Source organism: Balaenoptera musculus, chromosome 13 (genome assembly GCF_009873245.2).
Source record: "Balaenoptera musculus isolate JJ_BM4_2016_0621 chromosome 13, mBalMus1.pri.v3, whole genome shotgun sequence".
In the NCBI taxonomy this organism is placed as follows: Eukaryota; Metazoa; Chordata; class Mammalia; order Artiodactyla; family Balaenopteridae; genus Balaenoptera; species Balaenoptera musculus.
Genome location: NC_045797.1, coordinates 81,001,092 through 81,145,270, shown reverse-complemented (window position 1 = coordinate 81,145,270; position 144,179 = coordinate 81,001,092).

Genomic DNA, 144,179 nt, shown 5'->3' with positions numbered 1-144,179 from the left:
AGCAGGTGTGACGTGATCCGAGATGTTTTGGTTGGGATTTATAGATGCAATGACACAGGAAATCTATTTTCTGACCTGGAGATTTTAATAAAGCAAAACAAAATACAAAGTTAGAGGATCCTACAGATTCTGGTCATATTATTCCATCGAGCAATAGGACAGACCAAAAAGGATCTTCCTCTTGCTATATCATGAAGAGCACTGAATGAATGAATGAATATAGAGACACATTACCTAACATCTCTGAGCTTCAGTTTTCTTGTCTACGATAAAGAGAGAATAATGGCTGCCTTGCTGTTAGGTATTAAATAAAACCAGCAAATGAAAGATGTAGCACAGTACCTACTTTCCACAGAAGATTAAAAATCATTAGCTTTCCTATGCTACAGAATTGCCTTTGCAAAATCACTTTTAATGAAATGGGATCTAATATCAGTCTGTTTTCTAGACCTTTCCAGATGTCTTTTCCTCCTGTGCCTACTGTTAGCATCAGGCACTGGTGCTTCCTGGTCTCTGCTAGTTATATTTTAAAATTCAAAATTATAACTTTAACATGGAATTCTGAGATCTATTTCTCTGTGGTTACCTGGCCCTGAGGTCACTCACTTAGAGGCATGAGATTTTCTCTAGGTCCGCTGCTATTGTTTGGGGAAGGAAACATTTCAGATGAGGAAACTGAAGTGAGAAAGTGGCAAGACAGTTTTTGGAGGGTCATGGAAGAAAGGTAAAAACCAGTCTGTAGCATAAGCAGAGGTGGCACCTGGCCAGCCACCTTAGAGGGAGGGGGGAGACAATTAGATGCCTTGGGTGGGTGAGGTGAAGTCAGGGGTGGGAGTGGCCATAACCAAGCTTCATGAATCTCTTCAAAGTGCTGGAGACCCACAGAATACCAGAAAACAGAACCCCCTGAGATTCTCACTGTTTCCTTACAGAAATGTTTGTCAAGCGTTCAGAGTAGATTATGGCTTGTTATCCAAAGAGGGAGCTCACAATATTAAGAATTCCATGCAAATTTTGATATACTTTAGAAGGGAATGGGGCACAAACACATTCTTTGAAGCTCCAGAGTACAGAAAAGGAATGAATGGGTGGAGATTACACGGAGAGTGATTTTGGATAATTCTAACATAGTTCCATACAAAGTTGTCTGACAATGGGTGGCTTCAGGAGATGTTAAGTTCAATGCAACGCTCAGTAATTTAGCCAGGAAGCTAACAAATTCAAATATTAGACAACAGTTGAAATAGATGCTCTAATTCATTCATTAGAGTTTCTAATGTTGTTGGTTTTTTTTAAAATGAACTTCAAACAATTACAGTCAGCATCTGCCTCCATCCTCAGTTTCAATCAACTGCAGGTCCAAAGTAGTTGGAAAAAAATTCTAGAAAGTTTTAAAAAGCAACTATTTACATAGCATTTACATTGTATTAGGTATTATAAATAATCTAGAGATGATTTAAAGTTTACAGGAGGACGTACTTAGGCTATATGCAAATACTGTGCCATTCCGTATAAGGCACTGGAGCATACACGGATTTAGTATCTACAGGGGGGTCCTGAAACCAACCCCCTTAGGAGACCAAGGGATGACTGTGTACCCAGTGTTTGCTGGGCACCTCCACAAAGGTGTCCCGCAAGTACTTCATACAACACATTTAAAACTAAAACGTGAAAGGTGACCGATACTGAGAAATGGCTCTCGTTGTTTCAATTTCCTTTTACCAGAGCTGAAGAAAATCTGCATTCCCCAGACTTTCTTACAAATATAGTTATAGAAATGAGACTAGTGGAAATGTTTGATTCGGCAATGTGTGGCATTTCCAGAGAGGCAGAGTAAAGAACAGCTGTGTGTGTGTGTGTGTGTGTGTGTGTGTGTGTGTGTGTGTAGGAAGTTGTCCTATGATACCTCAGATTAGAGCCAACTTCTTGAGCCCTCCTAGGAATTTTGCAAGAACCTTTACTAAATCCCATTTTTGTATAACTAGATAACATGGGTTCTATTTTCTTCAACTGAACCCTGACTAACGTAATATTATGATACTATTTCATACTGCATCTAAACCTGCTTCTTTTCATGTATTCCTTGCCTTGCTGAATGGTACCACCAACCATGTACACCCAGCCATCTGACGGGGATACTGATTTTCAAAACTTAAATCTAACTCCATCTCCCCTATGAAAATGTTTTCTTAATGCTCTTCAGAGCAGCTGCGACCACTCCTTTTTTTGTGCTGACTGTCCAGACTCACACCATAGTTTTATAATTATACTTATTTGCTCCCATTTCACTATGAAGGAATAGAACTGATGTTGATTGGTTGATTGAATACAACAAATATTAAGCATAAAATGATGTTAGCAACTGCCTAAAAGGAGACATCACTACAGAGGAGATACGCTGGCATGGAAAAATCCTGCCTCTCCCTCTGGACCCTCATTACAACCCTGTCCACAACCTTGCTTATCCATATGACTCCTGCCGTGGCCAGAAACCGAGCTCCGGGAGGCAAGAATAAAATACTCACTTCTGTATTCTGAGCATCTAGCACAGGGTCTTCCAAAAAGTCTATGTTTCTGAGTGAATAAAAAACCAAATCCTCCCAAACACACATGAATTCATCAATCAAGGTGTCCTTAAGAGAATTTATAAGATTTGAGTTAAAAAAAATCCATTGTAATGTGAGTATACTTGTGGTGGGCATATTGGGACGGGGCTCCCAGTGATCCCTGCCCCCCATTGTCCACACTCCTGCGTCATCCCCTCCCCATGAGTGTGGGCTGAACACAGTGAAGTGCTGTGAATGAAGAGAGTGTGGCAAAGTGACAGGGTGATGCACTATGGTTCGGTTGTAAAAGATCGTGACTTCCCTCCCAGGGTCTTCGCATAGGATGGCTCTGATGCAGAGGCCACCTGGCCAGGACTTGAGGGAGACTTCTTTCCAGGACCCAGCAGAGAACCGAGGCCCTCAAACTCACAGCCCTAAAGGAGCCGAATCCTGTCAACAACCACTGGGGGAGCTTGGAGGCATATCCTGCGCCACTTGAACCTGGAGATGACTGTGATCCTTGATGGCAGCCTTGTGAGAGGCCCCAAACCAGAGGACCCAGCTAAGCCACGCCCAGACCCCTGACCTGCAGAATGTACTAGAAAATACATGAGTATTGTTTTAAGCCACTCATTTTGGAGAAGTTTGTTTAGTAATAGATAACTAATGCAGTGTTCATGTATGTTTCATGTAATTAAATATTAATACCAAGAATACACGAAGAAAGATTATTACCATGATAGATTTTGTTTTTGCTCTGATGTGCTAATCATGACACATGGTTCTATGTTTGTGGGAGTGCAGGTAACAGCAGCATGGCAGAGTGGAAAGAACTGATTTTTTTTAGAATGAGTGAAAAAGATCTTGGTGCAAACTTAAGCTCTGCCAGTAATGGTCTGTTGGAATTTTGACAAATTTCCAAATCTGTTCATATGAAGATTGTGTCTCTCACTACCCTAAGGATAAATGGGAGGGAGAACCTGACATTAAAACTGGAGTCATAGGGTTATAAAGTGTTAGAGCTTGAGGAAATATTGCTTTGATAACCTCAGGTCATAGGACTCCTCAAAATCACTGCAAAGTTTTGTGTACAGGAGGCACACATTCTGTAAAATGAGAGTAACAGACATAAACTGGAAAAAACTTCATAAATAAACATACAATAAAATTTTAAGTGGTAATTTGTTATCTGTGTCATCCTATATGTGGCTGTTCCTCTCAATATGATCGGAGGTCTCTTTTATTTCTCTGACCCATAACAAAGGAACAGGCTTTCCATCAGGGAGATCTCCCTAAAATAGGAGTGTTCCTAGGATATTTGAAGTGGAAAGAATGAGTGCCCAAAAGAGAGTAATTAGCTTTTATGGGAAATGACATTTAGAGTATGAGATCTGATCCTACATAATACAATTATCTCTTTGAACAGTGACCAGTAAAACCCAATTCCATAGTGCTAATATTTTTATTTGCAGTCTGGTTTAGGGTTGTCATTAATCATGTGTTCAGACAGTAAGAAGATCCCCAGAAAAATGAAGATTCAAACGTGAATATGGTCTCCAGAAAACTGCCAAGATAATAAAATTTTACAAAATATCTATATCACTGAAAATTAATTTATTTCTCAATGCCTAGATTATAAAAAAAACCTTTGTATTTACAAATGTATTCACTGAAACACAAGATAAGTGTAATTTGCCCTTTCTTGGACATAATTTCCTTTTTTTTGTTGTTTTTTTGCTTTTCCAGTCTCTTCTGATTCTTCTTCTCAACTTAATGGTAATCACCTTGAGGCTATGTGAAATGATACTTGGGAAAACCACGTCATTCATGAATGGCTGCCTCAGATTTGAGCTACTTAGTTCAACTGAGACTACGTACTGGGCTTTAGTTACTAAAAGTCTCTTTCAATTGTAAGTGTTCCTGTTTGGGATCTGGCAGCAGCTTGCTTTTCTAACATCGTAGAACCCTGTATCTTTGGATTTTCTCAGGTGTTGTGGACATCTATTTGAAAATCAGTCTATTCTTGCCTGAACTCCTCTCTTTCTTGTAAGACTGTGCTAAGTCAAATCAATAAAATTTTTTTTTTTAATACAACTAACTCCTTATTTATTTATTTATTTATTTATTTATTTATTTATGGCCGTGTTGGGTCTTCGCTTCTGTGCGAGGACTTTCTCTAGTTGCGGCAAGCGGGGGGCCCCTCTTCATCGCGCTGCGCGGGCCTCTCACTATCATGGCCTCTCTTGTTGCGGAGCACAGGCTCCAGACGCGCAGGCTCAGTAGTTGTGGCTCATGGGCCTAGTTGCTCCGTGGCATGTGGGATCTTCCCAGACCAGGGCTCGAGCCCGTGTCCCCTGCGTTGGCAGGCAGACTCTCAACCACTGCGCCACCAGGGAAGCCCCAAATCAATAAAATTTGACATGCAAGTGTTCTGACTTTTTCCAACTACTTCCTCTAGAGCTATAGAAATCAAGTAGGCTGAAGGCAAAAGTTTACCAAATATTCTGCCACAGTAAAACAAAGTCCTTCACTCTTCTGGCCTAATTCATCTTCACTTGCCACCCCCAAACCATCCACTAAGCCAACATCAAGGTATTGGTTTCTATTATAGTTTTGGGGGTAGCATATATTTTTGAAACAAACCCCCTCAGTAGCTTAACATTATAGGTGCTTATTTTTCAGTCACATAAAGTCCAATATGGTGTTCAGTGGTGGCTTTCTCACAGTAATTCAGGACCCATCTTGGTATCTCTATCTGGTTTTTCCTCTATAACCTAGGATAATGGAGTTCTATGCACCAGTGAACAAAGGAGGAAGCAATAAGAAACCATTTGTGGGAAGCTATTATAATATAGGCCAAAAGTGGTACAGTAAGTTCCCTACATACAAACAAGTTCCGTTCCAAGAGCACGTTCATAAGTCCAATTTGTTCGTAAGTCTGAAAAAGTTAGTCTAGGTACCCAACTAACACAATTGGCTGTATAGGATTGTACTGTAATAGGCTTATTATACTTTTCACACAAATAATACATAAAAAACAAACACAAAAAAAATAAAGAAAACATTTTTAATCTTACAGTACCGTACCTTGAAAAGTACAGTAGTACAGCACAACAGCTGGCATAAGGGGGCTGGCATCGAGTGAACAGCCAAGAAGAGTTACTGACTGGAGGAGGGAGAGGACGTGGGAGATGGTAGAGCTGAAGGATCGTCAGCAATAGGGGATGGAGGGCAAGCTGCAATTTCACTCACGCCTGACATGGATGGCACAGGTTGTGGTTCCTTGCTGGATTCAATTCTATCTATAAAGATACTATACTACTGTACTCTATACAGTTCTGTACAGTAAAGTACACAAAAGCACAACCACTTGTAGAGGATGCATGCACCTGACAATGTACGCCAGACAAGTGTACTAACTTACGTGATTGGACATGTGAACACATGTTCACATCTTTGAAAGTTTTCAACTTGAAGGTTCGCATGTAGGGGACTTACTGTATATGTCACTTTCATCTACATTTTCATTGGCTAGAAATAAGTCATACGTGGTCATATGAGCTGAAATGAAGGCTGGGAAATGTTGCCTAGCAGGGGTTCAGGGATAAGAGGAAATATGTTTGTGAATACCTACACATTTATAAAAAAATAAATAGCTAAAATGCTTAGTTTATTAAAGGGAGAAATAGAACTTTACAGTAAACCCATTAGTTGGACACAGCTCATTTTTTCTCCTATGTGCCTGTCTAAACTCTCCTCTTAGAATCTACTGAACTGAATTAAGCTGGGGCCTGGCCTGAGCATCGTGCTGGAAACTCGTGGAAAGTCTAAGGAGAGTGGGACCGAGGTTGTTTTCATGCTGGTTTCAAGGACTAAAGAGAAATGGAAACCATGTTGACCTTCCTACCAGGACATTGATCAACAGTGGCTGAGAAGAGACGTAAAACCAACTTTAAAAGTCATAGAGATTCTTAAGGATATTGAAGATCAAAACATGAGGGCTAGGAATGGGAGAGCAGAATAGGAAAAAGTGTCTGAGATGTTGCCATGAAGTCAAAGGCCATTTTCCTAAGGATTCTCTTGTTTCTATTGGGAGCGGGGAATGAGCTATTCAGAGCTCTGAGCTGATCGGGATAACACCGACTGTTAAGTGACAGAGTTTTGTTTTGTTCTTTGTAAACATGTAATAAATCCTCAAAATCTAAAAGGGGGAAAACGTTCTCAGGTACTAATATTGCCTCTGCTGTCACCTTTTTCCTGGCTTTGCAGAGGTTAAAAGGATTATTACATAGCAGCTTCCAAGCATGGAAAAAAGAGGTAATCAAATTGGCCCACATCCTAGGGAAACTGTGAGGTCTTACTGAGCATGTGTGCCAGCAGAAAGAAGCATTTTGAAAGTAAAAAATCCAAAAACTCGGTGACGAGGAACCGTCTTCAGGAAGTTGCTTTAATCACAGGATTTCCGCCCAACTCAGAAAGGTTGTGCCCCTGTCTCCTCCAAGTCATATAGAAAATAGGACATTTACCGTCACATTGTATATTTATCCTCAGCTTGCCAACCATCCGGACAAGATTTAAGAAACCCAGGAGAAGCAGAGTCACTCCCTGAACATGTGCTGTGGAACAGCATAAAGAGTGGAAAGAGGGCTGTGGTAGGGATCCGAGGACCTTAACTGGGGTCCAGGCCAACCAGTGTTTGGCCAGCAGCCAGTCACTTGACCTTGCTGAGCTTCAGCTGTTCCATCTCTAAGATGTTTACAGGGCACTCCTCAGGAGCAAGGACAGTATTACCCTCCCTATGCATCCTGAGGCACAGTACAAGTACTCGGTAAATAATTGTTGATATCATAAACAAGCAAACAAACAAATGACTCTGCAGATCATGGATTTGTTGTTGTTGTTTGAATTACAATAATAGTATTCAATATTATTAACACAAGTTTTAATAAAGACATCATATGCATATTCTACTAGTTAGTACTCCATTAAACTTGGTCCTTAAAAAGGCAGATTCCATGGGGATACCTGTTTAATCAGTTGTGTATTCCTATCTAGGTCTTCCCTTTCCATAGCATTCCTTAAACCAAACTAACAAGCTCGACTCTCAGTAATTGGTGAGATAGCTATGTACTCATGAATGAAAGCATAAATTCAACAGCAAGAAAATGTCTATAATGATCTAGGTAGAATCGATATGCCGTGTATTTAGAGGCAGGGGGAATTCAAGGCCTGTAGTTGGCAGAAAATGCTTTCCGGATGCAGAGATGCTTGCCATGGATGTTGCAAGATGCTTTGCTATTAAGGAATAATGAGACTTGAAAACAATTCCGGAGTGAGGGCCTTGGGCAAGGAAAACAACATAAGTTAATGTATGATACATGCAGGATGAGCTTGGTGGCTGAGGGGTGATGATGCAAGGAGAAGGCTTGGAGATGAGAAAAGGCAGGTCAAGTGGGATCAGAATGTGGTGGTGTTTTTTTGTTGGTGATAGGAAGTCAGTGACTGATGGCTTTTAAGCAGAGGAATAACATGATCAGACTAGTGTTTTAGAAAACATTATTCAGGTAATAGTGTTTGGAAAATGATTACACAGGAAAATAGTAAAAATGGGAAATGAATAAACTGGGAGTGTGTTACCCACCTAAGTTCTGGAATGCATTCTTGGACCGAAACATCCTTGGGGTCAAAATGGTCGGGTCAAGGACCGTGGTCAAAACATCCTTGTCCTATTATACAATGGCTGCTTGGGAATCCAAATGATGAGTCACTTGTTACTGGAAGGAGTCTCAGTGGTGATGTTTAGGAAAATTCTTTGCACACAATCTGTTTAAGGAGTGAAAAGGACAAAACATTTGGAATAATGATGACTGTCTGTGAAGCTGTCCAAAAAAGTGATTACTGGGTCTGGGTAAAAGTTCTTCTAAGTCCTGAATGAACTACTTGGATCAAATGATCGTTTGCCAGACCAATCCGATCTACTCTTAACACACAGACAGGTGCATTAAGTGGAGCCTGGAATATATGCACTTCTCCATAACCCTTTGGTAGGTATACGAACACAGCTTGCGCCAGCCTGTTTCTTTTCTACTTCTCATACATGGTTTTGGCTCCAGGTATCTTGTGAATGAATAAAGTGGGTCAAGAGAAGAGTATATTGCTGCAATCTGTTAAAGAAAAGCAAATCCCAATGCCAAGATCAGAGGAAAATTCTCCCGGGGAGTGAGCCAATGTCACTGTCTTTGCTTGGAGAAATGTGGCCAATAATTATATCCGAGCTGTGAAATAGAACGCTTTCCCCTCCTCCAGTTGGCAGAGGGATTTGGACCACATCTGTTAAATATTTATCAGTAGCGGATACTCGTTTATCTTAGTTTTACATTCATGCACTGATCATCAGGATTTTTATCTCATTAAGCTAGAAAATTGCTGGTGGAACCTGATTTCTCTTACAGAGACTGCCGTAAGTTGTAGATCAGAGTTAAAGAGAGAATGACCTCTGAGCAGATAAAATTGTACACATAGTGAGGAGATTTGCCCTCAATTGCTACATAAGCATTTATTTTTTTTTTCTTGAGGTAACTGGGATATGAATTGAACATTTGTAATCTTAGTTAACTTCCAACATTTTGAGACGGTGACTTAAATGTAAAACTTTTCCTAGAATAATTTATGCTTCATGATATAGGGTTATGGTATTTATAATTCTTTAGAGTCATTACTTTTGATGAAAGAAATTTGGTAGTGAGCCAAGCCCAGTGAGTTTAGCATCATGCCTGAATTGTCTCATTTTTTTCTTCAAACATTAAATATAACTGGAATCTAAACTTGATTATTTGGAACCACCATATTTAGCAAACTGGTTACTCTTCAAAAACTCCACCTACTTGATTTCTGGCAAGAATGTAACATGCAAAAGGAACAATAATATTTTTCCAATCTCTCCATTTAAATGATTCAGCTCATTAACTTTTCTTTCTGCCAAACTTTTTCCCAACTGGAAGAATTTTCTAACATGGATATGCTGAGGCATGATGGCAAAGGAAAGACCACTGTATCATGAAGTAAAAGCCAAGTTCATGTTGCAGATCTGTTAAATGCAGCCATTTCTCCCTTCTAGCCTTATAGTTCCCTCTTTTATAAAATTGGGACAATCACATCTGCCTCGGAGACTCTACCAGGCTATTAGGAAGAAAAAATAATGACAGCAAAGGTGGTGATCCTAATAACTACAATAACAGCTGATGGGCACTTACTCCATTACAGGACTGTGCTATAAACTCTGCAAACATTCATCATTTAAAGCTCAAAGAAACCTATGAGGGAACTTGAGCAAGTCACACATGCAGAGTAGCTGCCAGCTCCGGAAGTTTGATGCAGTCAACAACCGTAACATGTGAAAGTTTTTACACAGTCTACAAACATAGAACATTATAATTATACAATTATAAACATAGACATCCTTCTATAGCTATTCATTTCATGTTAGATATCTGCTTCATATCAGTGACAATCGTCAATTATGTGCTGAGTGTCTGTGTCATCCAGTTTCTTGACCGAATGAAGAAAACATCACTTCCAGAGGGGGATTGAGGCTCAGAGAGGTAGCAGTCAAGTCTGGGTTCCTCCTGAGCAAGGCAATGCTATGTTCAAGGGACTTTGGGAATGTCAAATTGATTTTGTTTGTGTGAATAAATACAAGAGCACATGGAGGAGGTTAAATTGTGGGACCGCTAGTCTCTGTGCGCTCTAGACAACTCCACTTCATCTGTATAACTGGCAGCAATAGTTCTTATTCTGCTGGATTGTTATGAAGATCAGCACTTAAGAAAGTGAATCATTGTGTATAGCAAGGGTGAATATTTCCATCACTCAAATATGGAAACAGACTCAGAGACTGCTCAGGGCCACAGACTAAGTGGTAGGACTAGGATCCTATTGCAGAGCTCCCCAAATCAGGTCCATTTCTCCCACTTGTGGCGTGCTGCCCCCTCTAGGAGTTTGATCCAATGAATCCCCACCAAGCTGGTTACATCTCTATCTTTCTACAACACTCATCTGCAATCCCAGTTATCCCTGCTTTTGACTTTAGAAGAGATAGTCCCTTAATCAGGAGGAACATAGACAGATAATGTTGCAAACCACATTTTCAATTTGACGCCTTTTATATTTTCTCTTCCTCAGTGTTATAACCAGACTCCATTTACATCCCAGCCCTGCATTCATAATCTCATCACCATACTCTTGTCCTTCCTATTCCCTGGAGCTTGACTTCCCTTACCAACCTCCCATCCCCCAGCTCTCAGATGACATCTCTGTAGAGTGATGATCTTTTCATTCTTCAGAATTTATCCAAAATACTCTTTTCCTCCATCAACATCTCCTTGAGCTCAACAACCAGGTTTACTCGCCCCATTCTTTGACTTTTAACAGTATTTGTCTCTGTCGATTTTATGCACTTACCACTTATTTCTTACATCTATGTACTTGCTTTAACTAACACCTTACCAACGTGTTAGACTGCAAGCTCTTTAAGAGCAGAGGTTGTTTTTTTCCATTTCTCTATTGGCCACTTCTGTGGACTTTTCCCCACCTCCATCTCTGAAACTCCTACAGGGTCTATCACACAGTTTATTTTTAATCTTCTAGTAGGCTCCCAAGATGAAGGATGACTTATTTTTCCTTCCACTAGTCTTTTTTCAAACTTTATGGAGGTATACTTGACAAATATATTTAAAGTGTACAATGTGATGATTTGATATAAGTATACATTATGAAAGGATTCCCATCAAGTTGATTAATACATCCATCACTTCTCGTATTTTTTTTTTATTGTGAGAACAACATAAATTCTACTTTCTTAGGAAATTTCAGTGATACAATACAATGTCGTCAACTAAGTCACCATGTTATACATTAGCTCTTCAGATCTTATTCATCTTATACGTGAAAGTGTGTACCTTTTTACCAGCCTCTTCCTATTTCTCCCACACCCTTCCACCAGACTCTGGCAACCACCATTTTATTATCTGTTTCTATGAGTTCAACTTTTTTTGTTTTTCAGATTGCACATGTAAGGGAGATAGCACAGTATTTGTTTTCTTCTGTCTGGCTTATTTCACTTGACAGAATGCCCTATGGGTTCATCAATATTGTCACAGATGGGAGGGTTTCCTTCTATTTCAAGGCTGAATAATATAAAATTGTATAAAGTTGTATATATACAACTTTAATGAATATGTTTATTAGTTCTAACATTTTTTTGGTGGAGTCTTTGGGGTTTTTTATATGTAATATGACATCATCAGCAAATAGAGATAATTTATTTGTTCCTTTTCAATTTGGATGCATTTTTATATCTTTTTCTTGCCTAATTGCTCTGGCTAGGGCTTCCGGTACCATGTTGAATAAAATTGGCAAGGATGGACATCTTTGTCTCAGTCCTGGTCTTAGAGGAAAAGCTTTTAGCTTTTCACCATCAGGTAGTACTAGCTGTGGGCTTGTGATGGTTGACTCTTACTAATCCTTTTTCTCAATGAGTACTTGTTGAGATAAATAGAATCAGAAGTTCTAGTAGCAAAGAATGATGATACATATATGTACAATGTACAGAGGTAGCACAGAGGATGGAGGGACAAATTATCCTGAAGAAGGAAGAACTTCCAGGGGAGTGTCCCCAGAATGAATGGCATCTGAGCTGAGTTCTGAGGGAGGGACATGAGGGAACAAGTAATGAGAAGAGGACAGCCACGAAGAGAAATTCAACTCCATCCAACAGACATTTATTTTGTCCTTATTACGTGGCTGGAACAGAGCTCTTTGCTGGTTTTAAAACAGTTAATGAGACCAAGCCGGTCACAAAGGTATCCAACAAATTGCAACAACAGGCAGTTTGAGAGGGAATAAAAGATTGAAAATCTTCTTAAACACCTTGACCACACTTTCTCACATGTAAAATATGAATCATAATAATGATAAAAATACCTAATTCACCGTGTTATGAGGAAGGTCAGGAAGGTAAAATGTGGGAAAGAGATCATATACTTCAAAATTATCTCTAAATACCAGTTCTTAGCCAGCAGAGAAAAACTCATCATCGCAGGACTCATAATTTCCTTTAATTGCATATATCTTACATATAATACTCTTAAACACTGAAGGAAAAAAAAACATCATTGTGTAAGACATGTAGTGTGTTCTGAGAGGAATCAGCAGGCCAATGAAATTATGAATCTAGTATGAGAAACTGAAAGATGAATGACCTGATGTGTTCCGGGGCCGTCTTTGGCAAAGGTGGGAATCTCATTTAGGTAGCAATTAATTATAGATGCCCCAACATTTTCATTTGTTATGATTAACTTGGCTTGGGTGATCAATCTTGGATGTCAGCTCCAGGAGACAGGTTGAATTTTCAGTCTGAGATGGAAATTATTTTGATATTAATCAATCTTTAGAGGTTCTCAGATGACAGTATTTCCCTGTTACCAAGGCTTGAAGCTTGATTAGCAACCTGGACATTTTATGGACATTCCACAGTAGCAAAAGGAAAACTATGAATTATTTCATAAAAGTTTAACCTGGTGTTGAGACTAAAGCAAAGTATCCCTTCCTCAGTTTTGTAAAAAAAAACAAAACAGGAAAGCTGATGTAATAGTCACCTCTGGCTGCCTCTCCTCTTGGCTCACGTTCTGCCACAAACACTGGCTTCCTTGCTCCTCTCCAATAGACCAGGCGTGCCCCTCCCTTGGATAGCTTGCACTCGCCATTCCTTTGACCTGGAAAGCCCTTCCTGCATGTACCCTTTATGTCTGTGAGGCCTTTCCTTGCCAAGCTCTTTAGAATAGAATGCCCCTCCCCCCTTTCAAGTACTTCCTGTTCTCCTTCCCTCCTTTGTTTCTTCTCCATAGCTCTGAGCTCTCTATCAGACAAACTACATTATTTCACTTGTTATTGTTTACTATCTGTCTCCTCCCCTCAGCACGCACTTGTGTGAAGGCAGAAGTTCTGTCTACCTGTTCCCTGCTGCATCCCTCGAACTAGAGCAGCGCTTACCACACAGAAGCCACGTGTCACGGAGCTTGTGAGTAAATGAATGAATCTTTACATGTAATGGTTTTATCATGCTATTCAAAATATCTCAGTGTTGTAAAAATGAAACATCTCCGTGACACTTCTGATTTTCAGCATATCCATAACTTCCTAAGCACATAAACACTTAAATGTGATTGCCAAGATGTGATTATTTAAATTTTGGAAGCTTCATTGTTTAGTTTAAAATTTAGGTTGGAGTTTAAAATTCAAAATACCCCTGAAGAAGGTAAAACGTGGAGAGTGATGGATCGAAATCATTACCCTTTTCTAACAGAATAAAAGGAAATAGAGTCAGTTTATTCATCCATCAATTGGCACATACCTTGGGGCACCTACAAAGGCTTTGGCTTGTGCTGAGACCTGGAAGAGAGGCCTTAATCTGTATGTTCAAACGGCTCACAGTTTAGTTGCTTTGGAGTAATACTGAGCATTCAGGAGACACTACTGGAATCGAGAAGTCTGGTCTTTCATATAGTTGCTGCTATTAACTCTCTGAATGACATTAGGTAAATTTCTACTCTGAGCCTCGGTATCTCTCCCTATTAAATAGCGGCTGGGAACACTGATAGCACAAGAACTCTACATTCCTTCCCAACAGCAAAATCCTAGATTTTAAATCAAGACATAAAACAGAGCCAAGCACATAGCTGGCTCTCAATAAATGCTTCTTGGCCAGCAACGCTGAAACTCTTCTTTCATCCTAGTGGGGAACAGCTCCTGCAGATGGTAAAAGGTAATCCTAGTTCTGCCTGCTGAAATTGAGCAGGTATGGTGTAATGAGGAATAGATAAGATCAAGATGATTTGCAGGAATAGCCCGGATGGAAGGAGCTATGGAGAGGAAGCACAAATTCATCAGGTGCTTGAGGACAAACACCCTCCGGCTGGGAGTAGCCTTTAGGCGGCCTGGTAATGTGGCTCTGGCGCCACCTGGTGATTCTTCTTAGAATTTCCCTGCAACTCCAAGGACTTAGTTCTGGAAAACACCCCTCGAAGGAAGGCTCATCTGATGAGTCCATGAAATTGGAAAGATTCATTAATGGCGCTAAATATACAGTTCAGAAAATGGGAGGGGAAGCAAGTCTATTCTAAGAAAGAGAAAGAAATGAAGACCAAGAGGCCCAAGTATTACATTTTAAAATGGCATTCACATAGCGGCCAATTGTAAATCAGAGATGTTCTCTGCCTGGTTGAAACAGCTCAATAATTTAATTTTTTATCACTGATTTTAATTCACAACAACAAAATCGCTGTGCTTATTTTCAGGCTTGATGTTTGTGAAAGGCAGCGGTGCACAGCACTGTGTCCAGACCCCAGGGAGCTCCATCTGGATGGGCTTTTCACCCAGTAAGTCGAACATGGACCAGAGGGTGGTAATTCTCCTGTGAGAAGTACAGGGAATGTTACAGAAGCTCACAAGGGAAAGGGGCATACTGTGGGCTCAAGGGCTCTAGGCATATTTGAAAGGTCAGAAATGCCTGGGAGTTGACTTTGAAGAGGGTTCGAATTCTGAAGATCAAAAGTGAAGAAACACAGTACTATATATAAAATAGGTAAACAACAAGGACTGACTGTAGAGCACAGGGAACTGTATTCAATATCTTGTAGTTACCTACAATGGAAAAGAATCTGAAAAAGTGTATGTGTATATATATATACACACACATATATATATATAACCAAATCACATTGCCATACACCTGAAACTAGCACAGTGTTGGAAATCAACTATACTTCAATAAAAAAAAAGTGAAGAAAGATAATTCAGGATGAAAGGAATCAGTGTGGGAGAGCGAGCATGGTGGCCAGTAAGCTCAGGGTGTCCTCTATGAGGATGGCTGTGTGTACCTGCTTAAGGGGTCAGGAGGGCTCCTGGCAACCCTGACCCTAAATCAAGGGGTCAGACTTACTTCCCACAGTGGCGGGGGTAGTGGGATATTGAAAATTCATGGGGCAGAAACTTCACGTGAATTCATTAAAAGGAAATGCTGCCATTTTATTAAAAATCTGCAACCTTCAGAATTAGCTTGAATTCAACTCTGGGAATCTCCACTTGGGAAGCATATTTATCACACTCATGCTAATGTTTTCACCTTAATGATTTTTTTTGGTGGGCAAATATACATCAAAAGCTGTTAGTCAGCCTTGAGAGAAAACTGGATATCAATGAAGTAGAAATATATATGCTTTGTCTGGAGTAAGTCAGATAGATTAAAGTGTGGCCTTTTCCAGATTTGTGAGTATTTTTGACATTTCCTGTGAGTTTGGTCTCATGGGAATTAATAAAATGATTTAGGTGAGTAAAAATACAGTGTCTGTAATAAGTAGAATTTCAGAGAATCAGCTCGTCACCTTAAAGCATGGATGGCTTAAAGATTCCCAAAATAATGAGTCTAGGTCAGGTATCAGAATTACCCTAGGAGAGTTGAAAAGACTGGTTATGTTCAGGGCTTTTAAAGAGCCAACATAGATGAATGAATGGAAAAAATATTTGTCATTTTTAGATATCGTTCATCTTTAAACATTGATAATTTTTGAATGTTCTATGAAAAAGTAGGAATACACATTTTAAAATTCATTTAATGTTTTACATTTGTATGCTCTTTTCATGTTTCCTAAACATGCTTTCAAAACTTCTGGAGAACAATCTAGATCCTCTTCAATCAGGGTGGATTTTCCAGGTGGATTTTATGATCTGGAAATTTGGGGAAACACTTTGGAATTGCCTTCCTAAAATCCTAATCAAGTAGCTGTTAGTCATCCCCACGAGTGAGTAAAGAATGGTTCAGAGAGCCTCAGTGGCTCAGGTCCCCAAAGAAGGTGCTGATCTCAGGATTCTAACCTAGGCCAATCTATGTGTCTCCAAAGCCCCAACTCTGCTCAGTATCCCTCAATGCCCTGCAATAGTGATGGTTTGATAATTGGCAGTTTGGAAACACCTATCTGTAAATAAAGCATTCCTTCCACAATTCCTAAGGCAGCATCTATACTGGACCAGTGAGATACAGGAAAGTTTAAGAGGGGAGTCCCTGACTACACTCTTGCAGGCAGGGCCAGGGCAAAGCATTAGAAGGCCTACGGACACATATGGGGGTGGTCTGGTTGACTAGTGGGTTACAAAGGAAAGCTCTCAGGCCCTCGGCTCTGCCAATGATCCCCAGAGCTGATATTTAAAGGCTGGAGGCAGAAGGCCCAGCACTGCGATGTCCTGAATCAGAAAGCATTCATAAAGTAGGCTGATGCACTCCAGCAGCATTCCTGGGCAGAATGACTCCTTATAAATCACATAATAAAACTCTATGGGTGCTATTTGACAATAGGGTATCTTTTCAGATAATGTATTTAGTTAATTCTGGTTCAGTTTTGTCACTCTTGAGACCTACAAGGAATGAACACACCTTTAAAGATCAGAACAGAACCAAGTTAGAATGGGAATGTGTATAAACAAAACTAGCAATGTAGGATGGGTTTTCTTAAAAAACCAACAGGAGACTAGTATATCTTCACTCTGTATTATTTGGGTTGAGTAATGTAGTCTAGTATATCCTGAAGATCAAAGAAAAACAGTCTCTATAGTGGATTAATCTTTATGTGATAGATCGAAAGTAATTTTCCTTTTCTGGTATGGTTCTGGAGAGGATACCTTCAGAGGTTTAGGACCTGAATTCTGAACAGGTGGCAGGAGACTAGGCTAGTGAACTTAATGAACTTAATTTTTAATTTTTAAATAAGAAAAGGATTTTGGAAACAATCTGACAGAGAAAACTGTTCAGCTCTTGAAGCAATTACATTAGTAGACCAAAGGAATAGAGGATAATTTTTTCATTGTCTGATATCATTTGATAATATGTGTCCAAACTAGCTAGTCAGAAATAGTGTTTTAAATAAATATATATACATATTTACTATATAGTCTATACTATACTACCATACTATTCTATATACTATATACCAGTGTATTTACCTAACTGGTATTATAAATCAAATATTTTGGTTCCATAACTAAATAAATCCTAATTTTGCCAGATGGATCCCATGGAGAAACTTTTATTAGATTATTTAGGCACTTGACTAAGTTCACATCAATCTAGCTTTAACTTCCTGTAACATCCCCAAATCACAGTAGTTACTGGGGTGCAAAAGGAGAATGAAAAAAGGGCGGAGGCAGGTGTGGAGTTTATTGAAGAAAGTCTCTTTTAGATAAATAATGCAGGCGTCACCCAGATACAGAATGAGTTCTTATTTCTCTCTGTGGAAGATGGGAGAGGGATGCAGGGCTGGAAAAGGTCACTCTTTAGAGTGAGAACATCCCAGCCTGGCTGGTCTGGTTGGTGGGACTGTGGTTTGCCCTGTCTTAATCTGTCAGACACCCACATATTCCATCACTATAAATCCCAAGCCTGTGCCCAGCACTAATTGGGTTTCCGTAGAAAGTACATGGGCTCCAGCCCTAGATGGATCTGATGCTGTGTTATGCTGCTGGCTATCAGATTTGATGGAAAGTTCTCAAGCTCTTTGAATGCATTTCCTCCTCTGTAAAGTAGGGATAATGGAATTGACTTCACAGGATTGTGAAGAGGATTAGAGATGATGCTAGATGATGTATATAACACATCCCACACGTGCCTCGCACATGGTAGGCACTCAATAGGTCGTCAATCTCTCTCTCTCTCTTTCTCTCTCTCTCTCTCTCTCTCTCACACACACACACACACACACACACAGACACACTCCAGGTCTTGTTCCAAGAAAACAACAGACTGACAGATTTTTTTTTCTATTCTGGTCGTGCTGCTGCTATAACCATTGTCTACTGGGTCAGACCACTAGTGTTTACTCAAGGATTATGCACCTCTTTCCTCATAACTGAGGATATCAAGGAAGATGACTCACCTTGAAAAATTTAAGAAAGTATGTGAAATATTACTCAGCCAGAAGGCATTTTAAAATGATCTGCCTTACAGCTATCTTTTGTCAGTGGAAATCTTAAAACTTTTATTATTTGTTCTCAATAAAGTGGTTATAGGTTTGAGGCTTTGTTTTTTTCAAACTTCTTGGCTTCAGTTTAAACGTTTTTCTATTTAAAGACATTTGTAGTGTGTTGGCATGTCGGGCAAGGTACGTGGCGGTTTTCAATATGCCAGCTCTGGGTTGCAGAGGGCGCTGGCAGTTACCCTTGCCCTGTATTAGCTTCCAAGCAGGTTTCAAGCAAAAAGGTAGTAACCAACCTGCAAATCTGGGTGGATATTTGGGGTTTATTTAAATGTCAGTTCCATAGCCCTATTTCATGTTTCTTCTACTTTGTTGTTAGACATATTTTCTATAATAGTTAGCTCTGTGTAACTCCTGGCCTCCTTGCCCTGGGTTTCTGTAGATTTTTGCAGTCTCTCTCCCATCTCCCCAGAATAAGATGGTCCTTGTCAAGTCCCTACTTAGACTTGATTTCTGCTTATTAAGACCTTCGCTCACTGCTCCTTGCCGACCCTGCCATGTATAACTCCTTCTGGACTTTCTTTATGCTCTAATCCTGACAGATATTGCTGTTTGCTTACTAGGAGCCATTTTTCATTTTCTTCTTTGCTAACAGAAACCTGATTTTGCTCAGATATCAGATGAGTAGCAGGACATGAATAGAAGGAAGGAAGGTGCTTCACCCAGTCCTAATATTTGTGTTTAATAGAAACCATTCTTGTAATCCCAGTTCTCTCAGCTAAGGATGAGGTGAGCTGGCTAAACAGTGGGATATAAAGGTCCATCTTTTCAGTTCTTCTTGTTAAAATTTTCTTTCTTCATAGACTAAAAATTTGTGGGGAAAAGGGCTACACACACTTGTTTTCCTCTGCTGCCCCTTCCTACCCCTCATGAAACTGCTATACGGCCATCATTTTATAACCATGAAGAAAAGACCAAGAGTCACAGAGACACCCACCAAAACCTCACATCCTGATGCTAATTAATAAGCCTGGTACCATCTATCTCTAAACATCTCCCAAGCACAGCATGAATGTCATGTTTGGATATGTGATTGTAATTCCTTGTGGCTTCAGCATACTAATGGTTGCTGTGTCCTTGCCTTACTCTTTCCTGGGCTATGGTTCCAAGCCACCGGGTGACTACAGCCCGAGCGCTCATGGTTAGAGTTAAGAGGAAGAAGAAAATGGACAGAGAATGGCCCTTTGTTAGGAGAAAAGTCCTGAAAGAAATACTTCTTATTTGTAATAGCATTTTGTCCTCAACCTACATGAAAGGCTGGTATTATTAGTCCTATTTAAGAGATTAGAAAATCGAGGATTAGAGAGTTTCAGCAACTTGCCAAAAGCTTCAGAGTTTGTAAGTCATGTGAGGTGTGTTTAGTTACCAGGTTTACATTTATACATTTTACAACTCTGCTCTGTGTGATAAGGATGAAATCTGAATCCTACACGTGGTTCTCAAGACCCTGCATGATGTTATCTTCATCACCCTCTCCTATCAACCATTTTTACTTAAAATTCCTCAAATGTTCGAGGTTCCTCTCCCTTCTGTGTCTTTGCTTATGCCGCTCCCTCTGTCTGGAATGTTCTTCGTCCTGTTTTCAGCTGGGTGATCCTATTTCTCAGAACTGTGCTAAGACATCACTTTTTCTTGAAAGCATTCTCTAATCACCAATCAGTCATATGTGCTACGCATTATATTTAAGGTGAACATGTATGTGCCTGTTTCTAACACCGATTGCCGGTCCCTTGTGAGCTGAGACTTTATCATGCTCGCTGCTGCATTCCCTGAGCTGAGAGCAGCCTCGTGCTTCACTGGGTAGTAGTCCTTATTCATCCTCATTCATGAGAACACAATAGATTTAACCTGGGCTTCAACTCCACCTGGTGTATCACGTGTTCTAGGGCTCGAGGTGGGGAATACACAATTTTGAAAGCTCCATTGATGATTATAATGCACATTCCTGGTGATAAGCCAGAATAATATGTGCCCAAAAGTTCTTGTTGAGTAAATTCTGTGCCAGTTCCTTGATCAGTAAACAGAAGACTAAAAATACAAACAATAACTAAAAATGTTCTCCAACTAGTTGTACAGACTAATTCAGTTCAGTCATAATCACTGAAACCAAGAATATTGTTTAGAAATACATAATAAAACAAAGAAAACAAAACATAAATAAGCCAGACTGCCCACAAGTATTCCGACTCTGGAAGGTTACATGAGAGTTCCGATACCTGCCACACAACCAAAGAGTACAGGAATGAACCAGGTCAGCTTCCATGTGAATTTCTATGCTCCTTGACAAAGTATTCAAATTAGATATTTTTATCAGAGCTTAGAAGGAATCGATGATTTAAGAAAGAAAAGCAGTAGACCAGAGTAAGAGTGAGGATAAACTATTTGAAAACTACATTTTATTCAAATGTAACTTTTCTATTTCTGATAAAATCACTTGTGGGGTGTGCACATGTGGAGGTTGAATTCCGTATGAGCCAGAGTGCTTTTGGGGAAATAGGAGCTTAGAATGGAGGAAAGAGGTCACTGGCAGATGTCTTGCCTGGGGACAGAGAACAAAGAGCAATTCCAGATGGCATCCTGGAGATGGTAGAGGAAATCCACTCAGAATTATAGATTACACGGGTAAACATTAACTCTATTGACTATCCCAGCAAAACAGAGTCCTTTAATAAACTGTCAGAGACGGTGCTGATAATTTAAAATGAAAGAACTTAGATATACTTAAATAGAAAAATAGAAAAAAAAAAAAAAAGCTCTGAACTTGGACAAAAATGGCTTTCTATTCACAGAGCTACAGTTAGCAAAGAGAAGCATTATTATAAAATTTATCTTAAAATGGACATAAACAGGGACCTCCATTTTTAAAGGGAATGTTATAGTCTTGAAGGAGTATGAAAGGACAGAAAGAAGAGGTTGAAACAATCTTGTAGTATAACCCTAAAATATCTGTGTACTGTGTTTAGAAAGGACACACGATACGGAGTTATTGGGACTTTCAGTTAAAGGCTGGATCTTCTATACCTACTGGACATGACACTTGAGTCTTAATGCCCTAATTTGTAATGGTAGCGATTACTAACTTTTATTTTTTCAAGAATGGAGAAGGTACCATAAGCAAATTGCCTGCGACAGAATCTCAAAAAAAGCCTTTAAAATAAATCACAATTATGTATTACTCTGAACATAGAGACACAGTGAAAAATTGGTCTTTGACATTCCTGCTACCGTCACAGTGTTCTGGTATTTGGGGGGAGAAAAGCATTCTGAGCAGTTTCTTTGGTGTTAGAAGGCTTTCCTTGAGGAGCAGATACTGGCATTAGGTTGTGTCGCATATAATGGGAACATGACCCTGCTTGTGTGTAACCCTACACGTCTCAAGGCACTTTTCTTTGTTCAGTCTGATCTTCACCGGACAGGCATTATTCCTCCCTCTAACAAATTCAGAACTGGATGTATAGATTATGGAGCAATGAAATTTCCAAGTCAGAAAATAGTTCAACTGTTTGTTAGACTGTAGGATAGTAATGAGGGGAGAGATTCCCTAGGGTGCAGGGAAGCAGGATTAACAGAGAGATCCCCCTGCATGGAAAGCTAGAGAAGGAGAGGAGGAGCAAGAAAATACAACTCAACAACCGGCAGGAAGGATACAGAGGGGAGAAAGTGCTTCCTGAGTTTCGAAAGCTAATGGCTAAGGTAGGGAAAAAATCAAGAAATCTTTAGAATCTTGTCAGGGTGCAATTTCCAAAGACATGTTGAATGTAAAGTTTTAATTCTGCCTTAAACATATTTGAAGCAAGTTGAGAACTAAACAAAGCTGCAACAAAGCCCAGACCTATCTTAACTGCAGGTTGGATCCACTCAGCCTCCATATTGGCAACCTGACAGAAGAAGAGTCATGTCCTCCTTTGGAGGATAAATATTATTTTCTTCAGGTCCCTATTGTTCTTTCATATAGAATCTCTAGCACACAATTATAAACTAGGAGAAAGCAAAGGGTTGAAAAATATAACCTATCCTTAAGATAAAAAATAGTCACTAGAAACAGGACCAGAGATGGCCCCAATGTAAGAATTATCAATGACTTTAAAATAACAATGATAATTATGTTAACAGAGTGGGAAAGGAAGAAAATATGAGTAAAGAGATACGTGATTTCAGCTGATCCATGAAAATTAATAAAGTAAAAACACTTGAAATGGAAAAAATAATCAGAAATTAGAAATGAAGAACTCATTTGGTGGGTTAATTAGCAGCCTTAATATGAGAAAGTATCAGTACATTTGAACACAGTTCTATTGAAATTCACTAAAAAAAACGAAATCAGGATCTTGAAGAGATATTTGAACTCCCATGTTCATTGCAGCATTATGCACAATAGTTAATATATGGATACAGCCTAAATGACCATGAATGAATGAATGAATAAAGAAATTTGTAATATACATACGGTGGAATATTACTCAGCCTTAAACAAGAAGGGAATCCTGCCATTTGTGACAAAGTGGATTAACCTGGAGGACATTATACTAAGTGAAATAAATCAGTCACAGGAGGACAAATACTGCATGATTCCACTTACATGAGGTACCTAAAATAATCAGACTCACAGATCTACTTGGGAGGCTGCTGTGCCCTCCCCAGGAAAGCTCATTCTGTCAGAAATAAATCTTTTCATACCTTTTGGTGTCTGTCCGGTGCCATCAGTCTTGACATCTGAACCAATGTTGGATGGGACAGGGGGTCCATTCCACATCTCTAGTTTGACTGCAACACAACACCAAATGTCACCAAACATATACAGCAACTGCATCTTCCCGCTGGGTGTGCGACACGTCATGAGCCCTATGGAAGAACTTTTGGCAGTTTCTTATAAATCATACATACAACTGCCTTCCTACCCAGCATTTTCTCTCCTAGATATTTTCCCAGGGGAAATGAAACAGGTACCCGAAAAGACTTATTCAAGAATGTTCCTAATAGTCTCAAACTACAAACAACCCAACTGTCTACCAACAGTATAATAGACAAATTGTGGTATATTCATGGAATCGAATACTAATGAAAAGAGTCAACAGCTGCTTGGATGGATCTCAAAAAATATGGAGAGAGCAAAAATAAACAGACGAAAAGAATACATATGGTATAATTCAATTTATTTGAAGACCAAGAACAGGCAATGCAGAAATCAGAAGTGATTGCCACTCTTGGGAAGCAGGCAGCTGGAATTGCTTGGAAAGGGGCCCAAAGGAATTTCCGGCATGGGTGGAAGTTCTACACTGTGTTTCCTTTGGAGGTTACCATGAGCACATAAAATTGTGAAACTCATTCATCTGAACTCTTAAGATCTGTACTGTTTTTTATATACAAATTATACCTCAGTTTAAAACAGTGAATAAAGGCCAAGCATACAACACATTAGGGAAATTAGTATCTTAAATTTGCTAACAGGTATCTTTTATTGCTGCACATGTGCAAGCTTCAAGGGCACCTTACTTACTGCATGGGACATAATTCTGTGAATTAAGTATTTAATTTATAGACCTGTTTGCCATATGAAGAAACTGGGTCCAGAGATGCAAATAATTTCTCAATTTATGTAGCTACCGGTGCAGCTATAAAGAGAATTCTACTCTTTTGACTTCGAATCTCATGAACCCTCCCCGCGCCTTGTGGGAAGTGTACCATGTGATGTTTTCTAGATGTGTCTTCATCTTAGTGTGACTTTGAGGGTTGATGAGTAGAGGGCATGGGTTCTGTCCACAGACACTTGCACTGCATGAGTGTCCTCAATGCAAGTGACACTGCCTGGGATCTATGATTCTGAAAGTTAGAGCCTTTCTGGGAGTCTTTTCACGGGCTAGCCAGCAAGCATGAGCACCAAAAAGCTAATGGCGTCTTAGAGTATGAGGTAATGATTTATAAGACAAGTTCCACAAGTGTTAAAAATGCTGGCAATTCACATCCATGAGGCCACATGCATAGAACTTCTCTCTTCTGCCATGGACTGCTGATAAAATACTTTTAATTACATTGTGCAATTATCCCAAAGAAAACAGATAGCTTTCAGCTGCTGAGTTTCCTTTCAATGACCTGATTAAAATGCATCAGGGGAGATAGGACCCAGATGTTCTGTCATTAACTGATAAGATATTGCCTGTAATCTCTACCGATTGCTGAAATCATAGGAAAAATGCAAATAACAGGAAAAGAGAAATGTCCTAATAGCAAAATATGAACAGCATCTCCTATGAGTCGTATCTTTTGAGGATTTATCTTTATTTACCTTTTAATGTTCATATGTATTTTCCCTGGGGTTTTACAGCCATTTCATGCTATCTCTGCTTGTTCACTGGGGAAAAAAATTATAGCAGTGGTGGCAGGCATGCCCTTTAAATTAAGTTTATAGACAGTGTTGACTTCAGGCAAAATTGTGAAATAAGATACCTTTACTTCTGATGCTTCACATGTTTGTTCACAGAATAATTTTTCTTTTTTTAAAAATCTATTTATTTTTGGCTGCATTGGGTCTTTGTTGCTGTGCGTGGGCTTTCTCTAGTTGCGGTGAGCGGGGGCTACTCTTCGTTGCAGTGCACGGGCTTCTCATTGCAGTGACCTCTCTTGTTGCGGAGCACATGCTCTAGGTGTGCAGGCTTCAGTAGTTGTGGCACGTGGGCTCAGTAATTGTCGCTCGTGGGCTCTAGAGCACAGGCTCAGTAGTTGTGGCACATGGACTTAGTTGCTCCACGGCATGTGGGATCTTCCCAGACCAGGGCTCGAACCCGTGTCCCCTGCATTGGCAGGTGGATTCTTAACCACTGCGCCACCAGGAAAGCCCAGCAAATTTTAAATAAAAACATAAAACATCAGAGATCCCCTTCATATCAAGTTATCTACTTGGATGTTTTGCAATTATTTTTAACCCAACATGTATAAACCATAATTTTCTCTCCCCCAATTTTTTCTTCCATGGGTGTCCCATTCATCTTGTATAAAGATATTTACTGAACAAGTATGTGAGGGAAAAGAAAAGGTGTGAATTAATATTAGAGGACTGTTTACATTGTTCTTGTTTTGTTTTTTTTAGTTTTTAATTTTTTATCCCAAGGAGAGGAGGCAGCGTTCCTTGTCACATTCAGTGTCTGCTAGTTTTTTGCAATGGAAAGGAGCCAGAATCACTTCTCAAAAAAGCAGGCAATAGAATTTTCATCAGTGAGGATGAGTGTAATGAGGACGGATGACGGTACCGCTCTTGTCTGTGTTAGAACGGCACAGGTCCCCTGTGTCACAGTGAGCCCTGACCACAGAAAGGAGGGTTCTCTGGCAGAGATCACCCATAGCTTGCACAAGGGACTAAACTAGCGAGGAAGACATTTTCAAAGGTGACCTGGTAATCCCTGGCTTCCTGCGTGCTCTTTTGCGATGTGGTCTTGCCTCCCTCCCATCAAGACGTGGAGTCTTCCCCTGCCCTGGAATCTGATCTGGCCCTGTGACTGATGTTGATACTATATGACCTCTAGGCCTTCCATTTTCACCCCCTTGAAGTCCTGCACCATGATATACAGAAGTCCCACTCTCTTACTAGAGAGACCATGTGGATAGAGAGGCCCCAGTTATTGTAGCCATTGCAGCTGAAGTACCATATGATGAAGGCCATCTTGGATCATCTCCCCCCCTCCGCGACCCCATCTGAACCCTCAGATGATGACAACGGCAGGAGTGACCTCAGGTGAGACCAGAAGAAGAATGATCCACTGCACGTTGCAGAATCACGAGAAAATAAATGGGTCTTGTGCAGCAGACATAACGGGTGTGGTTCCTTCTATGTGTTTTCTCTGCATGAGCAGGATGTAAAAATCTTTGCAATTTCAAGGCACTGAGAAGATGGCAAGTTGAGATGCCGCTGGCTGTTTGCTTCCATGTTTCATCATAATGCAAATTTTAATAAACACCAGAAGTTTGCTCTAGACGTTGAGCCAATTGTATCTATTTACACAGCACTAGCAAATCAGAGAGGTTTGTAGATACAGAAAAAAAATGACAATTTTATTTTCTGGTATTTTATAATTTTCAAAGAAATTTCATAAACATCATTTAATTTCTACTTTAAAATGTATCAGTGAAAAAAAAAATGTATCAGTGAGATTCACAGGGCAGGTATCATGACCCACATTAGATATCTGAGGGCCCAGGAAGTTAATAATGACTTTCTCAATAGTATAGGTAAGAATTGACATGGCTAAGATTTGAAATCACATTTTTAAAGTTTAATCTCTTTGTTTTATTACCCTTCCTTAAGTGTTAAGCTAGCTTTGTGTTTGAGAAACAAGCAGATGTCTTTGGTATAGACCAATATTCAGTTTCTGCAGTTAGTGTTCTATCACTGCAAATGTTTGCCAATGTCTAGGCTAAAATACTAGAGATGGCACAGAAGTCTATTTTCATTGATCTTTGGGTAAACTGAAGCATGTAAAGCGATGAGCACAGTGTCTGTCACATAGTACATTCTAAAAATGGTAATTCTTCTTCTTCTTATTATTCATTCCATACTATAATTATATATAGAACCCCCTTTCTCCCCCCCGTACATACCAACACACCACTCAGAAACACAGGGCCCAAGGATCTTAGTGTTCAACTTTCAAGATTGAAATCGCATTTTGGTGCATGAAAATACTGCACATTGTTTTGTACTGTTAACACCCTAATATCATCAAGTGAACTTTGACTTTTACCATTTCTATAAACTGTAAGTGAACTTGCATTTTTTTATAACTGGAATGCTGATTCAAACATATCAGCAGAGATGATTATTCAAAATTTTTCTACATCAGGTTTAATTTTTAAGTGAGTAGAAGTGTTTATACTTTCATAACTTTTTAGTAAGGCATATTCATATTTCTATATAAGAGGCTGCTTATAAGAGATTTATATAAGAAGTTTCTTTTTGTTGTGATTACTAATTCTCTTTCATTTAAGGTTTTTCAATATTTTAAGGGTCATGAAAAATTATAGATAGTAATTATAGTTTCCTTGCTTTCTCACAGAATGGTTTATCTCACTTTTCTCTACCATTGCTTAGCCATTTCTATGCTAGATGCCTGATCTGATAGGGCAGGGGTTTTATAATCAAGTCCTCTCACCTGCACACTAATCTTCATTTTCTATCCATTATCTGAGCTTGTTTTCCTGTCATATAAATCTTTCTACTCTTTACATTAGGGTGTGCTTTCTAAGCTATCCTGGTCTTTCTTTTAGAACTGAAATCCCCTAGGACTAGAATATTTAATGGAAGAGAGAGAGAGAAAAAAAGGGAGGAGGATCTGAGAAGCTATTTTCAGGTGAGTTTTATTATTTTCAATTTGGCCTCAACTTGGAATAGAGTTCAGACAAACTATGAGTGTGCTTCAGATCAGAGGCAGCAGGTGGACCCCTGTGGTCCTGTAATTAGACAAGCTCTTTCTGTTGCTGACCTGACTTGGTCCTATGGAAGAGGGTTATTCTGAAAATCCATTTCCTGCCTGGTCAGGTGAGAGGAGCTCAGAGTGTATTCTGAATACATTTTTCAAGAAGAATAGTCAAAAACGATTGATTTATTTTTATAGAGAGTTTGGCTCCTTTCTACCTGTAGGATTTCCCATGCAGGACAGATTTACAGTAGAAAATGCCCATGATGTAAACATATTACAAATGTGGAACCAAGTCTCAGAGGTCAAAATCTCTTGATTAGATGTTTTAGTTTAAGGGAAGATAATAGTTCTTTAAAATGAAAGATATTTAAGGTCGATTCTAAGCATTTACAATAAGGTAACAATATAATATTCTTTTGGGCAGACATTCATGTAAATTGCATCAATTATATTGAATAAAACGAGACAGTTACAGTCAGTGTAAGCTCAAGAGAGTAGAGTGGAAACATTATTTAAGAATCTGAACCTACCAAGTCAAACTGTCTCTAACCTCAGTCAGTTCAAGAATACTGAAAGCCAATAGACTCAGTGTGGGGATGGGAGAGAGACCATTTTCCCCTCCACATTTAGTGAATTAGACACCAAAGGAATAGATAAAGGGTGGGGTAAGGGAAGGAAACAAGAAAGAAGGCTACCTCCATCTGTATCCTTAGTAAAATCTAGAGAATGAGCCTCTTTGGATGAGCTTGCACAGGACAGACCCTGGAGCCTGATCAACCTGGACCTGAATCCCAGGTCTGCCACTTCCCAGCTGTATGACACTGGAAGAGCTACCTAACCATTCTCTGACTCAGTCTCTCCATCTGTACAAGAGGGCTAGTAAGAGAATTTTGTTCATATGGTTTTTGTGGACATAAAATGAGTTAATTTGTTTGAGAACGTAGTGCCAGGCACACAAGAAACTCAGCCTTATGAGCTCTCTTTATGATAAAAATCATACATGTTATCTGAAGGAGTCAGCAGCAGTGAAGACCTATTTTAATGCAGCGGGTCACTATCTAATTAAATCTCTGATATTTCCCCCTATTTCTTACACTTCTCCTAACAGTATCTCTATTTTGGGTCTTACTGTTTCAAATCAATCCTCCAACAAGCAGCCGCAATCATTGTGTTCTTTCTGAATCACTTTATGTCATCACTCTTCTTTTAAAACCCCTAAATCGTGTCCCATTCCCTACCAAATCCAACCCACTAAGCATGACATTCAAGGCATCCCACAATCTGGTCTGAGCATATCCTGAATGCCATGGTTCATCTCATACTACATGTCTCTGTACATCTTCTGTTCATGAATGTCTATATTTCACTGTAACATTTTTTTCTTTTGCTTTAAACTTTCATCTCCTAAAATCTACTTGTGAAAAACTTAAGTAATCATCAAAGAGATAACAAGTTTAAGTGGTAACAATGATGCTGTCTTTTGTTCTTTAAAAGTCTGGGTGAAGGTAGGTGAAAGTATTATACATGTGTTTCTGATTTAATGTCAATGTATCAATCACTTAACTATTGTGTTTACTATGTTGAGTGCCAAAGTGGGGACATCTCTTACTTTAAGACAATTCACCATTAATTCGAGTTTCTCCCCTTCTAAACCTTCTCTCCTTCTCTCCATACCTCTATTTGATATCCAAATCTTCAAGCATTCCTTCTTAGCATTTTTGAAAAAGTTTCTTACCTATTGATGTAGTCCAGGCCTCATTATTTTAAATCTGAACTTTCCCGATTACTCTGTGTCCAGCCATATACCTGTCCTTTTTACAGGTCTTAATTTAAAGAAGAATGTTTTTAAAGTGCTAATTCATTTTGCCTATCTACTGAATACCCTTCAGTATCTTTGCTTTCAGTAGAGTATAGTGAAAACCCCTTTAACTGATGTGGTGAGTATCGTTTTAGGAATCTCAATTATATCCATTCTTAATGTCAGGCATGTATGAGTGACTGAGGAGCCTGGAAGATGACCCATCACATAAGTTTGCAATGAGGACCACAGCTGCCTATTGGAGAGGGGCTTTCCTGAAAGGACATGATAGTCAAATCACATAGGAATGATCCTATCACACTATTCCAGGTGTGGAGGGAGAAGGTAGGATGGAAAGGAATAATTTTGAAGGCAGCCACTGTCTATACTCACAATATCATCCAGCCAGCCCCTCTGAAAGCACAACTCAGCTTTAAGGAAAGTGACCACAATGAGGTGATGACATATTTTAGATTCTTAATAAGAGGGGAAAAGTAACCTTTCAGATATTAAGAGAACAAGGTAGTGATGATACATTAGAACTGGGATCCCTTGACTTTTATCCAATTTCATCCCAGCATTCTTGTCTTTTGGACAAAGCAAGCCAGAAAGCGAGGTGATAAGTGTTGCTGTTAATGATTCAATTTGGGAGCAATGAAGAGGGTTTGCCCCTTTATCGTTCTGGTCACTGCATGAAAAGTAACAGCAGTAGGGTACTGGGATCTCCCAGGGGACCTTTGTTCTAGTTTAATATTTTTATAAATATTAAAACTCAAGGCACTGTGGCCCTAAGCAAGCCATTTTCCCTCAGGAGGCCTCAATTTCATTATCTGTCTAAAAAGAAGCTTAGAGTAGAAGTTTAGGCTTACTTACATACAAAACATATTTTGTCCACTAAAGAGCATGTATTGTGAGTAGAATCCCAGCTCTGTCTTTCCCAGGGGTGAGAGTGGATCCCTAGGCAGTAACCGATGCAACTTTCCTGTGTGATTCAGAATCAATGCAAAGTCGTCACTGGCCCACGGAGTCAGCACGCCACGGAGTCAGCACGCATAGGGGTGTATATACAGGCACTCCTGTCTCAAGGTTCTTTTCCCATATGTCACTTCTGAAAACGTAAGAATTCCCCTTCCTTTCAGTCAATGCTTCATCACTCAGTGAGACACTGGGAGGTAACACACGTTCTTGGCTTATGCTAGATGTGACATTAAGTCTGTGAACCCACTGAGAATTAAGAAACTGTGAGGAGCAATTCTAGAAGGAAGGAAGGGACGGAGAGAGAGAAGGAGGGAGGAAAGGAAGGAAGGAAAGAAGAAAGGGGGAAAGGAAAGAAGGAAAAGAAAGAAAGAAAAAAGGAAGGAAGGAAATCATACTTCTCCAATCCTAACTAAATCCAGCTGAACATATAAACAAAATAGCTATGACATACAAAAATAGATGATTATTGTCAAAAGTAAGGAAGTCACTCAGTTGGATTTCACATTTGAAACTATGTCATTAAAAGAAATAGACTTTGACTACTGATTTGTCTTATAATCCTTAGCAAGTCTCTTTACTAATGATCTATAAACATTGCTCTTCCCAGGGGTTACTCTGAGTAATTTGCTATCAACTTATTTCTGCCCTTTTGCCATTGCTCTTGCATTTTGTGTTTCTGGAGGAAGAAAACAAGATCTAGCTGAAAGGCAATGGCCTGAGGCATATTGCTGAGTAAGGAGAGAAGGAACATGTCCTAGAACTGGTTAGAAAGGGCCCACTGTGTGATGAAAGAAAAGTGAGCATGGACCTCGCCCTCAGAAGTTGTGGGTTAAAACCCACTTGGCCAAGGAATCATTATTCTTCTTTCAGTTCTCTTCCTGGGACAAAATGCCCATAGTAATTACTCAATAAACATTACTTTTGGAAAGAACAAAAAACAATTGCTGCTAACTTACTCATTCTCACTCCATAGTTTTGTCTTTTCCAGAATTATATACAGTTGGAATCATACAGTACTTATTATTGATTCAGTTTTGTCTCCCTGATTTCAATTAAAAACTAGATCGATGTGCAATTGACATTCAGGCATCTTTCATGGATGGCAGATGTGTAAATTCCCTCAACTCACTGGACTAAGTGATTGCTAGCACCACTTTTTCAATATTTTTCCAGTATTCTATAATTCTAATGGAAATTTTCTTAGGGATATTTTAATGGCTAGTGAGCATTGGCTAGAGAATAATAATAAAGTCTTAAAAATAATATCTTCTAGTTGCTGAATATATTCCATGGTATGGGAACTATGCAGGTTACTTTATATTTATCATCTGAATTATTTAGAACAGTCCTGCAAATAATTATCATTTTACAAATGATGAAACTATGGTTCTTTGATGGTGACAGTATCATTAAGATCACTTTATAGTTGTAGACACAAGGTAAAGATTTAGGAATGTCTGATTCTGAGTCCCTGCTCTTTTTCATACTCGAAGCTTTGTCTTCCTTCTCGTCCAGAATTAGAGCTTTCTTTTGTTGCCTCAAATGGTTTAAAAAGGTCTGGCACCTCCCCAGGATTAGGTTTTTTGTTGGTTAATTATCAATATAATCTTGAAAATGAAGGTCTCCAGTTGTCCTTCAGGGGCCATTGAGAAAACATTCCTACATGTTCTGTTCCTTAATGGCTCTACTGCTGTAACTAATGTATATGACATGGCCTAGATCAGGCCTCATTAAAAAAGATGGAGTTTCCAGCTCTTCACTCATACAACCAACTGTGGATCAATGACACTGTGATTAACTGCAGGCTCCTGCCTGAGAGTTGCCTGCTCTGTGTAGCAACCTCCGTGCTGCTGTGGGGTTGATGAAAGGGTAGGACCTACAGTTTACGTGTGAAATAACGAAGGACACAAGCTAGGGCTGTGGCTTCAAGAAACCACTACCCATTGGGCAAATGCAAAAGAGGAAATCAAGGTATTTTAAGAAAACATGGGTTTAAAGTTCAACCTCACCTAGTTTACTGCTACATTCAGGCATGGCAGGGTGTGTTTTCAAGTCTGATTTGTTGGGGGAGCCTAGAGTCTGTTTTGGGGAAGCGTAGGAAGCTTTCTGGGATGAAGGAAGTGAGCATTCAAGTGCTCAAGATTATTTCAAGGATAGTAATTATTTTGAAGAGTATGTATAATTAGGAGGTGCTTCCTTGTCTGTTTCTTAAAATTGTCCATTTCTTAGTCCCTAGGGAACTGTACTTAAATTCCAGGTAGGGTTGTGATGAAAAAGTAAGTAGATGGTAAAGATCTAGAAAATTGTGAGTGCATCCTAGCAGTTTCTGCGGCAATTAGGTGATAGCAGCCTTGGCCAGACACAAGAGCCCTCCCTTTGGGGATCAGGGGCATGGACATTGATGGTTACACCAACAGTAGCCCTTATGTTGGTCACCAGCACTGTGGCAACTTCAGTGGGATATGCCATTTCCCTTTTCTGTTTGTGCTCAGAAGAAGAAGAAGACAAAGGCAGATGTCATGGATTGTCAAAACGACTAGCTTCAAGAGAGCATGGAGCTACTCTCTTAGACTCCTTTAGGTGAGGTAGACTGAACTGGCCTTAACAGGAGAGAAACATGTGGTGGGAAATAAGATAGAACTTCAGAGAGTACGGGTGGCACTACAGGTGGGTGACAGGGGACGCTCACATATTACCTGGAAATTGGGAGGGGTACACTCACTGAGTGAGCGGGGGTGTGTGAGGCCGTTTAGTTAGTGAGATTCCAAAGCCTCATCCTGTCAACCCCTGGGGGATTGAGAAGATGGAGCTGAGCCAGCAGAGTGTAAAATCAAAGGATTTGGCACCAAAAGGTTAATACACAAAGAGAAAAAAAAGATTATTTGAAATTGTCATTTGAATAGACAGGGAAAAAAAATGAATATTTAAGAGAATTAAGATCCTGTAGAGACATAGAGAATTATTAAGTGAAATCACAGACTCTTTTAAGTGGATAATGTAAGGGATCATTTTACATGAAAAGAAGGATTATCACCAAAAGGAGAAATTTTCATTTTAAGAATTCTAACAATTGCAGTGAAACAGCCTACACAGCTATAGAAGGGCAATTATTAAATAAGCTACACTAAACCACACTGAGAATTCTTTATTTTGCACAGTGAGTCAATCATTAAAAGTTGTTTTGGGTCAGCTGAATTCAGGGCTTGGTTATTCATCCCAACCTAACTACATTCTTAGGTGAGTGCTGAGAACTATGGCTGTTCAGCCTGCCAAGTTCAGGAAAAGCTCAGGAGGAGGTGACAATTGTGCCACCATAGAATAGGTATGAGAGGTTACCAAAGGCTAAGACAGGAACTAAAAGATACAGTTTATAACTAGATCTAATTTCTCCATTAGCTCTTCTGCCTTTGAGCTTCCTTAGTTTACCTGGGGATATTACATGAGCCATGGCTGTTGGACCTGGTTTTCATCAAACCAGATCCACGCATGGGAAGAGGCTACTTCATTTATCAGCTTGTGTTAAGGATACTTTGAAACAGTACCAATGCTTTTTTAACGCACACATTGCTAGTTAATTTTATATATTCTACAAGAGTTATTAAGGGCCTACTCTGTGTACAAGGTTCATCCTTTCACTCAACAATCTACAATTTAGTGATGGGGATGACAGATGGATAGGAAACTGCAATTCAGCTTAATCAGAATTTTCGTAAAAAGCATTGCCAGTTATGATGAAAACACTGAAAGACAATGAGTCCAATTTGGACATCCAGTAAGAGTTCCTCAGAGAGGTTTCACATCAGCTGTATGATGGAAGACGTCAACATTGACAGCTGAGAAACAGAGCAGAATGTTGGAAATGCTTAACTGGAAGTACTGACGGGAAGTATTATTCTCCACTTTGCAAAACTGGAAACATTCCCTGACAAAGTTATCTTCAGCACGTTGTCAGCCTGCTCAAAGTCAAAGCCCCCTCCAGTCAGGTCAAAGGGAAGACAGGAGGGAAAGAGCAGATAAACACCCACAATTAGAAAAAAAACAAGCCCTTTACTTCTGGGGGGGGGTACATCTATTCAGAGCTTAAAGTGGAAAACCAGGGATCATAGCTTTACTAATAAGCCTAGTATAGGCTGCTGACTTGTCTCACTTTGTTTTAAGCCAAAACCATAAAAATTCTACCCAGTGTAAACAAAAATTGAAGTAAGCTTGATCTTGAAAGGATTTTTTTAATGGATTTTTTTCAACTCCATTTATTTAAATGAAACTCGAGAATCTTTTCTGAAGAATCAGCTGTGCTGGCTCTAAAAAGCAGAGGCCACAAGCTCAGTGGCACAAGCTCTGACTTTCAGGGCATTTCCAAGTGACCCTTCTCTTCTACTATGTTGACAGTCTGGACATGTTCTCGAAATAAGAGAAGAAGCAAAGAATTGCACTGCAATTCTCAAAGGGCTAAAAGAGATTCCATTTAAAAAATAACATTTGCGTTAAATGTTACCTGTGTGTTGCTTCATGCATTTTTGTTTAATGGCCATTTGCTGTCCGCTTGATTATAGAAGTGTGGTTGCATGTGAACAGGAAAGGAAACCTTATTTGTGTCACAAGACGTTCAGTCAATATCCACTTTGTTGTGTCAGAGCAACACTTGCAATCCTCCTAAATATGAAGCACCAAGTAATTTGGGTGTTTATCCTCACATTCGGAGGAAGACTGAACATGCCTGTTTGGTCTAGATCTGCAACAACTGAAATTTGTGCTATAAAATGAACTTACCAATAATAAGTGAGTTTAATAAAATAGTTATTCTGAAGCACGCGGGGGGTCTTGGAGTATTGCTGATAAATGCAACAGCAAGAAATTTTTTAAAATTTTTATTGGATTATAATTGCTTTATAATGTTGTGTTAGTTTCTGCTGTACAGCAAAGTGAATCAGCTATACGTATACATACATCCCCTCTTTTTTGAATTTCCTTCTCCTTTAGGTCACCACAGAGCACTGAGTGCTATGTAGTAGGTTCTCATTAGTTATCTATTTTATACATAGTAGTGTATATATGTCAATGCCAATCTCCCAATTCATCCCACCCCCTCCTTCCCCACCTGGTATCCATATGCCCATTCCCTACGTCTGTGTCTTTATTTCTGCTTTGCAAATAAGTTCATCTGTATCATATTTTTCCAGATTCCACATATAAGTGATATTATACGATAGAGCAAGAAATTTTGAAATGTTGCCCAAGGCATGGTGGGACTACAATAATTTTTCGAGAACCTCAATATCCATAAACATTAAAGATCCCATAGAACAACCTGGACCCTTTAGAATAGACTTGATCTTCGTAAGGCTGGATTTCAGTGCACACATCTCTACTTATTAGCCTGGACACTTTGGACTATTTATTAACCTGTACAAGTCTCAATTTCTTAAATTGTAAAAGACACATAATATGCATTGGAGGATTCTTATGAGGACTACAAATGATATGAGTTGCTGTCATGTTCCTGACCCCGCCAACGAGTGTCAATATCACATTTCCCTTATTACCCAAATTATATAGCTCCATCTTGCCAAATTAGCAGAAACTCTAGTATTTTCGCCAGGGCTAACTGCTGCCAGTATTCTTAAGGATCCTTATATTTGCTTATACTTGTCTACACATCAGAAATTCTTGTTGCTTCTGTGTTGCCACCTGCCAAAACTGCAGAAACTCTGAGATAACCCTTAAGAATGGACTCAGTAACCAGACTCTCTGATACCAGGAGGTCCCATCATTTAGTCTCAAGTGAAACTCAGCTTCTGCCTGACTGAGAGCGGTGGGACGCCAGTGCCAGGGATCCCTGGCTGATGCCCGGGTGATTTGCAGCCACACAGTCTCTACTGAGCTGTTCACTTTCACCTGGTAACACTCAGGTTATTTATTCAGGGTCTGTCAATTCTCAACATTCTACCACAACTAAACTGCCAAGGCCCGATCTTAGAATATGTTTTATAATAGCAGCATTTCTCCCTAGAGAACCACTAATAAGCTTTCTGTGTCTATAGGTTTGCCTAGTCTCAATATTTCATATTAGTAACACCGTACAATATGTGGTCCTCTGCAAACTAGCTTCTCTTTTTATTAAAATATAATTGGCATATAACATTATATTAGTTCCAAGTGTATGATATAATGATTCTATATTTGTATACATTGTGAAATGATCTCCACTATAAGTCTAGTTACATCTGTCACCATACAAAATTACAATTCTTTTCTTGTGATGAGAACTTTTAAAATTTACTTTGTTAGTAACTTTCAAATTTTCAATAAAATATTATAGACTATAGTCACCATACTGTGCATTACATCCTCATGAATTATTTATTTTATAACTGGGATTTTGTACCTCTTGATTCCCTTCACCAGTTTCACTCACCTCCCCAAACCCCCTCCCCTCTGGCAACCATCAATCTGTTCTCTGTATCTATGAGTTTTATTTTGTTTGTTTGCTTTGTGTTTTAGATTCCACATACAAGTGAAATCATATGGTATTCGTCTTTCTCTGTCTGACTTATTTCACTAAGCATAATACTCTCAAGGTATATCCATGTCACAAATGGCAAGATTTCATTCCTTTTTATGGCTCAGTAGTATTCCCTTGTGTGTGTGTGTGTGTGTATAAATATACATATATATATATATATATATGTACATATATATATGTATATCCATTCATCCATTGGTGGACATGACTAGCTTCTTTTAGTAATTTGGGTAAATGTTTTCAAGGATCATCCATATTGTAGCATCAGTTACCTAATTCCTCTAGTTGGCCTTATATTTAATATGATAGTCTAGCCATAAGGCCTAACACTGTCCAGACACACGCTTACTAAAGTGTATCTTTATCTTCTCTGTAATGTCAGAGAGGCCATATGAATAATATGGTAAAGCCTTAACTGAATTTTAGGGATTATACATTTGGAAATTTGGGTTCTAATCCTTGATCTGCCTTTAACAGACAGTGCATCCCAGGTTATTCCATTTTCCTTCTCTGGACCTCAATTTTCTACTCTACGAAGTAGAGCAGATTTAATAACATTGGTAGTTTCCAACACATTTTTTAAATTAGTGGAATCTCTCTCTCTTGATATATGTATATATATCCCTCTCTCTCTTTCGGTCAAGCAGAACTTCTTTTGTCCCCTAACATATAAAACCTATGAGAACTGAACTGTTCTGGTTGAAGCCTGTACTATTTATCAATTTACTGCCTTTCAGCTCCAAATATGTCCTTCATGACCTGCTCTGTGATAATGGGGCTGGACCCTGTAAGCATTCCACTTTAGCATCAAACATGGCATTCTGATTTTTCAGTAGAGAGTGAGTGCTGAAGAGACATTGCAGGAGGAAGGGATTTCTTTTTCTGGTTAAGGTAACTTTTAATTTATTCTTCTTGTTCTTTTCATGGAAGCCACTGACATATCTGGGGAAATGCAGTGATATTTACCCCAGTTAAGTTTTCCCCACACCTTCATGGACTTCACGTTAAACTTCAGAATCTTATGGGTAAATTGCCAATGAGTCTCACAGGTACTCCAGCTGCTGGCTTCCCACACTGGGCTTGCTTGCATCCCAGAGGGCTATCTCCTGCTTGCCATGCCCAACTGCAATTCTTGGCTTCCCACACACCCGCAACATGGAAGGGTGTTTCCTGCATGCCACTGCAAGCTGTGGTTTCTTGCCCACCAGCCTTGATTCAGCAGCAGTGGACCAGCTCTGGCCCAGGACAACCAAGTGACCTTCTCCATAAGGAGTTTTAACCACAGCTTCTCCGACAAGGTCTAAATCCCACGCTTGGCGAGGGTTTCCCACTTCCACGTTTATTTTTTTCCTTGCATATTCTTCCTCAAATCTAGGTTATTTAGAGTTCTCTTTACCATTTAAAATGAATCCGTTGTTTCTAAATAATAATTCTCGATGTTAAACATTCCCTGTTCAAATTATTGTGTGGTGTCTATTCGCTGACTGTACTCTGTCTGAAACAAAGTTAACACGGGGCAGGGGACTGGAATTTTGTCATTTAATTACTTCTTATTTATGAGAAGAATATGAAGGCTCAACAGAGATATACAACAGAGACATATAACAGAGATATTTTGAAAACCCCTGGACTGAGTAATTTTTCTACCCTGACATTGTCGAGTGTATCATGATAGCAAATATAGTAAACTCGAGTTGACAAAGGTTTTCACAGGCAGAGACTGATGGGATCCACTACCTCTTCACAAATACTCTTCTGTAGCAGAAGGTCCACTCAACCTAGAATGAGGAGATTTTGGTTTGCAACTTGGATTCACTACTAAGAGATATACTTATCAAAATATGGAATCTATGTTAGTCTTAGTATCCTCTTATATAATTTGGGATCTGTAACTTCACCCTGTGAATTTCAAGGATTTTTATGAGACTCATTATGATAACATGCGTGATATTTGTTTGTATACCATGATCATCAAGTATAGTAGTAGTTGTGATAGCTCTTGCTTTTGTTATCACAATATTCCTTATTTCTCAGAAACTGAGGCCTAGAAAGAATTAGAAATTTACCTAAGATAGCAGCACTGATAAGACCCATCTTTGTGTTTCTCCTGTGTAATATGCTTTCCCTGTAACATCATACATTTAGATGACATATAGGAAAACCATCCCAGAAGGAGCTACTATACAAACTCTCACATTTTAAATTAGTATTCACAGGCAGTGTAATTTGAAAATATGTAGAAATTAATTATGTATAATTTATTTAAAATTTATATTTAATAATTATTTATAATTTTTAATGACGATTTCTGATATTCTCATTTTTCACCAGAAGAGGCCACTATGATCCAACTTAATGGATTTATTGTCACACTGAATAATTCTATTTGGTTGAGAAAATTGACAGGCACTTCAAAAGGCAATGATCACAAATGTCTTTCTTTTCTCTCTACCCTCCTTTCAAAAAGCGGCCACCTCGCTAACACATATATATGGAATCTAAAAAAAAATGGTTCTGAAGAACTTAGGGGCAGGACAGGAATAAAGACACAGATGTAGAGAATGGACTTGAGGACACGGGGAGGAGGAAGGGTAAGCTGGGACGAAGTGAGAGAGTGGCATGGAGATAGATACACTACCAAACGTAAAATAGATAGCTAGTGGGAAGCGGCCACATAGCACAGGGAGATCAGCTCGGTGCTTTGTGACCACCTAGAGGGGTGGGATGGGGAGAGTGGGAGGGAGATGCAAGAGGGAGGGGATACGGGGATGTATGTATATGTATAGCTGATTCACTTTGTTATACAGCAGAAACTAACACACCATTGTGAAGCAATTATACTGCAATAAAGATGTTAAAAAAAAAAAAAAAGGTGGCCACCTCTTCCATCCAAGCTTAGTGTTTGTAGAGTACTCTTCCTTCTGAGTCCTTGGAAGAAACCAAGATTTTAGAGATAGACATAGATTTAAGTCTTGGTTCTAGCACAGAGACAAACTGTTTAACCCTGGGAAATAACTTAAATTTGTTCACTTCCACAAAAAGAAACTGACAGTATCTAGCTTGTTTGCTTTTTTTAGAGATTAAATGAGCTATTGCCATTAGAATACTTAAAATAGCACCTGTAACATAGAAGCACACCTCTTAGTGTGCTTAGTTCCTATACCTCTAGAATCTCTGATGCACTGTTGCTCATACCTGTTGTTGTTGTTTTTTTGTCACCAACTATGCTTTAAAGAATCCTAAAATGGTTTATGCACATTTACCTAAAAATGGATGGAAGGCTAAATTCAAGGCTGTTTACAAGGTTAATATAGAGACATATGAATAGTAACTGGAAAGGGGAGATTATGGATTTATCCATTTTCTTCTCTTTAAATTATAATTGTAATTAAATTCTTACCTTTATATTTTTAAAATAGCAAACATATACTAACTTTTAATTATAAAATATTAAATTAACAACTCATCTTTCCTTAGATATCTCTTCTATTTCTATAATCATTTAGCAAATGGGTGATGTGAAACTGAAAACTAAAACACTCAAAGCGATGGTCATTTTGTTGCCAACCAACATGGACTCAGGCCATCCTTTTGAGTTGGGGCTATTGAGTTTTGTCTTCTTTTATTATACCACAAGAAAATGTTAATAGAATATGATTACAATGGACAGAGAGTTATTCAGTGCATGAGATGTTAAGATGGAGAAAACCCTTGAAGAGAATGATCAGGAACATGCTTTTCTTTTCTGATCGTTGTATTTTGTAGAACGCAGCATGATTAAACTTTTATAAATCTCACACACAAAATTTAGGATTTTGATTGTGTTTGGGAAGGGAGGCTGTAAGTGGATGAACTAGGAAAGGCAGATAAAAGAAGGTGAAAGTTCTTGATACTATTGTAATTCACAATTTAAAACAGTATGTTCATAGTTAAATGGTGAGTTCCTTTAACTATTTTAAATAAAAAATAAATGCATAAATGAATATAAATTTATATATTTGTATTTATTCTCATGCATACATCCATTCTTATATAATTATAATTTTATTAATTTTCATAAAGTACCTGAAAAACTCATATCTGGAACATGAACAATATTTATCAACATCAAAGGTAAACTACATGAGAGCCATTATTGTATTTTCCAATCTCTGAGTGATTTTTTTTGAGAGTTTTCAGCATATATCTTCATTTCATATACTGTTGCCATTTAATTGGATTTTTTCTTGACTATATTCCCCATACTATACATTTCATACCCATGACGCATTTATTTTGCCACTAGAAGTTTGTACCTTTTAGTCTCCCTCACCTATTTCTCTCCTCCCCCTACCCCCTTCCTTACTGACAAACACCTGTTTGTTCTCTGTATCTATAACTCTGTTTATATTTGTTTTGTTAACAGAGATCCCATATATTATAAAATTCCTCTGAATTGAGTTAAAGAATTATTATTATTATTGTCATTATCAATAGTGCACAGTTAAAATGATGTATATTTCAAAACTTGATAATTATGAAAGTAAAGTGGAAATATATCATTAGTGAAATAAAACCTTATTGAAAATTTTATTTAATATAAAAAGGCATATAGAAAAAACAAATCACCTGACAACTATCATATTATCTTTTTTGGAGGTAGAAAAAGTGATCATATTTAAAAGTAAATAAGATGAGGATTAATTATGATAGGAATAACAGTTTTATGGTATGAGTTGACAAATTGTTTATGACTACCTTGTTGAATAATACACAGTGAATGTGAAAATAATATCATATAAAATTTATCCTTGGGTATTATCTGATATAATATACAAATCTGGTAGTCCCAGGGAACATTCTGGTTACATTTTAAAAAATCCTCATGATTAAAATATTCCTGCTTTGTCAGCTCATAGGAATAATCTTTTCAGATAATGACTGGTCCAAGGGCTGAATCCTAAGAGTAGCTGGACAACCCAATCAAAAAATGGGCAAAAACTTAAATAGACATTTCTCCAAAGAAGACATGCAGATGGCTAACAGGCACATGAAAAGATGCTCAACATCGCTAATTATTAGGGAAATGCAAATCAAAACTACAGTGAGGTACCACCTCACACTGGTCAGAATGACCATCATTAAAAAATATCTACAAATAAAAAATGTTGGAGAGGGTGTGGAGAAAAAGGAACCCTCCTACATTGTTGGTGGGAATGTAAATTGGTGCAGCCAGTATGGCAAACAGCGTGGAGATTCCTCAAAAAATGAAAAATAGAGTTGCCATATGATCCAGCAATCCTACCTCTGGACATATAGCCAGACAAAACTATAATTCAAAATGAAACATGCACCCCTATGTTCAGAGCAGCACTATCCACAATAGCCAAGACATGGAAACAACCTAAATGTCCATCAACAGATGAATGGATAAAGAAGATATTGTATATACATACAATGGAATACTACTCAGCCATAAAAAATGAATGAAATCATACCATTTGCAGCAACCATGGATAGACCTAGAGATGATCACACTAAGTGAAGTAAGCTAGACAGAGAAAGACAAATAACATATGATATCACTTAGATGTGGAATCTAAAATATGACACAAATGAACATATCTACAAAACAGAAACAGACTCACAGACATAGAGAACAGACTTGTGGTTGCCAAGGGGATTAGCAGATGCAAATTAGTATACATACGATGAATAAACAACAAGGTCCTATGGTATAGCACAGGGAACTATATATAATATCCTGTGATAAACCATAATGGAAAAGAATATGAAGAAGAATGTATATATCTTTATAATGAAAACATTGCTGTATAGAAGAAATTAACACAACATTGTAAGTCAACTATACTTCGATAAAATAAATTTTAAAAAAAGAATAGCTGGAAAGAACTTCTTAGGTGTAAATTAATGAAAAAAATACTGTTTTAATGTTAAATATTTCTTAAAAGGTTTCTTTTTGTTTTGTTTTCAAGAGTCTCTCCTTCAAAAGGAATATTTTCTTTGAAAAGAAAGCTCAAAAGTTGGAGTAGAAGAAAAACATAAATGAACATTATTAGTATTTCTACACCAGGCTACCATATATCTGAATTCAGAAATGTGAAGATACATTTCTATTACTGAGTTTTATATCCCGCATTCCATCCCACCCCCAAACATAGAGGTTTATAAGACCTTTCACATCCTAGGCAAATCACCATATTAAAACTTATAGTAGATAAGGCATATGGATTTCTTTTATAAAGAAGAGAAAGGACTATTTATGAATTCAAGATATTTACAGGCAAATCTAGTATAAGAGATTTTACCAATGAAAAAGATCTGGAAAATGATCTCCTCTGGACCAATGTTCTCAAATGAAGACCCTTCCTTTAACACACTCTGATCACATGTGAATATTTAAGACAAGTACAAAACAGAAAAATAATGTAATATTTGCAAGGGAGATAACAACAGTGGATTGAATGTTTTAAATTCATTCTGTAGCTATGAAATTAGAACTAATACTTCTAGATCAGGATGGCATTAAAAACTGTCCAAATTTGATCTGTAATAGTTGCCTCCTTTGAATATGTCACTCTTTATACCAATGGGCACTTTTCTTCATGTGAGGCAGGAAGGATAATATGCTGATGAGGCAGAGGTCTGAAAACTATGTTCCTATGATACTCTCCCCACATTCTGGAAACCAATGCTCTGTCAATCTTAATACTGGAATATAGATCTGAAAAGTTCCTTGACCTCCTAAATCCACAGTATAATGCAGACAGACATGCAAGCAGATGGTAAGTACCCACTGTTGTCTGTGGCTATGTGTGCTACAAAGTGTGTCATTACAAGTCTCAAAGGAAGCACAGAGCAAACATCTCCTTGGTATTTCTGGAGTATTGGGGGAGTCTGCATTATCACAAACTCCATTTGCTTTGATTATCTAACTATATATTTCTCAAGAGAGTATAAAAATCCAAAATCAGGAAATCTTGCTACAATGCTTTCTTTGATAAAGCAGTATCTCAATATAACAGCATAAAAACGCATAATTATATCATAATAATATAACAGCGTATTTCTTTGCTACCTATGGCTCCATATTCTTCATGGAGCTTTAAGCTGTGCTCAAATTGAATATTCCTTTTGAATAATTGGTGGCTCTCTTGAGGCCAACAGAGTGAATGGTTTTAAGTTTGACTCGTGCTGAAAAAGCACACTTAGTCCAACAGATGGCACTGTGCTGTAAATCTGTAAAGTTATAACATTGAAATTTAAAAAAAATACATAATCATTGTCTTTTTTTTCCCTCAAGCAGACTTTACCGAAGCATTAATCAATTCAGAGACACTAATAAAATGCCTGGGAAATGAATCCCAATGTTATTTAAATTATGGCTGTTTATCAGTAAACAGAAGAAATTTATGGGGCCACTATTGGAGCATACTTAAAGGCAAGCTGATCAAATAGATTTGAACCCTGATGAATTTTAGGGATATTTTTGATGCAAAGAATAAAGTTTGGATGTGTTATTATTTGCAGAATGATTCCATTATTATTTTTCTTTCAAAGGAGTCAACTTTGACAATCCCCACGTTGAAATCAAGTAGTCTATGCAGTAACTTCTTTTGTAAAATTTTAAAATCCTGCCAGGCCTTGTCTGAGACACTGGTCTCTTTGTCAGAAGAATGTTTGCCTGCCACAATGAACTAACATTTATTTTTGTTCTAAATTAGAAAAACAATAGGACTGAATTACCTTGACATGACATTTAGCTGAACACCACCAGGGATGTTTTCATTGGTGAGGATAAAGAAATAGAAGGAGAGATGGTTCCCAAAAATGAAGCGTGTGCTGCAATCAGCAAGGGGCTGATTGAGGGGAGGCTGGTTGGAGACCAGGGGAATGTTTGGATAACAAGAGTCTGAGGACATGTATAAAATATTTTTACAGAGCATTCACAGGCACTGTTTCATTTGGTTCTCAGCAATATTTTAAGGATGAAATTAGCAACTAAAGGAAAGTGAAGTATTGTCATATTCTGATGAGGAAACTGAATGACGGAAGTTGGCCTTGCCTTAATTCATGGCCCCGTGTGAGAGTACTTGAGACAAGGAAAAATACCATTTTGTTGTTTTTCATTCTTATGACCTGTCAGTGATAAAAAAAAAAAAAAAAAAAAAAGAGAGAGAGAGAGAAAAGCTTTACTTTAAGAAGTCTGCTTCTATTCGGATTCAGTTTTTTGCATTGTGGGATGACATAGGGTTAGAAGTTATATTCTTGCAAATGAAGACTGTCTTACCCATCACCTTCTATGCCTTAGAAGACAATGTGATATAGTAGGAAAGACACAAAGCCGGGAGTTAGGAAACCTGGATCCTGCCACTTCATCTCTCCGGGACTGTATTTTCTCATTTATACAATAATAGGGTAGAAACGGTTATTTCTAGAGTCCCTATTAACACAAAAACTCTATTATTATTTCGTTTTTCTAAAGCTGAGCATAACAAATGACGCAACATTTAATGATTTCATTACCACAAATGGTAAATTATATTTTAGAATAAAAGGTTGAATTACTCATTGGTAAGTGTGTGAACATAGTAGTGAATTTCTAGGTTTTCCTGACATCATTAATAGTTTTGGAAATCAATTCAATAGAAGGGATAATTCAACTTCATTCTAAGAGAGCTTGGCTTTGTTCCCTTTCTCCCTGCTTCCCTCCCTTCCTTCTTTCATTCTTCCCACATATATTTATTGAGCAATTACTGTCTGTTAGGTACTATACAGGGTACTGGCAATAAAGCAGTTGTAAATCAAATTTTGACACTGCTTTTTAGAGCTTACAGTTTAGGAGACAATCAAGTTCACCAACAATTAGAACATTAGAAAAATAGTGCTAAGGAGGGTGGAAATACAGACCAACACATGGGGCTGCATCCACCCAGTTCAAAAGTAGAGCCCTCCTCTCTGTGTTCATCAATTTATTTCTTTGCATCTTACCTTTCCCAGGTTTGACAATGGCACCTCCATGGTCTCAAAGACTCTTGTGCCCAGGGGAAAATCTCTAGATACTATCTGCGTTAGTTTCCTAGAATTCCATAACAAAATACCACAAACTGGATGGCTTAAACAACAGAAATTTATTCTTTTACAGTCACGGAGGCTAAATGTTTAAAATCGAGGTTTTGGTAAGGTCATGTTGTCTCCAAAGCCTCTAGGGAAGGGTCCTTCTTTGCCTCCTCTAGCTTCCAGTGGTTACTGGCAATCATTGGAGTTCTTGGCTTGTGGGAACATAGCTCCAACCTCTGCCTCTGTCTTCAGGTGATCTTCCCCGTGTGTCCTCTGTGTCTTCAAATCTCTGTTTTCAGAAGAGCACCAACCATTGAATTCAGGGCCCACCATAGGACCTCATCTTAAATTGATTATATCAGCAAATGTCCTATTTCCAAATAGGTCACATTCACATTTTCCAGGTGGACATAAATTTTTGCAGGACTCTGTTCAAACCCAGTACAAGCCTTAGTAGCCTAAGGGAAAAGGAGATACAGAGGAAGGAAGGAAGCAGAAGCTTTAAAAGACATATGTATTTTTAATGATTATGCATATTATAGGTGTTTATTAAGAGAAGATGGAACATGGTTTAATAAAACATATGCTTATGCATTTACAATGAATGGTGTTTCCATTTAAATGCTTCTAGTACACCGTCAGTTCACAGCCAGGGGGATTCTGTGCTGACCACAGGGATCTGTAATCCTGGACCAGGCCGGAATCTCACGAGGGTCAGTAGCTCCATCTTCATTGTCCACAAGGCCGAGTAGAGTGTCCTTTTCATTCCCCTGCTATCCTTCAGAGAAAACACTAATGAGGTGGTTAAAAGAGAAGGGCCACAGGAAAATACAAAATGCAAACTCTGAACAATCATAGAGCAGAATAATTAGCCTCCAAATTGTTGAGAATGTGAAGAATTCTTGACAACATAATGATTCCACCAAATATCCTTCCAGTTTTCTTCAATTCAAAATCAACCTCAAATTTACCTGTATTACTATTAGAGGTGCCATGTTTAATATGAGGGACTTAAGGACAACATAAAATCCTTTTATGGTGGATGTGTTGCTAAGCCCTCAAGTCACACATCAAACTTCTTAAGATGCAGTTTACGTTCTTTTCAGTTTTTTTTCAGTTCTTGAAGAATTTTCATTAAGGGAGAATTTGCTTCTGTAAAATGCAAGTAAACTAATGCTCTGAAATTTTAGGCTTTTACCCTTCGTGGGTCAGACCCCAGTTGAAGACAAAGTATGGTCTTCATTCCATGGTTTCTTTCCTTTCCTTTTTCTTTTCTTTTCTTTTTTTCTTTTTGCCTTCAGGGACTAGAAATGGTTATATATTGAAAGCTGAAAGTTCCTCAGTGTGTCAACCTGTCCTAAAAGACTATACAGACAGAATTCAAGCTTTGCATCCAAAAAGATAAAAAAAGAGCAAATGCTAACTATGTAAGGTGCTTGATTGTGGTAATCATTTTACAACGTATAGATGTATAAAAACATCGAGTTATAAACCTTAAAATATACAATTTTTATTCACCAATTATACCTCAACAAAGCTAAAAAAAAAAAAAAAAATAGATAAAGCACATTCCAGAAGTTCAAAAGGAGTTACTAGAATCATATGCTTAGGTCCCCAAGCAGCCTAAGGGAGGAGGGAAGAGGAGGTTAAAAATGAATAAGCAGGGGTTTCCCTGGGGGCGCAGTGGTTGAGAATCTGCCTGCCAGTGCAGAGGACACGGGTTCGAGCCCTGGTCTGGGAAGATCCCACATGCCGCAGAGCGACTGGGCCCGTGAGCCACAACTACTGAGCCTGCGCGTCTGGAGCCTGTGCTCCGCAACAGAGAGGCCGCGATAGTGAGAGGCCCGCGCACCGCGATGAAGAGTGGCCCCCCCTCGCCACAACTGGAGAAAGCCCTCGCACAGAAACGAAGACCCAACACAGCCAAAAATAAATATAAAAAAAAAAAAAAGAGTACATTTTTAAAATAAATAAATAAATAAATAAATAAATAAATAAATAATAAGCAAGCAGGCTTGTCCAAGATCCCTCGGAGTTTGGGGCATACTTGAGAGTGGGACAGGGCGCTTCTTACCAGCACACGTGGAACTGGACCTTTGGGTGAATTTTATAAACTTCTCAGTTTGCCAATTCAAAAGGTGCCTTCTGGGTACAGAAGCTACACATACTGTGCCCCTTCCTCTTGATTACTCAGGCCTGAGCAGAGCTGGATTCCATCCTTCACCCCCTTAGCTGGGCAGCCTCTGCAGCTGTAAGTCACACACCCATAGGGGGCAGACCTGGGCCCGAGTTCTAGGACAGACTTCCTTCAGTCACCCTTCACTTTCCTTAGCTTTGATTACTAATCCTCATTTGCTGTGATGCCCATATCCTTGGTAGAGGAAAGACATTTTAGAAATTGGAGAAATGACAGTTTTATATTTATCAAGAATCAGAGGGCACATGGTTATCTAGCAAGTGTCAAGTATCTAGAAGGTTCTGGGCACAGGGAGCCAGTGAACCCAGTGGTTTTTAGTGGGTCTGGCTGTGTCTGGATTCTGACTGGCTCCACCCATTCTAGTGATAAGCCTTTGGACAAGTTATGTGAAAAGTTATTATTCCTCTCAAAAAGCTGATTTTAGTACCTAAAACATGATTATATGGTTTAAAAGGATTAATGCATACAAAGATTATTTTTAAAAAATGAAAAAAAAAGTGTTTGGCACATACGAAGTGCTAAAAGTAAATATTTAATGAGCTAAATGTAGAAGCAATAATACTTAGACACTGATCATGAAGAACTTATCATCTCATGAATTTTCCTTTAAATGTTTTGGAAACAATTATTGAATAATCTTCAAGGATTAGTAACTGATTTTACTAATAATATAGAGAAAACCAATAAGGCAATGTTTGTCTAATGGCTCTTCCTTCATTCATAAACACACAATTATATGTCTTAAGTCTAATTGTGGGTTGAATATATTTGATGCTCAAGGTAAGAAAAGCACTTTAATTCCAATGGGAGTAAACTAATATTTCATCTGCCTCCATTGGTGTGTGTGTGTGGGGGCGTGCATGTGTTGTGTGGGGCAGGAAGAGAAAATGAATTTTGAAGGTCTTAATTTTTGTTTTAATCCTGCTTAAAGTAAATGAGAGAGGCTTCTGGATTCTTTCTCAGGGAGAAGTAACTTTGACCCTGCTGATAATCTCTGTGTTCAGGTCATTGATTTTACACCTAACAAAATCTTAAGGATTTTTAGGAAGTAAATCTGACATAATATTAGGAAGAAGAGTTTCCATTTAAAAAAATCCAGACCTTTATTTCTTGAAGTTTTTTATTTGTTTGGTTGGTTTTTGGGTTTTGAAGTAAATACCGTGGCCATATCTATGGCTATCAATGTTCTCCACCTGAAAGATTCACCTGTAAACTAGCATAATTCTTGCACAGGTTGCCCTTGAATGTCTGCATAGCTGCTGAGTATTCCGCAGGAGAGAGGCTCATTGCTGAGTCTCTGAACTGACCATTATTATTCTGGAAAACTTTTCAAGACCCTGGGTCTGGCCTTCATGCTTGTGGGCTCATAGAAACCTGACTGCTCGCTACACCCAGCTCAGATCTATCCGTATGACAGCTTCACGTAGACTGACCTAAGGATGCTGACCCTTGGACCAGAAAGCTAATTTCTTATTTCTTTACTTTCTTCATTTGCACTAAAAAAGAGGCCAACATCTTTGTGATCTGAGCTGCCCTTAACTATTGGCAAATTGTTCTGGAACACTAAATAATCAGAAGGTGACTTTGTGATTTTGAAATGAGAAAAATCTCTTTCCTTGTAGGGCAGATTCCAAGAAGTGGATTTACCATGTCAAATGGAATTAACCTGACTAAAAGCACTGTATGAAAGGACTAATCTTTTCTATCCTCTGCTAGCATTGAACATTGTAACTTGATTAGCTTTGTAGTTTGAAAACCACAATGATATATCAGTATACACCCTATCAGAATGGCTGAAATAAAACTGTGACAACACCAAATGCTTCTGAGAAACTGAACTCTCATACATTACTGGTGGGAATATAAGGTGTTATAGTCAATTTGGAAAACTGTTCAGCAGCTTTTTATAAAACTAACCATACAATTACCATATGACCCAGCAATTGCACTCTTGGGTGTTTATGCCAGAGAAATATCAAACAGCTACTGAAATTATACAATAGAGGTAAATGTATTAAGTTGCAGCAATGTTGCCAATAATTATTAACTGAAAATTCATGATTATAAGACTGAATAATAAAATTTTTATAAAGAAAAAGTGTACAAAGTGTATAGAAAATTGTCTAAGAGGATGTATATCGAAATATTGTTATTGGGCAGTCAAACGGTAGGTGTTTTTGGTTATTGTGATTCTAAAATTGCTAATTGTTCTGAATGATCCTAAATTACTTGTATAATGCAAACAATATTTTTAATATATTTTTAAAAGCACATTTTGATTGTACGTACATTTAAAAATTTTTCCTGTTATTATTTTTAATTGTTATTAACATCAAACACCCAATAAATGTCTGTTGTCTTCTTTAAATTAAACATTTTATTTCGAATGGTATAGTCACATGCGATTGTAAGAAATAATACTGGGAGATTTTGTGTATCCTTTTCACAGGTTCTTCTAATATTAACCTCTTGCAAAATTATAGCATAAAATAGCATCACGGCCAGGATACTGGCACTGATATAATCCACAGGTCTTATTCAGATTTCCCAGTTTTATTTCTACTTCTTAGTGTATGTGCATGTGTGTGTGTGCTTAGCTTTAGGTAATTTGATCACATGCGTAGATTAGTGCATCCATCACTACAAGGATCTCTTGTGTTATCCTTTTATAATCACATCCACCTCCATCCTGCCATCCCCATCCCAGTCTCTAACCTCCAGAAACCAATAATTTATTCTTCATTTCTATAATTTTGTCATTTCAAGAATGACAAAATGGAATCACACAGTATGTGACCTTTCAGATTGGCTTTTATCACTCAGCATAATTCCTCAGCAACTCATATAAGTTGTTGCATGTACCAACTGTCCATTGCTTTTCATTGCTGAGTAGTATTCCACTGTATGGTTGTACCAGTTTGTTTACCCATTCACTCAATAAAGGACAGCTGGTTCATCTCCAGTGTTTGGCTATTATGATGAAGCTATGATGAACATTTGTGTACAGGGTATGGTGTGAGCATATGTTTTTTTCAATGAATAATTATTGGCAACATTGCTGCAACTCAATACATTTACCTCTGTGTAATTTGTAGCTGTTTGAAATTGAATATATGTGTATATTCTTTATAGAGGAGGAATGGTGGTGTGAAATGAGAAGCAGCTTTGCAATTAGACACAAGCTGATCTTTCATTCAGTTTAGCCATTTACTGATTGTGTAATCCTGAGTAAGCCACCCCAGCATCTGGAGTTTCAATTTTATTATCTGGAAAATGGAATTAATTACAACTTGTAAATTTGTTATAAGGGCACATAAGCATTTGGTTCATAGTAGGTGCTCAATAAATCATGACTGCTGTTTTTGGAGGCCAGGACAACATCTCTTGGGTATTCATAGGGCTACAATTTTGTGCTTGTGCTGAGAAAGTAGAGCATTTGATTCCCAGAGCAGCGACGCTGGGCCCTTGCTGGGCTGTGAGTCATTTGGGGATTACTAACAAATGAAAGGCCAGCTCCTCTGAAATCTCTGTGTAACTCTATTTATAGTCCATAGAAACCTTTATTCCTACTTTGGCAGCATGATTTCATGATTCCTTCTACTCTCATTTACTACACACACCACATACAGAAAAGCACAGGTTTACTGAATTCTTAGGATTATTACTAGGGTTGACCTTCTCCCTACATAAAGTCTGTTCCAGTAAGTTTGATAAGATTTTCTTCAGATTTCTCTGGCGTCTTCCACCTTGGTACAGGACTTCATTAAGTTTCACATAGAGTGTTCTAACAGCCCAGTAACCATTCTCTCTACCTCCACATGCTCCTCCTGAGTCTGTCCTTTTCAGGATAGCCAGAGTGAGCTTTCTTAAAATAAGGATTTTCTTATTTTATTATGCAGCTTTTGATATTTGAAGCAATTATCCCAGTGAGTAATGAGATGTCCTGCAGGATTATTGTTTGCAAGAAGAGGCTTGTGAGACTTGAACAAGGATTAAATTGGCTTTGATGCTTACTTAGAGTGCTTTTTATTCGCTGTAACCGAGAGTAGGAAGTTCCAAGTCCACTTTATAACAGGAAGAAAGGATGAAACAACTCAGGACATGAGGGGAGATAACTCTGGCGAGATTATTCTCGTGTGGCATCACCTTTTCCAAGTCATCTGTGAGTATTGTGGCTGCCATGATAATTGGGATATACCCATTTCGTGAGAAAAATGATAGGAGAAGAGATTAAATATAGACCACTTCCAAGCATGTATAAAAACTGGGCACTCAGCATCAACAACAACAAAGAATTAATATTTTTGAACACCAAGTTTGAGCAGGTTGCCTTCCAAATGCTGTCTCATTTAATCCTCATAGTAATTTTACAAAGCAAGGATTATCTTCCCGACTGTAAAGATGAGAAGTTAAAGGCTTGGAGATGCACCGTAACTTGTCCCAGAAATCTCGCTAGCAAATGTTAAACCCAAGTCTTTCTGAACTCCTCGGCATTACTCTTTCCTTTGCATCACCCAGCCTCTTGGTAGTAAAATCTCATCTCACAATACTCTCCATCCAATGTTTATGAATGTAACTTTCCACAATACTTTCACTCCACTAAATATTTAATAGATGTTTATAGCATATATGACAAATAACGCTTGTCCTCTCTCCAAGTTTTAATCTTAACTAGTTACTGTTGTTTCCCCTCTTGTATACCTGTTTTCTAAATGCAATGCAACTGTCATCCTCCCGTGAAAGGTGAGGGGCAGAAGGAGACATAGGCTCAGAATCACGGAGTGTGTGGACAGGGCAGTTGCATGGGACATTTGAAATCATCTCGTCCAGAGATGCTTAAACTTGCAGCAGACAGTTCACTATTTCCTCCTGGGCACCATAAATAATTAATGTAACTATTTCCACACTAATTACATAATAAGGACTAAGATATAACACCAAATTAAATAATATATTACTTTAAATTTCTTAAAGACATCAATTTTATATTTTTCATAGTACACAAATAGATGATCTAAGTCATAAGCATAAATTTTAATTAATTAAACCATAGGACTGACCTCATAGTTCTTCTGTTAATGACCATTTGTTATTTGCTGTGTGATCTTTTATTACACGTATTTAATAGCAGACTGTATGTTTAACAAGTATGGGACAGATACTTGTATGCCTACTTGCTAATAATTTTCTGCATCCCACCTAGTACCCCACACCAACACAAATAGGAACTGAAAAAAAATAAACTATGATAAACTTTTAGTACATAGATTGCAGGTCATTAATGTCCCAAGGAATCATAGTCATTGTTGAGTGGAAGCAAAGTCTACTTTAGACTGATAATCTCATTTTTTGAATTGGGCAAAATGAGGTCTAGAAAAAGGACATAATTTGAACTGTCAAACTATTTTTACTTGTGAAGTTTATCACTGCTGGTTTTAATCCTCTTACTATTTCTCAGGGGAAAATGATGCTTTGGTAAACCACATTTCTAGGGCTCTCTGCTGGAGATATGATTGAACCCTCTCTGCTTTATGTATGTGCACACACACACAAATGCACACTCACACACAATGTTGTCATTGCTTAAAGACCATGCTGGCTTTTTCCTTTTAAAAAACCAATGTGTATTTGTCCCTGAGCAATTTAATAAATGGTCACAAATTCTAAAGAGGAAAATAAAAAGTATCATTATTTACCTACTAACTTAAACAATAAATTTGTTTAGGAGAAAATGATGAAAATTTTAAAAAGTAATAAAGCTTTCTTTTACAGTAGGTCGTAATTGTACTAGCATTCACCAAGATTTCAATGAATTTGTCAAGAAGTTATGCCTATACTCTATGATTTTAACTAATGTTTTTACATTACTTAAATTGAACAGTGTTTTTCGAAAGGGAAATAAAACCAGTTACAATGACAAAAAGACAGAGCTTCAGTCTACAAATCTCTCCATTTGAGAATTAACCTCTGTGAAAGATAAGCTTCTCGCTCGTGGCCTCATTCCTCTATCAAATACCCAAAGATCCACTACTCAGTCAATACATTTTATCTTTTCAAATTAAGTCCTCCTGTAGTGAGCCTGATAAAGATGATTTAAGTAGTTGAAAAAACATGATTTTATCTTCATTTTCTAAGTTACATTTTATTGAAATGAATGTTCTTCCCCTTCCTATTTTCTTTTTAATTTCAAAGACCAGGGTTTAAAGTTGATTAACCAGGGACTTCCCTGGTGGCACAGTGGTTAAGAATTTGCTTGCCAATGAAGGGGACACGGGTTCGAGCCCTGGTCCAGGAAGATCCCACATGCTGCAGAGCAACTAAGCCCGTGTGCCACAACTACGGAGCCTGCGCTCTAGAGCCCACGAGCCACAACTACTGAAGCCCGCACGCCTAGAGCCCGTGCTCCGCAACAAGAGAAGCTACAGCAATGGGAAGCCTGCGCACCACAGTGAAGAGTAACCCGCTTGCTGCAACTAGAGAAAGCCCATGCGCAGCAACGAAGACCCAACGCAGCCAAAAATTAATTAATTAATTATTTTAAAAAAAAGTTGATTAACCACCATTATTAAACTCAACTGCATGTAAATGAGAACAGATTTTCTTCTGAGAGAATATACTTTTAATCTTCAAAGAAAAAGTACTATCTGCTACTTAGATCCATTTGAGAGGACTTAGAGAAATCTGGCCTCCTATTGGTAGGAGTTCAGAAAGAGGCCCAAATTCTGCATGTTACAGAAAAGAGCCTGGATAAAGGAGCCAGTAGAATAGAATAGAATCTCCATGGTGTCATAGAGACTGGGATCTGGGGAAAAGAGGGGATTTGGAGCCTAGGAAGCCTTCTGGTTGTCAGTCAAGGGCATTCCCTCGAAACTCCTCTGCCACTAAAAAGGTCTGCAAAAAGTGATATAATCTGGTTAATTAATTGTCATTAATTACATTAGGGCATTATTGTCTAATTCAAAAGAGGGGAGGCTTCCAGTTAGATAGAGTATTCCATGTTAGAAGCTGATTCGGGACCCTTTATTAACCTATCAATGGTCCAGGAATTCTCTGACCTACGAAGAAACAGTGGAGTGAAGGGTGTTACATGGGATTCTTGAGAGGTAAACCCATTGCCCACGTTATGACTGACTAAGAACCAAGTTTATGTGAATTTGGACCCTGTCACCCTGGGTAGTGGTGTGAGGCATCACCTCTTGGAGCTTGCTAAGTTGAGTTGGATTTCTCAGTTTAACTATGTGACTAGCAGGTAGGCATGATTATTACAACAGCCAATCTTTGAAACAAAGGTTATCATCTTTTTTTTAGTTCTAGGCAGGTCAATACAGGAAGAAGGTGATATAGCAGAGTTTTAAAATCAGAATAAAAGGGCTCTGTGAGACAAGGTGACATCAAGGCAGACATTGAAGCCAAAGGCTGAAAGTATAATTGAATCAGTGATGACATGACATCTTCTTAATCACCCCTTTACATCTCAGTAGAGGTAAGCAACGTAACCAAGACTGAGATGGTCATTTTAAGATCAGACTTAGTTAGAAGCAGAGGTAGAGGGACTAAGAAGCATGTGAGGTCAATCCAGATTTTTCTGCAAAACTATTTTATTTGCCTATCCTAAAGAACAACTAGAAGGTGGGAGAGGGGTTGATCAGAGAGAACAAGAGTGAGAAAAAGCAGATCACCTCCTGCAAAAGCAGGCTATAGATAACCACAAACCATAGGTAAGAGAGAGAGGAAGTCTTACTCTGGAACAAATATTTGAATGAAGCATTCATTTTGTTCAAATACTGGTTGGGACTATTAAAAATTGTGTGTTTTTTTTAGGTCTGAAAAATGACTATAGGATTATGTAATTACTTAAGAACAAACTTGGAAAACATGTACCAAGATATGCTCCAATTTCCATCCTGGAATGGGGAAAGAATATTCCCATGTAACTCAAGTTAGAGTAATGGTGGGAGATGAAATAAAATTTTGTTTTGTAGTATTTTACGACTTAGTTTCAGCATAATTGTTACAGAAGAAAGGAAGTATAGGAAGTGAAGGGAAATTGAAAAGGAAGAAGGAAAGTACACAGATGAATTTTCTTTTTTCCTTATTATACATGAATTTAAGAAACAAATGATTCTTTTCTCCTTATCATACCTAGTCTGAGGACCAGAGGATCGATTTGCCCAAACTTTCTGAATATATTTATGAGATATAGTCTATATTCTACATTCTATTCTGTATCTATTGAATCCAAGATAGAACTCATGTCCCTTTATACCTTATTCTTTTTTTTTTTAAATTTTATTTATTTATTTATTTATTTTTGTCTGTGTTGGGTCTTCGTTTCTGTGTGAGGGCTTTCTCTAGTTGTGGTGAGCGGGGGCCACTCTTCATTGCGGTGCGCAGGCCTCTCACTATCGTGGCCTCTCTTGTTGCGGAGCACAGGCTCCAGACGCGCAGGCTCAGTAGTTGTGGCTCACGGGCCCAGTCGCTCTGCGGCATGTGGGATCTTCCCAGACCAGGGCTTGAACCCGTGTCCTCTGCATTGGCAGGCAGATTCTCAACCACTGCGCCACCAGGGAAGCCCTACACCTTATTCTTATTTCTTTCATTTTGAATATATTCAGATTTTTAAAATTGTATTTAAAGGAAGTAAAAAATAAATAATATATGGGGATTAAAACTTTTGAGTTTTTCTAATCTACTCTGTGCATCAAAATTTTAAAACAATTTTAGTTTAATATTCAGCTAAGCATCTGTGAACTACTGAATACAGTAAAAGTGTATCAGAAACTAATTCTTTCAGCCAGCAACAAACCCAAATATACCAAATTAATAGATTAGCTCTTCCCAGGAATCTATGGTGCATTAACAACAAAATGTGCTTATAGAAAATGTTGTTTTGGAGTACTGGAGAATTATCCCAGTGAACACTGCTGTAATTATAATTATGAATTAAAATAATAGTAGCTCCTCTGAGGAGTACAAAATACTTTTCTGAGAATTTTTTAATGATCTCAATCTGAGCTTAAAAGTTTTCCTTCAGAGTCAAAACAGAAGAAGAAAGAAACAGTTTATCAAAAATGAACCAGGAAATAAATTATGAGAAATGCTCAGAGCTAAAGAACCAACAGAGAAATTCAGAGAGCAAGAACTTTGCATCCACACTCTATAGATTTAAATAGGTATCAAACTGAAGAAAAAATTCAATAAAGGATGGACCAATAGGTCAAAAAATATTGGTAAGCTAAATATTACTTTTAAGGTGCTACAATATGCCTTGTGCTGAATTAGGGTACTTTGCAAGAAGAAAAAACAGAAAGACACAATCTTTATGCTACTGAGGAGCATACAGGAGAGTTAGAAAAAAAAAATAAAGCCATTACATTTCATTAAATTTTTAATGAAATATTTGGCTGCGTGGAAATCAAATAAAATGCTATAGGAATTTTTGGGATGATGAGAGCTACTTAAAGAGGCCAAAGAAGGCTGACATAGTCAGAGAGGGCTTTGTAAAGTGTTATCTAGTTTAAAAGATTATTATAGTATGGGGTAAAATACTTCCCTCAGTAATATACATGGATATTCTACAGGATCTGATGTGGTCATTATCCCATTCATATCCCTAATCTCCTGATGGGCACATAATAACATCCACAATAAAGGTAGTTAGATCAACCACTTATAAAGTAGAAGTAAGGTTAAAAGACAAAAATAGTAAGATCCTTTATATCCACAATAAGTAGTTAAAGAATATGCACAAAAAGATGTAAAATACTATGTCAAGAACATTAAGGAGGGGGCAGTAAAAATGCAGGGTTGTTAAAATATGTTCAAACTTATGGGATCAGCAACTTAAAATTATGTATGTACTATACTAAAGGATAAAAGGACTAGGAAGAAAAGAACAAACAAAGTTAGTAGGAGGTAAGAAATAATAAAAAATCAAAGTAGAGATAAATGAAATAGAGACTAAAAAATTGAAACGATCAATAAAACTGAGATGGTTCTTTGAAAAGATAAACAAAATTGAGAAACTTTTAGACAAACTCATCAAGAAAAAAAGAAAGAGGAACCAAATAAATAAAAATCAGAAATCTAAAAGGAGAAATTGCAACTGACATAACAGAAATACAGAGAATCATAAGAGACTACTATGAACAAGTTATATGCCAATAAAATGGGCAACCAAAAAGAAATGGAAAAATTCCCAGAAATGTAAAATCTTGCAGTATTGAATCAGGAAGAAAAAGAAATTATGAACAGACCAGTTACCAGTAGTGAAGTTGAATGAGTAATTTTAAAAAACTCCCAACAATAGTGCACCTGGGGCGGCGGGGCATGCGGTCGCCCAGCTACCCCGTGGACCGCAGCCCGGCCACCGGCGTCCTCGGTTGCCAGGAGTTTCGGGGTCAAAGTGCAGCGGGTGGCAGCACCTGACGCCACTGCTGCCCACCGGCCCGGACTACCCCTTTCAGGGCCTGTTTGGGGAATGGAGGGAGGGGAGGCCCGCAGAAAGGCCCCAAATGTCAGCCCCAGCCACCTGATTCTTTTCCCTTATGGGTTATTATAAGATATTGAGTATAGTTCCCTGTGCTATACATATTGCTACAGGCCAGGAAACATTAATTTGGAAGAATTATAGAGCTAATTACTCAGAAAGAGCACAAAGTCCAGAATTAGGAAGTTACCAAACTAAAGAACAGGCTGTTGGGACTTCCCTGGTGGTGCAGTGGTTAAGAATCCGCTTGCCAATGCAGGGGTCATGGTTTCGATCTCTGGTCTGGGAAGATCTCACATGCCTCAGAGCAACTAGGCCTGTGAGCCACGACTACTGAGCCTGTTCTCTAGAGCCCGTGAGCCACAGCTACTGAGCCTGTATGCCACAACTACTGAAGCCCGCGCACCTAGAGCCCATGCTCTGCAACAAGGGAAGCCACTGCAATGAGAAGCATGCATACTGCAATGAAGAGCAGCCCCCACTCGCTGCAAATAGAGAAAGCCCGTGCACAGCAATGAAGACCCAGTGCAGCCAAAAATAAATAAATAAAATAAATAAATTTATAAAACAAACAAACAAACAAACAAAAAACCCCAACAAACAAAAATCCAGGACCAGAAGTCTTCACAGGTGAATTCTACCAAACATGTAAAGAAGAGTTAAAACCTATTCTTCTCAAACTCTTCGAAAAAATTGCAGAGGAAGGGATGTTTCTGAACCCATTTAATGAGTTCAGCATGACCCTGATACAAAAATCAGACAAAGATAACACAAAAAAGAAAATGATAGGCCAATATCACTGATGAACATAGATGCAAAAATCCTCCACAAATATTAGTAAACTGAATTCAACAATACATTAAAAGGATTATACATCATGATCAAGTGGGACTTATCCTAGGGATGCAAGGATGGTTCAATATCTGCAAATCAATCAATGTGATATACCACACTAACAAGCTGAAGAATAAAAATCATATGATCATCTTAATAGATGCAGAAAAATTTTTGACAAAATTCAACATCCATTTATGATAAAAAACTCTCAACAAGGTGAGTATAAATGGAACATACCTGAACATAATAAAGGTCATATATGACAAGCCCACAACTGGAATCATACTCAATGGTGAAAAGCATTTCTAAGATCAGGCACAAGACAAGATGCCCACTCCTGCCACTTTATTCGATACAGTATTCAAAGTTCTAGCCACAATAATCAGACGAGAAAAAGAAATACAAGGAATCAAAATTGGAAAGGGATAAGTAAAACTATCACTGTTTGTAGATGTCATAATACTATACATAGAAAATTCTAAAGACACAATCAAAAAACTACTAGAACTCATCAATGAATTTGGTGAAGTATTAGGATACAGAATTAATATATAGAAATCTGTTGCATTTCTATACACTCACAATGAACTCTCAGGAAGAGAAATTAAGAAAACGATCCCAGTTACAACTGTATCGAAAAGAATAAAATATCTAGGAATAAATGTCACTAAGGAGGTAAAAGACTTGCACTGGGAAAACTGTAAGACACTGATGAAAGAAATTGAAGATAACACAAACAGTAGGAAAGATATACCACACTCATGGATTAGAAGAATTAATATTGTTAAAATGAACATACCACCCAAGGAAATCTACAGATTCTATGCAATCCCTATCAAAATATCAATGGCATTTTTCACAGAACTAGAACAAATAATTCTAAAATTTGTATGGAAACAAAAAAGACCCCGAATAGTCATAATAATTTTGAGAGTGAAGAACAAAGGTGGAGGTATCATGCTTTCTGATTTCAAACTATACTTCAAAGCTACAGTTATCAAAACAATATGACATGGGAACAAAAACAGAAAAATAGATCAATGGAACAGAATGGGGAGTCCAGAAATGAACCCACACTTATATGATCAATTACTCTATGATGAAGGAGGCAAGGATATACAATAGGGAAAAAAGTCTCTTCAATAATGTCCTGATATTTTATCAGATTCATTGATTGTAGGCAGGAGATCAAATGGAAGCTGTTTCCAAGATGGTGTGAAGTCAGCAGCAGCATTTTATGTACCTCTCAAGTAGACTTGTGTGGATGTGTCTGTGGCATTTGAAAGAGGCCAGAGGGAGTGGATACTTAGATGGATTGTTATATTCACCTTATGCTTGTCTCCTTCTAAGACATTTTAGTAGTATTTCCCAAACCAGTGTTTGCAACTATGTGTGTTTACTTTGCTTTCTTCTTTTATTCTCTTCATATGTATATGTCTTCAGTTATGGAAAGCAGTGCATATTTTTCTCATTTTATATCATTATTTGTACTTATATATTCAGTTATATGAGACTTAGAAAGTAAAACTTAATAAGTCTGAACAGAAGTGTTATTTGCCAAAGAGAAATAGGAATACAGTGTTCACTACAGAGCAACATATGTAAAGAAGCAATAGGTACTTACATAATTATGCAAAAAGTTGTCTAAAACACACATACATTTATTACTAAATGAAGGTATTGAAAGGTTATGAAAAATAGCCACTTACTTGGATGGAATTATTCATGTGCAGAAAAGAAATATAATGGACACAGAATGCTATATGATTGCCCAGAGAGAGAGTTCAAGATATGTCAGTGGGGCTTCCCTGGTGGCGCAGTGGTTGAGAATCTGCCTGCCAATGCAGGGGACACGGGTTCGAGCCCTGGTCTGGGAAGATCCCACATGCCGCGGAGCAACTAGGCCCGTGAGCCACAGTTACTGAGCCTGCGCGTCTGGAGCCTGTGCTCCGCAACAAGAGAGGCCGCGATAATGAGAGGCCCGTGCACCGCGATGAAGAGTGGCCCCCACTTGCCACAACTAGAGAAAGCCCTCGCACAGAAACGAAGACCCAACATAGCCATAAATAAATAAATAAAAATTAAACTTAAAAAAAAAAAAAGATATGTCAGTGCGGTTTAGCCAATAAAGATAAAGCTTAGTGATACCATGCTGTAGTGAGCATCAATAGAGTAGAATTTTCCATATAATTTAAGTCAGCTTTTGACAGAAGCTAAAAATAAAATGTTTTTTACTGAGCAGTGTATGTTCTGAAGGACAGGTCATGTTCCTAAAAGGCATTCTATCCTCAGATTCCTCACATGTCATCGGGACATAGTGATATGTACCGCAAAGTGCTGCTCTGTGGATTAAATGAAAAACAGGTATGCAATGTATTTAGAACCATAAGAGATATATTAAACTTGAGTTATAAGGAAAAGATCTATAATGTCACCCCAGGGGTCCCTGTTTCTCATGCCCAGGACATACACATCTATCTTTTGCAGACACCACTCTCCTCAAATACTATATCTTCCAAACCTTAATGTTTTGATTACTGGTCCATGTTAAAAATGCTTACACCTTTTCTCATGATCTGCTTCTATGGTGGGAAATGATATCTCTTTCTCTTTGAAGGAAAATCCTAGTGAGATGGACAGTGTCACTTGTCTATAACGGTACCACTTGTCTATAACTCTGCTGAGATATTTGGTAATCCTGCCACTCTTCCTGCATCTCCACACAGTGTCCTACTTTGCTAAGGGTGAGATGCACAACATCTCAAGTATAACAGCTTTGCCAACTCAGCATCACCAATGAGAATGCTGCTGGAAGCTACTATGGACCTAATGGATTTCACAGGTGTGTCTGTGTGTGTTAATTTGTGTGATATTTAATATAGTTCTTAATGTATTTCTTGGCCTATTTAATCTCTGTATTGTCTTCTATTCATAGTCAAGCACTTTTCCTACTTCAGCACACTCAAATAATAATAACTTTCCATAATGCATTCAGTTTATAAAGCACGTTCACATCTATGAGTACATTTGATCTTCAGAGCAGCCTGTGAGTTTGGCTAGGTAAAAATTATTTTCTCCTTTCATGGAAGGAGAAACTGAAGCTCAACTGTGCAAGGGATTTCTCTAAGGTTAAACAGCTATGATGTGTTTAGGCTATATCTCAAACAGATATTCTTGCCTATCCAAGTCAGTTTATTCTAAAACATATAGTTTTAAAAATCTATAATATTTTTTCTAATCAACTTTATTTCTATTACTTGAGAAAATTTGTTTGTTTTAGCTTTTTTTCCTCCAGAGTACAAATATTGTTTCTAGATTATAAATTTAATAGCATAATTTGTATGTAAATTAGGGCTTCATTCATTCATTGATTTACTGATTCAAACCATCGGTCATTCTTTCACCAAATATTGATTGAGTCCATGGTATAAAGTTAGTCAAAAAAGAGTTTAATAACACTTGAGAGAGCAGCATTATTTAAGAAGTCACTGTATGAACTAGAATTATATATAAAATAACCGGGTGGCAATCTAACCACAGTTTCATATACTGATGTACAACTTGGGAGTTTGTTAAATTTGGCATTCTTCTGCATAAAAGAATTATGTATTTTCCTCATTTATTTATTTTTTTATTGTCTATTCACATTAGAATGGACTCGTGGATATTTATTTTATACTCTAGGTTATAATCCAACACTAGTTTATTTGATTGTTCAAATTCTTCCATTTTGCCTTTCAGTTGACTTGTCTCCTTTTGACATATCCCCTTCATTGTGGATTTCTTTTTTTTTTTTCTTGAGCACTTTCTTACTTTTTGGCAATACAAAATGCTCCAGGCTCATTTTGTATATTTCCTACCCCAATCTTAGAATCAGTAATTTCTCAAAGAACCCTGGTTCCTTTTATTGAAGAATGGTATTAGATACCACGATCTGGGCCCCTAGACATGATCATTGCTACTGAGATGTCATTGCTTTTAGACCTTCTCAACTGACAGAGCAAGGAAAAATCTATCCTAACCAGTATATGTTCATATATCTATATATATTTCTATCTGTAACTATCTGTATCTATATTAAGCTAATCCTGTGTTTTGCCTTTTCCAGTATGTCATATAGTTGGAATCACACAGTAGGTAGCCTGTTTCATACAGACTGGCTTCTTTTACTTAGTAATAATCATTTAAGATCAGTTCATACATTTCCATGGCTTGATAGCTCATTTCTTTTTATTTTGCAGCAGTTTTTTGCATAGATACATTTTTCAAATCAGTTGGGTAGTTGTATTAGTTTCCTAGGGCTGCCATAACAGAGTACCACAAATTGAGTGAATTTATTCTCTCACAGTTCTGGAAGCTGAGTCTGAAATTATGATTTCAGCAGGTTGGCTCCTGCTGGAGGCTCTGAGGTGGAATCCGTGCTATGCTTCTCTCCTACGTGCCAGTGGTTGTTGAGAATCCTTGGTGTCCCTTGGTTTGTAGACACATCTCTCCAATCTCTGCCCCTGTCTTGTCATGTTACTCTCCCATGTGTCTCTCTTCTCTTCTTATAAGGACATGAATCACACTGGATCAAGGACCCACTCTCTTCCAGTATGACCTCATCTTAACTAATTACATCAACAATGACTTTATTTCCAAATAAGATCACATTCTGAGATTCTGGGAAAGATATGAATTTTTGAGAGATACTATTCAACTAAGCACTATAGTTATGCTGGGCTTTTGGTTGTTTGTTTACACTAAAGATATACTCAACATACTTATACACCACATAGCACAGATTTGATAGGACTCTGATAGTCACACACAATGCTTCATCTTAGGGGAATTGCTGAAAAGAATTGATCAGATTTTCTTAAAATGAGAGTTTGTGTTCTGCTCTGGTCAGAAAAAATTCCATTTCTCTTTAGTTTCTGAAGTGAAACCACAGTTGTTCCATATCCCAGCTCTAGCACTTACTCGTTATGTGACTTTGAGTAAGCTACTTAACCTTCTCTTTGTATTTCTATTTTCTCATCTGTAAAATGGAGTTACTAAAAATAGTTCCTACCTGTAGAAGAAACCAAGATGTTATGGATTGGAGGCCATCACAGAAACAAAACAAACGGAAACTGAAACAAAGGTACAGTAACATAAATATTTCCTTAGCTGATAAAAAGCATGATTGTGTTCATCTGATCATAGATATCCACAGGGAGTATACCCCGCCAACCCTGTCCCACAGAAATTCACTCAGCTGGTGGCCCATGCAGAGAGTGGGTTTTGATGGGCCTGGAGAGCTGGCTATAGTTAGCTCACTTCTCTGTGTAGTCAGCTGCTACTTGATAGTGTCAGGAAGTCCAGGTGTATAGCTCTCCTACAGGTCACCATTATGCTAAAAAATAAATACGTAAAATAATAAATTCTCATAAACGTTTAGTCTAGAAAGTTCATCCTCAAACATTTACGTTGGAAAACGCTTCCACAAATTATCTACATTAGAAGGTTGCCATGAGGCTGAAATAAAATGATGCAAAAAAAAGCATTGTGAACTCTTTTTGACACCCAGTAAGTAGAATGCACTGGAATTTCTTTTTCTTAAATTGGGTCTTTGTAGCTATATGTAGAAAAATATTTAGTCTTCATTTATGCTGTTACTCAGTTCCACTTAAGTAAAAAAAAATCATTATTAAAAGTATTATTTCCTGCCATGTGAGCTGCAGAATGCTTACATCCTGTGGTACACGGCTCTGGAAGTAATGTCATGCTGAATTTGTGCTTTTGAAGGAAAAGTAACTTCCAGATTGTGCCAAGATGAAGATATATCTATTCCTTTCTCCCTTCCTCAGCATTTCTGGACAAGTGCATTATCACCATGATGCTTTTGCACATTCCTCCTGAGTAAAGCAATTTCAGGTAATTTCTCATGTAACCATTGTCCCTGCCTTATTTTACATGTTAGAGGAAGAGAGGCAGAGAAGTGAATCAGAGAAGGACCCTACCTTCAAGGTAGGTGTTTGTTTGTTTATCCTACACATATTGAATTTTACGATGTGACTGAAAGACTGAAAGTTTCTGCCTATGTAGTGTTTACATTCCTGCGGGTAACATACAGATTTAACAATGCAAACCAAGGTCTCTAACAGATCTAGGTGGAATATAATTTTGATTCTGGAATATGAAGTTGGATGTGAATAAACAAAACGTTTTCTCTTGTAGAACCACTGGAAGACATAAGAATCTGCCTTGTTAATCTTGATCTATTCTTTGTAGTTCATACAGGCAGCTAACTTGGGAAGGGACATTTTCTGTTTTTTCTCTGTTGGCCCAGTAAATGGAAAGACTGTTAAAGGTTGACCCAGAGTGATGTGTGGCACTGGAGAGTTGTACTGTGCTAAGGGAAGAGACCCAATTATTTTCTGTAGCAAAACTAGATTTCTCCTGGCTCCATTGCTCTAAAACCAAGAGTTACATAGCTCATTTAGGAATTTCTTTTTCTCTAGGTAAAACGAGTTTCATATTCTGAACATGATGATGTGAGGCAATTTTCTGGATATCTTACCAGAGTTCATCAGTTGGGCATTTGGATAACTTTTCATCCTTTGGTGCCAACACAGCGGATACAAGCCCATTTGGGGAGAAATTAAAAAAAAATATGCAATCAATTATTGATGTAAATACACATCAGGGACAATAATTCTAAGTGACAGTTAAAATGTGCACAATGCTTCAAAATTGATTAAGCATGTTTTCAGCCATTATACCAGTTTATGCAATCCTATCCCAAGAAAGTAATCTATAAAGTGAGGGTAATTACTTCTGTTCATTTCACAAAAAGCAAATTTAGCTAAGAGTAGTGGTAGAAGTGTGTTTGGAGGAAGAAATGGATGCTTATATTTATTAAACACTAATTATTTGCTTGTGTCACTATATTCTTTTTATCATTTTACTTTTCACAGTCATATAACTTGTGCATTTTATCTTCCACTTCTATTGTTGATGATACTGAACCTAAGTTCCTAAAATGAAACTGCTTCCTTCCTATCTTTGCATACATCTGCACCCTTGGACCTGCTGAATCTTCTACCTGGAATAAAATTTCTTCCACTGGTCTATCTATTAAACTATTCTTTTAAAGCTCAAATGTGATATCCAGATACATGTCCTTTAACTGTCTCACAATGTATTGGAGAAGAAAGAATTAAGTTAATATTTACAATAGAAAATAATAAATGTGTTAAGGGTTATGTTGGTAGGAAGGGAAGAGTGATTGAATCTGCCATAGTAACATATCTCATTTATGTTTCTGCCCTTAGTTCAAAACATAGCATAGTTCCATACATAGCAGAAAATCTTCTAGTAATTTGTCAAGGTAAATGTATAAGCTAATGATTTCTCTGCTATCAACAACACGCCCTTTGGATGGTGAGCTATTAGTGCATCACATAACCCTTTCAAGAATAGGTGGAGGTGCTGGAAGAATGTATCACTGAATTTGTCGAAATCTACCTTGGAGTTCTAAGTACTGCTTAACAAAGACCAGAATATGTTTACAGCTAATCTAAGAGGTGGCAAAGCCATAACTATAACAGGGGCTTCCAAGGGACCTTTTCCAGATAGTCAGTAGATCTAATGTTTAAATGCTTCCCCCCTTGAGAAAGTATTCTTTTTGACCTTCTTGGGTTACATGCTTAACCCAGAAGAAAGCAATATTTCACTAAGATCTGATGTACAATGAAACTTCTTATAAATCCAGTCTTTGAGACTTCGACTTGACATTCTGGTGGTCTCAGAAGTATTAAAACACTATGTAGTACATTTGAATGTGTTATACTATTTTTTAAAATAGTCAAATTACATACAGGAAAAAAAATTAAATCAAATACTTGCAGAAATGCCAAAGTACAGTGCAGTAGTAGAGTTCTATGAAACCTGGTTTAAAAATTACTGAATTAGATGATGCCCTATGCCTCCAAGACGATACGCCTAGAGTTCACAGAAGCACAGTTTGGGTGGCAGGTTTGTACTGATAAGTGGAGGAGGTCTCAGTACTGCTGAAGAGAATTGTACAGATCCTAACAATGAGTTCTGGGTACCAGGCAGGATCTGGATGGGTCCTTCTGACACTGCAGACTCCAAGAATGATGGGGAGAGACAGGGACAGAGAAGGGTCCAAGTGTCCCCTCCAGTGCATGGGGCCAGAGAAGGGGCTCTCGTTGTACTAATGCGTGCACAATAAAGAATTGTTTTGTTATTGGTTATAGCACAGTCTTTCTTAGTAAGGAAAGGAAGGCACTTAGGGCTGCAGCCAGCCCTAATTGATGGTGTGACTCTAGGAAATTCACTCTTCTTTAGGAAAATCAGTGCCCTTTCCCAAAGTTGAGGGCTTGGACTAAATCTTTTTTTTTTTTTTTAAACATATTGAGGGCCAGCTCCTTCTACTCATTTCATGCACTGTTATGAGATAACCAGATAATGTAACCAAAGTACTTTCCATATTATAAAGCACAACCCATGTAAACGTTGAGATTTGCTTCAACTCCCTTCCAGTCTGAAAAGGCAAATGGTGATTCTATGAAGAGTTTAGTGGATAAGAGATATTATTTTATTCCTGCTGTTGAGTTAACATTGTGTTGGAGGGAAGGTTTGCCATAGCTGACTCCTATCACAGATGGCACTGCCCCACCCCATCCTCCCTCCCAGCCTCAACTAAACTGCTTCCAGGAACAGGTAAAATCCAGACAACTGGGATTTTAACCCAGACTGCTCTGCTTGCTTCTGTCTGACTTGAAGCAAACCATTCCTGCTAAATCTCTAACCGTGTGTAAAGTTGGACAATGAATGCACACAGCAACACGTTACTGTGATACGTGAGGATGAAAATGACATAACTTTAAAACACTTGGTACCATGACTGCTATTTGATAAGGACTCAATAAATACTATTGGTTGAGTTAATATTATTGCTGCGCCACCTTTGTTTTTGTTTTTGTTTTTTGACTAAGCAAAGTCATTTGAATCATGTCATTTTCCCCCCAACTTTATTGAGACATCATTAATTGTATATAAGAACATTGTGCAAGTTAAAGCGGTTTATTTGATACACTTATTGTTGCAATATGATTACCACCATACTGTTAACTAACACCTCCATGACATCACGTAATCATTTCTTTTTTGTGGTGAGAACATTGACGCTTTACTCTCCTGGCAACTTTCAAGTCTATAAAGCAGTCTTTTTAACTATAATCACAATGCTATGGGTTAGCTCCCCAGAACTTTTTCACTTTCTGCCTGGAAGTTTGTACTCTTTGACCAACATCTCCCCGGTCCTTCCTGCCCCCATCCCTTGCCCCTGACAATCACCACTGGAGTCCCTGTTCCTATGAGTTTGGGTTTGTTTGTGTTGTTTGTTTGTTTGTTTTGGGTTCCACATATAAGTAACATCACACAGTACTTGTTTTCTCACTTGGCATCATGTCCTCAAGGTCCATCCATGTTGTAGCAAATGGCAGGATTTCCTTATGTCTCATGTGAATCATGTCACTTTTGCAGAAGATAGAGAATTAATTTCTCAATTTATATACATACTTCTGCTTCTTTATTATGAAACAAAGCTTCAGGAAATGTTCTTTTCCTCTTTGTCTCTTCTGATGCTAATCAAATGAATCCTGCTTCCTCTCTAGCAAAAATATTTTCTCTCTCTTGCCTTCACAGGTAAAATGCAGTATCCATAAAATAGTAATTTGTTAACAAATCCTTGAGAAATGATTTCCCACCGTGGGGCTGATACAGCTGTGTTGTGCCACATGATTGATACAGAAGTGCATAGAGGTATCCAGGGTTTAGTTTCTTATCCAAGTGCCCTGAGTAGCGAAATTAGGCAGTCATCAAATATGCCCCAGTATTTATTGTTTCTGGGTGTTCTGGGGGAAATATGTCTCACTTCCCAGAATTTCCTCAACCTTTGAAAGACAAAACAAAGACAAGTACAAAGCTGTTTCTCTAAGACACTAAATCAAATGTATTAGTGATAATACAAGATTCCAAAAAGGTTTTCTTGTCTCATTAAAAATGAAATATTAGGGCTTCCCTGGTGGCACAGTGGTTGAGAGTCCGCCTGCCAATGCAGGGCACACAGGTTTGAGCCCTGGTCTGGGAGGATCCCACATGTTGCAGAGGGGCTGGGCCCCGTGTGCTACAACTACTGGGCCTGCACTCTAAAGCCCGCGAGCCACAACTACTGAGCCCGCGTGCCTAGAGCCCGTGCTCCACGACGAGAGAGGCCGCCACAGTAAGAGGCCCGCGCACCACAACAAAGAGTAGCCCCCGCTCTCAGCAACTAGAGGAAGCCCGTGCGCAGCAACAAAGACCCAACACAGCCAAAAATAAATAAATAAAATAAATAAATTTATTTAAAAAAAAAGAAATATTAGTGATATGCAGGAAAATATACTTCTATCAGTAACAGAAATTACAGCTGACTGTCAGTCTGTGTTAAAGAGAATATAGAATACGTGTGTTTTTTTGTTGTTGTCTAAGAAGTAAAGTATAGGATAGATACTTCTAAGAGACCAACTTGTTTATTAATTGATAATCACAATTTATAGACTGCATAAGTTCCTGGAATCTTCATTCAGGTTAGAAACCTGAATCATAAAGTACAAGTTCCTTTTCAGATGCAAGAAAAAGCCTTAATAATTTTACAGTAAACCTTCGAGTTTAAGAATTTCTAATACATTTATGTGGTCTTTTTGACAGATAAACATTCTTTTATTTTTTTATTTTTTGAATTTTATTGTTTTTTAATAGAGCAGGTTCTTATTATCTATTTTATACATATTAGTGTATATATGTCAATCCCAATCTCCCAGTTCATCCAACCTCCCCACCCCCGATTTCCCCCCTTGGTGTCCATACGTTTGTTCTCTACATCTGTGTCTCTATTTCTGCCCTGCATACTGGTTCATCTGTACCATTTTTCTAGGTTCCACATATATGCGTTAATATACGGTATTTGTTTTTCTCTTTGACTTACTTCACTCTGTATGACAGTCTCTAGATCCATCCACGTCTCTACAAATGACTCAATTTCGTTCCTTTTTATGGCTGGGTAATATTCCATTGTATATATGTACCACATCTTCTTTAGCCATTCACCTTATGATGGGCATTTAGGTTGCTTCCATGACCTGGCTATTGTAAATAGTGCTGCAATGAACATTGTGGTACATGACTCTTTTTGAATTATGGTTTTCTCTGGGTATATGCCCAGTAGTGGTATTGCTGGGTCATATGGTATTTCCACTTTTAGTTTTTTTAAGGAACCTCCATACTGTTCTCCATAGTGGTTGTATCAATTTACATTCCCACCAACAGTGCAAGAGGGTTCCCTTTTCTCCACACCCTCTCCAGCATTTGTTGTTTGCAGATTTTCTGATGGTGGCCATTCTGACCATTGTGAGGTGATACCTCACTGCAGTTTTTTTTTTTGTTTTTTTTTTTTTAATTTTTATTTATTATGTTTATTTTTTTTTTTGGCTGTGTTGGGTCTTCGTTTCTGTGTGAGGGCTTTCTCCAGTTGCGGCGAGTGGGGGCCACTCCTCATCGCGGTGTGCGGGCCTGTCACCATCGCGGCCTCTCTTGTTGCGGAGCAGAGGCTCCAGACGCTCAGGCTCAGTAGTTGTGGCTCACGGGCCCAGTTGCTCCGCGGCATGTGGGATCCTCCCAGACCAGGGCTCGAACCCGTGTCCCCTGCACTGGCAGGCAGACTCTCAACCACTGCGCCACCAGGGAAGCCCCCTCACTGCAGTTTTGATTTGCATTTCTCTAATAATTTGTGATGTTTAGAACCCAGAATTTTTGAGAGCTCTACTTAATACAGCATGAAGCGCTTCAGGTAGTTTCAGCAAATGGTAATTTTACACAAAGTCATTGAGCTCCAGGGACCAAACAGAAAAAGATAGATGTCTGGGCTGTGGATTAGACCAGGAAATACTGGAGTTATTAGGAAAGGCATAAGCGTGTCAACCTGGCCCTCTTGATTCTGGCCCCTTCTGGCCATATATAGGACTTTTACGTAGAAAAAATAATTACTATAAATCGGATTGGTGAGAGATAGAAAATGGGAGTTGCTTTACTGATTTTCTCTCTTTGTGTCCCCAAATTTTGGAACTGATTAGGATTCACCAAGACTAGTTATCTGTACAGGCTTATATTTGTTTCTAATTTAACTTTGCAAAAAATCACACATATATAATTGTATCCAGGCACTAGTGTGATCATAGTATATGCAGTGCTATTATTATCATTTTACATTTTTGGACTTCGCTTGAACCGCCCCTTCCACTTTCTGTCTTCCTGACTCCAGACTTGCCCTTCACTACAAACCAGATAACATACTATATGTATTATATATAATATATTTATATATTATATGTGTATATATAATACATATGTTGAAGCTTATAAATCCTTGTTGTTTTCCTGTTTTTCAAAGTGAAACCATATTATATAAACTTTCCTGTATTTTCCTCTAGTGCCTACATGCTATTCAATATTCCCATGGTGACTGTAGCATGATTTATTATGACAATCTCCAGTTGATGGACTTTCACTGGTTTTCTAATTTTTCCCTTTACAAAACAATGTTTTAATAACAATTCTATTATGTATACCCTTTCATATTTGTGTTTTCATTTTGTGGAATAGATTCCCATGAGTGAGATTGCAGGGTCAATGGAAATGTTTACTTTTATATTTTCATAGATGTTGTTACACTGTTGTCTAAAAACTCTGTAAAAATTCACATTTCTGTCACAATGTGTGAGGCGATACTTCTGCCACTATTATGTATTATTGAACTTTAAAATGTTTACCAGTCTTTTAAATGTGAGGAGATAATATAATTGTTACTTTGATTTGTGTTACTTTAATGTCCTTGGATACCAGTGACTTTAATTATTTTCTCATATGTGTACTGGCCTTTTGGATATGCTCTCTTGTTTCTGGATTCTTCATACCTTTGGATTTTACTAAATCCAGAGTGTGCTCATTTTTGAAATGAGACTTGTTTTTATAACTGAATAGCAACTGGGCATCTATGAGATATGTCTAAAACAGCATGATTAGGAAGAGAGGACCTAGAGAACATGCCTCAGGGCAGCAGTTGAAAGAAAAATATGACTGTTGTTTTCATAACTCTTTTGGTCCAGCCTCTACTGTAAATAAATTAGAAGAGTAAACATGCCACATGCCATGGTAACTATGGTCCAACCTGTTAGAAGGGAAAGGTAAGTAGACCCAATGATTTAGTAACAAATAGACATTTAAGGTGTGAAATTTCAGTTCAGTATTTTTAAAAAATCCGTTACCAGAGTGGACCCTGGAAATCAGACATGGGGCTCAAGTTCCACCTAAAGCCACATTTCGGGAATTTTGGGAGTCTAAGAAGGAGACAAACAGTTCCGCTTAGGCTACCACTTTAAGATCAGGAGAAGGACCAGAAGACTGATCCCAGCTCCAGCTTCCCTGTATCCGTGATTTCATGCTTACCTTTGTTTCATTTGATTATTGGTTCGATAGCAAACTAAGGAGAAAGCCACCTGGGTGAGGGTAGTCGCATCCTCACCAATCCCTTCTCTGGATGAAACTCTGGGGTCAGGCAGGGCTCAGCTTCCAGTTTACAAGTTGTGATAAGGTTAAACGACAACAAATGTAATAGAATTTGATCATATTTATTATCAGCATCAAGATGAATCACATCCATTTCTCTTTGATCAGGATTTGGTGAACAGATCTGTCTCAAGTGTGAGGCCCTCGGGGATAAGAGAGTAGAGCCATATCAAAGTTATTAGACACATGCAGAAAGTACTCGGTAGTGACGGCTGAGCTAAGGAATGGGTGAAGGAGTCAAGTAGGACATGAAACCCAAGGCTCGTTCCAGCTCAGTGCTCTGTGGTCAATTCCACACCAACTTCTGCTTCTATGGGGCATACCGCCACTCCTTTCCCTGTTCCCCTCTGCCACCATGTCCCTTCTCTTCAAAGAGATCGAGGTTTAGTCAGGATAACCTGACAGGTAAGGGGATACTTCATTCAAGTCTTGCACTTACAGTGATCGAGGGACTAAGGCATCTCAAAAGAACCAAACCAAAGGACCGTGTGGTTGGCCTCCCAGAGGAAATGCTTTTGCTGAATCCTGAATATCGAGTAGACATTCAACAGGGCATTTGGGAAGGAAAGGAAACCTCCGCAGGTGTGAGGCCCTGCACTCTGGCACATCCCAGGTCGCGGCCTCTAGCAGCTCTTTTCACCTCCCCAAGCGTCAGTGTCCTTGTCTGTTATGTGTTATGTGTATAAGATTCATTTTCTTGCAACCCATTGCTGGTTAATAATCAAATAGGTTACCGCATGTGAAATCACATTTTAAAGTTTAAAGTTCCATTGATGACAGTGAGGGTGATTTTTACAGGGGTCTGAGTGTGGCTCTGTAAATAGCTGGATGCTGAAAGAAGTCCACCTCTAAAGGTACTATACTTGCTTCTCTGAGGGAAGGGCAAAGGAATGGGATTGTAAACATACTTAAAATGCTCTTATTTGTAATTTAAACGAAGCTCCTCTAGGGCTTCCTCTTTTTCCCTTCATCTGGACCTCAGCCTCCCTCCCCACTCCCACCCCCTCACCCCCCCCCCCCCCCCCCCCCCCCCCGCCACTGCTTCCTACTCCTCCTCTTAGCACCTAATATATAGGCAGTGCTAAGGATGAGGAATGGAACTAATCGCTTTGTACACATTGCATTATCAAGCTTCATTATAAAATTATATAGAAGCTATTTAATGTACAAATTATAGATGAGGAAAGTAAAGTTTAGATGATTTAAACAGTTTTCCCTAAAGCCCATGCCCAGGTCCGGCAGTTTGTTTCTAGCACCCGTGCACAGCCAGATTGCCGTACTGTCCTCAGGTATGATTTATATGCAGTATGTGTTCAGCTTTACAATTCTTAGATTTTCTGCCCTTCGAAAGGAGCACCAAATCATCCGTATAGCAATTAAGATGCTTACTATATTTCCCTTTATGATAATTGAATGTAGTACACAGTGGTGATATCAAGGAAGAGCTGGAATAGGGATATTAAGTATGACCTACGATGATTTCAACTGTCCCCTCCTGTTGTTTTGATATCAAAAATCCACATCTCATACTGTGCACCGGCACCTTCCATCGCCCATTCTATCAGGTGTCTGCTATTAAATCTTTCCTATAAAGAAATCCTGCCACTATCATTGCATGATTTATCAAACTAGAAATTCATCAGAGTAAAGCGCAATGAGCAGGAGACTTAGGGTGTATGACATGGGTTCAAGTTAGGGCCCACTCTTTTTTATTGCGGGACTGTATTCATTTCCTAAGGCTTCCTTAACAAAGTACCATAAACTGGTGGTTTAAAACAACAAGTATTCTCTCACAGTCCTGGAGGCAACAAGTCCGAAATCAAGGTGTCGGCAGGGCCGTGGTGACTCCTCTCCCAGTTTCCGGTTGTTACTGGCAATCCTTGGCATTTCTTGTTTTGCAGCCCTGTAATTCCAATCCCTGCCTCTGTAGCCATGTCTGTCTTCTCTCTGGGTGTGTGTCCTTTGACAGTGTTCTCCACTCTGTGTGCATCTGTCCTCTCTTAAAGTTTTCCTCTTCTTATAAGGACACCAATCCTATTGAATTAAGGACTTCCCTTACTCCAGTGTGATCTCATCTTAACTTAATTACATCTGCAAAGACCCTATTCCTGAATAAAGTCAAATTCACAGGTACTGAGGGTTAGGACTTCCACATATCATTTTGGGGGGCACAATTTAACCCACAACAGGGATGCTAGAAAATAAATGTTTTCCTTCTATCTTTTAACACAGTTCTAGAAAGAGGGGTTCAGGCCAGTGATCTCTAACTTCCTTCCCAGTTCTAAACATACCATAACTCTGACACTAAGGAGATTGAGGATACTTCTGTATTCTGGAGATTTTGTTTTAATTGAAAGAAAAGATAAAAATATACTACTATGGCACACATGTGCATGCACGCACACACACCAGGATTCAAGGAGTGCAGTTTGAAGCATGCAGTGTGCTCGTGGGGTCAGAAAAGAGAGCTCTTTAAGATATCAAGCCCACAATAGATTGTCAGAAGCTTATATACTGCCTTGTTTCTGAGGTCACCTGCTAAACAGCTTACAGGAGTTTTGTTTGCACAAAGATTAATTTAGAGATTAACCCAGTGACTTTGCAGAAGCCCCTGAAGGCTTTTCATGAAAGCTCATAAAACATGTTTGTGGGTGGTTGTTCATGTTTATGAATGTGTGTGTGTGTGTGTGTGTGTGTGTGTGTGTGTGTGTGTGTGTCTTCAACCACAGTCCCAGCTCTACAGAAACAGATTTGCGTGACCCCTTAGCTTTCTGCTTGAGATTTCATTATCTGAATGATTTCCTATAGACTAAAAAGCACAATATTTTAGGGGTGCAATCACCTCTTTGTTGGATGACAAGTATCCAGTGTATTAAACACCTGGCCATAGACAATGAAAGTTTATTTTTAGTGCTTCCAATGACTATAAACCAGCAAGTATGCTCAGAAGAAAAATGAAATCCAATAGTTTACAACAGGGAATTTATTCCAATTATTGTGCATTTCTCTTCGTGGGGGAGGATTCAGAGGAAAATTGAAGGAGAACAGAGAGAAGGAAGAACTATCATATGCAGCACTTGCTGGGACTAGGGGAGGACACTGATATTTGTAGTAGTGTTTACATGACAAGTGCTTTGCATAGCTCATCTCACCAGAGCCTACAGGAACATTTTCTTATTGTTCCCATTTTACAGAAGAATGATTTGAGGCTTCTGAAGTTCCGTCATTTGCCTCTGATTCAAGGAGTGGTAGGAAATGGAGCAAGGATTTGAACTGAGATTTGCGAGACTCAAAATCCTAAGCAATTGTCTCTAAGCCATGGTGTGTGTGTGTATGTGCGTGTGTGTGTGTGAGTGTGTGTGTGTGTATGAAGAGATAAAGACAATAATTATCCCCCAAAGGAGTTTTATTAGGGAACTTTAAACTTTCTAGTTCACTTCTTACTCCACAGATTCATCTCAGGTTGCTCCTTCTGAAATGTTGGTGTGCTTAACAGCTAAGTCTGATAACTGGATAAAGAATGGCTGGATAGTAGGTTAGAAAAGAGGTTCTTGGAAGGCAGCTAGGCTCACCATTATACCACCAACACAGAAGAGAGGTTCTTGGCATTTGTATTAGGGTTTTCCAGAGAAACAGAACTAATAGGATGTGTGTATGTGTATAAAAATGTATTTAAATATATACATATAAAATAAATATATATAAGTTGTGTGTGTGTGTATATATATACACACACACACACATACACACACACACATACACACACACACACACACACACACACATATATATATATATATTTATCCTGTTATAATCAGTTTCCCGATTTAAATGTGAATCTTATCCAAAAATATCCTCACAGAAACACCTAGAATAATGTTTGACCAACTATCTGGGCACCCTGTGGTTCAGTCAAGTTGACACATAAAATTAACCATCACAGCATTGGTGAACCCTTCCTTTTGAAAAAAAAATAAAGCTCATTCAATTTGCCAAAATGAATAAAGCTAATCCTATTTGGACCTAAAGGGAATATAGGTCTAACTTGAAAAATAAGTAGCAACTTACACGATTTCTGCAACAAAGCTCTTTTTTCCCCTTTACATCTAATTAGAGTTCTCTGAAATTCTCTGTAAGCACCATACCCCACTGTTTCTTCCCACTCGCATGATGTGCTAAAAATGCCAGAATACTCACATTCCCTGAACACCCCATGTGGCCATGCACTCATATGCCCCCGAGCCTTTGAGCCTGCTGTACCCTCTGCATCAAGTGACCTTGCCTGCCCCTGTCCTTCCCTCGGGGAAAAACCGACCCAACTTTCAAAGGCTGATATATACATTATCTCCTCTGGGAAGTTTTCCCACCCCTTTGACAAACAACATTGACCTGTACCCCTATTTGATCAGAGAATACTCTTCATACCACTAGCAAAACATCTGTCCTCACTCTTTCCTGGCAGGCAGGCTCACTGCCCATGCCCACACAACCCATCAACCCACAGCAGCTGTACTGGCCACTCGGCTCCTTCTGTAAGAATCCCTCAGTGCTTTGCTTTCTCACTTTGTTCCCAACTTGCACTCTTTCATTCATGCTTCAGCCCACTCCTGCTTTTGCCTCTGCTTCTACTTTATTTATATTGGCATTTGCCTTTGCCGATTTTAGCTTCTGAGTCTTCCTAAAGAACCATAATTTTCTATATTGCTGCACTATTCTGGGTAGCTTTGAACAACACCCTCCTGGAAGATCAAATTCCCACTAAGGGCCCTCTTCACCCCTGTACGTGTGAATTCACTCACAGAGAATAACTTGCTCTCAGCTCAGTCTATGTAATTATTTCTCTCCTGTTCTACAGCTCTTCTCCTGTAGAAATTATATCTTATTCATCTTTGAACCACTTGTAATTTCCTTATGTCCAGCATGTTTTATATGTCTAATAAATATGTGATATGAATCAATGAATACAATTAAATACATCTTTATCTTGAGTGTCCTTTTTGCCCCTCTAAGGTTCTAAATTCTTGCTATCCTTTAAGTGCTAATTCTAGTCTTCTTGGACTACCCCAGCTGGAGCTGATTTGTTTTTAACTGGGTTCCTATTTCCCATAGAAACCACGTATTATACATTTTACTGTGTGGTTATATGCTGTGTCTCTCATTGAGGCTCCATTAAACAATCAATGTTTTGCTCCTTTCATATGTTTACAAGATGCCTAAAAGAGCACGTTTTAAATAATGGTTTTGTTCTGAAAAATTGGTTCCCAACTGCTTTCGTTAACTCATACTTTGTGCTGGGTACAGATAATCCTTGGTGATAAAATCTATCTAAACCTTTGCCACATGCCTGCCTGTTTCTCAGACATTTGTGAGCGTTTTTGAGGCCAGGGGCATGAGCTAATCATCACTGTAAACCTGGCGTTTCACACGTGCCTGGAACTGAACAGTGACCAAGGCCATGTTCCATAAAGTAATGATTGATTTATTGTGACAGTTTGCAAATTGTGTCTTAATTACTTAATAAGGGGAAAAGATAATTCATATTTATTATCTACCTTGCTAAATGTATCTTGTCTGATAGTTTATATTAATGATATCATTCAGGCCTTGGGGAAGACATTTAACCTTTCTTGGCCTTGGTTTCATCATCTGTAAAGTGGAGGTGATATTAATACTTACCCTATAGGGTTGTTATAATTAATGGAGTTGATAAATATAAAACCACTGGATTATATATTTTAAAGGAGTGAATATTATGATGTGAATTATATCTTAATAAACATGTTATTCATTTTTAAAAAGCCCATGGATATAGTGAAAATAGTGCTTTCCTAGTTGAGGGAGGAAGATTAACAGAATGGACCACCTTCTCTACTCAGCTTCTTGAATGTGGTACATAAAAGTCTACCCTTCAGTCAGGAGATGAAAATAGTCTTTCCTAGAAAAGCAGCCCACTAGGAAAGAATAAAAGATACTAATATTATTATTAGTTTTAATAGGATCAGCTCAGGTAGATGATCCCATAATAAAGACCTGTGTTTTTTTGTTTTTTGTTTTTTTTTAATTTATTTATTTATATTTTGGCTGTGTTGGGTCTTCGGTTCGTGCGAGGGCTTTTTCCAGTTGCGGCAAGCGGGGGCCACTCTTCATCGCGGTGCGGGGACCGCTCTTCATCGCGGTGCGCGGGCCTTTCACTATCGCGGCCCCTCCCGTTGCGGGGCACAGGCTCCAGACGCGCAGGCTCAGTAGCTGTGGCTCACGGGCCCAGCCACTCCGTGGCATGTGGGATCTTCCCAGACCAGGGCTCGAACCCGTGTCCCCTGCATTAGCAGGCAGATTCTCAACCACTGCGCCACCAGGGAAGCCCAAGACCTGTGTTTTTAAATTAACGTTTATACTTCCTCACACAGACAGCTTATAGTGCATTTTAAAAAATTGTGCAAGGATTGTTCTAATAAGACTTTTTAAATGTTTTTAAAAATATACACCCCAAAATGTACAGGGTTAAAATGTGATGAATTATCAAAAATTGAACACATTTAGATAAACTACACCTAGGTCAGGAAATAACATATTACCAGTACTCCTGAGCCATCCTAAGTCCTCCTCCAACCCACAAGTCCTCCAAGATAACACCTATCCTGACTTCTACCAACATAGATGAGGTTTGCCTGAATGAAATGCATATAAATGAAATCACATAATACATATTCTTGTCATCTGGCTTCTTTGGTTCAACAGTATATTTGTGAGATTGATCTCTGCTGTCACATGTTTTAGTAGCTCATTCATTTTAATTGCTGTATAGTATTTCCCTAAGTTAGCTTTTTGATCTCCTAGTTGTAAATATAAGCAGACATGTAAGGATCACCAAACCGTAGAGTAATGTGTCTATTATAGAAGATCCAAAACAAAGGTATCATACTAAAAAGGCAATATTTAAAATGAAAACACAGATAGAAGATACAGAGAGAATACTTAAAAACAAACAAAATAAAACAAAAGAACAAAAAGGAAAAGACAAAAAGTCCCCACAAATAAGCAGCAATTCACTGAGATGAGAGAATATACTGTATATATGAAGAAAGAATTTAGTGACATAAAAATGACAACACAAAACTTAAAAAGAGCATGGATTAAAGAAAATTCACATAGTACCTGGAAGATAAAATTAAGTATATCTCCAAGAAGAACACAAAGCAGAAACAGTGGAACAGGAAACAGAAGGTAAGGAAGTGAGAGGGTGAGCACAGGTGTTCAGGCATCTGAACTATCAGAGTGCTAGAAAGACAAACCTTTAGAAAGAGAGGGAAGAAATTATCAAAGAAATAGTTCCTGACAATTTCCCAAAAGGAAAACAATGTTGTTTCACATTGAAATGAATAGCTGGTGCTTAGCCCAAAAGATGAATTTAGGACAGTACCTAGGAAATAAAATTGTGAAATTGTAGAACAATGAGAGTAATGAGGGGTCCCTATAAAATTCCAAAAAGTGGGGGAAGAAACTGCCTCAAACAAAATAACAAGTATCAGAAACGAAGTGTACTTCTTATCAGCACCAATGAAAACCAGAAATATAATGCATTCTATTTCTGACAAGGAAAAAAAAAATTCCAACCTAACATTTTACATTCCAACTATTAATTAAATGTGAGATAGAACAAATTTTTAGATAATCAGACTATTACAAAATTACGTGCCATATACTTTTTAAAGAACGGGATTTCCCTCTCTGATCTCCTTGTGTTTGCATTGTTTACTGTCACATCACCAGCTCAGGACTCTGGCACCTTTTCCAGAGGTTATGCAGTTAGCTGCCTGCATATCCTCTCTCTGTTAATGTTATTTAAAAAAAAATTTTTTTTTAATTGAAGTACAGTTGATTTACAATATTACATTGGTTTCAGGTATACAACGTAGTATATAACATTTTTAATAGATTAGACTCTATTTAAAGTACTACAAAATAATGGCTATATTTCCCTGTGTTGTACATTTCCTTGTTACTCATTTATTTTATACAAAGTAGTTTGTGTCTCTTAATCCCATACTTCTATTTTGCCTCTTCCCCCTTCCTTCTCCCAGCTGGTAACCACTAGTTTGTTCTGTATATCTGTGAGTCTGTTTCTGTTTTGTTATACACATTCATTTGTTTTACTTTTTAGAGTTTACCTATAAGTGATAACATATAGTGTTTGTCTTTCTCTGTCTGTCATTTCATGAAACAAAATACTCTCTAGGTCCATTCACATTGTTGTAAGTGGCAAAATTCCATTATTTTTATGGTTGAGTAATATTCCCTTGTGTGTGTGTATATATATATATATATATATATATATATATATATATATATATATATATATATATATATATATATATATATACACATATATATATACACACATATATATATATATCACAACTTCTTTATCCATTTGTCTCTTGTCTTGTATATTATAAAAAAAATGCTGCTATGAACATTGGGGTACATGTATCTTTTCAAATTGGTGTTTTGATTCTCTTCGAATATATCCCCAGAAGTGGAATTGCTGGATCATATTATAGCTTATTTTTAGATTTTTAAGGAACTTCCATACTGTTTTCCATAGTGATTGCACCAATTTACGTTCCCACCAATAGTGTATGAGGGTTCCCTTTTCTCTTCATCCTCTCCAACATTTGTTATTTGTAGACATTTCGATTCTTACAGGTATGAGGTGATATCTCAGTGTGGTTTCATTTGCCTTTCACTGATGATTAGCAATGTTGAGACTTTTTTCATGTGCCTATTGGCCATCTGTATACCTTTTGAAAAATGTCTATTCAGGTCTTCTGCCCATTTTTTGAATTTTTTTATATTGAGCTGTATGAGTTGTTTATATACTTTGGACATTAACTCCTTATCATTCATATCATTTGTAAATATTATTTTTCCCATTTAGCAGGTTGCCTTTTTGTTGTGTTAATGATTTCCTTTGCTGTGCAAAAGGTTTTATTTAAGTTTAATTAAGTTCCATTTGTTTATTTTTGCTTTTATTTCTTTTGCCTTAGGAGACAGATCCAAAAAATATTGTAACGATTTATGTCAAGAAGCATTCTGCCTAGTTTCTCTTCTAGGATTTTTGTGGTTTCAGGTCTTACATTTAGGTAATTTATCCATTTTGAGTTTATTTTTGTATATGGTGTTCTAATCTCATTCTTTTGCATGTAGCCGTCCAGTTTTCCCAGCACCACTTATTGAAGAGGCTGTCTTTTCTTCATTGTATATTCTTGCCTCCTTTGTTGTAGATTAATTGACCATAAGTGCATGGGTTTTTTTCTGGGCTCTCTATTCTTTTCCACTGATCTATGTGTCTCTTTTTGTGCCCATACCATGCTGTTTTGATTACTGTAGTTTTGTAGTATAGTCTCAAGTCAGGGAGTGTGATGCCTGCAGCTTTGTTCTTTTTTCTCAAGAATGCTTTGGCAATTTGGGGTATTTTGTGGTTCCATATGAATTTTAGGATTATTTGTTCTAATTCTGTGAAAAATGTCATGGGTATTTTGATAGGGATTATGTTGAATCTTTAGATTGCCTTGGGGAGTCTTGTCATTTTAACAATATTAATACTTTCATTCCAAGAACACAAGATATCCTTCTGCTTCTTTGTATCATTTTCAAATTCCTTCATCAGTGTTTGCTGAAGGGGTAGCATCCTAAGCTGTGGAAGGAGGCCAGAAGTTATGCCTCAAATATCAGTTTGTGTCCTGGTTTTGAGCAATCCAGTTTCCATTCTGTGCCCAGTCTAGAGCACTAGCCCAATCACAACCTATAGACATGTGTGAGGTCTCTGCTGTATTTTTCTCTTCCATTAAAGATCACTGCAATGTCAATGTCTAAATTTGAAGAACTGAGTATGGTTTTAATTCTTCTTAAGCTGAAAAGAGCAAAGAATTCCTTCAAACACAAAGAAGAAATTAAAGAACTATGGAGGAAAAATAGAAATAACAAATGCAAGATGCTTTTACAATACCATTTCTGGAAGTTTTAATGAAAGCAGTTAATTCTCTCACTCCTGTTTTCATCTAAAAATGTTTAATTTTTCATCCAGTGAAAAATAAAAACACAGGGGAGCAGGAAAGACAACTATTGGAGAATAAATTTGGTAAAATGAGAGTTCTTTATAATATTTTAGGAGAAAGTAAAATAAATAAATAAATAAATAGTTCTCACATACATTTTGCTGAGCTGTGGAAAAAACAAAATTGATCCTGGAAGATCTTAGCACCAAGTGTGATGCTTTAGGTAGCTGTTAATAGTTCCCAATTAGGGAGTAGACATGATCAGTCAAGAGACACAGATCTCCCTTCAAGTAAAGGTGAGGGTTCATGTTGCTTTGAGAACAGTGGGGCTTTAGGACAATCAGGAAAGAAAATTGCTATGATCTTATTGTTTAGATAGGTAAAATCATTCCCTTTCAGTAAGATAAATAATATTTCCTGCAATAAAAATTATGAAATTGACTTTTTAATAAGTGGTGACCAATTGTCTTCAAAATCAGTGGTTCTATACATTTATTGAATATATATTTAAATGTAAGATTATGGTTTGATATTTTTATCTTTTTACTTACAAGAGGATGAAAACTAATGTTTATTAAGGAAGATATATATATGTTTTATATATATATACACACATATATATGATCAGATGGGAAAGAAGAAGAGGATATTATTTAGTTTATATTTTATAATAATTATGTGAAACAGACATTGTGATTTTCATTTATATATGTAGCTTTGAAGCACAAAAATGTAAAATGACAATTCTACAGCCATACGACTTATGTGCTTTGGATCCAGAACTCAAGCCCAGGCACATCTGATTCCGGACTCACAAGCTCTCTGCTGGATTTGGTGTTTTCCGTGATGGGACCAAGTGGAAGCAGCCTGGGAAATGCAGAAACAGGTAAGCCTTGCCTTTTAGGAACTTGTAGATCTAGGCTAGCAAGGCTGTCACAAAGCCACCTCTAACAGAGTGATCCATATTACAATTAAAACTGCAATTCTATGTCGCATTGTGTACATCAAAGGATACAAGTTACTTCATCTTTTTAATTACCTAAGAATGCATAACCATTCTTACGTAATTAAATATATTTAGATTTAACAAACATTCAACTGTGACTGTCTGTGTTCCAGGGACTGTGCTAGGTACTTTGCATCCACTGATTTTATTTGTAGACCCTATAAAAATACTGTACCCACTAATGTGTTCAACAGGGAAGAACATTTGATATAATGAACACAGTGGAGGTATGGGGCATCATGCAGGATTTTGAAATAGGAGAACCTGGATTTTCACTCTGTCTCTGCCTTTTATTAGCTCTGAGGCCTTGGACATGTTAATTCCTTCAAGCAGAATGCTGTAGACCATGAATGGGGCTGCAGAGAGGTTTCATGCACTGTTTTCTGTAACGTGCTGTTCAATTAGCTGTTGATGGGCATCTAGCTCATAAAACACACTCCTTATTTTTAAAGATGGCTAATCCTACTTTGCATTTTAACTTTCTGCAAAAAAGTCAGTTAAACCAATAAGCGTGTGCTTTATAGTCGATTTAAAAGCCTGATTGTTCTCATTTTCTTCTGATTCTTCTTTTATCCTCTGATTTTCACACTTCTTGCTTTTTCTTTCATACTCCTTCCACACTCTTGGTTTTGTCACTTACACATCCTGCATTTAAATGCCAGAAAAAATTACTCCCTTTTGCTTACCTATATGTGGAATTTAGTTTTTCGTGTCTAAAAAAAAGAAAAAAAGAAAAAAAGAAAAACTAGCCAATGAGGAAACTGATTTCCAATGATTTCCCCTTCATTCAAGATAGGCCAGCATCTATATAGCCATAAAACTTTAAAAGAAATAACAATGATAAGAAAGACTCAATTAACCTCAGAAATGGTGTCATGAAATAAGATTCATTTCCAGCTGGAGAGGATAGACAACAAGTTCTCTGTAAGTTCATAATTGGGAAAGACTGCTACCTTCCCAGCAGGACATGAGTGATTTTTAATGAGATGACAGAGCTATAATGTTCTAGAAAATATAAAATTATATATAGAAGAACTATTCTATTTATTATTATGATTTAGTATGTTAGCATTTAAAAATTAAATAAACAAATAAGCATTGAGGAATTACCAACTACGTGCCATGTGTTTTTATTTTTGTTGTTGTTGTTTTATGAATGCTCTCATTTAATCCTCCAAATAACTATTTTATTTCTCATTTTATAGATGAGGAAACTAATGCACTGAGATGTTTTGTTAAATTGTGTGCATCTAGTGTCTTACGTTAGGCTCCCTGGAAGGAACCTCTGAGACTGACAGCTGTGTACAGAGGCTTCCTTGGGGAGTCTTAGGAGATACACAGGGAAGAAGGAGGAAAACAGGATTGGGCAGAGGGAAACGATGACCCACCGGGGTTTCAACTGAAGCTTCAAGTGTTCCTACAGGGAGATCTGGAGATGGAATGGCCCTTCAGAGCTGTCTCAAATTGAGACAAAGGGGTGGACATACATATACCCACGTCAGTTCATCATGGATCACAGACCACTTCCTAGGAGAAGACATAACCTTGATGAGGCATATTAAGTACAGATGTCGCTCAGTATCTGCGGGGGATTGGTTCCACGATCCTCGCAGATATCAAATTCCGAGGATGCTAAAGTCCCCTGTGTGAAATGGCTTAGTAAACTGGGCTCTCGGTACCCATGGATTGGCCCACTACAGTGAAAGCATGGCTCAGATATTTCCAGCAGCTGGAGGTGGATTGCATCAGCCTGAAGAAGGGTTCTGAGGATGCAGCTCTGTGTCTACTACATCTAGTAAGTGGGACAGCAAGAATTTTACTCCAGGCTCAGGTAGTTTTTTCACTTTTATGGAATGAAAATTTCATTTTAACCTCCTGGTTACTCCTCATGCAATAATTTTTAATGTTATTATGATTGTGGTTGCACTTCTGAACAAGCCATGATTTTATTATGTCCCTACTGATGTGTAAATGCTCAGAGCCTCAGGTAGAATCTAATTAGTGTTCAGGTGGACACAACTGTCACCTTTTTGCTTTGTGCATCTTATAAGATCCCATGAACTTGGGGGATTTTCAGTTTAATAAGTTGATATACATATTCAAAGTATCTTTCAGACCTGCTTTTATTTTTCTGACTCTGAAGAAAATATTTGAAAGAGCACATAATAGAGTGATTTTCAAGGAAAAATGTGAGTTTGGAGTCTTGGTGAAGTTATTATTTTATGCTTCAGATTCTCGGTTCTTTCTTCTCCTTCATCCTGTCTACTCATCATCCTCTTGAGGCACCTGATGATGAACCATTAGATGCATTAGATGGGAGGTAGGACTAGTCAATGGCTCCAAACTCTTCCTCCAAGTTACCTTGAAAGCTTTTGAAAATACAAATTTCTTCATTCCACACCTGACGATTTTGACTCAGTAGCTCTTTCCTGGGGCCCAGGAATCTATAGTTTAACTTTTTTTTTTTTTTCCCATGTGAACCTTGGGGAGCTAACTCAGCTCAGGTACCAGGGCCAGGGGTCCAGAACCGCTGCTCTAGTTAACCTGTAAAACACTTCTCATTGCATAACACAGGCTCCCATAGAGCAGGGACTATTTATTTATCATTTATTTTTTCCTTGGTGTCTAGAACAGGGTCTGGCATAGAAATCATACTCAATGAATATTTTTGAATGAGGAAAAATAAATACAATAATCTATTTGAGCCAATCCAACCAAAATTCACAAAGCTGCTGTGTTTGAGCAGAAAGCACAATAGGCACAGAGGCAGAAGGAAACATTGCTATTCGGACAAAACAATAAAGTATTACTTCAATGCAAATTGATAGTATGTCATGTTATTTACTATTGGACCAACTGGTATGGTATAATATTATAACACGTATTCTGATGTTAAATGATTCTTACATTTCTGGGAAAAATCTCTAGTTTCCTGTAACATCAATTCCCATTAAATCTATCAAGTTCTGTTGGCTTTCTAGTATTTACGCTAGGATGTTTACTTTTATTTCATAAGTGAGAGTTATGGGTGGATGGTCTTAGCTCAAGTCCCGCATTATTTCACTACACTCTGATCTGATTACATGAAATGCAATAAAACAGAAAACCAGGTAATACAAGCAAATTTACTGTCATTTATTTTACACCATCTACTTTCAAATAAGACATTAAACAAGCTTATAAAAACAGCACATAATAAGGTGAATGTAATAAGTAGGGAACAGAGTTAAGAAAAAGGAGGAAATATATTTTCTAACATGAAGTATCAAGGTATTCATTATGATTAAAGAACTACTTGAATCTAATATTGATGCCTTTAGCACAGAAAGTGTCTACTGGCCATTTAAAAAGCTCTTTGTAGAATGATTGAAATGGAGAAGCTTCTCACAGATGGAGGTTGTTGTTGTTCCTATTGATACTATTATTATTTTCAAAATATACTAGCCTAAATTTTGAAAGAATATTTCCATTCATGAGGCACTTACATAGAGAATGATAAAATATATGAAAAACTGAGTCTTCTCACAGATTTTCACAGTAAATGTATAAATCAAATTCATATGTATATATTTTAAAAATTAATTACAAACAGAAACAAGATCACAGATACAATGAACAATCAGATAAATAGTTTAATATTAAAATCCTGTCATCCTCCATGGGTGGGGAGGGATAAATTAGGAGCTTGGGATTAATATACACACACTAATATGTATAAAATAGATAATCAAAAATAGATATACTACCGTATAGCACAGGGAACTCTACTCAATATCCTGTAATAACCTATATGTGAAAAAAATCTGAAAAAGAATGAATATATGTATATGTATATGTATCACTGAATCACTATGCTGTACACCTGAAACGAACACAACATTGTAAATCAACTAAACTCCAATAAAATTTTTTTTAAAAAGCATAAGATAAAGATAATAATAAACACTACCAAGCATTGAGCATTAATAAAAAAGTCTGTCATCTTTAACAGGTTTAATTTGCCAGAGCCCATAAACTACTTATATCTTAGGGGACCCAGCACACCATCGTAGACAGAATTATCTGGTCTCCTGGGCCAATTTAGTCACCCACAAAAGATGACAACACAAACTATAGTCACATGGGTGACTTTGGGAATGTTTTTACTCCTTAACACTCTCTCCTTGATCTTGCGCTCTCTCCAGAATGTCTACAACATGAGTAACACATCAGTGGGAAGATGGATTGTGTTGAAATCTTCCTTTACACAGTTTGCAAGCCCAGTGATATTATTTTATTTGGAGGGGCTTCAAACAGAAGAATGACGAGATTAGAAGATATGTCTTGAATTTCTTTGCAAAACAACTGCACTATTTTTACCTGAATTATGTGCTATTGGACTAGATTTAAAGACATGCCAATGGAGTTTACGGGGATTACTTCAGTCTTCCCAGGCTATTCTTGGTCCTGCCACCACCTCTGTCCCTTTCTCTCATCATCTATGGCTGACCTTTCCTCTAGAGAAGGAAACATTTTACATTTCTAATTCCTGAAATTGCCCTACCCCACCCCGCTTCCACTGTGAAAGTGATGAAGCAAGCCCAGAGCCCCAGGTTTAAAGTTAGGACAGTGTAGCCTTACTAAGCAACACCAGGTGTAGCAAGAACAAGACTGTCAAAAGGGTGAGATCGATTTGTAATCCTTACAGAGTACAGGTTGTCTGCATCGTTACAAAATATCTCATATGAATAAAGATGACATACTTAATAAAATATTATTTATAGAGCAAAAAAATTTCTAGGCATAAATATTTCTATGTATTTATCAGTTTTTAAAAATTATTCTGTAACTGTCATATATTTTATAGCAACACTGACTATTTAAGAAACCAAATAACCATACTTCTTTAGTGCTATTTACCATTAACTTTTCCAAAAAGTGGCTACACACAAATATGAATAGGTCATCATCCCTGCCTTGAGAACTAATGGTCAGGAGAAGGACAGACACATAAACAGATAATGTTAATCGAAGAATACAGTTATTGCAATTAGATACAGAGAAGGTGTTATGGAAGCTTAGAGAGGGGTTACCATACCTATGCAAGTGGAGTCTAGGAGAGATTCCTGGACAAGGAAATGACTAGTCCAGTAGACTGCTTTGTAATTGCCTCATTATAGCCCTTATCACACCATATTGAAATTATCTGTGGAAAGTCCATCTACTCCAATAAACAGAATTTCTCCTGAATAAGGACTGTGTCTTGTTTTTCACTGTTTGTCAAGCCCCTAACAGTTATCCCATATATTATATATACACTCAAAAATATTTTAAAAAACAACAAGAAGGAATAAAAAAGGATAGAAGGAAGCAAGGAAGGCAAGCAGGCAGGCACTTGAGTAGGACTTAGCCAGAAGAAGGAGAAGGAATGAGCGAGCAATCCATTTCAGGTTAGGAAGGATCATGATAAAAGAATGGAGATGTGAAATAGCGTGGTGTGTAAAGGTAGGCATGCTGACGGTGTTAAATAAAAGCCTGAAGTGGCGAGAGATGAAGATAAGGGTTTAGCAGAACTTGACCTAAGAGAATCACTTAAACTATGCTAAGAAGGTCATTTTGGGCGAGTAGAGAAACAGCTAACAGAAAGTGCGTGTGTGGTCAACTCTAATTCTACTAGAGTTTGACCCTGGGATAGCAGTTTAAAATTTCTTGAGCCTCAATTCATTATAAAATGAGATAATGCTATCTCCTTCGAATTATTGATATAAGGAATATAGAATGATTGATGTGATATAAGGTTGAATACATAGTGCTGATATGTTAAAAATATATATGGAATGGAATATATCAGTGACAGAATATACCCTTCAGTTTCTCTTGCTCTTCCAGAAATAAAAAATCCAACTGTCCTGTCCGGTGCCAAACAGATCAATGTCCCTCAGATGATGTGTGAATAACAAGGTGGATGCCAGCTGTATTAGTCAGGGTTCTTCAGAGAACCAATAGCATATCTATCTTTCTATCTATCTATCATCTATCTACAGTTGACTCTTGAACAACATAGGTTTGAACTGCAAGGGCCCATTTACACAGGGATGTTTTTCAATAGTAAAATACTACAGAACTACACTATCCAAGCTTGGCTGAATCAACAGATGCAGAATGGTGGATATGGAGGAAACATGGATGTGGAGAGATGACCATAAATTACATGCGTAATTTCAACCGCATGGAGGTGCAGTGCCCCTACACCTTGCATTGTTGGTGGATCAACTGTATATAGAAAAAACTTTATTATAGGAATTGACTCACACAGTTACAGAGGCTGAGAAGTCCCACAGTCTACTGTCTGAAAGCTAAAGAATGAGGAAAACTGGTGGTGAAATTCAGTATGAGTCTGAAGGCCTGCGAATTGAGGAGCTGATGGTACAAGTTTCATCCTGAATCAGAAAGCTGGAGAACAAGGAGCACCAATGTGTATGAAGGCTGGAGAATATAGATGTCTCAGCTCAAGCACAGAGAGTGAGTTTGCCTTTCCTCCACCTTTTTGTTCTATTCAGTTCCTCAACAGAGTGGATAAAGCTCACCCACTTTGAGAGGGCCATTTGCTTTACTCAGTTCACCAATTCAAATGTTAATCTCTTCTGGAAACACTTCACAGACACACTCAGAAATAATGTTTTACCAGATATCTGGGCATCCCTTAGCCCAGTCAAGTTGACGCTTAAAATTAATGATCACACAAGGGAAAAGGGCAGTCTAGAATCCCAGAGTCCTAGGGATTAAAAGTTAATGACCAAGTGCGAAGGCATGCACTCAAGACTTCATCAATCAGCTTACTCCAAGTCCTCTCCTCTCTACATCTAATACTTTTCTCCTATTCAGAGTAAATATACCCTTTTGTAAAAAATATGTCTGTATCTTTCTTCCTTTTTGACATAATAATAAGATGGAGAAAATCAAATTTGGAAGAAAAAATACTAAAAAGTTGTTTATTGGGGAAAAATCCTGCTTTATTGGGAAAAAGTTCTTATTTGGAGTTAAAGCAGCTGGTCTGGGATCTATTTTCTCGTCTGGGTATCAAAGTTGTTTGCCCAGTCTAATCTCATTGTAAACGTGATAACTGACTTTCTGAACAAGTTCAACTTGGGCCACTGTAAAATAGTTAGATGAATATTTCCAGTCTTAATTGTATTTATAAGACTAAACACAGGGGATGCCAGGGGAGAAAACTGGGCTAGAAACAACCATTTGGAGTCACAGTATATACATGGCAGGTGAAACAAGGTGATAGGATATAATTGACCTACGAGAGGGGTGAGTCCTGAGGTCAGAGACTTCTTAGAGGGAGGAGCAGAGAAAGAGCTGTCGATGAAGGTCAGAGAAGGAAGAGGCAGGCGGGTCTGGATGCTGGCACTACAGAGAATTCAATGAAGAAAGGATCAATAGTGACAAATGCAGTAGACAGACTTGAAAAGGATCGAAAAAGATTCCACGTGATTTATCAATTAATCAGTTAACAGTGATTTTAACAAGACAATCTCAGTTGAGTTTGGGGTCTAAAACTCTGATTACCATAGTTTTAGGAGGAAGTCAGAAGTGAGAGTGTAGAGGTTGCAGTTAAGTTGGGAGAATCAGGTGTGAGCAGCCAGTCAAGGGCATGGGGTTGAAGGTACGAGAGGCAGCTGAAGTTAGGGCATAACTGATGATAAGCAAAAACTGCCCAGCATTTGTCTTTAACCAGCCAACAAGCCTATCACCTTCTCGTATGTGCCGGGTTAGAAATGTGAGAGGCAAAAAGCTAATGAAGTTCCTGTTCTTTCCATGTACCCTGATGTCTCCTTTTGGTGATTTTGAGGATTTCCCCTGCTAAAGCCTTCTGTGTTCCTCACTGAGAGTGAAATCTCCCCATTAAAAAAAAAAAAAATGAAGTGTTAAGTGATTGAGGGAAAGCAGAAATCTTGCACATTCATACCCTACAATCTTTTTCTTCACTCTACAAAAATTTTCCATTACACTTACTTCATGCCCATGTCAAGAAAATGAATCTAAAGCCTTGAACAACAGTAGCCTGAGGAAGAAAAATAAATATCATTCCTTTGGGTCACACATTGTTTAAATTTTATTACCAATTTTATTCACTCAGTGCCTTCCTGCTTTTAGAGCAACATCCATTTCATTTAGGTCCTTGTTCTGTTTGTGTTATTTTATAATGCTGTTATAAGATACAGCTTTAAGTGTTTATTAAATATTTAAAAACATACAGATTGGTGTAATTTAATTGAAAAATGTTGGCATTTCTCTGTAAAATTAGTGAACTCCCTTTAATGATTTGTCTAATAAAATTGCCTTGGGGAGGAAAAAAAAGAGAAAGCATTCCTATTTTCCTTGCAGTGTTTTAATTTAAAATCAGCCCAGTATTTGTGTGATCAAATTTGTAATAATCCATCACTAATGGCAGACAAAAAAATTAAAGGATTCAATTTATTACAAAGAACAAAAGTGAGATATCTCCTCCCTCCATAGAAATAATACAAAATTCTAGAGTTGTTTTAATATCATTTTCATATTTCTGCTACAATGACAGAGATATACTTTCAGGGAGGAATTTTATCTGTTCACAACATTTGTAATGAAAATTCAATTCTTCAGAATGAGATGCTCTATATATTCCCTAATTCTCTGTTCTGTGCTTTGTGGGTATGACTCTCCTTAAAATCCTCAACTTGACTGGATAATCATTCTCTCCCTCTTTTTCAGCAGGTCACTATCCTCCTTGGGAAGAGCTGAATGTGCATCTTCTCATGTTTTAGCCCCCTGAGAAGGTCAGGGAATGAGAGAACATTGCTCCATCTCATGAATTTATGGACAATATTCTCCATACAAAAATTAAGTCTGATGCTAAGGCCTTAAATAGATGACCTCTCTATGTTATCAAGAATTAACTGTTAGTAGATGGCAGAAAGTAAAGATTTGGCCTGCTCGTCTGGCTCCTGCAGTAATCAACTGCTTACTTACACCAATATATATTCAGTGCTTGAGATAATTGGAAAGATACAGAGGCCTTCGCTCTGGTCTCTCTCCATAAATATCCTTCCACAGATGCTGAAAGACATATAAATGTGTCTGTTTCTTTTTGACCCAAGCTACATCAAGAGAAATATGTTCACAAACATAGTTTGAAGGACAGGTGAATTCAGGTCCAATTCAGCCTTAAAAAACATTTCTTTCCACAAAAAGATCTTTCCTGAGTATACCAAAAGCTTATTTACAGATTTGATATCAAAGATCACCTTTATTATTTTTTAAAGTGCAGTGGGTCTCTTATCAAATTAAACTATTGTTTAAATAAAATTCTAATCACAATCTTAACAAGGTTTTTTCACAGAATGTGTCTGCAGACTCTAAAATACATATGGATGTGTAAGCACTCAAGATGAATCAAAGTTGTTGGAAGGAAACTAATGAAGGAGAATTTTTTCTATTATAAAGAATTCATATGAAGCAACCACAATTAAATTAGTGTAACAGAGAGCAGACATAGGCAGAGTCCAATGAAACACAGTAGAAGAACCTGGAAATAGACCCAGTGACATATGGTAATTTCATATATGACAGATCATATATGTCAGACATGGAATCAAAAGCCAATGGGTTGAACACGTGATACTTAATAAATGATTATGACAGTTGGTTTTGAATATGAAAATAATGTAAAACTATATCTCAACCTTAGGCCATATCCTAAAATATATTCCAAGGATGATTAAATTCCTAAATATAAAAAGTAAATCTTTAAAATTTTAAAAGAAAATATATTAGATCTTTTATTGTACTTAGTGCAAAAGAAAAAAAAAACCAAATCATTTTACATGAAAAGGCAACTGGCATACTTGCATAAGATAGTTGCAGGCATACCCCTCCTAACAAATTAATATTGAGAATATATAAAGAAGCTCCTAAAATGAATGAGAAAATATAAATCGTTAAATATTCTGCAAACATATGTGAGCAATGAAGTCACAAAACAGGAGACCTGAATAGTCAAGAAACAAATAAAATGCTGCTCAACATCATAGTAGACAGAGAAAAAAGCAAAAAAAAAAAAAGAGGTGGTTATAATTTTACACAAATTTTCATTTGTTTCACAGCAATGAAAGTCTGCTAATATTAAGTGGTCACACAAATGAGGAAAATTACCATCTAATGCTATATTGTTTGGAAAGTAATTTTGTGTAACCACTTTTGAAGATAATATTTCCAAATTGTAGTAAAGATGCTTACGTGCATAAATTACCAGGCAATAATTCTACTTCTGCATAATTAATTAATTAAGCATGTATTTATTAAATTTTCTATTAAGCGCTCAACACTTTTCTTTGCCCTAGGGCTATAATGATTAATAAAATGGATGGATATTTGCTATGTGCAAGAAACTAAAATTTCAATGGAAGAAGACAAATTTAAAAATCAAATTTATGTACACTACAATAGCAAATTGTAATAAGTGCTCCAAAGAAACACTGTAACTGGGGAAAGGAAATGAAGCATAAGAAATGAGCTATTTTAACCGGAATTGGTCCAGAACGACTTTTCTAAGCGACGTTTGAGCAGAGACCTGAAGGGTGTAATGGAAGAGCAAGATCAAAGACTTGAGGATCTGGAACAGTGTTGAGGGAAGGTGAGAGGGAAAGGGGGTGAAGTCAGAGAGATGCACTCGTCATAGACATGGGAAGCCACAGCAAAGCTTCAGCTTTTTATTCTAAGTGTGATGGAAAATTTATTAGAGGATTATTTTATGCAGGGGAAAGCTAAAATATGACTAAGGTCTTTGAAAACTCACTATGGTTGTTTTCTTGACAATTTACTGAAGAATTTGGGGAATACCCTTGGGAGACTATGCAAGCAACGACTGCATTTAACTAGGTAAGAGATAATAACTGAGTTCTAGGACTATAGTCATGAGACTGGAGAGGGACGACAATATATATTAAAATTAGTTTCTACAAGATGTGCTGAATGATTGGCAATGGTATTTGAGAAAAATGGGCTCTCTACTCCTGGGGATTACTCTACTTTTAGGTGTTTGGCTTTAATGGCTAAGTGTGTGATGGTGTTATTTCCCAAGAAGAAGAGGACTCTGCGAAGCAGGTCTGGAAGAATGTAACAATTAAAATTACTTTTTCACAATTATATTTGAGATATCTATTGGATTTTCAAGTGAAGAATGTTAAGTAGGCAGCTGGAAATAGAAGCTCTTAAGAAAGTGTGGAAAATACAGGTTGGGGAATTATGAGCATAGAGATGGTTTCTCAAGCCCTCACATTGTATGGTCTTACTTAGGGAATTAATAGAGATACAGAAGAAAGGTCCAATAACACACCTGAGGCACTTGACTGTTTATAGTTCATGAAGATGAGGATGCATTTTTATCACTATGAGGGTAGGAGAACAAACAAACTTTGTTATTTAAAGTAGAATAAAATAAAATACTACCAAAGATTTATTTGCTAATATATAAAATAGGGAGCCAGTATTAATTACAAATCAAAATTACATAGTGAAGAAAAATATTACAAAGGTATACATATATAGACATAATTATGTGCATCAAAGACTACTAGATCAAAAAATAAGGGACAAAAGCTGTTAGGAACATATGATTGCTCATTGTGTATTTGGCGCATTGTTTAAAATTCAAAAAAGAATGAATGATGACATTGAGAATTAGAGTGATAGCGCTAATATATTTACATTTAGCAAAGTCATGTAAACCCTATTGAAATATTATATTTCCAATACAAATATAATGTGTCCAATGTAAGCCGTATTTAATGTGTAAGCCATATTAAATTTTTTTAAATTTTCTAGTAGCCAGATTTTTAAAACTAAGAAGAAACAGATGAAATACATTTAATACTATATTTAATTTAACTAAATATTTCTAAAATATTATTCTTCAATATGTAATTAATATAAATTACTGAGATATTTTACATTATTTTGTTCATACTAAATCTTTGAAATCCAAGGCATATTTTATGTATAAAACACATCTCAATTCAAACCAGCCACATTGGTGGTCAAAAACCAAGAGACTAGTGACTACAGTATTAGTTAATGCAGCTATATAGAATGTATTTTTTTCCAGTATATTTGTCATGTTGATAGAATATTTATTCTACACAACAATATTTCACTATATCTACGACACCATTAACTTAAAGGCATGTTATTATTTTGTGTGCTATTAGGAAAAAAGAAAATGATGACAATTCACATATGATATAATACTGAAAAGCAATGAATGTACTACCCCAAGGTTATAGATGTTGGTACTTGAAAAAAATGTAAATATTAGAAACAATAAAATCCTAGAGACATTTTATCAGGTTTCTTGTAGTTGTGGCTGACACAATGTATTTCACATCAGCTAACCAATAAAGAAAATGTATTTGGGCTTGTGAATAGGGAGTGCAGAGGTACTGCTGGCTGTATCACAGCTGGAATGAGGAATTCCAATGATGGCAACCAGCTCTGCCCTCCTTACTTTAAAATAGACTCTGTACTTGACGAGCAAGGTGGCTGATGCCATGCATTTCCTGTCCTGCCAGTTCACGGACCTTGGTAGGAAAGGAATCTTACCCAGTAGGTCTAAGAGAAAAATCCCAGAGTTATGCTGATTGGAGTTTAGTTCTGTCCCTACCTATTAATCATTCATGGTTGCTATGATGCTGCAGCCCTCTGACAAGCCACCTCTGAGTAATGTGCCCCTCCCTGCAGCTGATGGGGAGAAGGAGATGAATCAAGCCCTTCCAGACAAGAAGGAACAGCATTCAATGAAAAGAACGACTGTGTGGACAAAACAGCAGGTGTCCTCTAAGAGGAAGTCACACACATACAAGTAAAATCTCAAGTTTTGTCTCATTTTTTTTTTTAACATCTTTATTGGAGTATAATTGCTTTACAATGGTGTGTTAGTTGCTGCTGTATAACAAAGTGAATCAGCTATACATATACATATATCCCCATATCTCCTCCCTCTTGCGTCTCCCTCCCTCCCTCCCTATCCCACCCCTCTAGGTGGTCACAAAGCACCGAGCTGATCTCCCTGTGCTACGTGGCTGCTTCCCACTAGCTATCTATTTTACATTTGATAGTGTATATATGTCCATGCTACTCTCTCACTTCATCCCAGTTTACCCTTCCCCCTCCCCGTGTCCTCAAGTCCATCTTCTATGTCTGCGTCTTTATTCCTGCCCTGTCCCTAGGTTCTTCAGAACCTTTTTTTTTTTTTCAGATTCCATACATATGTGTTAGCATACAGTATTTGTTTCTCTTTCTGACTTACTTCACTCTGTATGACAGTCTCTAGGTCCATCCATCTCAGTACAAACAACTCAATTTCGTTTCTTTTTATGGCTGAGTAATATTCCATTGTATATGTGTGCCACATCTTCTTTATCCGTTCATCTGTCGATGGACACTTAGGTTGCTTCCATGTCCTGGCTATTGTAAATAGAGCTGCAATGAACATTGTGGTACATGACTCTTTTTGAATTATGGTTTTCTCAGGGTATATGCCCAGTAGTGGGATTGCTGGGTTGTATGGTAGTTCTATTTTTAGTTTTTTAAGGAACCTCCATACTGTTCTCCATAGTGGCTGTATCAATTTGAATTCCCACCAACAGTGCAAGAGGGTTCCCTTTTCTCCACACCCTCTCCAGCATTTATTGTTTGTAGATTTTTTGATGATGGCCATTCTGACCAGTGTGAGGTGATACCTCATTGTAGTTTTGATTTGCATTTCTCTAATGATTAGTGATGGTGAGCATCCTTTCATGTGTTTGTTGGCAATCTGTATATCTTCTTTGGAGAAATGTAAATTTAGGTCTTCTGCCCTTTGTCTCATATTCTCTGCTCATAATTGTATTAAAAACACAAAATAAATTAATAAGATAGTAAAGAAATACAATTTTATATTACAAATTTTCCAACTATTATAATTTAAAATGAGAACAACTTTCTCACCTATTGAGTTAATGGGAAAATCAAAATTGCATATATAGACTATTTAATAATAATGTCTCACATTCAAAGTCAACCTCAATTCTTAAACAATTTTTTAGGAACACATTAGGTACATATTATCAGTGAATGAAGAAATATGTTCATATTTTATTCTATAAAGGATTTCAGAAGACTAAATATGGGAAAGAAAATGTGACTTTTCCAGCCTATTTCTCTGCCTGATTCAGTTACAATAAGTTACCTTATCCCTCAGTAACTTTAGGTAATAATTAGAAGTGTTGGTAGAAGGTAATCTGAAACCATCCTCAATATAATAATTTTTTCCCTTTCAAAAGAGCTGTTTAAAAGATGAAATGTCATCTCTCCAAGGGGCCACTTTCCAACGGTCTGCTTAATAGTATAGTCTCAAATTGTCTTATCTGACACTTCTAGCTTTAGGATACCTGTTTCAACATAATAAGCCACCCAGCACCAAAATAAGAACAAATCACTAATACTAGAAAAGAAAATGAGTTTTATGGTGTGATGTCCTTTTAATGAGGAATGGGGGAGGAGTTTCTGTGAGGCATATTCTAAATATTAACTTTTTTTTCCCATACTGTGACCCCTGAAAAAGGATTAAGTTACTTTTAAAAATTGAATACACTTAGAGAACTCAAAAACACCTAAGTTCACACTTGGAGTTTAGAGTAGAATTCAAGTTTAAAGAAGACAATGGCTTATTTATCTTTTTATATAAAACTGCTCTTCCTATGTTGTGGAGATGGAATCATTGGTTGTGATACATGATTCTGCACATGGAAGGTCCTGCACAGCTATTTCTCTTTTTTTTTTAATTAATTAATTTATTGATTTATTTTTTGGCCGCGTTGGGTCTTCATTGCTGCACGCGGGCTTCCTCTAGTTGAGACAAGTGGGGGTTACTCTTCGTTGCGATGCACGGGCTTCTCATTGTGGTGGCTTCTCTTGTTGCGGAGCATGGGCTCTAGGCACAAGGGCTTCAGTAGTTGTGGCACGTGGGCTCAGTAGCTGTGGTTCGCGGGCTCTAGAGTGGAAACTCAGTAGTTGTGGCGTACGGGCATAGTTGCTCTGCAGCATGTGGGATCTTTTCGAACCAGGGCTCAAAGCCATGTCCCCTGCATTGGTAGGCAGATTCTTAACCACTGCACCACCAGGGAAGTCCAGAGCACAGCTATTTCTGACTACAACTATGCCCATTCATTCCTGAAGGAGATACTAACACAGTGTGCAAAACCAAATATATGTAACACTGTGATTTTTGGATAGGTTACACTCTTTGTTCTGGTGAGCTAAGCTGGACCACAAAGAAGATGCAAAGGCTCATTTTGTTTCTTTGGCCAAGAGCAACAGTAGAAGTAGGTCCTCTTACCTCCTTTTCCTTTCCCTTTCGCTAATACTTATCCAATACAACTATGAATCTGAAACATCTGGAGAGCTTGCTAAAAAGATGCATGCCTCAGCTCATCCCATCAGATTATGAGAAGAGGCCAAGAATTTTGAATTTTAATAAGCACACTGGGAAATAATAATTGTTATTATACTCAGAATAGCAGCTGATGTTTGCTGAGCACTCACTTTATATGCATGATCTTATTTGTTAGAACACCACTGTTTTACAATCATCAACGCCATTTTACAGATGAACCAACTAGAGGTTCCATAGCTATGGAGCCAACTTAATAACTACTACATTCAATAAAACTGAGTATTCATTGAGAAACACCATCTTAGGCAAGGGCACCTCCCAGAGGTAAGAGATCATTCCAAGATGCTCTTCTGCAATAAGGGATATAGAAAAGCAAAGCAAATGAAAATTCAAAGAGGCAAATAGAAGTGAGTGATAGAAAAGCTGGTTTCTCCTTTTCTCATCACTTAGCTGCCTGACATTGATCCACTTTTATTGGTGCCTGAGTATTGCATTTGAGGTGGTTGATCCTCAACTGATTTGTTCAGTGTTTTCTTGTGCCAATCATTACTGATATATGATTTTAAAGGAATACTTTGTTATAGATGATCCTAGTCCAATATCTTCTTCATTTCACAGATATATAACTATAAACCAAGAGAAACCAAGTGACTTTTATCAGAATATGTAATTAGTCATTCATAGAATAGCAGCAGAACTCTGGCTTCCTCACTCTTTGCATAGCACGCCTGCTTTCTCTCTAGTCCTTGGAATCAGCCCACCTGTGGATCCTTCTGTCACACTTTTAGAAGTTTTAAAAATTCTAACCCAAACTTCATTGCATCTAGAGAAAGAGGGTAGCATTAGAGCAGGCTTATGGAAAAGGCAGGATAAATAATTTAGCAGATATAAAGTTTTATATAATTTTCCTAAGGTTATAGAAATTGCTTCAGTACTTTGCTGTAAGACAGAAACATTGGCTTCTAACTGCTGTGATTTGGAATACCTACATATTTTCAGTCTCCAAATATGTTTCTCATTTCGGTTTCAGATTTTAATTATTAGAATCAATAGTACTGCTGGGGTTGTGAAAGTATTTTGCTCAGATGGTTTCTGAAAATTCTCTCCTTTAATGTTCAAATTAGTGAAAGTCAAAACTGTAGTAAAACTGAATATCCACAGAGGACCTCTGAAAGAGTATAATTAGAGCTGACTTCAAAGAAAATCAGAGGAATTTACCTGGCAGAACTCAATTCATAATCCCACAAACCAAATTTATTCTATTTTTTACTTATGATTCACCTAGAAAAAATATATAACAGAGTGATTTTCCTCAAAAGCTCTCTCTATAACGAATGTGTCGATGTAAATGAGGTTCAGTTTCCATATTTTTCCACTTTCCTGTGACAGTCTTTACCATTCTTAATTCACAGGAGACATTTTGTTATACCTCCTGGACAAAAATATTACACAGAGATTTAGGACAATTATGAGTACCTCTTTTAAGCGAAAATAATTCAAGGCCATTTTTCCTTTGTCATTGTAAGGTGTCTAATTGGACGCAGAGAAAGAAAAGGAGATTTCAGGATATTTTCATTCTTTCTAGCCCTCGTGTGTGTGTGTGTGTGTGTGTGTGAGTGTGTGACTGTGTGTGTATGTGTTTTCTACCTTCTTCTATCACCATCCTTACCAGATATATATTTTACAATTAAGAAATCCTATTAAGCTAGAGTAATGAGAGGAAACTATTAAACTTGAAACAAATATTTAGCTTTCTCTGTGCATGTGTGAAGGAGTGGACAAAAGATGATTTTTAAGTATTTATTGTATGCCATGGACTCATGTGATTTTGTCTCATGTTTACTTACTCTTAATAACAGCACGGTTACATAGAATACATGATGTAATACCAAGAAACTGAAGTTCGAAGATAATGATATACCACAGTGTTGAGAATAGGTTGTGTAGTTTACAGTCTTAACAAAAAACAAACCAAAACAAAACAAAAGAAAAGTAATAGTTATAAGGATTGAAAAAGGAAGGCAATCTGTCAGTATTCCCAGAAAATACTTTTTTCAAATAACACCCCAAAGGAATCTATAGATAATTATGAAATTAATGAGAGGGTTGAACAAGTTAGTCTGATATATGATCATTACCAAGAAAAAGTAAACTGCATTTCTATTTACCAGCAATACTTATAAAATGTGACGTTTAAAAAGAATGTTATTTTCAACAACAAAAAATAAAATCCCCTTGAATAAAAATAATAATGAAATGCACAATACTTAGAGAGAAAATTATGCAATTGTATTTTATAGCCATTAAAGATAACCTGAATAAGTGGAGAATATATTAAGGTTATGAATAGCAGCATCCAGTATCATAAAAACGGTAACCCCAACACAAGTTATAGAGATTAATTATAATTCCAATAAATTCAGAACAGACTTTCTTTGTATGAATATGACTGGAAATTAACAAGCCAAATATTTTTCCCATAATAGCAAAGAGTCAATATTTACAAATACTCTAATAAAGAAAAATCATGAGTCTTATGTACAGATATCAAAACTTATAATATATACTAATTACTGTGATTTTATGCAATGATAGATAATTGAAGATGGTATAGGGTGAAGGATATATTAATAAATCCATTTTAATTTTTGATAGATCTTGCATTAATAACAGTGGAAATAGAATGACCATTCAAAAGAGTAGAACAATTGGTCATATATATGGGAAATTTAAAATTAATATTAAAATTAATTCTTATCTCATTCCATTCATTAAAATAAACTTTAGTACATTTAAGAATTTAAATGTAAAAAGAAAAACTTAAAAAATAATATCAGAAAATATACTTATGACCTTAAATAACTTTTTAAGTAAAACTTAAATAGAAAAAATATTAAAGATAAAGCTTATAATCTGACTACCTAAAAATAAAGAACATCTGTTTATCAAAATCCCCCATAAGGAGAGTGAAAACAGAGTCACAAATTAAGAGAATGTATTTTTAATATGTAAATCCAACAAAATCACCAGAATATATAAAGGAGCTCTCTAAATCAATACAAGAATGGGAAAAATGCATAAACAGGCATTTCATTGATAAGAAAACAGAAATATCCAAGAAAACCTCCAAACAATAAATGGAATACAACTGAAAACCAATATGAGGCACCAGTGCACCCTCAACATATTGGGAAATAAATAAATAAATAAATAAATAAATAAATAAATAAATATGATACCAGATGAAGCCAAGTATTGGCAATATAAAACAATGAGAATATTGATAAAATGGTAATTGGATTATACTTGAATCAATAATTTTGGAATAATAATCTGGAAGTACATGCAAAATGGATTATTTCCCACCTATATGTATTATAGAGTATATAATCAAAGGAAACTCTTTCACGTGTACATCCAGAGACATGGACCAGAAGGTTTAAAGAAGCATCATCCACAATAGAAACAAGAGCAACAACAACAAAAGTCAGATTACCAAAACCCAGATAAATAAATCATGGTAGAGTCAAATAGTGGAATAGTACACAGCAGTGAAAATTAAATATAATTTTAAATATATACATATATAATTTAATATAAATATATTACTTTAATTATATATCTATATTTTATGATACTAGAGTTTTATATGAAACGGTGTGGCTAAAGAATGCAATTGAGGAGAAAATTCAATTAGTTTTGTGTGACTTTATTTATATGAAGGTCAAAATATTTAAAGTTAAAAATATTTCATAGAAATGCATGTATTTGTGATTAAACTCTAAGAAAAAGAATTTTTTTTTTTTTCTGAGTTGGATAAAGGGTCTCTGTTCATTGGAGTCATCTGTAATTTTCTATTTTTTTAATTTATTGGTGTGTATATAGGTGTTTGTTTTATTAATGTTATTAATTAAAATGTACATACTATTTAATATGTTATCTGTCTGCATATTATATTCCATAATATGAAAGGAAATATAATAATAAAGGCCTTTGGACAAATGACCTAGAAGTTAAACTTTTGCAGGAAAAAAATCATATGCACAAAATTTTTATGGTATGATTCCATTTACACATAGCCAGAAACAGGTAAAACTAAGCTGTTAAGGAGATCTAGAGAACTATTATTAAAATATTCAGTATAGTGTTTTTCTTTATGGAAGCAGGAGAATTATGATTCAGGAATGTCTTTCTTAAGCTGGATAGCAGTTTCCGAAGTCATCATTTTATCTTTATTCTTTAACCTCTACATTCATATTACATATACTCTTATTCTTTAAACTCTACATTCATATTACATATACTCTAAGGCATGCATTTTGTAATGTATATTTAAAAATAAAATAATGGAAGGAAGGAAAGAAGGAAGGAAAGAAGGAAGGGGAGAAAGAAGGCAGGGAGGAAGTCATATCCAGGTCTTTCTACTCCAAAAATGGTGATATGTCAATGCAGGTGGCTCAAGATGACCATGCAATAATAAATAGTTTTCCAAAATAAATATAGGTGGATCACCTCTTGCCTTACATACTTCAATAATTTCCCTATGTTACCAGTTTATATTTGAAATTTAATAATTTGGGAAGGTTTGTGCACTTGTAATCCTGCTTGATATAATATCCACTAGTAATGCACCCAATGTTAGTTGTTCTGGTGAAGTTTAGGATTATAAATTTGAGGTCAATTTTTTGTATCAGTAGGTCATACACTCCTTGTCTTTATTCTGTCACTCTCCCAGACTAAAGCTGCATATGAGAGGAAGTAAGTTTTCTTGGATTCCTTCTAAAGTTCTTGCTTGTACGACAAAATGATTATGCCGCTATAAAGAGACAATATAGTGCCAAACAAACCCAATAAAACTGATATCAAATTAATTTCTTAATAAATGAAGCAATTTCCCTTAATTCCATACCCTCAACTGCCTATTGGATTTTTCCTCTTGTGCATTTTCTTCATCTCCAAGTCAACTGACTCTTTCATTCCTTCTTTACTGTTTGCTGATGACTTCAGGTCTAGACTTCCTACCTCTGGCTTCTCTCCCATTCAGTTCATCAAGGAATGTGCCAGCACATTAACCTTCCTAGAACCTGGAGTAGCAGAAAGGCTACTGCTCAGTCTAGGAGGAATAGACTAAGTGACTCAATTCATCTTGCTGTAAACATTTACCCTTTGTTTCTGAACTCAAAAAGCAAATTATTTGCATCTGTCTTAGTGTACTAGGAGTATTACATGTTTTACTGAACGTGTGTTCCTCAAGTATGAACTATGCATCCATTTACAGGACCTATTGTTTTTAGTACAGAGCTTATTCACAGTGCCTGGTTTAGTGCCTTATACATAATTCATGCCCAGTGAAGTTTGGTTAAAAAATAAACAATTAATTAATTTGAAAGAATAAACTCACTTTCGTCATTTGTTGATTGCGCCTTTCATTCATTCAACTATTTTTTTTTGCCAAATACCAAATATACATCAGATATTCTCCTAGTATTGGAACTAGAGCAGTCGGTCAGACAAATTCCTGCCCTTGAGTGGTTCATAATATTATAGGGATAACTAACAATTAGACAAGAAAATAAATAAGGACATATGGGCTGACAGGTAAAAATTTCATCTATATTAAAGTCGGATGACAGACAATGATAGAGAGCAGTGAGTATGGTGATGGGGGTGGAGAGTTATTGTAGCCAGTGTAGGAATCTCCTCTTTTTGAAAGGGTGATGTTTGAGCTGAGATCTGAATGTTGAAAAGCAACCAGCCATGAGAAAATCTGGGGAAAGAAAAAATTACTCTAGGCAGATAAACAGTAAGTGCAAAAGCCCTGAGGCAGGAATCAGCTTGTCATTTTCAATGAGCAGCAAGACTGACAAGGTGACTGAGGTTGGGGTAAGTGAGGCAATGTTGTTTGAGATGATGTGGATGACCTGGGCAAAGACTATATCATGTTGGCCTTGTAGGGCAAGAAAAGGGGTTTGGGAAATATTCTAGGAATGATAAAAAGCCATTAGAGGGTTTTCAGCAAGTGAGTGATATGATGTATTATCTCAAACCATATGAAATGTCTAATACACAATATTTTGATCTACAAAATATTGGTTCCCTATGTTTCACTGCAATACTTTAAAAAAAAAATCAGTTAGCTTGTTGTGTTGAAAACAAATCGGTAAATAAAATGGTGAAAGTTAGGGAGAAGAGTTAGGAGACTACTATAAAGTCTGACAGTGAATCTTCGATTGAGCTGGAAGTAATCATGATGGTGTGAAATGAACCAATATGGCAGTTCACGTAAATGCAGAGCTGATTTAACTTGCAGGTGGGTTGGTCTATTTTCTGTGGCCCATGAACAAAGGTTTAAGAAGCTAAGGAATTCTGCTTGGGAGAGGTTCATAAAAAGAGGCACAGCAGGGATGGATAGGTGGCTGGGCAGGATTGACGGCTTGCTCCCAACTCCACTAGAAATGGAAAAAAAAAATTCCTCAGAGTCTAATTATATCAATACATTTGAAAACAAATCAGCATTTCTAAGTAAAGACCTATCTCTATGACTTGGCAAGAAATCCATTAAACCACTAAGAAGTCTATAGCTGGGAATTTACTAAATCATATTGAAGAAGAAAATCTCAAAGATCAAATTGGCAGTGATCTCAAAAGGAGAATTCCAGACTTAGAGACAGTCCTTTCTTTCTTTTTCTTTTTAACATCTTTATTGGAGTATAATTGCTTTACAATGGTGTATTAGTTTCTGCTGTATAACAAAGTGAATCAGCTAAACATATACATATATCCCCATATCTCCTCCCTCTTGCATCTCCCTCCCACCCTCCCTATCCCACCCCTCTAGGTGGTCACAAAGCACCGAGCTGAGCTGATCTCCCTGTGCTATGCAGCTGCTTCCCACTAGCTAGCTATTTTACATTAGGTAGTGTATATATGTCCATGCCACTCTCTCACTTCGTCCCAGCTTACCCTTCCCCCTCCCCATGTCCTCAAGTCCATTCTCTGCGTCTGTGTCTTTATTCCTGTCCTGCCCCTAGGTTCTTCAGAACCTTTTTTTTTTTTTTTAGATTCCATATATATGTGTTAGCGTACGGTATTTGTTTATCTCTTTCTGACTTACTTCACTCTGTATGACAGACCTCTAGGTCCATCCATCTCACTACAAGTAACTCACTTTCATTTCTTTTTATGGCTGAGTAATATTCCCTTGTATATATGTGCCACATCTTCTTTATCCATTCATTATCCCAGCAAAAGAACTGTCATTTCTGTGGAAAGCATATTAGGCTTTTTTAGCTGACTGTCACTAAACATTTATTGAACTCTGATTCCATGTTCATCAAGGATTTTCCAGATTAAGAATATGTATTTAAAAAAAAAATGAATATGTATTTAATAGAGTTGCCATATGAGCCAGCAATCCCTCTCCTGGGCATACATCTGGAGAAAACTGTAACTCAAAAAGATACAGGGCCCCCAATGTTCACAGCAGCACTATTCACAATAGCCAAGACATGGAAGCAACCTAAATATTCACTGACAGATGAATGGAAAAAGAAGATGTGGTATATATATATATACACAGCGGAATACTACTCAGCCATAAAAAAGAAGGAAATAATGCCATTTGCAGCAACATGGATGGACCTAGAGATTATGATACTAAGTGAAGTAAGTCAGAAAGAGAAAGACAAATACCATATGATATTACTTACATGTGGAATATAAAATATGAAGCAAATGAACTTATTATGAAACAGAAACAGACTCACAGACATGGAAAACAAACTTATGGTTAAGAAAGAGGAAAGAGGGTAGGGGAGGGATAAATTAGGAGTTTAGGATTAGCAGTTTATAAATTAGTTAGTTTGGGATACTAATTACTATATATAAAATAGAGAAACAACAAGGTCCTACTGTATAGCAGTATATTCAATATCCTGCAATAAACTGTAATGAAAAAAAATATGAAAAAGAATATGTATATATGTACAACTGAATCATTTTGCTGTACCCCAGAAACACAATATTGTAAATCAACTATACTTCAGTAAAAAAAGAATATATATTTATAGCAGGAGATCTTAACGTGGAGTCCATGGATGGGCTTCAGGTCACCCTTAAACACCCTGAAATTCTGTGCAAATGTTCATTTGAATTTGGTGAGGGAGGTCAACATGTTTTATTAAATTCCCAAAGAGGTTCATGATACCATAAAGGGTAAATACTCTTGGCCACAGACAGAGATAGTATTGACATGAGAACATCAACAGCAATAACTTTCTAATCCTTACCTTTCCCTCTAAAGCGAAGTCACTGAAATCACACTTACGATTTTCTTTCTTCTCTTAGCGTCTTTTTGTTCAGTTTTGGACTTAGCATTCTCTACCTTATAAGCTACATCAGAGCCTTCTTTTCCCTTGTTGCTATAATTCTAGGCTAGTAGCTGCTTCAAACCCTACAGACTCCCACAATTTGCATTTCACCTTCCCTGAGTGTTTTGTGCCCATCTCCTCCACCCAGAAGGGCAACTTTACACTCAGACTTCCTTTGAAATAGATGGAAATGCATTGTGTAAGATGGGGCCATGTGGTTGAGATGTTGACATGTTTCTTTGCCTATGTCCAGCCCTAGTCAGAATTAGGAAACTATGGACTCTGGACTCTGCATTTTTTAGTAAGTGATTATTGAATACCTAATTTTTGTTAGGCAAATCCATGTTATCTCATTTAATTCTTACAGAAGAGGTGAGAGTCACTTCTTGTAGATGAAGACTGAGAGTTAAGTCTTGCAGAAGACACCCAGGTACAGAGAAGCTTGCTTGGATCTATTTCAATTAACACCATTCATTTATTAAAGCCAAGAGACTGCACTAGGAAACTAATAGCATTATTACAATAAATCCCTACAGTGACCCTTAAAATTGGAATTGCTGTTCTTATTACAAATGAGGAAAGAGATGACGAGAGAGAATAAATAACTTGATTAAGCCAAGCTAGGCAATGCAGAGTGAGGATTCAAACCAAGTTCACTGCAATTCTAAAACTCTGCTCTTTCCCCTACAAATGAATCCAGGTCTCTTGACTATTTAATTAATTTTCTTTCCATTACTTACCATAGTTTTCCTTCACATTTAAACATCACTTAAACACTTTACATTTTAATACCATAAAGTCATACACATAGGTTCATTAAAGCTTTACAACCTTTTAAATACAGGAACTGGGGTTAACATATAGCCTAAAAAATGCAGAACTGATAATAGAAACAACATAGCTTGACTTTCAGCCTGATACTCTTTCTGTAACATAGCAATGCTTTTCATTTAATGAGCAACTATCTCAAAAAAAAAATACACTTTGAAGAGTATTTTTATAATGCAGTCCATGCAGTTTTTAAAGCCTACCCTTACTTTTTCCTAAGCAAAAACAATTGCTATCGTCTTTTTTTTTTTTTTTTTTTTTTCAGAGCACCTCTCAGCAAACTGTTTTCCATGCTATTTCACATCTGGCTCTTCTCCTCACAGATGTTAGCTTAAAAGAATAAGAGTAAGCGAACAGCAAGAATCTGAGATTGGAAATATGCTCCCTCATTTATTTTCAGTGTATAGTTTTCTATATAGCAATAGACATTCTAGAAAGATTGTTACCAAATATTTGGAAAGATTTTCCAAACTTTCAGAGCAGGGGTTGTCTGAAGTTAGAATCGCATGCAAAATCACAAGTGCACTGTAATAAGGAATAGGCATCAAGTTTACAAGCTCATGGAAGGTGATGATTATTTCATTCATTGTCATTGTTCATTCATTCATGAAAGATTCTGCATTAGGATGTCATTGTTCATTCACTCAGGAAAGATTTTGTATTAGGATCTGATTGCTGGTATAACAAATTGCCACAAACTTGGTGGCTTAAAACAGCATGGATTTATTATCTTACAGCTCTGCAGGTCAGAAGATGACACAAGTCTCACTGGGCTGAAGTCCTGGTGGGGCTGCATTCTCTTGTGGAGGTTCTAGGGGAGATTTTATTACTCTGTTGCCTCTAGTTTCTGGAGGCCACAGGCATTCATTGGCTCATGGTTCTTTTCCTGCATTTCAAAGCCAGCAATAGTGGATTGAGTTAATCTCACATCACATCTCTCTGAACCCCTCTTCTGCTTCCACTTCCACTTTTTAGGACCCTTGTGACTACTTGTGGGTAAACCAGAATAACCTCCATACATTAAGGTCAAGTTAATTTGCAATTTTAATTTCATCTGATTTCTTCATTGTTTCTTTGCTATGTAACATAACATATCGACAGGTTCTGGGGATAAGGAAGTGGACGTTTCTGGGGACCATTATTCTGCCTCCCACAAGTGCAAGCCGTCATTTGCTATTCACATCCCACAAAAGTTCCGCCCAGTCAGTTAGTAATGCCTGCTGCATGGTAGCACTGTGAAGAGTTTTACTGAAAGAGAGGACTCTGAGCTCCTTTAATGTGAAGGAGGGTTAGCTTTTTAGGTATAAAGTTTGCCTTGTGCACCGAAGGTGTAAACGATGCCAGTTTCTTTCTCCATTCAGTGTTCTTCCCAATGCAACCTACTTCTACTCTAATAAACTTCTTCCAGTTTTCTGAACGAGCCATATAATCTCTTAATTATAACTTTAATTTTCACTCACCAAATACCCTGTGACAATTGCTTTTATCCTCATTCAACAGTTAATTGAGTACCCACTATGTGTCAGGCACACAATGAAAATAAAAAAGATTCTATTCTCTACGTAGCTTACCTTCTGTTGTGATAGTAGGGGAGACAGACAAAAAAAATCAATATAATAAATAGTATATTATATAAGAAGGCGCTGAATACTTAAGACAAGGTATATATTTATAAAAATTAAAGCAGTCTATGGCAGATTCAGAGTTGGGTGTCTGGTGGGCTGCTGAAATTTTAAACAGAGAGATTGTAGAGCCTTTTCAAGAAGGTAACGTTTGAACAAAGTCTTGGCATCGAAGGAATTGTCCATGTGGATAGCTGGCAGGAGAGACTTTTGTGACAAGAAAGAGACATCTGAAAATAACACAACCTTGGAGCATCACTTGACCAGCTTTTGATTGGGTTTCCAGCTCTACATTCAATGCATTAGGCCTTCTGTGGCTGATGAAGAATCTGGGATTTAGAAGGTGGAAGAGATCTAGAGATCAACTCAAAGGAGAAAGGGGGATTCAGAGGTTTCAAGGAACCAGACAAGTAAGAGCAGAGGGAGACAGAGTTATTGACTAAAGGAGGATCATGGAGAATCTCATCAAAGCAGCCTCAAACCAAGACTGGTTATGCCCAGATTATGGCTGGGAGTCTGGACAGGTTTCCAGAAACACCAGGAAGAACCCAGACATTTTGAAACCTCACCTCCTCTTCTTCACATTTTTCAGTGAAAACATATACCTACCATAACCCTAGTATCTTCTCATCTCTCATAAGCACTCTTTCTGATCTGTTTCAAATCTTCCCCTGTCAAAACTGAAGTGGGTTTTTTTCCCCGAAACTTAATTCTGTTGATATCTCTCGTCATCTTAGAAAACGTCAGTGGCCCCGAACTGCTCTCCATTTTAACATAAACTTCATATTGCATTCAACTGCCTCCACGATCTAGCACAAGTCAACAATTTCCATGTTATCTCCACCAATATTTCTAAGCTGTTGCTCCCCATTCTATCACACTTTGGGTTTCCAAACTACACCACACTTTTCAATGATCTGTGGCTTTGCTCTTCCCATTTTTCCTATTGATCAAAGCACTTCGTTATTTCAAAGTTAAAATGTCTTCTGTCCAGTGGTCTCTTCTGGATGACACTTCTCATGTCTCAGACAAAATTATCTTCAACCTCAGGATTTTTTATTCTCTATTATGACCACACTTCGCTATTATAAATTCCTTCTAAGCAGAGTCCATATTTCACCATTTTTATACCTTTCTAACATCTAGTACGGATACTAGAGAGTGAACAATGAGTTTTCTTTATGTAAAGAAAATTTGCTTAAGATAGATTTAAAGGAATGAAAGAATAAGTGCTGAAAAGAGGTAGAATATTGCTTTTATTCTAAATATGAAATTGAGACTAATTTAAAAAATAATAAAGACAAAGTTCTAATTGTTATAACTTGACAAATTGTTCAGTCAAGTTTTAAACTGTTTTAATGTAAATTAATTTACATGTACTTTTCAAGAAAATTAATGACACTATATTATATACGTTTATTGAACTTTATGTTTTTGTACATTCTTGTTTAAATAATCTGATATTGAAAAATAATAATAAATAAATAAATAAGTAATCTGATATTTGTTTATATACTGCCATTTTATAAATTATTACTTAATTGTTGAAACTGTTTTAAGTATATAGCTATCTTTTATGTACTGGGATCTTGTTTCTTATAAATTAAAGAATATGTAGAAATTTTTAAAAAAACACTTGATTTCCAGGTTTTATTTTCTTTGGATATATGCATAACCAGAAGTGGTACTGCTTGAATATGGTAGTTCTATTTATAAGTTTTTGAGAAATCTCCATACTGTTTTTCATAATGGCTGTATCAATTTACCTTTCCACCAAGGGGGCACACACAATAGCCAAGATGTAGAAATAATCTAAGGGTCTGTCAATGGATGAATGGATAAAGAAAATGTGGTGTATGCATAGAATGAAATGTTATTCAGCCTTAAAAAAAACAAAGAGACAAAGAAGGAAATTCTGCCATTTGCAGCAACATGGATGAACCTGGAGGACATTATGCTAAGTGAAATAAGCCAGACACTGAAAGACAGATACTGCATAATCTCATTTATATGTGGAATCTAAAATCCTCAAACTCAGAGAAGCAGAGAGTAGAATGGTGGTTGCCAGGGAGGAAGTATGAAGGAAATGAGGAAAAAATGGTCAAATGATATGAAGTCTCAGTTATGCAAGAAGAATGAGTGCTGGAGATCTAACGTACAGTGTAGTGATGATAGTTAATGTTTTCTATAATTGAGATTTTCAAAAAGCATAGTTCTTTAAATATTCTACACATACACGGTAACTACGTAGAGTGATGGTTAAGTTCTTTAGCTTAATTGTGGTGATCTTTTCACAATGTAAAAATATATCAAAACATCAAGTTGTACACCTTAAATATATACAATTTATATGTCAGAGATATCTCTGTAAGGTTGTTTAAAAAGCACACATTATAAAATAGCATCTTTGTTTTTATATTAATAAAAGAAAGGTGATGAATGATAACTACCAGTTATTAAGAACTTAACGAGTTTCAGACAATATGCTCAATCCTTTACATTCAAACATCAGCAATCCTCCAATTTCTAAATTTGGCATTATTAATTTATTTCAAAGACTTAGAATTGAAGTTCAACAAATTACTATCACACTTAATATCACACAGATTTTAAAATAAGCTTCTGTTCAGTAAACTGATGCTTTTCTCACTTCTCTGTCATCACAGAGCTTCCACTTTGGCAGGACACTGTGATGGCCAGATGCTCAGGATTTTCCATATTTCCTATCCTAGAAGAGTTTCCCATGATCACTTTTCTAAGTATTTACAAGAACTTCCATGGACAGAGCTTGAATCAAGATCTAGTAAGAGTACGTTTGAATGAGCACTGACAGTGTAGTGGACCCGTTATTATTTTTTTCTAGATTAGATGCGAAACTGCTTTAAATCCCAAGGAGGTTATTGTTAATTACTTATTTACAATGAAATCTATAATAACACAACAGAATTCTATTAAGTAGTGTTCATTTAACAGATTGATTTATTTTTGGATTGAATTTATTTTAGATTTTTTGTTCATTCCATTGATAAATTATGTATAGAAGGTAGAGAGGGGACGTACTTAAACATTATGTATTCAAGGTCCTTGCTTGCAGATGAAAGCACAGAGACCTCAAAAAGGAGAAATGACCTGCCCAAGGTCAATGGACTGCCCTTCTCTGGGCTGGGGTCTTCCACCCATGACTCATGGCTCATTCCTCCCCTCTAGTCCTTCCAGAAACCAGTGACTTATCTAAAACTAGTTTAAGCCCTAGCAGTGATAGTTAATTCCCTTAATCACTTAAGTAAGTATATTTGCAAATTCATGCTGGTTTACAAATCTTCTGCAAGCAGGGATTCTCAAACAAGTTCTATGCCTGCATCCAGTTTTAGGGATTTGTGTTTCCTGCTTCCCTTTAAAGACAGAATAAGAAATTAGTTCCAACCTTAAGATATTTATAGTCAGTAACTTCACTCTTCTACACATTAATTACCAAGCCTATTTTCTCCTTGGTACCTTCTTTACTATGACATACAGGCATACCTAGTTTTATTGAGCTTTCCAGATATTGCATTTTTTTACAAATTAAAGATTTGTGGCAACCCTGTGTCAAGCAAATCTATTGGTGACATTTTTCAAGAGCATTTGTTCACTTCACATCTGTGTCATACTTTGATAATTCTTGCAATATCTCAAACTTTTTCACTGTTATTATATTTGTTATGGTGACCTGTGATCAGTGATCTTTGATGTTACTGTTGTAATTATTTTCGGGGCTCCACAAATCGTGCCAATACAAGATGGAAAACTTAATCAATAAATGTTGTGTGTGTTCTGACTGCTCCACTGACCAGCCTTTCCCCTGTCTCTCACTCTCTCCTCAGGCCTTCCTATTCCTTGAGACACAACAATATTGAAATCAGGCCAACTAATAACCCTACATTAGACTCTAAGTGTTCAAGTAAAAGGAAGAGTCACACATCTCTCACTTTAAATCAAAAGCTAGAAATGATTATACTTAGTGAGGAAGGCAAATTGAAAGCCAAGATAGGCTGAAAGCGAGGTCTCTTGCACCAAGGAGTTAGCTAAGTTGTGAATGCAAGGGAAAAGGTCTTGAAGGAAATTAAAAGTGCTACTCCAGGGGCTTCCCTGGTGGCGCGGTGGTTGGGAGTCTGCCTGCCGATGCAGGGGGCGCGGGTTCGGGCCCTGGTCTGGGAAGATCCCACGTGCCGCGGAGCAGCTGGGCCCGTGGGCCACGATTGCTGAGCCTGTGCGTCTGGAGCCTGTGCTCCGCAACAAGAGAGGCCGCGATAGTGAGAGGCCCGCGCACCGCGGTGAAGAGTGGCCCCCGCTTGCCGCGGCTGGGGGGAGCCCTCGCACAGGGGCGGGGACCCAACACAGCCAAAAGTAAATAATAAATAAATTAAAAAAAAAAAAAAAAATACCAATTGTTCTTTAAGAAACAATTCCTTCCCTTAGCTGCAGTAATATGTATCTTAAAAGCAACACACATATAAAAAAAAAAAAAAAAAAAAAAGTGCTACTCCAGTGAACACACAAATGATAAGAAAGCAAAACAGCATTATTGCTGATATGGAGAAAATTTTAGTGGTCTGGGTAGAGGATCAAACCAGCCACAATATTCCCTTAAGTCAAAAGCCTAATAAAGAGCAAGGCCCTAACTCTCTTCAATTCTGTGGAGGCTGAGAGAGGTGAGGAAGCTGTAGAACAAAAGTCTGAAGCTAGAGGAGGCTGGTTCATGAGGTTTAAGGAAAGAATCTGTGTCTATAACGTAAAAGTATAAGGTGAAGCAGCAAGTGCTGATGTAGAAGCTGCCGCAAATTATCCAGAAGACCTAGCTAAGATAAGTAATGAAAGTGGCTACTCAAAACAACAGATTTTCAATGTAGACAAAAGAGCCTTATATTAGTAAAAGATATCACCTAGGACTTTCATAGCTAGAGGGAAGTCAATGCCTGGCTTCAAAGCTTCAAAGGACAAGCTGACTCTCTTGTTAGGGGCTAATAGAGCTGGCGACTTTAAATTGAAGCCAATGCTCATTTACCATTGTGAAAATCCTAGGGCCCTTAAGAATTATGCTGTGCTCTAGAAATGGAACAACAAAGCCTAGATGGCAGCATATCTGTTTACATCATTTATTGAATATTTTAAGCCCACTGTTGAGATCTGCTGCTCAGAAAAAAAGATTTCTTTCAAAATATTACTACTCACTGACAATGCACCTGGTCACCCAGAGCTCCGATGTGAATGTACAATGATATTAATGTTGTTTTCATCCCTGTTAATACAACATCCATTCTGCAGACCATGGATCAAGGAGTAATTTTGACTTTCAAGTCTTGTGATTTAAAAAAATATATTTTGTAAGGCTATAGCTGCCATAGATAATGATTCCTCTGATGGATCTGGACAAAGTAAATTGAAAACCTTCTGGAAAGGACTCACCATTCTAGATGCCCTCAAGAACATTCATGATTCAGGGGAAGAGGTCAAAATATCAACATTAACAGGAGTTTGGAAGAAGTTGATTCCAACACTCATATATGACCTTGAGGGGTTCAAGACTTCAGTGGAGGAAGTAACTGCAGATGTGGTAGAAATAGAAAGAGAACTAGAATTAGAAGTGGAGCCTGAAGATATGACTGAATTGCTGCATCTCATGATAATGGAATTATCTTAATGTCTGTCTTAATGGAATGAGGAGTATCTTCTTATGGATGAGCAAGGGAAGTGTTTTCTTGAGATGGAACCTATTCCTGGTAAAGATGCTGTGAAGACTGTTGAAGTGACAACAAAGGATTCAGAATATTACATAAACTTAGTTGATAAAGCAACAGGGTTGAGAGTACTGACTCCAATTTTGAAAGGAGCTTTACTATGGGTGAAATGCTCTCAAACAGCATTGCATGCTACTGAGAAATCATTTGTGAAAGGAAGAGTCAATTGATGCGGCAAACCTCATTGTTGTTTCATTTTCAGAAATTGCCACGGTTACCCCAAATGTCATCAATCACCACCCTGATCAGTCAGCAGCCATCAGCATCGAGACAAAACCCTCCACCAGCAAAGCGATTACGGCTTGCTGAAGGCACAGATTGATGTTTATCTGTTATTAGCAACAAAGTATTTTAAATTAAGATATGTACATTGTTTTTTAGATGTAATGCTATTATTGCACACTTAATAGACTACAGTATAATAATGTAAACATAACTTTTATATGAACTGGGAAACCAAAAATCCCTGTGACTCACTTTATTTTATGGCATTTGCTTTATTGCTATGGTCTGGAACTGAACCCACAGTATCTCTATGCTATGCCTGTATTTGCAAAATATATGTTTTTTCTCCTCTTCCTTTTGTTTTAATTACAAATATTAATTGTGCTTTCCTTTTGTGACTATTCAAATTTTCTCTAAAAATTGTTTATTTAGTACTGATCACTATTGTGTTGTTCCTGTTTAATTTGTTATTTCAGTATTCTTCACATGACACAACAGTCAAGATCATGGGCTCTGGGGGCAAACTCCTTGAGTTTCCTTCCTGAATTCAAAAGGTACTAGGTAACTATGAGACCATAAAGAACTACTTAATTTCTCTGTTTCATTTCTTTCATAGTTGAAAAGAGGAGAGTACCTACTTTATAAATTCTGTATGGAATAATGAGAAATCCACATATAGTGATATGCACACTGGTATTTTGCAATAACTTAATAATTTATGATAATTATTATTATTAAAATAATTGAAGTTGATGACTTGGATTTTTTTCCAAAATTATTACTGCTATTGCAGTTTAAAGAAAAATATTTAATCATGTGTGAAAGAATCATAATTGGATGGCAGTTCTGGTTATTACTAGAAGAAATTAATAAGCCTTCATTAAATGTAAAGGAAATGGGTAATTTCAGCATGCAATCATGATGACGTAACCAGTATACTATTTGTCTGCTCACCATAGAACTGTAATATTGGACAAAATATATGAGGCAACTGTGTTCATATATCAGATAACTGGTGGCATAGTACCATGATCCTTCAAAGAATGGGAACTCATAAATTGAAACCCATGTTTGCCCAGGCTATCTGACTGGGGACACTTCCTGTGTGACACAGGGAATTAGAACACAAGGGAAGAGTTCTGGGCAGATTGGAGGTCAGGCAAATTGGAGCTGAAGAGGCTGAGATTTGCAGAGTATGAGAAAGAAGAGAGCTGCACAGAGGAGCCTTGAGTCAGCTACTCAAGAAGTATAGAGGAAAGAGCAAGATTATGGAGTCAGTCCAGCCTAGGTCTTTAGCAAGAGTTGACGAAGCATGGCTCCAAAAGGCATCAGAGGCTGCCAGCTGCAGGACTGAGAGATAAACAGAAATATCAGAAGACATGGAATGCTGTGAGACACTGGATTTTCAGTCTAGCCATGTAAGGAGACCACTGTGGCAACCTCAGGCATTAAGTTGAGACGTCAGAAAGGTCGTGAGTTAATAGTAAAGATCATTCTCTCTAGTTAGAGACATGATGGAGAACTAAGGAGAAATGAAACAGACTCAGTCTAACAAAAAAGAAAGACAAGACGGGTAGGACCAAAAGTTTATGCCAGTAATTCAACTGACTGTGAGAATAAAATTCAATCCCCATTACATGTACACACCACAGTCTAGTCTCCCTACAACGTCCAGAAAAATCAAGAAAAAAGACAGCAATAAAAATTGACCCTGAGATGAAGCAGATTTGAGCCAGCAGACAAAGACTTTGAAGAAATTATTAAAAATATCTTCAAGGACCTAAGGGAAAAGATGGGTCACTATGAGGGAAGAGATGGAGACCCACATGAGAGAAATGGAAACCATAAAATAAAAACCCAATGCAAATTCTAGAAATAAAAATAAGATATCTAAAAAATTTTAAAAATCACTGAATGAGCTTAACAGCAGATTGTACATGGGAAAAACGTTTCTTATTTAAACTCAAATCAATGGAAATTATTTTATGTGAAAGACACAGGAAAAAAAGAACCAACAGGTGGAAAAAATAAACAAAATCACCTGATGGCCAATATCACGTGGTCTAACATGCATTTAATTGTTATCCCAAGAGGGAAAGAGAGAATAATTTAGAAAAAAAAATTTGAAGAAATAATTGTCAAATATGTCCAGTATTTGGTAGATGTAACCGTTAATTTTAACTCTTGTTAGGCTGGGCATTGGCAATAGTAGGGAAGGGGGAAGTATTGCATGTGGACAACAGCTTTTTGTCTGTGGAACCAGAAAGAGCAGATGCAGGAGAATTTGGAGGCTTTGGTTGGGAAGATTCCTAGTAGCAGACTCAGGGCAGTATGAGGTGATGACAGAGCAGACCTCCTGCAGGCTTCTCCAAACCAACAGAGAGGGGTCCTGCTGCCAGATTCCGGGCCACTTCACATTCCAAAGGAACTGCCTGGATATAGACTCTGGGATTCAGATAAGTTGTAGTACTCAGCAACCATTGGTCTCAGACCCTGATGCAGAAATTTTAGAAGGGTAACAACATGTAGGAAATGTGTTTTTTTGTTTTGTTTGTTTTTGTTTTGTTTTTTAAGTAGTAGGAGAAAAGGGAAATAAAAAGAAAATTAATTCCTTTTTCATTTCTCATGAAAAAATGCCTCTTGATATGAAGTTTAATATTTGAATTAATACGTGGAACTCCGGTGGATGTATGTTTGCTTCACACAGTTTTATCAGAATAGTATCTTATATAATAAATCAAAAACTACAGAGTATGGAAATTTTTATATTTTCCTCTTCTGTAAAAGGTAAAAAAAGGGAAACTTCATTATTTTTATTGCAAAAGCCTCATTTATTCAAGATCCACAGAACAATAATTGGCCAATGAGTACTTTTTTGCTTATGTGAAAGTGTTTATTTTTAGATTTGGCAGTAATTTCTGATAGTAGTTGTTGTGTAGCTGATGAAAGGTCCCTTTTCAGTTCCTGTCACAATCTTCAACTGAGGAACACCCCAAATATTGACTAGGGTCTGTGATCTTATGACAGCATTTTCCCCTTGTGCTCACAGGAGGAATAAATGCTGACATTTTAAGGTTCTGTTTTTCTAATTTAAAATATCCCTTGATATTAACAAGACATGGCAGTGCTTAGGTTTGGCTGAAAAACCAAAATGACTTGTTATCACTCTCATTATGGAATGTGACATAGAGATGTGTGGTTATCAAACATAATCAGATATGAATACCTAAAACCTTCAATACCTAATTGATGTAAGAGCAATCATCATCATTCTGGGTACTCTCATCCAGTGAAGGTAGGTTTTAGCTCACCTTATTAGTGAACTGCTCGTTCTCCAGAATAACCATTGTTATAAGTGTTCATTCCCTCCCATCCTCCCCTGCATACCTCAGTAAGGAAAGTAAATGTGTGTGTATGCATGGGTGGTTAAAAGCAAGGAAAATAAGGAATAGTAACGGGTGATTACTTTTTAAACTAAATGACCTATGAATTCTTAAATGTTTATAAATTTACATTGTTAATATTTATCAAACCCATATACGGAATCAAGAAACACACCTAAATCTATCTCTTTAAATGACTGTGGAAATCAATAAAGATAACTGACAGAATTCAAGCTTTTCTTTTGTTTCCCAATTAAAATGGTTTCCCCAAAATATCACACTAGACTTTTGAATTTTATAAATTTTCCCACAATCTATTTTTTTAATTATATAAATATTCTGAATACAGGTTATACTTTTCATGAAATTAAACATCTCCACATAGTTATCTTAAAGAAACCATTTAAACTTGATCTTTTGTTAGAGCAAGATAATAGAACAACAGATCTTGCAAATAGCTGCCTCTGTTTTCATTTTTGATGATCGATTTCCTGTCCATTGTTCTGTGTTCAGAATCACTTTGGTTGTAGCTGTCACTTTCACGTTTCTTCTTTTCATCTCTCCATGTTTATCTACTTAAGCAAAACCAATTTACTGAGACTGCTCTGTGCTCAGGCCAGGGACTCACCCTTGGGTCATAAGAGTGAAGAATTCAGTCACTCTTCTCAGAGACTCACTCAGGGCCCATAGAGGAAATGTGTTTTAAGTGTGATGATATTTACCCTGTGAAAATTTCATTTTACTTAAAAATAGGCAAAATGGGATTTATTCTAAGACCTCCACTTACTAACAACATAATTTTTGACACAGTCTTTAACTTTTCTGACCCTTGGGTTCTTCTGTCAAAGAGAATGATGCCCAATTCACAGGGTCATTATGAGGATCATTTACCTTATTTAGAAAAGCTAAACAATTATTTTTTTATTTTTATTTTTTACATCTTTATTGGAGTATAATTGCTTTACAATGGTGTGTTAGTTTCTGCTTTATAACAAAGTGAATCAGCTATACATATACATATATCCCCATATCTCTTCCCTCTTGCATCTCCCTCCCTCCCACCCTTCCTATCCCACCCCTCTAGGTGGTCACTTTAAAAGATTATTATTTTATATCTTCCCACTGTAAAGGACTACTCTAAACCACACATACATTTGGAAAACATTCTTCCAAAGTTCCAGCTTTGACGCCAGGATACCATGGAACTTGGGGAATCTGGTTCCCTATATCAAACAGGTAAATCCCTGTGATGGTGAATATATACATAGAGAATTCTAATTATTATGATAATTTATTTGATCAGGACATGGATATCGATGCCAATTTGTGATAAGTAAACTTTACTGGGTATTATCTGTTAGATAGGGGAAGCAACTAAATTGTTTACAGTTATTTAGCCTAGTCTTAAGGTAGAAATAAATATGCAATATTTTTCAGCTCCCTTAATTCAGACATAATGACTAAAATAAAGCTTCATGTTTTGCAAAGTTTTACATGCTTTAAAGAATGTCTGCTCTCGTTATCTCATTTGAATTCACAAATACATGCCACCTGGTCAGTAACCTCACCAGCATTATATAAATCATATGTCCAATAAACATAGACAAATGGCAGAACTTTGCTTCAAGATTTACATCCAATGTTCTGAATATTCACAGTATGTCACCTACTTATGTAGACCAATGTGGTGCCTACTAAACTCGAGGAACGAAGTGATGCTAATACATACGGCCTTCATTAAGGGAAAGAAAAACTTAAGTGTATTGAGCACGTGTTATGCATAGAGTATGATTTTGTCCATCTCTCCCCCCACAAATGCACAAGGGTGGTAATATTGTTAGGGAATTGAGACTGGAAAATTTCAGGTAACTTGCCTAAGATTCCAGAAGATTCTTGTAAAGGCTCGAGTCTGGGTTTGATCTTAGTTTCTGATTAACACACATGGACCATAAATGGTCCAGTTACTTCCATGATTTCATATTATCCTCCAACACAGATGGTCAAAAAGAACAAAAGAAGATGGATATGTTAATATTTATGCAAATTTCACTTCTTTTAGTTCTTCTCCAGAGGTATTATTTCAATTTTGGCTTATCCAGATTAAATATATGTATGCATTTTAAGAAAGTTATCTTTCATGAAACAAGTTGTATGATGTCTAACAGAGCTCATCATTTCTATATTTATAAACCTTTATCTAAATATATACATATATATGTCTAACGGAAAGTCTGAATAAAAAATTAAGTATGATCTCTGATTCAATGCTTGAGCCTTAGATAATGAAAGTAGAAATAATTTAGTGGAATATGTGTACCAAGCTCACAATAACCTCCCTTAAAATATAACCGTAATAACTTGTATTCAGTAGTAGAAGTATAAGGTAGTATTTAACCACTTTTATACGTGTATATACATTATTAAGGTTGAACTACTCCTGACCCTCTTAAATGAATGGTCCATTATTGAGTGCAGTGTTTGGAAAATGTCTTCAAAATGCATACATAATCACAAAATTGACAGCACAATACTGAGATAGGGAGGAAAAATGAGAGCCATAACATTCCAGGAGTGCTAGGACTCTATAGAAGGTTATACTTGAATAACTTCATCTAGCTGCAACGATAGAAAAGATCTATGGATTGTAAGTATTAATTTTTTTTTTCTTATGAGCAAGTATTCTCTTAAGTATTATTACTACAGTTTTTACCCATTCTCTTCTGTCTCTCCCTTCTTATCTAAGACTGAATCAGAGTGATTAAGGAACTGAGCATGAAATGTTAATTTCTGAGTCTTATTCTTAGAAATAAGTTAAACTTCACATGTGATGACCCTAATTGAAGAAAACATCCCTAAGGATCATTAAACTCCCTTTGCCTTAATTTAATACTCATGCTCATGTTGGGGATGGGCAAATTTCTCCCTTGCCCCTCTTGAGTTCTTTTGGCTAGTCTGATAATTAAACTGAAACAAAACAGATTACCAGGATAAAAAACAATTTAATTCATGCTCACGGAGTTCTCATAGAAATGGGACATAAAAAGTGGTCAAAGGGGCTTCCCTGGTGGTGCAGTGGTTGGGAGTCTGCCTGCTAATGCGGGGGACGCGGGTTCGGGCCCTGGTCTGGGAGGATCCCACATGCCGCGGAGCAGCTGGGCCCGTGAGCCACAACTGCTGAGCCTGCGCGTCTGGAGCCTGTGCTCCGCAGCAGGAGAGGCCGCGATGGTGAGAGGCCCGCGCACCGCGATGAGGAGTGGCCCCCGCTTGCCGCAACTGGAGAGGGCCCTCCCGCAGAGACGGGGACCCAACACAGCCAAAAATAAATAAATAAATAAATAAATTTATAAAAAAAAAAAAAAAAAAAAAAAGTGGTCAAAGTAGGAAGTTTTTATATTTTTTCATACAAAGAAATAATAAATTTGGGAGGAATTGACAGGACAAAGAAATAATAAATTTGGGAGGAATTGACAGGACAAAGAAATTTAGGCTTGGGGTAGCAAATTAGTAAAGAAGTAACATGCTTTGTTTATACAGGCTTCTTGGCCTTGAATTCCCTATCACTGGTGATAAGGGTGTTTTTCTACTACCAGATGCAGAGAGGACAGCTTTCACATGCTTTCAGGGGGACAGAGGAGGGTCAGCGTTCCCTTTTCTCGGCTGTTTCCCAAGCAACTTCAAAATAATCAATATGCCACTGTGATGTATTTGCGGGCAGCCTGCCCTTAGCCCCAGTGTTCACCGTAACAGTATTATCACTTATGTCCATTGAACAGATACAGCAGGAAATCATGACATCTGGAGATTTCAGATCTTCCCTCCCTGCCAAATACCTTTCCTGTAGGATAAATCTGAACACTGAACTTCAGTTGTTTGAACACAAGTTTAGGCTATGCAACTGCCATTAACTCATGATAACAACTCTTCTTTCAACCTGTGAGCATTTTTAACCTTCAATTGTGATGTCTTGGCTCTATATTTCACACTATTTTTAGTTTGCTTGTTTGTTTATTTATGCAACTCATTTTCATTGCTATCTGTATCAATTTTTTTTTTGTTTTTTTTTTTTTGTTTTTTTGCTTTTGATGGAAGGAATGGGGTGATAGGACATTCATTCACATACATTTTAGTATTCCTGTCTCTTAATCACTCCCAGATCCAAATGTAAACTGAAAACTCTTTTTCAATATCACAATTCCCATTGCCTTTGGAACATTAAAATTTACTATTAGAAATTCTATATGAATATGAAAAGAATATATATATGTATACCTGAGTCACTTTGCTGTACCGCAGAAATTAAACACAACATTGTAAATCAACTATACTTCAATAAAATTTTTAAAAAAAAGAAATTCTATGATTGACCTCCACCACTTTTTATCAGAGTACTGATAGAAACAAGGTTTTGTATATTCTCATAACCATAAAAGTTATTTCAAACTCTTTTTTAATAAATCCTGCCCCACACTGGCAGTGCTATTTTAATTTATAACATCATAGATTAGTTCTTCCTATTCTTAAACTTCATATAAACAGAAGCACACATCCTTTACTCAACTTACCATTTATGAGATTCATTCATGTTGTAGGTATCAGTATGTCCTTTGTCCTTAATTGCTGAGTGGTATTCCAATCATAAATGTTGTAAAATATGTATGTCCATTATACTGTTGATAAATATTTGAGTTATTTACAGTTTGGGGCTGTTATAAATAAACCACCTTTTTGTTTCCCATCTCTTAGTGAAAACTGTTATTTGCTACCCAGTATCCAATGTCTTGAGAGCCATTTATAGCCTTTTAGTTATTTTACATGGGAAGGTAAATATATTCCTATTACTCCATCTTGGATAGGTTTGAAAGTCCAGTCCTAATTACCAAATACTAATATACACTAAAAAGCCTTTTATCTTACCTTGGTTTTTTCCTAGAAGCATAATCTGAAACAGAGGTTTGCATGCAGGTGGTTTATTTTGGAAATAAACCCACGTAACAAGAGTAAGAAAAAGCAGGAGTAAAAGAGAGGCGGGAAGACGAGTGCAAGAATACATCCTTGAGTTGCTAGAAATGTAGGTGACTGTTCCTTGGTCCTGTAGATCTGAGGGGCTTAATGAAATAAATCTCAAAATTGTCTACTTAGGCGACCACTGGCTCCAAACTTCCATTCATTAAAGGTGACTCCTCTGATTTGAATTCCTCAGAACTTCCAAGTTGGACTAACCTGAGTGCTGAATAGATAGCCAGTGGCATCCTGCATGGAATTAGAGATGCCTTGAGGCAGGAAACAAGATGTGAGAGGCACTGTTCCAAGGCAAAGTGCTCTCAGGTTGCCACTCTACAGGGATGATTGAAGCTTGTTATAAACTGTTTTGTGTGTCATTAGCTACGTTAAAAGGTGGTGCAGAATATTTATAATAAAATACATGAGGCTTTTTTTCTTATTAAGACTTTATTTTTTGTATATATGTACCACGTCTTCTTTATCCATTCCTCTGTTGATGGACATTTAAGTTGCTTCCATGTCCTGGCTATTGTAAACAGTGCTGTAATGAACAATGGGGTGCATGTGTCTTTTTGAATTCAATGGAATATTACTCAGCCATAAAAAGGAACGAAACTGGGTCATTTGTAGAGACGTGGATGGACCTAGAGACTGTCATACAGAGTGAAGTAAGTCAGAAAGAGAAGAACAAGTATCGTATATTAATGCATATATGTGGAATCTGAAAAAACTGATATAGATGATCTACCTACAAAGCAGAAATAGAGAACAAATATATGGATACCAAGGGGGAAAGGGGAGGGGTGGGATGAATTGGGAGATTGGGATTAACATATATACACCATTGATATTATGTATAAAATAGATAACTACTGAGAACCTACTGTATAGCACAGAGAACTCTACTCAATGCTCTGTGGTGATCTAAATGGGAAGGAAAACCAAAAAAAGAGGGGGTATATGTATACATATAGCTGATCCACTTTGCTGTACAGTAGAAACTAACACAATATTGTAAAGCAACTATACTCCAATAAAAATTTTTCTAAAAAACTTTATTTTTTGGAGCACTTTTAGGTTCACAGTAAAATTAAGAGGGAGGGAGATATTTTTCCATATATTCCCTTCAATATAGTATTGGCTATTCCTGGTCTTTGGCTTCTCCATATGAACTTTAAAATCAGGTTGTCAATATCCATAAAATATCTTGTTAGGTGTTTGACTGAGATTATACTGAATCTGTAGATCAAGTTGGAAAGATCTGACATTTTGACAGTATCGAGTCTTCCTATTCATTAAACTGTAACATCTATTTATTCAGTTTTTTGATTTAGTTCATCAGAGTTTTGTAGTTTTCCTTATATAGATTTTGAACACGGTCAGAATTATACCTAAGTATTTCAATTTGGGGGTGTGCTAATGTAAATTGTATTATGTTTTAAATTTCAAATTCCTCTTGTTTATTGTGAGTATATAGGAAAGTGATTGACTTCTGTATATTAACCTTGTATCCTCCAACCTTGCTATAATTATTTATTAGTTCCAAGATTTTTTTGGTAAATTATTTCAGATTTTCTCCGAAGATGGTTATGTCATCTGCAAAGACTGTTTTATTTTCTTCCTTCCCAAGCAGTATACCTTTTATTTCTATTTCTTGTCTTATTGCATTAGACAGAACTTCCAGCATGATATTGAAAAGAAGTGGTGAGTGGCGAGAGATTTGCCTTATAACTGATCTTAGTGGGAAATCTCTGAGTTTCTCACTATTGAGTATGATTTTAGCTACAGGTTTTTTGTACATGTCTTTATCAAATTGAGGAGATTCTTCTCTATTACTACTCATACAAGTCTTCTATACACTTATATAAGTCTTTATATAAGAGATATCATTTCCCTTACCAACCTCAATTGCTGAAAAAAATTAATAAAAGATAATCAGATAAACAAGCTAAAGCTCATCCTTGAATATCTATTTAATATTTATCATCTCCATCTTCTACCACCCATTCTAGATTTCCCTCAGATTTGGCCAGAACTTCATCTTTATTACATTTACAATGAACCCGAGAGTCTGCATTTCTAACAAGCTTAGGTACTGCTGATATTGTTGGTCTGCAGACTACACTTTGAACTTAGACCTCTCTCCTTGAGAGGATTAAGCCTTCTGTCAATCTAATTCAAGCTATGGTTGCTGTAATTGTCTGGTCATTTTTATCAAAGATGACAGGAAGACAAAGTGACATTTTAATGAATTCCCTGGATTCTTTACATACTTTTCCATTGATGACAAACCTACAAAGTATATTTAGATATTCATTTTAGGATGCTTCTGTTTGTAGAATATAATTAAGAGCTACGTTCAGAATTATTTGAATATAGTTTATTTATGTAGGCTTATTTAACAGTTTGATACACATACAGGTGCATTAAAAATATTTGCATTCAACTTAAGGATTTTCTTTTTCCCTTTTTAAGTAAAATTTTGTTTTTTGAATATATAAAAATGTTCACAAATCAAACTAAGAAACATACTCTGAGAAATCTCATTCCCAGACCTATTCCTTCCCAGTCATTTTAATCTATCCCCAATACGTAATGATCTTCATTAATATACTGTACCTCTCATGAGTTTACATTTGTTAAAAAAAAATGCATACGTAGACATATATTTTTCTGTTTTCCTCTTACTTACAAAAATGTAATTTTTATCCTGATTTTTTTCATTTAATAATATACTCTGGGGATACTTCATATATCTTCTTAGAGAAAGTCATTGTTATTTTTCAGAAATACATAGCATGCCATTTTGCTTATGTACCATATTTACTCAACCAGTATCTATGGATCTCATTTCCAATAATTTGCTATTTCTTCTTTTCTTCTTTCTTTTTTTGCTTTCTTCCTAATATTTTGATAATGATTTTAGTGTCCATGTAAATGATATTGGTATGTTCTTGTAAAATGTTTTCTGGTTTTGGTACTAGGATAATGTTTTCCTCATGAAAGTTTGGGAAACTTTCTATCCTCTTGTATTTTCTGGAAAAGATCATATACAATTGGCATTATTTCATCCTTAAATCTTCTGTAGTGTTTGTCAGTGAACTCCTCTGTGCCTAGTATTTTTATTTTGGAAGACTTTTAACTACAAATTTAATTTCCTTAAGAGAAATAGAGCCATTTATGTTACCTGTTTTCTTGAGTCTGTTTTGGAGGTTAGTAACTTTCTAGATCCAGTTCATTTAAATGATCAAATTTAAGGGCATAGAATTGTTTATGGTATTCCCTTCTGATCTTTTTAATGTCTGTGGACCAGTAGTGACACCCTTCTTTTTTTAAATAAACTTTTATCTTGTAATAATTTTAAATTTACAGAAAAGTGACATCCCTCTTTGATTCTTGATATTTGTAAGTCATATCTTCTTTTTTTATATTAGTATGCCTAAAGATTAATCGATTTTATTCATCATTTCAAAGTGCCAATTTTTAGTTTTATTCATTTTCTTTCTTGACTTTCTATATGCATTTCATTAATTTCTACTCTTATCTTTATTTTTACCTTCCAAATCCTTGCTTTGGATTTAATTGGGTTTCTTAAAATTACTTCTTAAGGTAGAAACTTAGTTTATTTACACTATGCATTTATTGTGTTATAAAACAAGCATTTAATTTTATATGTCTCCCTTTGCTTTAGATGTGTCCCACAACTTTTGATTTTTTTAAAATTTTCATTCAAATTACAAGCATTTTTTAATTCCTCATATGATTTCTTGTTTGACAGATGGTTTATTTGAAGCTGTGTGGTTTAATTTTCATCTACATGGGAATTTTTTGGATATCATGAGATGTGATGGTATTAGGAAACAGGGCTTTTGAGGGGTGATTAGATCATGAAGGTGGGGCTCTCATGAATGGGATTAGTGCCCTTACGAAAGAGATCAGAGAGCTCCCTTGCCCCTTCTTCCATGTGAGGACACAGCTTGAAGTCTGCTGTTTAAAAACCAGGAAGTAAGTTCTCCCCAGACATGAATGTGTTGAAGTCTTGTACTTGGACTTTTTGGGCTCTAGAACTTTGAGAAATAAAATTCTATTGTTTATAAGATATCTAGTCTATACTATTCTGTTACAGCAGCCTGAGTGGACTAAGAACATAGTTTTATTCTTTAATACTTTATTCATGTTACTCCATTATGTTTGGGTTTGTATAATTTCTGACAAGAAGTTTTTTGTAATTCTTATATTTGTTCCTCCTTATATAAAATTTCTTATTTCTATGGTTGCCATAAAGATTTTCTCATTTGACATTTGGTTAGGCTTTTCCTTGGGCTTATGTATCAGAATTATTATAAAATCTTTCTCTGACAGTTCAACAACTGAATCATCCCTGACTTTGCTTCTGTTGATTTATTGATTTCTTTACAATAGGTCATTTTTTCCCTTGCTTTTTAATATGTATCTCTTAATTTTTGACTGAGTGCTGAGCATCTGATTCATAAACTCAGTGAAGACTGAAATAAGTCATAACAGGCACACCTTTTCCCCCATCAGGCCACTAGTATGGGATATTGAGTCAGTCCAATCAGAAGTTGTTCTGGGTTTGGATTGTGTCATTGCTTTTGAAAATGAGAGCCGCTCTTCCACTGTCCTCAGAGAAGTAAACAGCCATGTTGTCAGCTGCCTGTAAAAACGTCCCTTCTAGGACCAGAGGGTCTTAGTCAAACAACCCAGGCATCCTCAGAGAACTGGGGGTATCATGGCCCCTCGGAAGCATGAATGCTGGCACAGCCTTTACCGCAGAGATAGCTGTATCTGAGTGATGACTGGTCACCTTTTTGTATGGGTAGGAGATTCCACAGATGCCTAGGTGATTTCTGTCCACATAATCGTCAGTCACTTACATTCGTTGCTTTAAGTCACTCATTAGGATTAACTGGCAGAGCAGCAGGGCAATCTGCACAAACCATTGGATATTTTCTTTAAGGTTTCCTGCTTTTACCAGCTGTAATCAGTATAGTGATCTACTCCGACTCTACACTGCTTTGCGATACCCACATGGCTGGGCTGTGTGAGCCTCTGGTTCCTGGTCATCCCCCGGTCCCACTTTCACTATTTGCATTGTAGCATTTCCCATTGAAAACATCCCTTATAACCAAAAGTGCTTTGATTTTTACAATCAAGAAGTAGTCCACATATTTAAAACATTTAGTTTCATAATATACTTAAAGTTAATACTCCTTCAGTGTGTATAAAGTATAGAATGCCCATCAAATAAACAAGACACGATTTATTTTAAGGGTCACAATGGTATAGCCAGTCAGCTGACTGTTAATACTATCACTTGAAAAATGTGTCAACAAGGGTGAGGAAGCTTTGACGACCTCAAGAGGGGATCAAAAGTCCAATGTAATCAACCCATCAGGATCAGGTAGAACCAATGACCCATGTAATGTGGCCTCTTTCTCTGCAAGGCAAATGGGCCAGCCTTTGGCAGAAGTTACAAGTCTGGTATACAGTGGCGATTTCATTAGAAACACAGAGTCATTTTATTTGTAGGAGAGGGCAATTTTTCATTAATTGCTAGAAGGATTCAGTTTGCCCAATCCAGCCACATAGTTCCAAGAAAAAATCCTCTGAGTTTTGTCAGGATTTCAGTCACTCCCCTTGGGAGATGCATGATAACACTATTGAGACTGACCTGCCAACTAACTGTACATTATACAACAGTGGACATGAAAAGGAGAGACACTTGTGCTAAATTTTGATCCACCCGCTGATGGAAAAATAGTGGTTATGCCTAGAACAGACAAATTTTCTATCACATTTTTATGAGCATCCACAGTACAAAAATGTAAAATGTCAATTTTAATTATATAATGTCACAGGCTAAGAGGCTTCACTCACAGGTCATTTTAACTTTTCTTTTTTTGCAAATTTTGCATAGATAATTTGTACCAAAACATACCAAGGAGTTTAACAGGCATTTCAGGGGTTTCAACAGCTATTGCCAAGATATCATCTTATTCCTTTGTCTGGGAGCTGAGGGAGCACAGGGAAGGCCAGCCAGCCAGTGACTGACAGCAGGAAAGCATCTTTCCTTAAAGTGGCTTGGTTAGGAGGATGGGGGAAGGAGAGATGAGGGATGCAAAAGCAGCAGCTTCACACCAGTAAGCATAGGTGTGCACTTACTTTGGGTTTTAAGTGGCTGACAGCTCAACATTGACAAATGCACTTTTAAGAACTAAGACATATTTTGGAACCTGGTTTCAGTCCTACTTCTTGCTTACCAGTCTCCAATCATTCAATAACAAGTAGCGCACACACTCTGATCCTATGAGTCTTCTACTTGCCCCTAACCTGACCTATGCAGTCCCTTAACAGGCAGCACAGTGGAGGACCTTCACTGCCCCCCTCTCCTACCACTTGAGTGACCAAGTGTTACCAGATCCCAGAGAGTCTTATGATTTATCCTAACCTGCCCCACACAGCCCCTTCTGTCCTTTCTCCAAAAAGGCAGTGAGGCCTTACTGACCCACAGCGGGGGTGACAGATACATGAAGTGGTTAAGTAGTATCTAAGAGTGCCACTGCTGCAGCTGCATGGATGTCCTGGGATACTTTCACAGACTCTACCGTTAGGGACACAGTGAGCCCAGGGAGCTGAGACAACAAATGACTTACCCAGAAAGCACAAGCAAGATCAGCACGGTGTCCAATTTCTACTTCCCGCAGGACAACACCAAACAGGAGGAACCCAATGACAGAAGAGACAGTGTTGGGTCACTCTGTCACGGTGAAGCTATTTTTTTATATCATCAATAAGAGCAACTTTAGAAAGTAGGATAGCACCTCATAAAATACTCTCTAGTTTTTATATAATGTTGACTCTTATTTTAAAGAACTTCAGAGTGGATGATTACTAGTACCATCTTCTAATAATCCAGATTTTACTAATATAGTTCAACTCTACTCTCTAATTCCTCTGATCTGTTCAATTACCACCCTACATCATGGTGGTTATTTGAAATCTTCCATGGACCATCCATCTTATCCTAGAGATATATCTTAGCTCATTTGGAATCTAGTAGATGAATACATGATGCTTATATTAATCTTCTACCAAATTAATATCCTATTTCGGGAAAGAGTAATAAAAAGTCCCCTACCAAAAATAGAGGAGCTATATCTCTCTTGAAATAATGACTTTCAAAGCTATTGATCAAAATTAGAAATAGTTTATTAAAAAAATCTTGTTTTAGTATACTGCATGCTATTTTATATATAAACTGAAAGGAATTCAACTTAAGATGTCCTTAAGACGATGACATAAAATATGTGCTAAATGTTTGTGTTCTAGTACAAGAGCTCAGTTATTTAATTTTAATAGGTCAATAGCTCTTTCTTAACTTGTATCCATTTATCTATAATTTTCTGCATAATCTGTAACTTTCTTCTAAATATATGAAGCCCAGACAAGTATTATACTTTTGCTAGTATATACCTATATATAACTGTACATGATTATACATTATATAATATATATTATTTTAAAATCTCTTTAATGGTTCACTATTGAAAACTCAGGTTAGATTAAAAAGTTTAGAGTTTGAAAAAGTTACAATAGGAGGAGCTTCAATATGGCAGAAGAGTAAGACATGGAGATCACCTTCCTCCCCACAAATACATCAGAAATACATCTACATGTGGAACAACTCCTACAGAACACCTACTGAACGCTGGCAGAAGACTTCAGACCTCCCAAAAGGCAAGAAACTCCCCACGTACCTGGGTAGGGCAAAAGAAATAAGAAACAAGAGAGACAAAAGAATAGGGACAGAACCTGCACCAGTGGGAGGGAGCTGTGAAGGAAGAAAGGTTTCCACACACTAGGAGCCCCTTCGCGGGCGGAGACTGCGGGTGGCGGACGGGGGAAGCTTCAGAACCACGGAAGAGAGCGCAGCCACAGGGGTGCAGAGGGCACAGCGGAGAGATTGCCGCACAGAGGATCGGTGCCGAGCAGCACTCACCAGCCCGAGAGGCTTGTCTGCTCTCCCGCCGGGGTGGGCGGGGCTGGGAGCTGAGGCTCGGGCTTCGGTCGGATCGCAGGGAAAGGACTGGGGTTGGCAGCGTGAACACAGCCTGAAGGGGTTAGTGTACCACAGCTGGCCGGGAGGGAGCCCAGGAAAAGTCCGGAGCTGCCGAAGAGACGAGACTTTTTCTTGCCTCTTTGTTTCACGGCACGTGAGGAGAGGGGGTTCAGAGCGCCACCTAAACGAGCTCCAGAGATGGGCGTGAGCCGCGGCTATCAGCGCGGACCCCAGAGACGGGCATGGGATGCTAAGGCTGCTGCTGCCGCCACCAAGAAGCCTGTGTGCAAGCACAGGTCACTCTCCACACCGCCCCTCCCAGGAGCCTGTGCAGCCCGCCACTGCCAGGGTCCCGTGATCCGGGGACAACTTCCCCGGGAGAACGCACGGCGCGCCTCAGGCTGGTGCAACGTCACGACGCCTCTGACGCCGCAGGCTCGCCCCCGCATCCGTACCCCTCCCTCCCCCCGCCTGAGTGAGCCAGAGCCCCCGAAGCAGTGGATCCTTTAACCCCCTCCTGTCTGAGCGAAGAACAGATGCCCTCAGGCGACCTACACGCAGAGGCGGGTCCAAATCCAAAGCTGAACCCCGGGAGCTGTGCGAACAAAGAAGAGAAAGGGAAATTTCTCCCAGCAGCCTCAGGAGCAGCGGATTAAATCTCCACAATCAACTTGATGTACCCTGCATCTGTGGAATACCTGAATACACAACGAATCATCCCAAATTGAGGAGGTGGACATTGGGAGCAATGATATATATATTTTTTCCCCTTTTTCTCTTTTTGTGAATGTGTATGTATATGCTTCTGTGTGTGATTTTGTCTGTATAGCTTGGCTGTTACCATTTGTCCTAGGGTTCTGTCTGTCTGTTTGGTTTTTTTTTAGTATAGATTTTAGCACTTGTTAACATTGGTGGATTTGTTTTGTGGTTTGGTTGCTCTCTTCTTGCTTTCTGTCTTTCTTTCTTTTTTATTACTTTAAAACAATTTTTTTAATAATTATTTTTTATTTTTCATTTTATTTTAATAACTATTTTATTTTATTTTACTTCATTTTATTTTATCTTCTCCTTTCTTTCTTTTCTCCCTTTTATTCTGAGCTGTGTGGATGACAGGCTCTTGGTGCTCCAGCCAGGTTTCAGGGCTGTGCCTCTGAGGTGGGAGAGCCAAGTTCAGGACACTGGACCACAAGAGACCTCTCAGCTCCACATAATACCAAATGGTGAAAATCTCCCAGAGATCTCCATCTCAACGCCAAGACCCAGCTCCACTCAACGACCAGCAAGCTACAGTGCTGGACACCCTATGCCAAACAACTAGCGAGACAGGAACACAACCCCATCCATTAGCAGAGAGGCTGCCTAAAATCATAATAAGGCCACAGACACCCCAAAACACACCACCAGACGTGGACGTGCCCACCAGAAAGACAAGATCCAGCCTCATCCACCAGAACACAGGCACTAGTCCCCTCCACCAGTAAGCCTACACAACCCAATGAACCAACCTTAGACACTGGGGACAGACACCAAAAACAACAGGAACTACGCACATGCAGCCTGCAAAAAGGAGACCCCAAACACAGTAAGTTAAGCAAAATGAGAAGACAGAGAAACACATAACAAATGATGGAGCAAAGCAAAAACCCACCAGACCTAACAAATGAAGAGGAAAGAGGCAGTCTACCTGAAAAAGAATTCAGAATAATGATACGAAACATGATCCAAAATCGTGGAAATAGAGTGGAGAAAATACAAGAAACGTTTAACAAGGACCTAGAAGAACTAAAGAGCAAACAAACAGTGATGAACAACACAATAAATGAAATTAAAAATTCTCTAGAAGGGATTAGTAGCAGAATAACTGAGGCAGAAGAACGGATAACTGACCTGGAAGATAAAATAGTGGAAATAACTACTGCAGAGCAGAATAAAGAAAAAAGAATGAAAAGAATTGAGGACAGTCTCAGAGACCTCTGGGACAATATTAAATGCACCAACATTCAAATTATAGGTGTCCCAGAAGAAGAAGAGAAAAAGAAAGGGACTGAAAAATATTTGAAGATACTATAGTTGAAAACTTCCCTAATATGGGAAAGGAAATAGTTAATCAAGTCCAGGAAGCACAGAGAGTCCCATACAGCATAAATCCAAGGAGAAACACGCCAAGACACATACTAAGCAAACTATCAAAAATTAAATGCAAAGAAAAAATATTAAAAGCAGCAAGGGAAAAACAATAAATAACACACAAGGGAATCCCAATAAGGTTAACAGCTGATCTTTCAGCAGAAACTCTGCAAGCCAGAAGGAGTGGCAGGACATAGTTAAAGTGATGAAAGGGAAAAACCTACAAGCAAGATTACTCTATGCAGCAAGGATCTCACTCAGATTTGATGGAGAAATTAAAAGCTTTACAGACAAGCAAAAGCTAAGAGAATTCAGCACCACCAAACCAGCTTTACAACAAATGTTAAAGGAACTTCTCTAGGTAGGAAACACAAGAGATGGAAAAGACCTACAAAAACAGACCCTAAACAATTAAGAAAATGGTAATAGGAATATACATAGCGATAACTACCTTGAATATAAATGGATTAAATGCTCGAACCAGAAGCCACAGACTGGCTGAATGGATACAAAAACAAGACGTGTATATATGCTGTCTACAAGAGACCCACTTCAGACCTAGGGACACATACAGACTGAAAGTCAGGGGATGGAAAAAGATATTCCATGCTAATGGAAATCAAAAGAAAACTGGAGTAGCAATTCTCATATCAGACAAAATAGACTTTAAAACAAAGACTATTACAAGAGACAAAGAAGGACACTACATAATGATCAAGGGATCGATCCAAGAAGAAGACATAACAATTGTAAATACTTATGCCCTCAACATAGGAGCACCTCAATACATAAGGCAAATACTAACAGCCATAAAAGGCGAAATCGACAGTAACACAATCGTAGTAGGGGACTTTAACACCCCACTTTCACCAATGGACAGATCATCCAAAATGAAAATAAATAAGGAAACACAAGCTTTAAATGATACATTAAACAAGATGGACTTAATTGATATTCATAGGACATTCCATGCAAAAATAACAGAATACACATTCTTTTCAAGTGCTCATGGAACATTCTCCAGATAGATCATATCTTGGTTCAAAAATCAAGCCTTGGTAAATTTAAGAAAATTGAAATCATATCAAGTATCTTTTCCGACCACAACATTATGCGACTAGATATCAATTACAGGAAAAAATTTGTAAAAAATACAAACACATGGAGGCTAAACAATACACTACTTAATAACCAAGAGATCACTGAAGAAATCAAAGAGGAAATCAAAAAATACCTAGAAACAAATGACAATGAAAACACGACGACCCAAAACCTATGGGATGCAGCAAAAGCAGTTCTAACAGGGAAGTTTATAGCAATACAATCCTACCTTAAGAAACAAGAAACATCTCAAATAAACAACCTAACCTTACACTTAAAGCAATTAGAGAAAGAAGAACAAGAAAACCCCAAAGTTAGTAGAAGGAAAGAATTCATAAAGATCAGATCAGAAATAAATGAAAAAGAAGTGAAGGAAACGATAGCAAAGCTCAATAAAACTAAAAGCTGGTTCTTTGAGAAGATAAACAAAATTGATAAACCATTAGCCAGACTCATCAAGAAAAAAGGGAGAAGACTCAAATCAATAGAATTAGAAATGAAAAAGGAGAAGTAACCACTGACACTACAGAAATACAAAGGATCATGAGAGATTACTATAAGCAACTCTATGCCAATAAAATGGACAACCTGGAAGAAATGGACAAATTCTTAGAAATGCACAACCTTCTGAGACTGAACCAGGAAGAAATAGAAAATATGAACAGACCAATCACAAGCACTGAAATTGAAACTGTGATTAAAAATCTTCCAACAAGCAAAAGCCAAGGACCAGATGGCTTCACACGTGAATTCTATCAAACATTTACAGAAGAGCTAACAACTATCCTTCTCAAACTCTTCCAAAATATAACAGAGGGAGGAACACTCCCAAACTCATTCTACAAGGCCACCTGATACCAAAACCAGACAAAAATATCACAAAGAAAGAAAACTACAGGCCAATATCACTGATGAACATAGATGCAAAAATCCTCAACAAAATACTAGCAAACAATCCAACAGCACATTAAAAGGATCATACACCATGATCAAGTGGGGTTTATCCCAGAAATGCAAGGATTCTTCAATATATGCAAAACAATCAATGTGATACACCATACTAACAAACTGAAGGAGAAAAAACATATGATCATCTCAACAGATGCAGAGAAAGCTTTCGACAAAATTCAACACCATTTATGATAAAAACCCTCCAGAAAGTAGGCATAGAGGGAACTTTCCTCAACATAATAAAGGCCACATAGGACAAACCCACAGCCAACATCGTCCTCAATGGTGAAAACCTGAAACCATTTCCACTAAGATCAAGAACAAGACAAGGTTGCCCACTCTCACCACTATTATTCAACATAGTTTTGGAAGTTTTAGCCACAGCAATCAGAGAAGAAAAAGAAAGAAAAGGAATCCAAATCAGAAAAGAAGAAGTAAAGCTGTCACTGGTTGCAGATGACGTGATACTATACATAGAGAATCCTAAAGATGCTATCAGAAAAACTACTAGAGCTAATCAATGAATTTGATAAAATAGCAGCATACAAAATTAATGCACAGAAATCTTTTGCATTCCTATACACTAATGATGAAAAATCTGAAAGTGAAGTTAAGAAAACACTCTCATTTACCACTGCAACAAAAAGAATAAAATATCTAGAAATAAACCTACCTAAGGAGACAAAAGACCTGTATGCCAAAAATTATAAGACACTGATGAAAGAAATTAAAGATGATACAAATAGATGGAGAGATATACCATGTTCCTGGATTGGAAGAATCAACATTGTGAAAATGAGTATACTACACAAAGCAATCTATAGATTCAATGCAATCCCTATCAAACTACCACTGGCATTCCTCACAGAACTAGAACAAAAAATTTCCCAATTTGTATGGAAACACAAAAGACCCCAAATAGCCAAAGCAATCTAGAGAAAGAAAAACGGAGCTGGAGGAATCAGGTTCCCTGACTTCAGACTATACTACAAAGCTACAGTAATCAAGAAAGTATGGTACTGGCACAAAAACAGAAATATAGATCAATGGAACAGGATAGAAAGCCCAGAGATAAACCCACACACCTATGGTCAAGTAATCTATGATAAAGGAGGCAAGAATATACAGTGGAGAAAAGACAGTCCCTTCAATAAGTGGTGCTGGGAAAACTGGACAGCTACATGTAAAAGAATGAAATTAGAACACTCCCTATCACCATACACAAAAATAAACTCAAAATGGATTAAATACCTAAATGTAAGGCCAGACACCATCAGACTCTTAGAGGAAAACATAGGCAGAACACTCTATGACATAAATCACAGCAAGATCCTTTTTGACCCACCTCCTAGAGAAATGGAAATAAAAACAAAAATAAACAAATGGGACCTAATGAAATTTAAAAGCTTTTGCACAGCAAAGGAAACCATAAAGAAGACGAAAAGACAACGCTCACAATGGGAGAAAATATTTGCAAATGAAGCAACTGACAAAGGATTAATCTCCAAAATTTACAAGCAGCTCATGCAGCTCAATATCAAAAAAAAACAAAAAACCCAATCCAAAAATGGGCAGAAGACCTAAGTAGTCATTTCTCCAAAGAAGATATACAGATTGCCAACAAACACATGAAAGAATGCTCAACATCATTAATCATTAGAGAAATGCAAATCAAAACTACAATGAGATATCACCTCACACCAGTCAGAATGGCCATCATCAAAAAATCTACAAACAATAAATGCTGGAGAGGGTGTGGAGAAAAGGGAACCCTCTTGCACTGTTGGTGGGAATGTAAATTGATACAGCCACTATGGAGAACAGTATGGAGGTTCCTTAAAACACTAAAAATAGAACTACTATACGACCCAGCAATCCCACTACTGGGCATATACCCTGAGAAAACCATAATTCAAAAAGAGTCATGTACCACAATGTTCACTGCAGCACTGTTTACAATAGCCAGCACATGGAAGCAACCTAAGTGTCCATCGACAGATGAATGGATAAAGAAGATGTGGCATATATGTACAATGGAATATTACTCAGCCATAAAAAGAAACGAAATTGAGTTATTTGTAGTGAGGTGGATGGACCTAGAGTCTGTCATACAGAGTGAAGTAAGTCAGAAAGAGCAAAACAAATACGTATGCTAACACATATATCTTGAATCCAAAAAAAAGAAAAAAAAAAAAAGGTCACGAAGAACCTAGGGGCAAGACGGGACTAAAGACACAGGTCTACTAGAGAATGGACTTGAGGATACGGGGAGGGTGAAGGGCAAGCTGGGACAAAGTGAGAGAGTGGCATAGACATATATACACTACCAAACGTAAAATAGGTAGCTAGTGGGAAGCAGCCGCATAGCACAGGGAGATCAGCTCGGTGTTTTTTGACCATCTAGAGGGGTGGGATAGGGAGGGTGGGAAGGAGGGAGACGTAAGAGGAAGAGATATGGGGACATATGTATATGTATAACTGATTCACTTTGTTATAAAGCAGAAACTAACATACCATTTTAAAGCAATTATACTCCAATAAGGATGTTAAAAAAAAAGTTACAATAAAATAGAAAAAACAGAGACATTATGAAATTGACACCTGGGCTTTAATCCTTGGTTTTCTACTGAAAACAACGTGACTTTGGGCAATTTTCTTTATCTTGTTTGTCCTGACACTTTAGTTAATTCGTACATAAAACAGAATGAATAACACGTATTTCACATATTTATGTGAAATAAATAACATAAATGTATTTGCACAGTATTTGACATGTATTACATGCATAGATATGATACTCAATAATTTTATAAATAAATCAAAGATACTGTATTGAAGTACTTTGTAACTAACTTTCTTTTTGTCTATTTGTATATTTTGTGAAGAATGTTAGTGTTTTGCTTTCAAAATTTCTGTGTTAGGTGTTGCGTTAGGTTCACGTTTACCAAATTCTTCCCCTGAAATACATTGACATAAACACACAACAATAAAAAATAAGTTGGACAGGGCTTCCCTGGTGGCTCAGTGGTTGAGAATCTGCCTGCTAATGCAGGGGACACGGGTTCGAGCCCTGGCCTGGGAAGATCCCACATGCCGCAGAGCAACTAGGCCCGTGAGCCACAAGTACTGAGCCTGCGCGTCTGGAGCCTGTGCTCCGCAACAAGAGAGGCCACGATAGTGAGAGGCCCACGCACCGCAATGAAGAGTGGCCCCCGCTTGCCGCAACTAGAGGAAGCCCTCGCACAGAAATGAAGACCCAACACAGCCAAATAAATAAATAAGTAAATAAATAATAATTAAACAAACAAACAAAAAAATAATAAGTTGGACAAGTAAACTTTATCTGCACTAAAAGTGTGGGAGGTTGCAGAATTTCATATCGCAGATTTTAAGGAGTAATCCCAAAACACAGTACAATTTGGGGAAGACAACAAGGACACAGAAATTTATATGCCATTGTACACAGGAGGTAAGAAGAAGAATTCATAAGGGCCTTAATAAGAACCCCCAAACTGGATAATTTGGATTTGGAGACAACACATAAGGCTCATTTTGTTCATAAGGGAAAACAATAAAGGCAAGACAAAAGGTAACATTCCATGTTTGTAAGCCATTCTTCTTTTGGCAAAATCAATCTCCGAATTGGAAAGAATAAGGCCAAATATATGTCTACAGCAGCAGTAGAACCAAGTTTGTAGCTGCTGATAAAAATGAATTGTACATGTGTAATAGTGTGCTGGCCAAAAAAACTGACTTCTTACCATGGAATCCAAAGCTCCTCAAAGCAAAGCACATAAGACTAAATTAAGAAAGGAACCTCTCCTTTACCACTACGTATAAAAATTGCCCTGGCAAGTTTAGGGTGAGCACATGTTGAGAGGTTCAAAAAAAAAAGCAGGTGTTCAAAGTTTCAGGTTGTGGATGTCCAGAGTTACATTCCTTTCCCACAGTTGAAGATCTAAAAACAGCATAAAAATTTACATTCAGCCTTGCAACTCAAAGTTAAAGAACAAATAAATGTCTAAACTGTTCAGGTAAAAATGGAGTAAAATCATGGAGATTCCACAATCTATGTATTGCTTTATCAAGTAGAAAGCCAAAGGTACACAGAATTGTACCCATCCAAAACAGATTTTAAAAATACAAACCTCAGGGACACACAAAGGCATGTAAGCACACTCTCAAAAAAAAAAAAAACACATGGATTAATGAATGATTTTTTTTTAAAGACTCAAAGCACAGCATTCCAAATACTGAGAAACTCACTTAAGAATTATATCTATTTATCTTAGGTAATATAGAAATTATTTAAAATATAACTACTTTCCATTTCAGGAAAATTAAAGAGATGGACACAATAAAATATTTGATTAAGAATGAATGAAGAAAACAACATGAGGCAAAAAGAAAAAAAGGAGATGATGGAGCTAAGTATATAAATAAAGATAGAATTTAATGCTATTGCTGAACTCTGATTAACCGAATCAAAGTGATGCTGTAAAAAATGTAAAAGAAATAACCTGTGAGAGAGGCTTGTGAAAACCACACCAGTTACAAAGGAAATGCATATGAAAAAGCCAGAATAACTAGACGATAAATGAGAGAAATGGATGATAGACAATAGAATACTTACTGAGCCTTGATTAGTGTGAATTTAAGACAAGGTATCAAATGATACATTAAGATAATATCAAATATGAAAGCAAATGTTACTGAGATGAAGCCACAGATGAGCAGACAGGGAGTCTCACTGTATTCCAAGAAATGAAATTAACAACCACAGCTATATGTTGATATATATGTAAATATAGAGAGAGATGTAGTCAATTGAACTTCATAGTAAAAAAGTGCAAAATTTTATACTCTAAGAAATGTTGCAATTCATTTAAAAGGAGAACAATAACTGGCTTCTGGCATTACTCATAATTAACAGAACAATATCAGAGACAATAAATATCTAGAACATTGTGAGGGGAATAAAGTATGTGACCTTAAATTTCTGTATTCCATCATGTTTTAATGAGTAAAGGCAAGAAAAAAACATTGTTACATTTATCAGGTCTCAGGAGTTTTATTATACAAGTAGCTTTACCAAAACATTGTCTTGAAAACATAATCCTATTAAACAATATACAAATGAAAGTCAAGAACACAGCATGTGGGAATAAAGACTTAAAGACTTGTTATAAGATTTAAACCCACATAATTACAGAATTAAATTTAATTCAGTGAGATGATTATGGTCATAAAACAGAATGCTTACGAAATATTTAGCAAAGAGTTTGCATGGTGCACAAATGATGATTGAAATAAAATAACTGTAGACTACTATTTTTGGGGGGACTTCCAAGATGCCAGGCAATATCACAAAATGTTGGGAAAAAAATAGACATGAGATTTTTGGCCCAGGGCTGGAAAATAAATTCCTCAGAGTGTGTTTGAAATGGGAAAAATAATATGTGCATGAAATCAAGTACAGATAAATTTGACATAATGTTTACATGGTCTTTTTAGAGGTAGAGACTTCTGCTTAATATCTTAAATCTGCTAAATTAAAATTTTCCAGGCATACAGACCAGGAATCTGCATTGTACACAAGCTGTTAAGGTAATTTTCTTCACACCAGAATTGGAACATTACTCTTCTTAATAGACGGGGAAATCAATAGCTAACTGAAATGAACAGTAAGAAATAACAGAGTAATGAGTCCTATAAGCATCCAGGATACAGTAGCTACCAAGAAACGTCTATGATGCAAATAGCCTTTAAACTAGAACTTGGGCTATGGGCAGAATTTGTATATTTTGTGAGAGGAGTAAGGACACACCTTTCTTGATATGGAATTTAAGAAGTAAAACAAACTTAACAGTTCAGCCTTATCACGGGTACATAGTGAGAAGTGGCATGACACATCTTTTCTATTGTCACAACTAACCTTTTCTTTTCAGAATGATATTTATTTATCTCATTAACAACATGAGCTAATAATAATGTGTGAATATTTCATGCATGTGTCTCAATTTCAAATTTCTTGATTTTCTTAGCATGAACCCAATCTCTTGTGTTGATCTTATGTTGATAACTGCTTTTAGTGTTTAGAATCTTCTTTAATTGTATAAAATCTAGCTTCCTTTAATAAAAGTATAAATATAAAATTAACTCATGGTTTTGACAATACTTTCTAGGGGGCTTAATTGATTCAATTGAAGAATATGTGGTAAAAACTTCATTAAATACAAGACATAGAAGGGAAACTAAAAATAAGTAAGATCTAGTTCTGCCTAATTAGCCCTGGGTTGAGCATGCACAATTTAGATGTTATTGAAACATTCCAGATATAACTTCTTCTATAATGGTGGGCCATGAGACTTGGAATATATAATACAATCTGTTAGAGAGATTAAGTGTCTAGCTTTCTAAATACAGTGTATTCTAACTTGCATGTTATCTTTGATGATTAACTGCTAATTAAATAGAAGATACCATAGAAAACATATGTTCTGATTTGTGTACTAAAACATAGTTCACTTTGACACAAGGAAACTAATAGCTCTCTCTCTGAAGCAAGAATAAATCTATAAGCAAGATTGCACATAGCCTTTTCAAAATGAGTAAATTTCACAG